General features: G+C 36.2%; 5 protein-coding genes across 6 annotated transcripts; 1 reads left to right on the top strand and 4 right to left on the bottom strand.

Moving 5' to 3' along the window:
• Positions 1-13,968: 13,968 nt before the first annotated feature.
• Positions 13,969-15,186, top strand: LOC114350654 (cysteine protease XCP2-like). The gene is made up of 2 exons (XM_028301525.1): positions 13,969-14,389; positions 15,083-15,186. Exon 1 carries the CDS (start codon positions 14,080-14,082, stop codon positions 14,380-14,382), a length of 303 nt encoding a protein of 100 aa, XP_028157326.1. The 5' UTR covers positions 13,969-14,079; the 3' UTR covers positions 14,383-14,389; positions 15,083-15,186.
• A 5,434-nt stretch (positions 15,187-20,620) lies between these two features.
• LOC114350623 (cysteine proteinase-like) lies at positions 20,621-21,431 on the bottom strand. The gene is made up of 2 exons (XM_028301487.1): positions 21,135-21,431; positions 20,621-20,714 (listed from the first exon to the last, which is right to left on the bottom strand). Exons 1-2 carry the CDS (start codon positions 21,420-21,422, stop codon positions 20,703-20,705), a joined length of 300 nt encoding a protein of 99 aa, XP_028157288.1. The 5' UTR covers positions 21,423-21,431; the 3' UTR covers positions 20,621-20,702.
• A 2,908-nt stretch (positions 21,432-24,339) lies between these two features.
• Positions 24,340-25,520, bottom strand: LOC114350660 (cysteine proteinase 1-like). Its single transcript, XM_028301535.1, has 2 exons — positions 25,204-25,520; positions 24,340-24,407 (listed from the first exon to the last, which is right to left on the bottom strand). Exons 1-2 carry the CDS (start codon positions 25,505-25,507, stop codon positions 24,394-24,396), a joined length of 318 nt encoding a protein of 105 aa, XP_028157336.1. The 5' UTR covers positions 25,508-25,520; the 3' UTR covers positions 24,340-24,393.
• A 13,800-nt stretch (positions 25,521-39,320) lies between these two features.
• LOC114350625 (sodium-independent sulfate anion transporter) lies at positions 39,321-94,289 on the bottom strand. Of its 2 annotated transcripts, none has more exons than XM_028301490.1 (12): positions 94,271-94,289; positions 78,987-79,171; positions 66,929-67,124; positions 66,029-66,249; positions 60,095-60,272; positions 58,556-58,720; positions 56,492-56,653; positions 52,598-52,738; positions 47,528-47,673; positions 46,157-46,441; positions 43,621-43,765; positions 39,321-39,545 (listed from the first exon to the last, which is right to left on the bottom strand). In XM_028301490.1, the coding sequence occupies exons 2-12, from the start codon at positions 79,161-79,163 to the stop codon at positions 39,499-39,501; spliced, it is 1,863 nt and encodes a 620-aa protein (XP_028157291.1). In that variant the 5' UTR covers positions 79,164-79,171; positions 94,271-94,289; the 3' UTR covers positions 39,321-39,498. The 2 variants fall into 2 exon arrangements, with proteins under 2 accessions (XP_028157291.1, XP_028157290.1); XM_028301489.1 differs by lacking the exon at positions 94,271-94,289 and adding an exon at positions 82,092-82,372.
• Positions 94,290-95,495: 1,206 nt separating this feature from the next.
• Positions 95,496-120,666, bottom strand: mei-41 (ATR serine/threonine kinase meiotic 41). The gene is made up of 29 exons (XM_028301488.1): positions 120,061-120,666; positions 119,544-119,669; positions 118,011-119,448; positions 117,354-117,893; positions 114,355-115,837; positions 114,006-114,208; positions 113,289-113,425; positions 112,725-112,814; positions 112,431-112,615; positions 111,796-111,911; positions 111,563-111,666; positions 111,266-111,456; positions 110,822-110,961; positions 110,224-110,382; positions 109,659-109,885; positions 109,140-109,293; positions 107,900-108,010; positions 107,382-107,548; positions 106,328-106,457; positions 105,676-105,839; positions 105,104-105,260; positions 104,368-104,607; positions 103,666-103,903; positions 102,510-102,755; positions 101,767-101,923; positions 98,831-98,895; positions 98,010-98,193; positions 96,785-96,971; positions 95,496-95,950 (listed from the first exon to the last, which is right to left on the bottom strand). The coding sequence occupies exons 1-29, from the start codon at positions 120,195-120,197 to the stop codon at positions 95,822-95,824; spliced, it is 7,605 nt and encodes a 2,534-aa protein (XP_028157289.1). The 5' UTR covers positions 120,198-120,666; the 3' UTR covers positions 95,496-95,821.
• Between the last annotated feature and the right edge of the window lie 23,513 nt (positions 120,667-144,179).

Raw genomic sequence — 144,179 nt, 5'->3', positions numbered from 1 at the left:
ATCTTATGCGCGAACCAGTATGTATGATGCAGGCTATACATATAACACATGGCTGAAACAAAAGCAGTATCTAATATTTTATCGGATGATGTAGTTCTGCCTCCCACAAATAGCATGTAAACAATATTCGATGACTTTGCCTCTAATACAAAAAGATAAAAATAAAAACACACTGTTAGGTACCCCTTCATTAATATTTCTTCCGTCGAATACCGGCAACGAACATTACTAGCCAGGTACACAAATGGACGTCATTTGTTCTCATATTCCTAGCATTTTGGTATCCGTACCAAATTGTCATATAGTAGGACAGAGTTTCTCAATGTTACAGCTGGTTACGGGTGGGGGCTGAAGGCATAATAAATTAAAGTTATTATTATAATTGCCTCGACATTTATGAATACATCAACTTTATTTGGGCGAAAGAACGAATTTATATAATTATTATAAAGATAGTGTTGGCGAAATAAACCTTTGTTTTTAATTATAATTCAGTTAATACATTAAAAAACTACTTACATTCAACGGAGAGGGCTCGAATTTCAGATTGTGAGATGTTCACTCGTCGACTTCTCGTAACAGACTGGCCGTTAATGTGCGAGCTGTCAAAAACAATCAATTTTGTGGTGGGGACGGTACTTCCGGTGGAAATAATAAAATTTTAAAGATATCCATTCGTACAACAGAAGCTGTTATAAAATACTAAACTAAATGAAAAACATTTACTGTTTTTATTTAAAATCAACTATGTAGCTGTGCCCACGAACGCGTGAAAAAAGTTTGTATTATTTCCCGTTTTTGCAACATTTGTCTTTACTGCTTTATATTAGCTGTAGGGTGATGTTATACAGCCTAAAGCTTCCTCGATACAAAAATATTTTTTCAAATCGGACCAGTAGTAAATTAATAAATTAATTTAACCGGAAGTTGTGACATTTTTGATTGATTGAGGCACCGTTCCACCATCGCTACCTAATTGATCAACAAACACTTTTAATTTGACTTTTAGTGGGATATTACATTAAAATATTGAGAACCACCGGCGGTACACTCAGCTAAGTAGATTAGTGACGCGGCAGGTTGCCACATAACCGTTCTGTGCCATCGCCGGGCCTTATTATTCTTTTATTACCCTCAGAACTGCGGGATAACATCATTATGATAACAAATGAATGTAATTATAGACACTATGCGGAACAAACGTAACGTAGTTATATTGTATCTTATTTACAAAGTTATGGTATTGTTCGAGATTTTTCCTGAAGAAAATCTTGGTATGGAATGATACCTACAGTTGCCACAGCGTTTTATTGCTTCTAATGCTAAGAATAACGTCTTTAAATAAATAACAGACTTTATTTGAATAGACAGTTGGATGGATTTTACTTATGCTTCAACCACACCAATGCGTGCAGATCGCCATCGCCGGCGCGATCACGACGCGATCATAGGGATGACAGGTCGCGTGAACTGTCATGATGGGTCGCGCGACCTGTCATTGGCCTTCGATCGTGCCGGCGATGGCGATCAGTGTGCCTACCATGAGTTTACGTTAAGTGTGCTCGCTAGCGACTGCGTAAAAAAATGACATTTAAATGTATGACATATTGTGCAGCGCCCCTAGCGGCTACTTTCAAGAAATAAAATCTTCATAAAATTTTTTGACGTATTCGCTAGCGAGCTCACCTAACGTAAACTCATGGTAGGCACACTGCATGCGTTGATGTGTTTGAAGTTAATATGATGGATTTACTAGGATAAAGAAAGTAGGCACGAAGTCCGAGTTATTCGACCAAATCGGCTTCTATTGACCACAACAAAATAGGGATGTTTCCTGGGTAAAAAAGCAAGAGTTTTAATTAGTCCGTCAGTTAGCTTATCAAAAACTACTCGACATCTATTTTTCACTTTTTAAAACTAATGAAAATGTAAAGAGATAAAGCGTACCAAAGTCCTAAAGAAAAGACCCGTGACGTCAGTGCGTAAAATTGCAGCACTTTGTGACGTCGCGCGGAACTTCAACGCACTATTAACTTTGTAATTATTTGTTTGATTGACAATTAAAAATATACTTGTGCAATAGTTTTTTATACTAAAATTGACGGACTAAAAAAATTTTTTTAGGAAACTAGCCTACTGTCATAACAATCTAGCATAAAAAACTTCAAAATTATTTCAAACTAAACAAATGACTAAGTCTGTCTGTCTATAAATATTTTCGACGTCAAGACAATCTCGTTATAAAGAACAACAAACAACTAAAACAGCATCATAATAACGGAAAAGTATAACGAAAACGGGCCAATAAATAAACAATTTTCCACTTCATAAATCGAGCATGACAACAAGATAACTGCAAATGTATGCAGATCCGAAGAACCCGGCCCATGCGGTGCTCCTCTGTATATTTATGTAAATGCACTTTATTGCTTGTAGTGTCACGCAGATTTTTACTTGTATAACTTTAGAATATGTTTAAGCTTTGCTTGTCGCCGATGAAAGATTTAAATCTGTATTTCTAGACAGTGTAGGTCATTTTCGGTATCGGCTTCAGTTGTTTTACCACATACTTATGTAACATAAGAGAAGTTAGCGAAACGATCACGATATTTAATCTGACAGTCATATTTATTATTATCTAATGGTAGGAAATACCTAAATGTTTTTTGTGATGACATAAGTAACCTAAATTTTTGCCACCATTAACCAAAATCGTGCAGACTCAAGAGATAAGTACGTTTTTTTGTATATTTTATTGAGTATCATCATTAATATTGCTTTAGTAAACTTTTAATTACAACTTGTTATTTGTAAGTGTACCTAATGGTACTTAGATCGTAATGCATCTTTTACCTTGTTTTAAGTCTAAAATAAGTATTAAGTTTTATGTAGCGGACAAGTTGTTGTTACTTGAACTGCATTAACAATCTTGAAAAAATGTCCAGCAGGCGCGCAATCTGTGTAAGTGCAAAGAAAATGTTGACTAACAACCGGAACCGTAATCCTCTCAGCACGAAAGAAAATTTAATTTCATAGACGGATGGGCGAAACTACTATTTTAACCGACTTCAAAAAAGAGGAAGTTCTCAATTGGACTGTATTTTATGTTTTTAAATAAATACGTTTGGCATTAGCAACGAAATGACGATCTTTAGTAACTTATGTTTTTCCAAAATAATTTCCTATTAAAAAAAAACAATGAAACCGTAATTATAAGATAGATTTAAGATGTAGAGTCCCTATATTGGATCAGGTTTAACGGTTCTTCAGATATGAAAAATCTTTTAAGTTTTATTATTACTTCAACTTAGCAACAGATTTTTTTACCTACCTAACTAAGACTGAGTTGCACCACCTAACTTTAAGGCTGGGTTACACCATCTTACTTTAACTTTGACAAACGTCAAAAATCTGTAAAACGCCATACAAAAACACCGGTTATCGTCATAGTTACGATCAAAGATAGGTGGTGCAACTCAGCCTAAGGGTAACTTTAACGATAACCGGTATGAATTTGACAGGTTTTTGACGTTTGTTAAAGTTGAAGTAAAATGGTGCAACACAGCTTAAGTTTTTTGTACAAAATATCTTATAAATATCTTTTCACCTTTCTTGTTTCCAATGAAACACCAAAAAATTTGTCTTTTCCTAGCGAAATCTTTAATATAACCGTGTTCGTTGTTCGTACTTCAAACAGTACAGACAGGTCGCTGGCATCGCTCCAGCACCCCCCTCTTAAGTGTCGGTTAAGATTTGGTAAGCGTTCGAACCTTTGCAAACAGGGGCGCTATTCTGGAAAACGATTCCGATGTATCTTTCTGATAAAACGAATCCTACATTTTCACCCTATTGTCTTACTCGGTAGCTGTTGTCATAGTAAGTCAAAGCACAAAAAAGTCGAAGTCCAAACCAATTATTGCCTGACTCACTTGAAAGCTGCTGTTAACATAAGAGGGGAAAATACTGAAATTGATCAGCAGAATAAACTCAATATATGAGTAAAAAGAACGATATGTAATGTAAATGGTTTTGCAGAATATACCCCCAGAAGAGCTTCTACAGGAAAGCGTTTGTAATATTATGTAAGCAATTAAATGAAGCTTAAATTTTCACCCCGACACACGTTTTACTTTTAACGATTTCATTTGTAGCGGGATCATACTATTAATTTTAGTATAGTAGTAGTTTTTATATCACACAGAATGGCGACTAAACTACCAGCAAAGATTGGGTCGATAAGACAATGCTCCACCCCTCCCCATAAAACTACCTATATGGGGGCAAAATATTATTATTACTATACAATAACATTGATTTCGTAGACAGGATAAGTGGGAAACATTTCCCATACAATCTCATCTGCGAATGCTCTACCAGCAGAGCTTGTAGTATAAATGAATAATTAAGTAACAATCCAATGCATTATGTCTACAGTTCTACTCTATGCGAAGCTACTTGATTTCATTATGCAGTATGTACGATACATGTACGAATCCACGATACAGTGTGAATTTAAGCAGAAACTAGCAATCGGTAATTGGTAGCGTAAATGTGGAAACCTTTGATAGAGCTCCGATCTTGTACCTCGGTGCAGTTAGGGTTGCCAGATGTCCGACTTAAGCCGGACATGTGTGGCTGTTTACGGTCGTGTCCGGTCTGTCCGGCTTTTTATGTGGCTGCAGCGAGTTATGTAACTTTTGGGTAATACTGGGAAACCATAAATATAGATGACCCACGCTGAACTGTCCCACCAAACTCAATGACAGGGGGGCGCTACCATCGTTCAACTATATGGTTTCCAACATGGCAAAAATCGGAACCAGCGATTCGGTATTGACGGTGGCGCCCTACTGTCAATGTCATCGATAGGACAGTTCAGTATTTTGGAACTATATAAGTAGGCTAAAGTCTTGCTTAGGGCATCACGTGTTGGGGGAACCTGAATGTCGGGCTTTTAGGGTAAAATGTCCGGCCAAAGTAAGTACCGAGTCCGGCTTTTGAGTTTCAGGGCCTGGCAACCCTAGGTGCATTCGTTCTCACCGATACCCTTCATAGACCAGTGGTTCTCAAACAGTTCAATTAGCAATAAATGTTTTACTGGAACTCCACTTTGGAAATGAACACGTGTGTGAAATCGCGGGACCTACGCAATTTAATAATGCTGTGATTTTCCTAAGATGAGACAGAATATTAAATTGGTATGGTACAGTCAGCATCAATAATTAGACACCCAAAGTAGCCAATAAGTTCGCAACACGTCTTTGTTACAATTGGAATAAGGTTGTGTGTTGTTTTTGGCCACTTTGAGTGTCACAAAATATTTGACGGTGACTGTACAAGCAAAATCATTATCCATATAAATACTGTGTCTTTTGTAATTGTAATAGGTGTTATTTTGCAACATTTTATAGTCTGTTGTGATGTCGACCGTGCAATAAGTTTATTTTTAAAAATCACTCCTAATTATCAAGTCAACCGTGTTTGCACAATAGCGTCTAGACAACGGAATAAGTATACCTAAATAAACATCTATATTTCTTAGGCCAGAGTTCATTCAAGGTGGTTCGTTTCTTACGTTTAAGTACATAATATTTTTAATTTAAATTTAATGCTCATTGTATTTTATTATTTTGATATGTATTAACTAAATTACCATTAAATTTCGAAATCGCTTCGCGCTGATTAGGTAGAAAACAATTGCACCTATCTTTTTTATTTTTTTTTATTTTATTTATTCTAGAAGGCTGCTTGAAGGCTTACAGAAAATCCAACGCGCCAACAAGTTATAGGTACAATCGTGCAAATAATATCAATTAAAAATGTCAATATTGTGTACAATTGTCAAGTAAAACGATAACAAATCAGTCAAATAAAATCAAAAATTAAATATGTACATAAATAATTGTCTTAGAATGTCATATTACCTACATAATAAGAATAAGTATTAAATATTATTATGTCCAGATATTAGTATTAATGTCCATATTATAGTTATTAATTACACAAAAGTCGATAAATTAATACTAATATTGTACCCAAGCGGTCGGCAAATATATCGATATCGTCGTGCTGAGCAACCAAGTCCCCGATTAAACATAGTGCGCGGGTAGAAGGCGCGTTCGCTGCGCGAGTGGTGCGCGTGACCGGCCGTTGTAGCAGCCTAGGGCGGCGACGCGGTTCAATAATCCCGGTTTCATCCCGTGGTATTCGCGTGGGCACTAATAAGCCTACTTTTGCTACTATTTTTATCGAATCACAATCGATATCAGCTCTTGCATTGCCTTGCCTGTACCACATGTTTTGTTTAACATACGAGTATTGTAAAATAAGTTTGGAAATCTCCGATATCCACTATAAGTCTCGGAGAGCAATTGGGCCTGTGCTTACTATTATTCTGTGCCTGTAGTTCCAGTACCAGTGCCAGCAGTACTTATAGCAATGAACCTGTAAGTACTAAAGTGCTACAAAGAGAGCCTTGATTATTATATAAAGGGCAAATTGGAATGTTTACTGACACACCTGGACTGAAACCTCACATCTGCTTCAGACGGTTTGCGCTTCAGTTAAATATTTACTATACACGGTGTAAGGGAATATCACTGATATCACTGAAATGTATGTGATATCTTGCTGTACAAATAATAAACTCTCCAGTATGCAGCGTAAATTTGATAAGTGTGTTTAGTTCTATGTCGCGACGGATTTCATCTAAGGACTGGGCTGATTTTAAATAAATTTTGTTTGTTTCAACCAAATAACTACTGTCCACTGCTGGACAAAGGCCTCCCCCGAACGGATGGGAAGCCTGCCTAAACCACTGCTGCACTTATTAGTAAAGAATATAATTAGATGTGTACTTATTTCAAACTCTACCCCTTACTTACAACCTGTATATTGGCTTTTTAACTTGATTGCTTACAAAATTACGTTCAGCTGGGGCCTAAGTATAACATTATAACAATTCCGTTGAGTATGTAACTTGATACTTAAAAAATATGGCTTTGCTGATAATCTTTTTCTCATTTTATACATATTAGAATATTTTTCTTTAGTCGGTGTCTTTGACAATGCTTTGTCAAAGATTTGGGTCAAATCTTACGATAGTTGCTATCATAAAATTACAAATAAATATAAGAACATAGGAGTCATAATCGTAATTACTATTAGATTAGATGAAATTGATAAAGAATATTCGAGAATAAACAAGATCTTTCAGTTTCAGATACATATCTTAAAAGTCTTGGCATTCATTCCTTATGTATATCAAAATAATAATGTACTTGCGAAGGAAAATATGATTTCAAAATCTGGCTTCTTGGTAATATTTCATGATTAAAAAACTATCATTTTGTGTGACATAAATATTTCTCTAGCCGACCATTAAACTGTGATATGCCCAGTTTTATTTAAGCCGTAAAATTTTGCCGTGGCTTACTTATCAAAGTTTATCTTTTAACCGAATCTCTTCGACCTCAACACATCCCGCTCAAGACCTATCTCAGCGTGATACTTACATTATATCTTCGGGACATTTTTTAATTTAGTTTGGGGCGGAATAATCTGAATTTTATCCTTTGAGGGATCTGAATTTTATCATTTAAATTGGCGCAGCCCAGAGCGGGCGAGTCTGCCAAAGGCAGTTGGCGTCAGACGCGAAATACTTCCAGAAACTTCGATTAACGAGTTCCGAAGATTTAGTGGTGCCGTAATCGCATAAGAATTACGTCCTTTTGAAACTTTATCGGTTATTTTTTGCAATTTATAGTGAGACGTTACGGCTTTGCGTTGTTTTACGACGCGGAGGCGCATGTAGTCGGACGGGGTTGTTATTATGCTCGTATCTTTCGTCTTTTAGTTGCAAACTCTTTCTAACGGGTAGTTGGAAACTTTATCAAACAGGTCGTGGATCACATTAAATGGAATTAAAACATTAATCAATATTAGCCGGTGTCTATTTTTAACATAAACAAGCCTGTTATTTCCTTTATTTATTTATTGATAAGGGTTATGAAATGATGCACAAACAAGGTTATTTAAACAGCGTCTTTAGCGGCATCTCTTTATATGAATTCTTCTATACATATTTACGTTTAATAAAATCATATAACCTAACAGGATAAATTCCCCAATGAACACCCAAGTTAAAGAAAAAACATCAGCACTTTAATCATAAAGATTAAAAAGGCCATCAAGTTAACCCCTCGGTGACAAACCGACTAACAACAAGTGCAGTCGTTAAAACTCGCCGCGGCTTAAATTCCGTGCGGATCCACGATTTAGTTACCAAGTTATTTGTGGAGACACGGCTGAGTATTGCTCAAGAGCCGTCTAGCTGCCACCACACTATTCAGCCCACTGTCCATTGAGTAATGTGGATATGTGAAGCGAAACTCAAGCTAGAAATAATTAACTCTTTGGACTTGGTATATATAACTTTTTATGCATTTTTGGACCACAAAGGGAATAATGGTTAGATTTTTTTTAACCACAACAGGGAAGCTCTCCTGCATGTCACCTAGTGAAAGTGGAAGCGAATTTCACCTGGAATCCTATACCACAGACAGGTGAAATGAACTGACTGAAAAAAAAATGCAATGAATAAATCCTTGCTGACTTCATAATATTTTCTACTTTTTTTTTCTAATCGTTTCAACCCAAGGCATCTAACTGCAGAAGGGGGGAGGTCTCCCCTAAGTTTAAGGCATCCAGGTGCTTCCAGTGACCTTCATTAGATCGTCCACCCACCGAATGGGAGTGGACCATACAAATACTATTACCTACATCGAATACGCTAGAGCGGAAAAAAAGATTGCGAGTGGAGTTTTTTTCTAATATTTCTAATACTTACTTACAGCTAAATAATAGACACTAGAATATTCTCTCCCATGAAGACAGTGGGCCTAAGCGTCTGACAAACTCTATTCTCCGTGGCTTGATCTTTGAAATTAGCCCGCTCTACTAATTATCATAAAGTTTTAACTGCGACGAACTTTTGGCAACACTATCGCGTTTCAGCTAAAATTCAGGGAATGTTTGAATATTTAGTAATGTTTTTTGGCTCGGCGAGACTGCATTAATGTTGATGTATCAAATGAAACTCGAAAATGAAGGCACTATTTGTAGTTTAATTAAAATTGAATGGGTTTCTATGCAAATTCGCACGGTTTTTTGCGGTCGTACCAAGTGGTGCGTTATGAATAATGAAATCAAGAAAATGGTGCGTCTGGGAATATATTTTTAACTACTTTCATTTCTATATAGATAAAAAATATATTCGCAGGCTGTAATAATTGAAGTTTTCTGTAACTTTGACTATCTAGCTTGATGATAACAAAAATTTATAACGGTCTACTTAAACCATGTCCATAAAATTTAAAACAACTTGGTAAGTTCAGAAAGAAAAAGTACGCAATATATTTTTTACTTAGAAAATATTATGCCGAACTTTGATATTTTAGTAAGCCCAGTTGCAAATACTCGTAAGTCCTATCTTTTAAGACATCTATTAAAAATATTGGCAATTTTTGCGCTGTATAAGCATTGATATAGTGTGTACCTAAAATTAAGTTACCTACCTACTTAATTAATTCAAAGCGGCATTTAATCAAATCAAACCTTGAAACTTCTTACTCAAGAATATTCTTGACCTTAGTCAATGTCTTGAAAGCGTAAATGGATGGGAGGATTCATAGCTTATAATTAATTAATACTTCACTTATTCTGTAGCAAAAGTATTACTACAGACAGTTGACACAGCTCAAACAGAACAGTCCATATTTTTTGCGTCGGGAAATGCTTTGCACGAAGCCGCGATTGTCCTAATATTGGGAATTCGTCCGAGGCAAGCGGAACAGTCGCAGTCCACCAGTAAAAGTATGTCACTACTGTCTCTAAGCTATCATTTATGTATATTTCTTGGCGAATGTTGGTCTTGAAGTGCTGGTAGAGCAAAAGGATTTTGAGAAACTCCTTAATGGCAAAACTGTAAGATTTTTTATGTCTTTATTAAATTATTTTTCTTTAAAGATTTGACGATTTGTAAGTGCTATTTTTTTTAGTCTATTTCAAATATTTTTGATATTGACTTTACTGTTGTGACGACAAAAATATTGATACGAGTATGTACGAGTATGGCTATTCCACTTTGATCAGCCATGGATAAGAAGTCAATTTTAGTCACATAAAGGTGATCAAGTGGGATAGACCTTTTCTAAGTAATTTATCTCTTATAAAACAAAACCTGTTTCTTTTCTTTTGCTTGTGTTCTGCGCACTTTCTTACTAATTAATCAGGCTACTTCTTTACAAACTTCAAAGCAAAATTTAGTTCTATCTTACCTAAAAATGCACTTCGTTCGTAGTTTTTTACAGACACTGCTGAATAAGTTATTTTGTTTACGTAATAGGGGTTTTCTTTGGGGAATAGAGGTGCAAATTCGTAGAATAATTTTAAAGTTAATTATAAAAGATAAGATAAGCATTTATTGTTCATTGTGTTGATACCAGTTGATACAGTGCTGCACTGTATTACAAAAGGCACATAGTGTTAAAGTACGTACTCAATTTATCCATTTTATTAGTCTGATCAACAGCTAAAGATTAGTATTTAAAGTTTGCATCGCATGATTTGATTTGATTAGAATAACAATAATTGAAATAGTATACCTACAAGTACCTGCATTAATTTAACAGAAAGGCAAGTAATTGTAATGAAATGAGTAAAGAGAGGGCCTAATTAGATGTATTTTAAGACAAAAACATTAATAGGTATATTAAATTTAAAACAAGATCTTATAATTAAATTAAAACATTCAAATGAGAACTACAAGAACAGACTAGAACTTGTTTCTACTAGTCTTGATACCTATTAACCCGAACCAACGTCTTTTAGACGCTCGTTTTAAACTGTAATTAGTTTGTGAACTCTACTATTTTTGTTGTCAGATTTAAAAGACCAAGCACAATTAGCTGCAGTAAATTATTTGCCTTGCCAGTGGCACTTGAAGGGAAAAAAGTTTAAAATCACTTGACGCCTAGAGGTCTGTCGGTTCATTATTATTAGTTCGGCGCGAACTCCTGCGAAGTTAGAGAGCCGCAGCCTCATTGCCAGTAGGGTTACCACGAGTCAGGACATGTCAGGGAAACGGGGAATATTTTTGACACCACCAATCAATTGACATAACTTTCATGACGGATTCCTCTCAACAAATTGTAAAATTATAACAATATTTTTTTTGCTTTCAATTTATGAATGCACTGACGAAACCAGACTCTCTCATAGATATAGAGCAAAACAAACAAGCCGATGACAAATGTTAATGCTGATAAAAAAAACAATGTTTATGCTACACAAAGGTAATGAGATCAATTAAAGCTAAGAAATCATTTTATTATTACATACACAATGGAAATAGCTATTTTGAAAGATGTATAATGGTCTTTAATAGGAGTCGTTTGAGTCCAGAGCTAATTAAATTACTCTTTTATAAGACGGTTTGAGCTAGACATTACCACAGAATAAGTAATAGTACCAAGGTCATTACTTAGTCGTCCGTTTGCAGTCCTGCAAAATTGTATCACATGAAATTAGAAATGGTGCCTACAGTTATTGTGGCCTCCCACTGCTGAAGTTCGATCTGCTGAAGGTCGCGGGAAGTACCTGGACGCGTTGTAAAAATCCTTAGGAGAAGCATTTGTTCAGCAGTGGACGTCATTTGGTTGAAACAAAAGAATATCACGCAAACGCATAATTCACGTGCTCAAGCCGTCTTATTCAAAACAGAGCTCGCTTAAGGCTAAGCCAAGAAATGACTTAACACAAAATAGGCCCATTTTCACTTTCAGCAAACCTGTGGCAACCCTAATTTGGAGTTAATTAAACGGCTCTCATCGGCGACGTCTTCATTATTGCCTGCGAGGGAGACGCCTTAGAGACACCAGACACCAAATATATTTTTTCGGCAGACGAAGCTTTAGTTGTTAGATCACACAACATTTTTCAAAGGCAAATAAATCATTATTTTATGATAAACTATCGGCCATCTTTAGTCTGCGGGTGTCTAATAAGGTTCCATGAACATTTTGGGTACGGAACCCTTAAAATAGAGCCGTTTTCTCAATGAGTAAACATTATCTACATCATAAAGTCGTCTTCTTAAGATGTAAAAGCCCACGTACACTGTCCATGATAAAAAAGAAAAGTTTCAAATCACTCAGCAACAGTTCTGCCGGCTCATTATTTGTTCGGCTCGAAGTTAGGAAGCGCTAATTATACACTCTTCATTAGAGACGTCTTTATTATAACCTGCAGGAACCACTTGGAAGTAAAAACAAGTACAAGTATGACGCCGTAAAGGGAAATATTCAACTTTGTTCCGTTTACCTCGTCTGAATGTTAACGTTTGATTTGGAAGCATGATGTCACCTTCGTTGGTTTCAGCGAAATGACGTCAAAAATTAAATTTTTCTATGTTTTGTTATTATAAATTGAAACATTGAATTTTCGGATAATCCAGTTTATTCTGTAACCTATTAAGTAATGGTACCGTTTGATTGTTACCGTGTGACCGTTTTTCGATATCTTGAATAGTTTAGAAATCGTTTATCGTTTCCACCCTGTATGTTTATACAAGGCGACAAAAGTCAACCCTGACTCTACTTACTTACGACTTTCACAATCATATAGAACATTCGTAGATGCAACCACATCAAAACAAAGCACACTCTCGAGATGAAATCCACGATCCCTGTCATGCAAACGGAATGCTCTAAAACCGACTGTAACTTTCATCTTGATGCTTCGCTGTACTAAACAAGAACGCCTTGAGGTCAAACAGCATGTACGTGTAACCTATAGTATAACATCTCTTTGACTCAACAACGTTGTTGCTACCCAAATGTATCCCGTTGTGTAATATGAAGATGGTGTTTAATTAGGACAAGTAATGATATTAGATTTTTTAGGAAAGATAAAATAAATATTAATATATTTTTCTTGATTTTTTTATCCTAATACTTAAGTGTCCTTAATACTTACCCAATATAAAAGAGAAACACTCTTTTATTCTTATCGATGTTGGTAAAAAAAAACAGTCTTTTAATAGTTCCCACAACAACTTGTTGAGTAGGTACCTTCTACTTAGTATGTATGTATTTTGTAGTACTAGCAGGCCTGTTCATCTCCGCGAGTTTACATCGAAAACAAAACACGCACGATTGCCCCCTACAAGAGTACTATTCGACAAGGCCTCACATACGAGCGAACATTGACTCACGCACGCGTATTCTTGTGTATGATGGAAAAAAATAAAGAAAATGGTGTACTAAATACTGTGCAGTATTTAACTGCCTAAATAATAATAAAAACACAGAATGTACTTTTTTAAGTTGCCTGAAGACACTGAGAGGTAAATAAGTAGTTAATATTATTCATGATAATTCATGCTAAATCATGTATTTCCTCCGCCATTTTCTGCAGATTGGCACCTCACGTCACATCATTTTACCGAAGTCAGCCCTATAGCTTCGGCGCAGTACCGATCACTGACGTTTGTCAACAAAACTTCTGACAAACTTGCTTGACTCTTGAGACAAGCTAAATTACACCATATTGTTAATGACATTGAGCATACATTTTTTTAAATACCTTCGCGAAGTAAAACTTCTGTACGTAGTACTTATTATTATTCTGTGGTACTAGTTATAATTAGTACCTACTTAATAACATTTATAAATCTGGTAGACGTGGTAAAGAGATTATTTACACAACATAACAACCGTCTATACTTAATTAATTCAGTTACTTACTTACGTTTAGTAATTACCTACCTAGTACATATGTTCAATCTAATTTCTTAGTAACAAAACAATGCAAGTTTAAAGGAAAATCATAATATAAATAACCGTGAAGTTATGTTTCATTGTGGTCTGTTAGTCCATCTAATTAATCGGCTATAACTATTGCTATATAAGTGTGGAGCGCGCATGTTCCTCGCTAAGTATATCCATAGTCCATACTGCGTAGAGAATCCGCAGCTGCGCGTCAGATTGTCAGTATTAAGTTGCGGCGTAAACAGTCACAATGAAACTCAGTCTCGTGCTGGTACTTAGCGTCTGCGCACTAGCCATGGCAGCTCCAACGAAAGTGTATTACAACCTGGATGAAGCCCCGCAGTTGTTTGAGACATTCATCAAGGACTACCAAAAAGAATACAAGGATGACGCTGACAAACAGGTGCATTACGAAGCGTTCAAAAATAATTTGAGTAAAATCAATCAACAAAACGAACAGAGTAAATCAGCGACGTTCGGAATAAACAAGTTTGCTGATTACACGGACGAGGATAGAAAAGGAATGTTTGGATTCGGAGCGCGGAAACAGTGATTATAATGTAAGTTTATGCACTAACATACCTACTTATCTATTGTGTTTTCTTTGTTGAACAAAGAACATCGATATTTAATTGTGGCATCGAGGTCAAACAGCTGACTGAGATCTAAGTCTGTGGCAAAGATCTTTTTTACCAGTATCACAGCTATGAGCGGCGTAGTTTGGCCAGGTAAGGTCTTGTTTACGGAGTTGAGTTTTGTAAATTATGCCAATATTTTAGTATTATTTTAGTAAATAATACTAAAATATTGGCTAAATATGTACTAGTGTACAATGATTTCCTGTTATAGCATTAGTAATCTAATTATTACTATTCAATTAGTCTTAATTGGTTAAAAATTATGGTTAGTTTTAGGCACCTACCTAAATATGAATTGTTGAGTAATTGAGTAAATTGAGTAATTTATATCGATTATACCTACAATAAATTACATATTTGATAAAAATACAACATGTTCCAAATATGTTTATTTACTTACTGTGTTTTCCGTAACTAAACCGCTATCGGTATGTGTCATTATCGTCAATTTGAGTCATAGTCAGCTGCAACAACAACAGTCTTTGTTACTTAAAATACCTCACACGTATTATTTGTATTTAATGTACACTCAGGCAGGATAATAATAATTTAATTACTTAAGTAGATAAACATAAACATTGTCGTACCTACATAACATACTGTCTTTTGTTTCAGATTAAATAATTCAATCATACAGAAATTGAAGAAGAGTTTCAATGTACCTATTTGAAAAAAAAACGATGTATTCTCATTATTTTTTAATAAAATATTAAATTAAAGTTACCTGATGGGTTTACTTATTTTTCCTATTTTTTGGTAGAGTATTTTTGAGTAAATAAGTGTGCAATATAAGGCTGGATTGCACCATCTTACTTTAACTCTGACAAACGTCAAAAATCTGTCAAACTCCATACAAAAACCACCGGTTATCGTTATAGTTACGGTCAAAGTTAGGTGGTGCAACTCAGCCAAGTAAACATAGAAATTGAGTTCGCTTTTAGGATCAAGAGATCCTCTTTACTAATATCGATTGGCAGTTATGGCGCGAGTTTGCGCGTGAAGAAGTTTAACATTCAAACTTTCATTTAATCATTTACCTATCACAAAAATCAAGGCCCTAATGAAACTATGACAATAATTAGAATACGCGAAGATATTTAGCGGGGATAAGAACAATCGGATTGGATAGATTGGCAGCGATTCATTGAGGACTTACATACTGCGCGGACCGGTACCAACTCATTCAAAAGTTACGACCAAAAATGGCCGCTCTACCATTACCACCGGTCTGCTTTTTTTACACACACGCCCTGTGTTAGAACTTAACTGGTTGGTTTTATGACCTTTATGCTGAATAAATCTTCCTAAAGGAATCATGTCTTAATTAGAATTTTAATATTTACATCCAGTGCTATTCCTGCAAACTTTATATTCAGGACTGGACCACAGGTCATCTCTCATAAAATGCCAATCTAGGAATCAATCAATCGCCACTGCTGAACATAGGCTATTTTCAGTCAATGTAGCTTTATTGATGATCAACAAGATGGTGAATGAAACGATTTAAACTTTTTTTTTTCATTCGTAGTTATAAGTACATACGAGTATGTATAACTAAACTATAATGAAGATATTATCATGTTTATCGAGATACTCTACCCTGCACATACAATTAACCTAGTTACTGCAAACTTAAATTTTAATCAGGTCCCACCACAATAACTGTCACAATATAAATTAGGTTAGCTCTATACTTACCTCGAATTCCGTAAACTTTAATTTTGTTCCTCTTTCATGACGAAGAATGCTCGTGGCTGGAACCAAGCTAGCGGAGTTGGGAACTTAAAGTCATGCGAAGTTTCTTACTAAGCTGAGACAGCCATCTTCTTAATAATCATGTTAATAAGTTCAAGAGATAAGAAAAATATCCTCATATTGGAACTCATTTAAGTTAGTATAAGAAATTTCACCTTGTTCCAAATAATTGTTTGCACTTATTTCGTTTGAAACTTAATGAGTACCAACCTTACTTACCTACCTATTATACCATTGTATTCAGAAATTCAAGGAAAACTGTAATTTTTTTTTAAGATAGGTATCTCGAACATAATTTGGTTTCATATTACCTACTTTGATTTGTTTTCAGTGGGATTTCACCACAAGGCTCTAAAACATATTATTTCTCGGACACAATCTACTTTATAAACAAACTACATACTCGTACAAGAGTCTAAAACTCAATCAGTGCCATCAAATTACGAGCAGCAAAATCTTTAGTAAGTGAATGGTGGGCAAAAGAAATTAAGGATTTACTTCGATGTATAAAATATTGCCTGCAGGAAAATTGAGAATATTTACACTGATCACAAATTAATAAAAACAGTAGCGTATTGGCATCACACAAACATAAACACATAGTTACATACCTAGTTATTCTTGTGGAAATTCTATTTATCTTTATATCAACTGAAACAATCCTATTCCAAAATAATATCCTGAACAAAACGTGACACATTCGCTCACCATCACATCACTTTAGACGACGTGTCCCAAAACATTGCCACGTCATCGTTCCCGTTTCCTAGGAGTATTCTCAAAACAAGATAAACCTTGGGCACTTGGTATTTTCGAAGCTTTTTTACGAGGGTGTGGAGGGTCCGTCAAATCCTCCGTAGTACCTACTACGATCGGTCCCGCCCTGTTTCAATTTACGCTAGTAGGGGAGACTGCGGAGAGTTGTCACAGAGAAGATTTGTGAAATTGACGATTTTTGGAAACCTATTAAATATCAGCGAGCTCGCAAAAGTGCGTATTTGTTAGCTCGAGATACTATTTAAATAGTTCTTACAATACAAACCGTCAAATATAAAAAAAAACCGGCCAAGTGCGAGTCGGACTCGCGCACCGAGGGTTCCGTACAAACCTGCAAGGTTTACAAAGTTCGTTCATTACAACAATCGAGTCATAACTATGTTTTTTTTTCACGGGTTAAAGGCAATTAGATCTAAGTATTTGATATGAATTTCAACTTGATAGCTCTACGCGTAAATGAGGAAAAAAGTAATAAGTTTATATTTATTAAAAAATATATATTTTGTAATGTAACTAAAAATTTAAGGTTTTCGGAATTTTTCCTTAATGTGTGCTATAAAACGTTGCTTCATGCCAAATTTCAAGATTCTAGGTCGACTGGAAGTACCCTTTAGGTATGATTCCCTTGCGAGTACTTGCGAGTTTCAAAATATGCAGCTTAAATTGCTGTTTCTTTTGATTGCGTTGACATAGAAGTTTGATTTTGTTACAGCTTAAAGGTATTATAGACCTGAGTATTTGGTATGAATTTCAATTTAATACCTCTACGCGTTTATGAGGAAATGGGTAGTAAGTTTAAGATTATTAAAAAAATGTATATTATGTGATGTAACTAAAAATTTATGGTTTTCGTAATTTTTCCTTTATCTATGCTATAAGACGTTGCTTCGTACCAAATTTCAAGATTCTGAGTTCACGGGAAGCACCCTGTAGGTTTTGATTCCCTTGCAAGTGTCGAAAATTTGCGGCATAAACGGCTGTATCTTTTGATTACGTTGGCTTAGAAGTTTGATTTTTTCACAGCTTCAAGGGACAGTAGACCTGAGTAATTGATATAAATTTCAGCTTCATACCTCCACGCGTTCCTGAGAAAAAGGGTCTTGACAGACGGACGGACGGACAACAAAGTGATCCTATAAGGGTTCCGTTTTTTCCTTTTGAGGTACGGAACCCTAAAAAAGTTCTTTTATGGAGTCATAACATGTTTCATTACCTTTTTACCCTACCAGCGCATCGAGACCAACATTTGGCAAGTGCTGAGAAGAAGCGCCGCAACCATCTCAGTCACCACTGTCTGCCGGTTGAATTAAATAAATACACACACAATAGACAATGTCACAATCTTCTCTGTTACAACTCCCCTCGGTCTCCCCTACCGATTGCCGGTCGAATAAAAAGCCACGGTTTGTTTCTGTAAGGGTGATAGTTGTTATTTTTATGGCTCAGCACACTATTGGCGTTGGTCCCTTGTTGAACGAAAGTGTAACAACGAATTGTTAGGTACACATGGAATGAACTATACCAGTGTTTCTTAACCTGTGGTCAGCGGACCCCTAAGGGGTCCGCAAGCATTATGTATGGGGGTCCGCAGTCTTATCTTGTATGGATCATTAAACAATCATAAAATAAATGCCACCAAAATTCTTTTAATCGCTTTACTGTATTTTATTAAAATTTCCTTAAAATTGTGCTTCTTTTCCGTGGACAAAAAAGCAATTAGATTTTAATATTATTGGAAATAAAACATTAAACTAATTTAGCTCTATTTATTCAACTATCCGGTCGAACAACCAATTTTTAAAAAAAAAATCATTTACCAAAGTTTTTGTATATCCATGAATCATTTGTAAGCTATTTGCATGCATTTATTCTGGCCATTATTTTACCATGAAGCTATCCTAAAACATTTTTGTGTTTTATTCAGGACTTACTTACATTCGCTAAAAAGAACAAAAGCTATTAATATCATTCTCTCTAAAATATTAGTGTTCATGGAGAATATTGATCTTAACCAGTGATAGAAAGATAAATTTTAAAAGTAGGTAGGTACCTATCTATGTTGGTACTTACGTAAAAATCCATGGACATGTCTCAGTTCTTCATCTGTGAAGTCTGAATAATTATTAATATCATACGTAGCGTATGGATTCTTGGCATTTGCTTTATTTATCAACAGTAAATTGGATACAAACGCAGCTTGATGCTCGAGCACATCTTTAGTATCTTTGTATTGTCGGTTGTGTTCCCTTACGAACTTCAGAAACAAGTATGGTACTTCTCGCACATCGTAATGGATTATACCAGAGGTAGCCAAATCAAAAATTGCTAAAATAAATAATACGGCAAAGAGCACTTTCATTGTTTCAGCTAAATCTTGGTCTACTCGTTTAAGAAAAATGGCGTGCTAAATCAAATAATTGTAAAATGAAATAGCAACGGCAAGCAATTAACTGTTCTCATGTTTACATTTTACACTCTTTACGAAAAGTTACTATGGAAAAAGTTTCAGTAATTTCATTTTGCAAATCATAAATGCGAAAGTTTGGATGTCAGGATGTCTGGATGTTTGTTACTCTTTCACGCAAAAACTACTCAACGGATTTTGATGAAACTATTATTATTGTTTACCAGCGGCCGCCCGCGACTTCATACGCGTGGATCCCGTTTTACCCCCTTCATCTATCTTACGCGGTTTAGATTTTTTCATACAAATGTTTTTTCCCGCTAACTCCCGTTCCCGTGGGAATTTTGCAATATCCTGTTGTAACTAAGCTTTAAGTTTACTAAGGTACGTGCATGCCAAATTTCAAGCGTCTAACTTAAGCGGTTTAGATTTTTCATACAAAAGGATTTTCCCGCTAATTCCCGTTCCCGTGGGAATTTCGGGAATTTCGGGAATTCCTTTCTTAGTGCACCTCTACGGTACCTAAGCTTACGTCCCTTCCAAATTTAACCATTAAGGCTGCACACGCGACGGAAGCTTAAAAAATGGAGTAACTTCTCCCGTTTTCCCTAAATTTCCCATCACTACTCTGCTCCTAGTATACTATAACCTGCCCAGGAGTATGAAGAATAATTGTACCAAGTTTCGTTAAAATCCGTCGAGTAGTTTTTGTTTCTATAAGGAACATACAGACAGACAGACAGACAAAAATTTTACTGATTGCATTTTTGGCATCAGTATCGATCACTAATCACCCCCGGATAGTTATTTTGAAAATATACATATTATTTCATGTAGGTACAGAATTGACCTCTCTACATATTTATTATAAGTATAGATAGATAAGCCAGAATAACATATAGACTACAATTTATGACGATCCTTGACAAACTAAATTTAGGCAAAAGCTATATTAAATAATTGATTTAAGTAAGTAGGTTATTTGATTCACTAACGACTTCAGTATACTATTCATCACTTCTAAATGTCCTGATGGTAAAGCCAAAATGTTAGTGTAGGGTGACCATTAACATCAATTTAGTTTGGGATCACAATTTATTTAATAGAAATTTAATTAAAAAATTACCTTGATACGTAGTTCGTAAAATATCACACCATCTAGGGAAAATGTAACTTCTACTGTTGCTTTTTCTTTATTTTTTTATTATGACTACAGTTAAGGTATTAAAAACATTTATTTGCATAACTGCACTCATCTTCGCTCTTCATTGCCGACACCAGATAGCAAACTTAAGGAATTCAATACGGCACCTATTAAAAAAATAAAAAAAATAAAGTGAACTCTCCTCCAGTCATTTACAAAAAAAAAGATATTTTAAAAATAAAAGCCAGAAATAATTACAAAATCCAAAACTCTCAAACAGGGGCGTAGCTACTAAGGGGCAAGGCGGGGCAGTGCCCCGGGGTCCCCAAGCTCGGGGGGCCCCCGTATCCTTACCAGAAAATCTCAATGGAACTGAAATTTAAAAATTTCTCCCATTTTCGAAATAAATAGAGAGAAATTCGAAAGTTGTAAGTAAGCTTAATGTCAATAAACTTGATAAAACCTAACCAGTTTAGATTGCAGTGGGCCCCATTTTTTTATTTGCCCCAGGGCCCTTGATTACCTAGCTACGCCACTGCTCTCAAAACAAATATTTGCAAAGATAATGTCACAAAAAAGATACTTACTGCACCCAGATGATGTTTCTTTTGTTCCTTTGTATAATCTGAGAACTCATTGATCCCGAAATACGCACTTGTCGAAGCTGCATTAGACTGGTTAATACGAATCAGGGTTTCGACAAATGCTTGATAATGTATTAAGTAGTCATTGTAGTCCTTATATTCACGACCATATTGTTTGATGAATTTATGGAATAATTGAGGGGCGTCATTAACGTTGTAATAAATCGACGGATCGGCGAGAACGCAAATCGTCGCTATAGAAAACAATGCTACAACGCTATACACTTTCATAGTGTTCGAGTTACTAGACTGAGTGGGTACGACTTAGTTAGTAGGCAGGTATTGTTAAAACCTATTTATATAAACACCAGATTTTCATTAATAATAAAGAACTCTTTCATATAAATCGATTTGATAATGTTATTATAAGGAAGAGATGATTAAATCGAAAGCGTTTCAAATGCTTTGAAGAGGACGTCAGTCGTGCGTTTGTAAGACCGCACACTTCCGTTTTATTGTGGTTTTGTTTTCCAATGCATTTTTTATTTCAGTTTTCCGTGTGCGGGTCTTGCCAACGGTTATAATCTTATAATTTGTAATAGCGAAAAATATTCCTTATTTCTCATACAAAGAAAACAATGTTTACATCTTACATTTTAAATAATTTTAATCCATTGTCCACGCACTAAATAATTTTGGTCGACCTAAGAAATTCCTGTCAAGTGCAAGTCGGACTCCCGCATCGAGGATTGCGTACGATCAACTTATAAGCGAGTATCTACGAGGAAATAGTTTCTAGTTCCAGAACTATTATATTTGTAATGGAACAACAAATTAATGATTTTTTGATGTTTTTCTTTAAATTGTGCGATAAGACCTTTTCCTTGCAATTAATGACTATAATGTCAATAGGATGCTACCCTACTAGAGGGCTTAAATATTCTTTTTTAAAATAATCGATTTTATTCAGCCTCAGAGCCAAAGCAAACAATATCGTCATATGACAGTCGCCACTGATACTTCTTTTTAAGTGTCGCCGCAAATGGGCCAAACCGACCACAGCCACCGGTGGCTGTCGCACGCTACCGCCACATTTCTAAGAGTGTCAGAAGCGAGCGATAGCCAGCACCGGTGTCTGGAAGCCGCCACATTTTATAACCCGCTCGTTGCTAATAATTCGGAATAGATATTTTAAAATATTTGGATTAGTTAAATCAGTACCTAATCCACCTAATCTAAATATTTTAATCCAACCTTTATAATAATTTATTAAGATTCTAGGATACGTACCTACATTGCGTGTTCATTTTATCAAAGTAGGATAACGTTGTTGACTATCCAATTACTTAGTATTTATATTAATTATTGAACTATTTTTACAGAAATGTATTGTTCAGTTGTTTGTTTTCCTAAATAAATTTAAAAAAAAACCATCTCTAGCGGGGGGTGGAGCAGTGCGACAGTGGCAGGTGTCGGGGTTTTGTGTGGCATGTAGTGACCACTAGTGGCGAGTCGCGGACACTACTGTAGCGAGTGGCCGCCACCGGATTCCTAAACGTGTGCGGTGCGTCTATACATAACATTATTAAAAAGTGTGTTAAGTCGCCGTCGCTGGCCACCGGTGGCTGTGATCGGTGGCCCATTTGCAGCGACACCGCCGCCGCAACGCAGTTTGCTTTGGCTCTAATTTCTTATTTTCAGCTTCAATGGACTTCCTAAAACCGAATGTCACATAATTTAAATTTGATATAAGTAGGTATGCATAATATGTCCTATATAATGTATTTATATCACATTCCATGTATTTCAGATATAACAACTATGCAATAGTTACTGCAAAAGCGAATGTAACTTCCCGCGAGCACGTGCCTCTGGCTGAACTTTATTAAAATTTTATTGAGGCAGTAACTTACGTAACTTTCTAATTCTGAGTTTATCAAAGCCTATATGTACACATACTGTTTTAAACTTTTATGGTCACTAACATAGTAATTATTATTTACGGAATTGCTACCATTTACCATAATTTTGAGTTTCCAATATTACTATAGGTACCATGGCGCTTGCAACAGTGCCGAAATATCGGAAACTTAAAATTAAGGTACCTACTACATGGTAGCAATCCCGTTAATGATAATTATTATTAGTGCCTAACATTAATAAACTAAACTTTTACTCCACATTCGTTGTGCTCCAACTTGTTTTATCTATTTACTAGGATATGAATGAAATTATTCAACTTTGTGTGTGAGAAGACGTGTTGTGCGATAAAATTTTTTTCTTCACGTAAACGTTAAGTTCAAAACATTTTTTATTGAAACAGCAAGAATATTTCGTAGCCGCCTTCAGATGATTGCCCTCAGTGCAGCCTTAACCAACAACACCTGAAAATAAATACAAAATTAGAACAAAGTTTCGTCTGCGTGGATTTACTGTTAAATCTGTGATGGATTTACTGATCTTTAACAGATCTTTTGGATTTATAAATCTTACGTCCTGTCAAATGCCCGGATTAGGGGGTTTATCTCATAAACGCATATTTGAACGCCCTAAATTTTTGCATAAGTAACATACATTTAAATTGAGTATAGATAATAATTATTGTGTATTTGGGTGGGTTTTTGGGTGGCTTTTTGGGTGACTTCGAGCCTTCTCATGAGGCCAATAATAAGCAAGCACGTCACCGATCCATATGTGATCGCTGGCAACACACACTGGTCAGTTGCCTTGAGACATTGAGTAGGCTAATTTATTTAGGAGTAGGTACTTCGGTACTTGGTGGTACTGTTGCAAGACCATATTATAGCGTCTTATCTTCTTCCTCTGTATAATCTGTAAACGGTCCGATGCCGAAAGTCGTAAGAGTCTCTTTCGCGTTAGCTTTGTTAATACTATTAATATTGTTTATTTTATAATATTGTTTGTTTTATATTTCTTAACCTAAAAAACAATATTTGCCAACATTTAAACGATTGTCCACCCACATTTTAAATAATTTTGCTTGATAGTAATTATTATTTACGGGATTGCTACTATTTACCTAAAAATTAAGGTACACTAAATACATGGTAGCAATCCCGTATATGATAATTATTATTAGTGCCTAACATTAATAAACTAAACTTTTACTCTCCACATCTTCACCTTGTTTTATTTACTAGGATATGAATTAAATTATTCAACTTTTAAGTTTAAAACATTTTTTATTGAAACAGCAGAAATATTTCGTAGCCGCCTTCAGATGATTGCCCTCAGTGCAGCCTTAACCAACAACACCTGAAAATAAATACAAAATTAGAACAAATTTTTGTCTGCGTGGATTTACTGTTAAATCTGTGATGGATTTACTGATCTTTAACAGATCTTTTGGATTTACAAATCTTACGTCCTGTCAAATGCCCGAATGAGGGGGTTTATCCCATAAACGCATATTTGAACTCCCCTAAATTTTGCTTAAGTAACATAAATTTTAATTGAGTACAGTAATACCCCGCTTTACGTGACCCCGTTATGCGCAGTTTCACTATAACGCGAATTTCAAATTTCGCGTAATATTATTTAATAATTTCAAATGTCTCACATTACGCGAAAGAATGTGTATAAACATAATGTCAGGTCATTAATTCTCTTTAGTGGCGGAAATCCCCGCTTCCTCTGAACATTCTGATTGAAGAATTTGGTCTTCCCCGTCTTACGACTCTGTTCTACGGGGATTCCCTCGTTCGTTTCGTTTGTTCCGTCGTGTTTGGCTCGTCTGATAGTCGTGCAATGACTCTTGTTTTAACATTTATTGATTTGTATTACATTTTGACTATGTTTAATCATATACCTCGATATACGCGAATTTCAGTTAACGCGATTTTTTCTGGAACGTATTCTTCACGTAAAGCGGGGTATTACTGTATAGATAATAATTATTCTGTATTTTCGCTTTTTGGGTGACTTCGAGCCTTCTCATGAGGCCAATAATCAGCAAGCACGTCACCGATCCATATGTGATCGCTGGCAACACACACTGGTCAGTTGCCTTGAGACATTGAGTAGGCTAATTCATTTAGGAGTAGGTACTTACTTGGCGGTACTGGTAAATAACCATATTGCGACTTCGTTTCTTCCTCTGTATAATCTGAGAGCTCGGTGATCCCGTAGGTCGCAAGATCATCTTCCGCGTTACTTTTGTTACTACGAATCAGGGATTTTACAAATGCTTGATAACGTATTAAGTACTCATTGTAATCCTTATATTCACGACCAAATTTTTTGATGAATTTATGGAATAGTTGAGGGGCATCATTAAGGTCGTAATAAACCAGCGGATCGGCGAGAACGCAAATCGCCGCCAAAGAAAACAATGCTACAACACTATACACCTTCATACTGTTCAACTGGACCGAGTGGCTAGGACTTAATAAGTATTGTTAAGACCTATTTATATAAACACCAGATTTTCATTAATAAAGACCTCTAGCTTACAAATCGATTTGACAAGGTATTATGACACTTCAATCATTTGAATTAAACTATTCTTTATCTTTTATCTTGATTTATGAAATGCGAATCAATCGGGCATAATTATATTGAGAGCGTGTGAAAGTAGGTAAATCATACCAAAAATATTTTATATTTCTTAACCTAAAAAACAATGGGATATTATTAATCGCACATCAAATAACTTATCGTACATCAATTTATTTTCATCAATTTAAATAACTTTTACATCAAATAAATTATTTCATTGCAAATAAACAAATTGTTTAACAAATCTAGTACTATAAATAATACGAAAATACACATCAAAAGTGTACTATATTTTTTTCTCAAACGCGCAACAAAAAAGTTGTTTGATGTGCAAAAATATTATTTTCTCATCAAATATACTAATTGCACAGCAAATTTAACCGAGCGTACATCAGTAATACTCATACTCATAATCAATACAACTATTCTTGCAACATATTTCTAATATGCATTTTAAAAGTAGCTCAATAATAATGTCTCAAAATTTCAGAGAACTTGTTCGGCAAATTTAATAATAATAAAATCAAAATAATATTCTTTGTATAGCATTAATTCTTAAAGTTGAACTGAAAATCTATTTTGCCTCTTTTCTAACCCTCTTACTAATAAAGCTTACACGCTCGTTGAACAGTGTTTTAAAGTGACGTTTAGTATGGAAATGTCATTTTAAAACAGTGATCAACAAATGTGTTACTTTTTATTAGTAAGGGGGTTACACTTTAAGCCGTTCAATAATGCAGTCCCGACGATCCTTTTCAGCGACAAACAAAAACGGTGACATGATTCGTTTGAAATAAGGCCGCCGACACTAGGTCGCCGGACTTGGTGTATTGTGTAAAGTGAAATGGATTTAAAAAATCCAGGATGAATGTTAAATTTACCTAACTGTCCCCCTTTTTTTAAAAAAATAAAGTATATTATGCAAGCATTTATAGGGCTTGCGATTCGACCCAAGTATGTCACATCGCCTGCCGAGGCCAAAAATATACCTGTTGGCCAAAAACGCAAGCATGGACGTTCGATTATTTTGACAAATAAAATGATTTTAATTTAGATAAACTGCAGTGCACGATAGAAAAATTGAGAGATTTTTTTTAAATAAATGATGTAATACATTTACTGTGCACACGTTATTATTAGCTATGCATTCATAAAATAGCTTCACTTTTTAAATAAATAGCAATGCGTCACGAACTTAAATTGCTGCTAAGATTTTAATATTTTGAGGTAATTATTTTGCTGTGCAATCAGCATTTTTGCTTAGAATTCGGATTTTTTTAGTATGCAAAAGGATGATTTTTTGACTTGCGATTAAATATCAATGATCGTCACTTACCATCAGGTGAGATACAGGCCAAGAGCTTTCTCGTTGGGGATAAAAAAAAAACTACTAACCAAAACAATGTGTGCTTACATTTAAACGGTTGTCCACCCACACCTAACTAAAAATACTGACACACGAACTAAAAATACTGGTCAAATACGAGTCGGACTTGCGCAACATGTAAGTAAAGAAAGTTTTTAATCGCAAAACTTATTGTGATAGAACAACAAATGCTTGCTTCTTCCAAAATTACATTATTGATTGTAATGTCTATTGCCCTAAGGTTTCGATTCTCTTGCGAAGTGTAAGATTATAAGGCCAAATGGCCCTATCTTTAGATTGCGTTGGCTTAAAAGCTTGATTTTTTTACAGCTTCAAGTTTTCTAAATAGACTAAGAGCTAGTGAACGCCAGACCTACGTCATTTTATAAAAGCTGAAAGTTTGTCAGCGTATGCTCCCAATGTAGGATATAATGTTGGTGAATTATGAAGTTTGGGTTGTGGTGGCTTTGGGAGCTACCCTAAAAAAACTGTATTTCAAGGAGTTGGAACTGTCAAAACTGTCTGGCTGTTGGGGATAATACTTCTAATTATTGTCCAAATATTATACATAAAAATCAGATTTAATGGTATAACGTAAGTAGAATTACAGTCTATTGAATATACAGAAAAAGCCACCGTAAAAGTTAGACTTACGTTATACTATAAAATCTGATTTTTATGTATAATATTTGGGCAATAATTAGAAGTATTTTCCCCAACAGCCAGACGGTTTTGACAGTTCCAACTCCTTGCCAGACAGTTTTTTTTGGGTAGCTCCCAAAGCCACCATGACCCAAACTTCATAATTCACCAACATTATATCCTACTAGCTGACCCGGCGAACTTTGTTCCGCCTTAATGGTAATAAATAAGCAGACTTTTTTTTATTTCGAACGGGATAAAAAGTATCATATGTCCTTCTCCTGGCTCTAAACTACCTCCCTGACAATTTTCAGCTAAATCGGTTCAGCCGTTCTTGAGTTATAAGTGGAGTAACTAACACGACTTTCTTTTATAATATAGAAGATATTGGGAGCATACGCTGACAAACTTTCAGCTTTTATAAAATGACGTAGGTCTGGCGTTCACCAGCTCTTAGTCTAAAAGTTTACGTTCTCTTGTAACTGCATTTATACAGGGTGACTGGAACTGGACCCGTCATAGCAAATCCCCATGTAGAGTAGGTCGTTTGCGAACTATTGGATCTTACTTTACCTATTTAAGCAGTTGTAGTGTAGGAAATATGTATTTTTTATACTTGTTTATAGGATCGTAAGTAAGTAGGTAGGTACCTCTTAGTGCCTACTCTCTCATGTTCACGTTCAGTTTTCTAGTACTCGACTTTCGATCCTAAGAAGATAATTAAAAATTAGGATATGAATGAAATTATTCAACTTTTATGTTTAAACATTTTTTTATTGAACAACTGCTGCCTTCAGATGACAATCTTAATGTCCTCAGAGCAACTTTAACTAGCTTCTAAAAAGAGATACAAAAAATTTAATTCGTTATTTTGCAAGGAGTGCGTACCTACACATTAATACCGCAACACAATTTCGTGCACAAAACGGCATCAGTCGTCTTTTTATTGGAAAAAATAAAGTTAAACAAAATTAATTAAAAAAGTGATGTTTCAAATTCAATTGATACCTAATATTTACTTACTTCATTACATAAAATTATCACTTCACGGGATTTATTGCAACAATATCTATTTTAAAGGTAAATAAAATATTTACCCTCACGACGTGATAATTTTATTAATAGTAAAAAAAAATGCAACATAACAGTTTAAAATTTCATTACATAGGTCATATTAAAACTCTGTTTTCATTAATAATAATTAAATAATTTGATTTATTTCTCTCACAACAGATAATACCTAACATAGGTAGGTACTTAGGATTCAAACGTGTGACAAAACAACTTACAATACCCGGCGATAAATATTGCACATCGACCTTTAGAAAGAGACAATCGGCTAATTTCGGTTTTGTAGAGCGTTATCACTGTCGCACTTGAACAACGACTGACAATGACGTTTAGTCAAAGTGTAAACAAACTTTATTTTAAATGTGTGCAATTGATTTTGTGAATTAAATTGCTAAAAACTTTTTATAGTCGTGAAAGAAAAGTGGTTCACAATGTGTTAAAGTATTTGTCGAAGAGAAATAGGTACTAAGGGTTCGGACAATATTTTCATTGAATAATGTTTTGTCAATGACGTTTTGTCAATCGTATAGGTAGTGTGCGACAGAGATAACGCTCTACGAGCCGAAATTAACCGATTCTCTTTCAAAAGGTCGATGTGCAATATTTATTGCCGGGTACTGTCACAAGTACTGTACAAAGAATTATACAGCTGCATTATCCTTAAATTATTTATTATTACGAGTATCTTATGTTCTATCTGAACATTTAGATAACCACTGAACGAAGTTTCATTGTATTTCATATATTGAAAATCTTTTATTGTATACAGGGTGGCCAGGCAGTTGACGTTCAAAACTAAAATTTAGATTTCATCAAAGTGTATCTAAATCACCCCTATGTATGTTCTACGATTTTGCTTTGTTTAGGAGATAGAGTTGATTTTGTGATTTATCCTAAACTATCACCTATGGCTGGTTTTTAATTCTTTTCTCACTCGGGCGAGCACTTGTAGTTTATTCTTACATACTTACGTTAGAGAACCTTCCACACCTTACCTACCTACCATGGGGGTGATTTAGATACACCTGGATGTAAGGAATCTAAATTATAGGTTTGATTTGAACCTCAATACCCTGGCCACCCTGTATAACAACACTTACGATTTGGCGGTACAGTAGCCAAGCCTAAAGTTTTATTGAATTCTTCGTCGGTCCAATCTGCGAAATTATTGATGCCAAAGCTCACGCCTTCTTGTGCAGCATTTCTCTTGTTTACGTCTATCAAATATCGCACAAATAAATCATATCGAAACAGATACTCGTTGTAATCTTTATAATTACGGCCCATTTCGGCAATGAACTTATGGAATAATCTAGGGGCATCGTTGAGGTCATAATAAATACTAGGGTCAGCGATAATGCAATTAAACGCCCAGAAACAAATGACGATTATACCAAACACTTTCATTTTTTTCAGTCAACTGAAAACTGGTATTGGAGGTACTTTTTCACCATTTTTAAAGCAGCACTTTTGCATTAGTGCCGTCGCTTATACTTAATCGATTAGATTAAGGCAATAAAATACTTCAATCATATAGAAAATAACACATTCAAGTTTCTCGATTTGCGAGTCAAATCGGATTGACGGACTCATGTGAATTTACAGTTCTACATTATTAAACTCAGTATTAGAATATTTATTACGTGAGTACCTATACCTACACACTAACATAATTACTTTTACCTCTTTTATATACTACAAAACTACAGATAGAGTGTTAATTAATATGAGATCTAAAAGGTATATAATGTACCTAGTTTGTATTAAATTTCATTTGGCAATAAAAATTATGATATTGGATGAGTGACAACCTTGGACGAAAGTGACAACCTGTTAACTGAGAGCTGCAGACTGGATTATACTGGATATGACCACTAAAACCTGTAGGAGTTAGAAACAAAGAAAGCCTCAATTTGGGCTACTATAAAATATGTGATATTTCTTACCTTGCGACTTTGGGAGATGAATCCAAAGAGTTTTCAAAAATTATTAAAAAAAAATTCAGTTTAAAACATTTTATTTGGTTTTTAATTCTCAGTATTCACGGTAGCGAGATCGGGATTGTGGAACCACGCGGTCCTTAGCAGCATCTAATGAAGTAAATAAAATAACATATTTTATTTTATTTTTATTTTATTTATTTATTTTATAGAAACCATCAGCGATACATTATGTGATATGATGTAGTTATTTGCAAAACAAAAGCGCCTTTTTACAATATTTTAAGTAGGTATTATTTAGTTAAGTACTTTTAGTGTGTCAAATGTGACGTGGAAGCGCTTTAGGGAATTTTTATGTAAGAAATGAGGACATGAAATAGATTCTAGTAACGTAAGAAAAACAAATATCAATAATGAGAGAAAACTTATCAATAAGTATAATTTAAAAACTTATCCAATACTTACGTAGTTTCGGATTAAAGCCATTAATTAATGGATACATTTCTTCTACAGTACAATCTGCGAATTGGTTAATATCATATGTCGCTGTTTCGCTGAGCTCGTTTTGTTTGTTTATTTGCCTGAGATTGTACACAAATCTGGCATAATGTACAAGTAAATCTTCGGTATCCTTGTATTCCCGCTGATACTCCTTCACATATTTATAGAACAAAAATGGAGCGTCCCTCAAATCGTAGTGGACGTCCCCTGCATCCGCGAAAATGGCCAAAACGGAAATTAAAATAATACTGTACACTTTCATCATGGTTCCGCCCGGTTCCCTATCAATGGACAGCGCGGTTCAACATTTTCTTTTATATTCCTGTTGCTCAAATTTCCGATTAAAAAAATGTGTTATGTCCAATCAATTAACTTTGTAACAAATTAGTACACAGAAGTCAATTATGTAAAACAATGATTAGCGATTTAATAATTTACTACGCTTGTTAATAAATTACTTACCAAGATTATTGTTAATGTTTTAGTGATTGCTGTTGTGTTAACAAGTTGGCTTACTACATTACTTTAATCCTTTTTCACCCTGTATACTAATGAATATTGAAGAAAAAACGCTAATTCGAGTTGATATGGCCATAAAATGTCTATACTTGTACTATTATTTATTATGTAATCAAAGGTAAGTAAATGATGAGTTGTTTATTCGTCTGTAAAGTGTGAATTTTGCCCACGGTACGGCACGCCCAGGGGGCGGCAAATCGGGCGCTCAGAGCTTCAGAGAAGAGAAGCTCAGGGCGCTCAGAACAGCTGGGATCACGCAGCTGTTCCCGTCTGACGGAGGTGATGGTGTGTTCAATGCAGGCGGGGGCGCCCCACAATCCCAGCCGCTGACCATCACCGTGGAGGGAAATCAGGAGGCGATCTTATCCTCATCCTCCTCTGACCCCTTCGCCGCCGACGGATCGAGGGCGCGTTTAGATCGTTCCTCGCGCTCTCGCTCGGCGCCCTCCTTTTGCAACATGACGCTTTCGCAGAAGGAGGCTATGACCGCCCAGGCCTCATTGCTGCCTGATTTTGCCGCCCCTTGAACTTGCCACCTGGGGCATTTGCCACGACTTGCCGAACGCACGAAAGGTATAAAAATTGACATATCTCCTAAACTATAAAACTTTAGTTATAGAAAGTAAGGTTCAATAATTAGCAAATGACCTCCTCTATACGCTTATTAGCTATGGCGGGTTCAGTTCCAGTCACCCTGTATTATCAAATAATGATCTCACGTGTCCTCTTTAACAGATGGATATCGATTAATCCCAACTTAACAGTTTTACTTATAGCCATAAAAGTTGGCTCAAGCGTAACTACCTACCTATTTTTTAAAGAAGTGACTCTGGATTCTTCTACAGACACATTTTTGGGGTAAAAACCTTTCCTTTAATTAAATGAAGTAGAACTAGGCTTTTAAATGGTGCCAATATTGGTGGGAAGTGGAAATGCATACGTTTGAAAGTGCTTGTCGCGGGAGGGTCGATTTTTGTAATGACCAGTGTAGTTTTCAAAAATATAAAAGCAAATACTTATTTAGTTTAAAACTATTTATTTTGTTTTTATTTATTAGTATTCACGGTAGCGAGATCGGTATTGTGGAACCCTGCGGTCTTGAGCAGCATCTAATAAAGTAAATAAAATAATATAATAAGTAATTTGCAAACAAAGTGCCTTTTGAACAATATTTTATGTATGATTTAATTACTTTTAATGAAAATTACGAGTGTCAAATAGATATTATGTTTTTTACGAGTCTTTCAGGTCCATGTGACGTGAAGCGCTTTGGGGAATTTTTGTTTAAGAAATATGATAGGACATGAAATAGATTCCAGTAACGTAACATACTGCAATAAAAACAAATTATTAACCTATAAATATTATTTAAAATCCGAAAAAAATGCAAATATCTTTTAATATATAGAGAAGATCTACAACAATACTTACGTAGCTCCGATTCTATCTTTACGCCATCCACATATGGCTTCATTTCTTCATCAGTATAATCTGTGAATTGATTAATATCAAATGTCGCTGTTTCACTGAGCTCGTTTGCTATGTTTATTTCCCTGATCTCAGACACAAATCTGGCATAATGTATAAGTAAATCTTCGGTATCCTTGTATTCCCGCTGATACTCCTTCACATATTTATAGAACAAAAATGGAGCGTCCCTCAAATCGTAGTGGACGTCCCCTGCATCCGCGAAAATGGCCAAAACGGAAATTAAAATAATACTGTACACTTTCATTATCGTTTCGCCCGGTTCCCTATCAACGAGGTCCAACATTTTCTTTTATATTCCTGTTGCTCAAATTTCAGTTTAAAAATTATGTGTTGTGTCGAATCAATTAAGTTTGTAACAAATTAGTACACAGAAGTCAATTATGTAAAACAATGATTGCGATTTAATAATTTACTACGCTCGTTAATAAATTAGTTACTAAGATTATAGCTAATGTTTTAGAGATTGCTGTTGTGTTGGCTTACTACATTAGGTACTTTAATCATTTTCGAATGTCATGTCATTCTCATAAAATAGCTTATTTATTGGTGAATCCTACAAAACCTAGTGCTACTACGCCCCTTAAGACAAAATCATTAGGTACTGTCGTCTGGAAGTACTTTCAGATAAAATATTTAGCACACAAAGAACGTCAAAGGAAAGCTGTGTGAGTACCTATGTACCGTGTTAATCATAATGTACACATACGAAAACGACTGCCTATTGTCCGAATGAAACAAAACAACACCATGATTACGTGTCCAATTTGCCGTTTCTCAGGAAACAACTAAGTAGGTAATCGACGTAAATGCCCCGTCTGAAACCGGATTTGCGAGAGCTTTTCTCGACACACCTATTTGGGCAAAAAAGTGCCCATTATGTGCTTAGCTGAAATAATCTATACTTACTTATTGTGTGCCATTAGTTACCGATACACGTACGGGAATTTGAGTCTATAATTTTGTTTTATTTTCAGCTCTGACTCTGACTAGCATTTCTACCACAGATATTACCTCCAGAGCGGTCATTGTACCTATTTAGTGGATCTATTATGCTATACAGGGTGGAAACGATAAGTGATCTCACTCGATTATTTACTTTCTCGATTCTCTAATCTCTAACTCGATTATTCTAAACTATACAAGATATCGAAAAACTGGTTACTGATCCTGAAAGTGCTTCATAAGCTCTTTCAAACGATATCAATAATAGGTTAAAGAATAAACTGGAACTACCCCAAAATTCAATGTTTCCAGCTTCCATACTAAATGTATGGCGATGACACAATATTAGAAGTGTAATTTATTTTTTGTTAAATAATAAACTTAAAAAGTCGGTTAAATAAACTTGTAACTTGCATCTTATTTAAAATTATTTGTGAAATACATTACTTTTAGGTTTTACTTGCTATAAAATTATCAAGAGATGAGTGCAATGACTGTGATAGTACAAAATGTATGGAAGACGGAAACATTTAATTTTAGGATAGATCCAGTTTATTCTGTAACTTGACATTGATACCGTTGGATAGAACTCGTGAAGCACTTTTAGGATCAGTAACCAGTTTTACGATATCTTGTGTAGTTTTTTAAAATATGTAACTTTACCAAATGTATGGAAGCTGGAAACATTGAATTTTCGGATAGTTCCAGATTATTCTGAAACCTGTTATTGGCACCGTTTGAAAGAGCTTATGAAGCACTTTCAGGATCAGTAACCAGTTTTTCGATATCTTGTATAGTTTAGAAATAATCGGGTGAGATCACTTATCGTTTCCACCCTGTATAACTTTTTATTAAGTTATTTTTAAAATTATTTTTGATTCACACATCTCACTCATCTAAATACCTACAGATATTAAATAGAGCAAAATGTAATGTTGCCTATTACCCGGGTTATACCCACCCACCCACGCGAGTCCAATGTACCTATCCATTGCTGGGATAATTGTTGAAATTTCAGCAATGATTAATTGAAACATTCACAATTTCACATTAAACGAGAACCGAACAATGTACGATTCAGTGAATAGCCCGCGTATTATTTTCAAAGGACCATTTATGTACGTCAATGGGAGTATCAATAACCATCGAAAAGTATGTTTTTCTAGAATAATTATTCAAATTTTCAGTTGCTAATTAAGTTATCCATTTCCATAATGTTTTAACATTTAAATGGTAGCGGAGTGATAATTTATACGACATCAAATTGTTTTCTTTGAATAATATTAAGTGAGACTTAATTTAACGGTTTTCATTCATTTTGCTGTCGACTGAAAATGTTGTAATTAATAAACAAGTCATTGTAAGCGCGAATCACGTCTTTAGCTTTTTAGCAGTAAATTAAGAAGGATAATGAATAAAAACGTATAATAAGACAAATTCTAGGTACGATAGCAATTAGGGGAAAATTTAACAACTAAAAAACTTATTTCATGAGCTATGTTTAGTTATTTGTTCAATATTATATCCGACGACAGACAAGGTACGGATGACAGCATATCAAGCTTAATATTTTGGTATCATATGTTGTTGAAATAGATGCTATTTTACAAATGTCTTATTTATCTACTTGCTATTCTCGAATAAGTAGCTATTCTTAACGCATAACGTTCCAGTTCATAAGATGAATAAACTGCGTATAAGACCTCTCTCTTTTTAAATCCCATGCCCAAAAGCCCTTCGAAAGTCTTCTCGGGTATATCTACTTTTTCCCTCTTGCTGCATGCACCCTCCTCACGATCTCCCCACTTATTTCCTATAGCAATATCTGACTTCCTTGTATGTCAATAAGCAAAAGGGCTTATTTTTATTGCGCCCTTCTACCTCCCAGTGTGAGCCCGGCTTAAGGGACAATAGGCATTTTGTATGAGACAATATAACCCGCAGATACAACAAAAGCCCTGACATTTAATTAACCCATTAACGCCCAAATGAAAACTACGGTCAATTTCACATAGCCAATGTTTATTTTCTTTATAAAAATACTTCAAAAATAATACTAAACAGAAAGAAAACCAAAAACAAAATCAGAAGTTAGATTTTCAGGGGTGTACTAAGTTTTGTACAATGGGCGCTTATGAGTCATATTGAGCAAAGCTTTCTCCATCCTGGCACAGTATTTTCAGGCACTTGCTATAAGCTGTTTTGACTCTATTGAAACGCACAGTAATTTTAAGCTGTCAAATCCGCTTGTTTGCTGGTTTATTTTGATTATAACCATTATTTCATATTTTTTCTCCATCAACTAGAGCAAGACTACCTACTTTTATTTATCTTTTATAGGTCAAATATGTGCGTACTATATATTTGCGGAATGCTAGCTGATCTAAGCGACTATATGGGTTTACTATGCAGTGCAGTCTGCATGCATTTGAAATTGTCATGTCCACCATAATAAGCGAACAAGACCCATCCACCGCTTTTTTTCCTTTTACCTCAATTTGGTAAAGTTCTATAGACTAGCCATCTGATCTAACCCACTGATCTTCTTATTATATTGTAGCTGGACACCCTGTGGTGCCTAACTCTACTGGTTTTTTATCAAAAGACCCCAATAATGACCTTTCCCAATGGTTCTAAAGCATCAAAATTTGATCCAATAGTACTTACATTATTATCTTTTAATCAATACTAGTAAAATTATGTTTGGCTTGTCGAATAAGTCTCTATGCTTTTTGTGAAAATCTTTATAAGTAATCAAAGGTTACCGTTTGGTTCTGTTTTCACGTGTGGTTCCAAAAACTATGTAACTAAGTCTCTTTAGGTCGACAAACAGGTCATAATTGGGAAAACAAAATGTTTTTTTTTGTTGTCTGTAACCCCATAAATAAAGAGCCATGTCATTGGAAAAAGAAAACAATGATTACATATAAAAACTATGAAGAAATAGGTAAACACTCTAATAATAATGTCGTTACTGTGCTATTTTACGTAACATGTCAAGCGCCCATTGTACAAAAGTTAGTACAGCATCACTTTGGGAGTTATAGCATGAAAAACTTTCCATGAAATGAACTTTTCTTTGTATTTTTTATTAGGATATGTTGTTAGCTAATACACAAACAACTTATTTGGTATTTTGTGTAACTTAAACCTTGCATAAAAAATTATCAAGTACCCACTAGAAGACACGAAAAAATCACTGAAACGAAATCGCAAAATACCCCCTTAAGATTGTATCGTTATGGTCTGTTTCATCTCAGGATATAATGCATAGACCTTTGTTTACCGATTGTAATTATTTCCAGAGTAAAAATACCCACTAAACCAGATTTATCGTAACTTAAAGTTGTGTACTATTTATTGTACGGCGGGCGTTAATGGGTTAAGTTAAAATCCTGCATTTGTTTGTCACAATTATGTACCTTATTTACATGTTTTATCTCAATTTTATTAAGGTTTGGGTTAACTTCGCGATTTTTGAGTTATCTTATAAGGGTTTAAGGTTATGAAACTTTCTAATCCTTATGTTTTTGTGTGTGTGTGTGTGTGTGTGTGTGTGTGTGTGGTCACGTGTGTGTTACGTGTTTCAGTTCTGAAAACCTAGGCATGTAATGTGTAGGTAAGAAGTTCAGTATGCCAAGAGTAAGAAATGAAAAAGGCTACAATATAATATTATCCTCAATGACTGTCAATTTAAATATACTTATACGTAACTTTTAGCTGGACGAACGATAGATAAAAAAAAATCATTTCAAAATGAAAATAAATTCCACTTCCATTCTTTACTTCAATTGTTTTTCGTGCCAAGAGTAAGAAATAGGAACAATATTGTAATAAGAGGCAATTTTTATTTGTTTAGGAATAGGTATTTAATTATAATAATAATAAATGTATGTTTATCACATGAATTATTGTATTACAAAGTTTCATTAAAGGTAACTTAGAAGGAACTATTAATAACCCCAAACTTGGGTCTTGTGGGACTTATTAATAAAATTTTATTACCATTTTTCTTTATTATGCTTAATTTTAAAATATTTTACTTAATCATTTACTTACTGTTTTTTTTTGTGAATATCAAATAATACAATACTAACTCTTATAGCTATTTAAAATCACACTATTTACATGAATGCATTTGAATACAAAATATCACAACAGTCACAGGGATCACACATAACGATAAATCTTTGATTAAATAATGCAATGCAAGTCAAATTTAATAGAAAAACTTGACTATGAATCTTTAGGGTCATAAGATATTTCTTAATCAGCAACTTTACTTTTAACGTTAAGCCAGACCAGGCGGGTGTAATGTGTAATGCAAGATTCCGTGTGATGTAACACGAATTCTACGGGTGGACGGCACTACGAACATTACATGTAAAGTGCTGCCTCCCATACTATTTCTATTACATTACACGATACATTCCATTACGCGTTACTCCCATCTGGACCCGGCTTAAACCTATACTATTCAAGTTGTCAGACGAAACGATGTAAGAAAAACAAGAACTTCTAAGTGAGTATATTCCGCCAATACGTGTTATTATAGGTTCGATACCTGTGATACTATAATTAATTACTTTTGTTACTAATAAGAAACCCAAGCTAAATTGGAAGTCCAAAAATATCTTAAACATCGTTTCCACACACCCTGTATTAGAACATCATCGGATCTATCTCATTGAGGTATTTTAAAAGGACGGACTAAGTTTATCTAACCTAAATAAAATCTAAAACTTATCAGTTGATATTGTCTTGGTAGAACTTTCATTTTCATTTGTAAATACAATGTTAGAGTATAATTTATGACGTACCTACACAAGATATTGAATATCTTTTTCTAATATATCGCTACATGAAAAGCTATAGAATTAACTTATACTACGTATTCTTCACCAGATCGTCGGTCCACAAAGTCACAACCAAGTGGTCTGGCCATACTACGCCTTCCGGCCCGTAATCGCCACTTGAGAACTTTTCAGCTCTACGAGCTATGTGCGACGATCTGTGTGCCTACCATGAGTTTACGTTAGGTGTGCTCGCTAGCGACTGCGTAAAAAAATGACATTTAAATGTATGACATATTGTGCAGCGCTCCTAGCGGCTACTTTCAAGAAATAAAATCTTCATATAATTTTTTGACGTATTCGCTAGCGAGCTCACCTAACGTAAACTCATGGTAGGCACACTGGTGAAGGTTGCGGGAAGTACCCTGGATGCGGGCAGCGCAGGACCAGTCTGTATGAAAATCCTTGGGGGATGGCTTTGCCCAGCAGTACTGTAGACGACATATCTTCAGAAACGCACGAACCAACGTAATGTATGCTTATAATTTAAACATTTAGCAAAATCAATATAGATTCATGCTAAACTATAAATGGGTGTCACCGATTGCAGCCTCGTCGGCCAGAGCTACACCTGAAATAATACAAATAAAACTTATTAAAACACAATCAATGTAAATAATTGTAGTACAGTCGCCAGCACATAATTATATCTAAGTATACAATTTTGCTCCAAAAATACACCTGTTTCGCGTACATAATTAATTTAAGACGTCACAGAGTGTATATTAAAATGCCTCGCCTGAACGTAACTTAAAAATATTATTTAAGTATTTTCTTTGATGACAGCAATCACCATGCCAAATTTTTGAAGAAAATTCTGAATGCAAAATATTTCTCCTGCTTTTTATGACTTACGGCGATATTAAAGTATAAATACAATAATTGTATCGTCACGTCATAAAGGGACAATGTGCGGTCACGCATTTTCCCGCAACGGCGACACAACTTCCTGTAAGTGAGCAATTCGGAGGAGGTGGCGGGCGAGGAATATCTGGAATGATAACGTCAAATCTCACGTCATGTCTCTGTCTAGCTGAGCCGAAACTGGAATCAAGGTATATTCACATTGAATTATCACGTGTATGTGATTATTTTTATGGCCCATTATCTTACATAACTGAAGTCAAGTTTTTATAACAATTACCTATTACTGACAAGCAACGTTTGTAAGACTTGTGTTAGGAATAGGTTCAAATAGTGAAGTTTTCTACACTAACCATTCTCGAATTGGGCTATTGTCGGCTAGTTTAATATATTTAATCTAAATAATAAAAATAAATTGACCTACTCTAATATAATAACCAATATCTTCTCAACAGTTGAAAAGAAAATCTCAGATGAACGCGGACGCAACATAAAAAGAATAAATATTGCGCCATCCAAAATTTTAACACGAAAATTGTTTCGTGCGTCATTTTCCCTGAGCCTTTTTGTATCGGTATAAGAAATCCCATGAGCGTAAACGTTTATCGTTTTCAATTACGAGATTTCGGCTTCATCCAATACACAGTGAATATTATTAGATAGCTAATTTGCGAAAATGCTTTTGTATGTCGAAAATAAATACGTAAACCTACTTACTTCCGTCAAATTAGCATTTTATGCTACCTAATTACCTTTTTCTTCTTCTGCGTTTCAACCAACAAACGGGCCTTTTTTCGTCAGGCCTTCCCCAAGTATTTCACAAGCCCCCTGCAACCTTCACCAGAAAGTTGGTCCACTAGTGCCTGCCTATACTTAACACTTTTCTCGTCATTATCCAATTTCTATAATTGGATCTTTAGAAGCCTTTGAAGAGTTTTCAAAATTTCGAAATTTATTTGGTACAATAGCACACAGCCCAATAACCACCAAGGTGAAGTAATTAACTAATTATCCGGCCTATTTGACAGATTATACAATTTTCTTAGTACCTACATAATTATTGTCTTCCAAGCATTATATTTTTGCAGATTCTTTGGCCAATCAGGCGCTCTGGAAATATTCGCCCAGTATACTTACATAGTTGGCGCTTCGTCCACCAACCACAGATACTAGAACAATGGCATAATTGAAACGAAATATCCGCAATCGGTATAATTTGTTCGCAAACAAATTACACTCATTGGCTATTACGCGGCGGGGTTGGAACGAAATAATTTATCAGCACAGAATACTTTACTACCGTTCCTGTTATTGTTCACAATATTGTTAGAGCCGTTTTGTTCTAAAAGAGGTTTAATTTAGACTTCACTGTTTAATTTATACCCGTGAGCAGGTTTACTCATTGTGTACCTATCTGTATAAGCTTTATTATTATATTTCACAGATTTCCCATTTAAATGTAATTGAGTAATTATTTGGGAAGGTGTAAAGGACAAAGGGTAAGGTAAAATATTCCTAAAATTAAAACAAGAAAACAGCTCTTTTACGCTATATTTAGATGAACCTATTGTATAAAGGTTATAAAGGCTTTTTGAGTGTTATAACCGGCATCATTGAGCACTCAATAACGCTAAACACTTTAACGCAAAACTAATGAATCGAAACGGCCAATTCAATATCGGCCGTATCATTCACCGCGCCACAGATTTGCTATGAACAAACATTTAATTTCAGATTAAATTCATGCATTGGCGATTAAAACGGAGCACTAATTGAAATACCTGAGTGAGCTGAACACATTTGGCTTTGAAACGTAGTTTGAAACTGTGCCAGTCGCACCTAGCACGCGGCAATGAGGTGAAAATATCACCGGGCGGGCTTATCACACAAGCGTTAGTTAGTCGAGCGTGTGGGGTGGCCTACTCTGAAGTTTGAACACTATAAATGTTCATTAATTACTTTTTAAAAAACACTTTTCAAAAAAATAACCAATAGCAACAAAATAGAAATACTTTTGACAGGGATCTGATCGATTCTCATATTTCTAATCTCGTTGGAATACCTAATAACTAAGTGATATTTTTCGCATGTTAGGTACTTGAAATGAAATTGAGAGCAAAGAAAGAAATCTTTTTCAGACGTTTAAGATCATTCCATCACATTTGGTAATTGCGTTATAATGAATAGCTGCTTCTGAAGCTAAAAAATACTTAGTATTAAATACCATAAGCGTTTTATTTACGAGTATAAACGTAAACTTTTAAGCAAGCCTACTCGATAAATTGTAACTTATTGTAAGTGTACCTACGTAGGGGTGGACCTCCTAGCGTTCACACCGCGGTTCGACCGCGGGTTTTACGGGCGAGTTTAGCAGGCAGCCGCAAACAGGTTAACATTTATCCCGTTAAAAAAACATTAGCTTTTAACGACGCACAATGTCAAACTTTATAAGCTGCCATAGGCAAATGCCTCTATTTCAGTCTGAAGAGGCCTTGTCTAATTGACTGGGCATTTTCAGACTGAAAATGTTATGCTGATTTGTACTTATTGTTTTATCTTTAGTACCTACCAAATAAAAATGTTTCTTTCTTTCTTTCTTTAAAAAATGAAGATGGCATTTTCAGACTGAAAATGCGCAGTAATAAAGACTTCATGCCTAGTTTTGAGATTTTTCATTGAAAAAATATAAATTGTCCATAAAACAACGCCGTAAATAATTAGTGCGTGTAAGAGAAGCCTATTCCTCCGATCGCTTCGACGACAGCACAGACTGATTAGTAACTTAGTTTCGTGCCTTGTATCGTCACTTCAGTCCCTTTGGGGCTGGCAGCTATCCCGTTAGTCAGGGGATTTGATATGGGTAGGGAGATCTGTCTATTTAGTCCAGTCAATAAAGTATTATGGAGGGAAATGCGTGGAACACAATATCTGACTTCGTGACTTTATTTAGACTAGTTAGGAGGTGAACATATCAAAAGTCGCCGCCCTTAGCCCTTGAGCCGGCGGGGAGAGATAATTTTGAAGTTCCTATTTTTCATATTTTTACTTCATTCTCGCAAACTATGCGACCTAGAGACATGATTACTATTAATAAAAAAGAACTAATTTCGGCGATATAGAAACATTTTTACAGTGTATTAACGAATAGGCTTGAATTTTAAAAAGTACCTACCTAGTACTTTTAAATTAGCTTCATTTTCTCTTGTGATTATAGATTTTCCTTAAATTGTAAAACAAGGATAGGTGCCTAATTATAAGAAGCTTATGTCACAACTCGATCAGATTTGATGGCTTAGGAGCCTAAAGCTCAGTGTTTTCTTATCGAAAGCTCAGGTTGATTTAAGCCTGTCCTAACCAAACAAATGTGGTGACCTACTTCCTAACAGACAACTAGTTTTGAAGTCTTCAAATGTAGACGGTGCCCACTAGAGATTAGTGTAAAAGGTATCTCAAGTTTTCTCTTTGTAACATATCTGTAATTATTTATGACATGACATGCAATTTACTATTTTATTGCCGTTAAGACCTTGAAGCAAGCTTATATTGCTTGTGCCAGGACTGGAAACATTGAATTTTCGAAAAAATCCAGTTTATTCTGTAACCTAATATTGATACCGTTTGAAAGAGCTCGTGAAGCACTTTCAGGATCAGTAATCAGTTTTTCGATATCTTGTATGGTTTAGAAATAATCAAGTGAGATCACTTATCGTTTCCACCCTGTAGATACCAATGAGCTATAGTCGCCTCTGCAGACGCTGAAATAAAGTTCAAAGTTTACTCACCACTAAGGAACCTCTTCAGGTCTTCGCTGTTACAGTAGACCACCTCTTGAAGCACGCTGTCAAGTTGCGTCTTGACGAGAGGCTTGGCGTTGCACCACACCACGCGACCGTTCCGTGACCATTCCGATACTAGCATTTTTATACTCTGCGAAATAGAAAGAATATTTTAATAATCATGATAATATTTACAGCCCAACAGCCGTTGTCAAGTGACGTAGAGGCTTTTGTGAACTAAACTTCAAGGGCCTGGGTGAAAGACTTCTACATCATAGTATTTTGCAGAAGGTACTATAGTAGGTATACTTTAAAACACACCTTACAGAAATAAAACCTAAGTCGTTTTCCTATTCCGATCATTATTATCGATTCGTTGGCTATCTTTAGTTTATCATCAGACACAAAAACCTAAGCTTGACTGAAATTAATTAAGTACAAAACCTTTCTAAGCCAAAATTAACACCACTAGAAATAGAATAGAGTGCACAATGTACATTCAAAAATAAACATGTTTTGGAGAAAGAAGTAATTCCTCTTTGTGGGCAATAAAAATGTAGATGAAGACAATTAAAAGTCTTTTGTAGCAGGAAAAACGCTTAATTACATGTATGACCAATCATCGAAGTTCCCAAATAAATAATGTACATTCCCACCGCTCAAAAGCTTAAACTGAAAAGGATCTCGACATACGGCAAATAACGATTACATCGGGTACGCAGAAGGCGGGTCGAAAAGAATCCTTTTTCAAGTCAATTAATTATGCTTTAAAGGATTCGGGACGAGCCCGACTTCGGAAGCCAAATGGAACGAAAACACATTCGGCTGGGACGTAAAATAACAGAGCCATGTTTGCCGGTCGCGGTTTTACGCCAAAAATTTTCATAATTGTGACGCTCGCTGCGCTGTAAGGGCGACTGAACGTGCCAGTTTAGTGTAAGGTACCTACAGTTTTATTTATTTTAAACGACAGATAGTGGTGGCAAAGTTTGTTGTTACATTTCATCCCAACAATTTCATACTTGACATACAATACTGCTACTAGGGCAAAAAGCTTAGGCAAAAAGCGATTTAAAATACTTACTGAAATGTTAATATAATTGAAATGAGCATTTGTGACCGTCTTAAGTGTTACAAATAAAGGATTTACTTCTTAACACTTTGGTGGACAGTACAAGTTAAGAATTACTTCCCGATACGATACTACTTATTCTTAAGTGTGTTAAGCTAAAAATTCATCACGTTAGAGCTTTGATGAATGTAGTAATTAGTTGATAAGCATTACTAAGTAAATAACGGTGTGTATCGAGCACTTCAACGAGATAAACCAAACGTCAGAAGAAACCTGCCGTTAAAGGTGAAAGGGAACTCTTAATGGTGTTAAAATTGTTAGAAATGTAATTGCGAAACGCGGGAAAACCTTTTAAAAAACTCCCTCTTACTATCTTTGAAGTTTCTTTTTGTATTTTGGGACGCCAGTGAAGCAAGTAATTAGGGTAAAACGTGTTCATTTTTAGTTAGTTTCGAAGCTCTTTTACTATCTTCACAGTTCCTTTTAAGTTGAAAAGCAGTAATAATGTTTTTGTGACAGAATCTTAGGAGTTGAATTGGGTGAGGGGAAATTAATAAAAATCTTACATATTTTAGCAACATTAAAAGTGAACTTTTTAATTAAAATACTAAGTTTTATTATGAGTAATGAAACATGTAAAAAGATATTATCGCAAATCAGTTTCTTTTCAAAGCTTTTGTAGATACATATTCAGTTATAGCCCTATAATTTTACGAGAAGAAAAAAAACAATATGAATTTATTTAATAGGTTTTCATATTAAATCCCTTCATATTTTGTTCTGCCAAGCCAAACTTCGTGAGCACACAAACATTTAATAATCGTGCGTGTTTTGTAACCCTTATTTGCTCGCTGGTATACTTGTAGATATTTAAACTACGCTGCGGTCGGCGCGTCAACATTGCATGTGATTTGACGTTGCGGCTTGCGGCCGGAATATTAAATGAAGCTAATACGCCTCATATTTTCAATATTGTTAAAATGAATGTCTATAGTTTGTTAGAGTCGCGGTCGGTATGACCTGAGTCAAAGGTGCTCTACAGGTCACTGATTCGGAAAGTTATTTGAACTAATATTAATACCTACTAGTAGATTTTAAAAGGCTGATAGTTCTCAGCGGCGTAACGAGTTGGAGATTCGCGAATTGTGTGTACAGTACACGTACACAAAGTAACTATGTTTTCGATTTGATGGTTTAATAATTTATTTAATAGAAAAGGTCGTTCACATTTAAGAGTAATTACTTTTTTCTCCAGTTTAATTACTATCCAGTAAATAACTTTGCAAAATTAATAAATATTAATAGAAGTTTGATTTAAAGGTTGCGCTGCTTTTTGCTAAAATTCTTTAAAATGGACATAAATGACATAATTTTACGAGAAAGTACTATTGATATGCAAGATTTTTGACACAAATTATGCATAAAATAGCCACAAAGATTTACTGTATTATAAAATAAAACAAAACTTACCTGTAAGAACGTATAATCCATTCTGTACAAAGCATCGCAGTATACCACCAACACATTAGAAGCCTTCGTACTACATCTGACCACGACACCGTTGTTGCCATTCTCTGGGAACCTAGGGTTAATCCCTAGGTCATTAGTAGGCACAACTGTTAGGGTTTCTAACGGCTTGTTGATTTTGTTGTTGGGGTTCCTTAGTGCGGCGAGCTTCGATCTAACGTTTTCGGCACCCGCGAAGTGGAGACCCCCTACTGGGTGAATCGCGTAGTGGGGTGGTAGGTCACCGTCCTAGTGAAAGAAACATGTATTTAAGTACCATTTATACATTACAGATACCAAAAGCATGCTAGTCTGTAAAACTTTCTACGAAAAAATTTGTAGCACTCGTAGCATATTCGTAGTCGGTGTCATTTAGCCCCGTTACGAAACGACGCGCCACTCAGGCTAGGTTGCGCTATCTTACTTTAACATTGACAAACGTCAAAAATCTGTCAAACTCCATACAAAAAACGCTGGTTAAAGTTATAGTTACCGTTAAAGTTAGGTGGTGCAACTCAGCCTCAATCAAGCGTGATTCTGTTCCGTGATTTGTCAAAATAATTTGAATTCAACTAATGAGAAGAAACGAGCTTTTGAGTGTCGTTTCGAAGTAGGAGCTACAATGTAGACATAAGTACCTAACTACATGTTCTATTTCTAATGAACATTATCATTATGCAATTTTTTTCATTTATAAACAAAACTCTACACCTGTTAACATCTCCCACTGTGAAGTTGAACATGTAATGCGATAAATTCACATAACAACGTGTTTGCTGTATCGAGTTTCACAGCATACAAGTCTCATATTTTATTAACAAAATAAAATGTCCACCGAGACCGAGCCAAACTAAATGCAAATATTGTTTTACCAAAATAGGGAAATGCAAAATGAAGCCGATTACTGGTCCATGGTATAAAATACCCCTAGATATGGGTCGTGTAATTCCGAACTAGAACCGCTTTACACGGTTGCCCTCACGCTGCCAAGTACCGCCGTCTGTCGCCCATTCAATAATACAAATAAATTTACATTTGATAGTGCTTTGGCAGCGGGCGCTTGATTGTAACCCGCTTCTTACTCATTACATGGTCTAGCAAGCCAAATGAAGGCAATTTATTTCGGAGAGCCATGTTAAACCGGTAATGATTTCGATTCGTGAAATTTTCGCTTTAATTAAATTTTACCAGGTTTACGGTATGTTAATATTATTTCACGGTGTCCTAATTATGTTCCGATTCCCGTGCAGAAAGCTGAAGACTTATTTATTGTCCAATTAAATTGATGATATGTTCGTGTCTTTTTAATTTATATTTTATACAAAAAATACTCACATCGACAAATTTCACGTCCAGAGGTGGTCGCGAGTGGTAATACAATAGTAGGAGAACGTCTACGAGTACACCACAGATGAGACCCACTTCGATTCCCAGCGCTAAGCAGCAAACGAATGTGCCGAATAACGGGATCAGGTCCAATCCTGCAAAGAACAAGTTTTATTAACTATTTTTGGGAAGATAAAAATCAAAATTATTAATAAAGTTTGCCAATATACTTTATGGTTATTGAATGAAAGTGTCTATTCTCATATCGCTTTTATATGAGTCACACTTAAAATTAATTATTAAACTCTTCACACAGTGCAGCGAGCAGCAGATATTATGATAGCAAATTGAAGTGTAGGTAAATTATTGTTTGAGGCACCCGTTTATTTCCATCACTTTTGCATCCATTGAAAAAATCAATAAAGTTTTTCAGTCCGACTACCCAAAGAAGTGCAAAATATAGTCAATTACCATGCCACCATAAACAAGTCCACGGATTGAGTATGAAACCTATATGAAGGGTCGCACCTAGGGAATTCGGAGTCAAACGGATCGCCACGATTTAGAAGTTAGATACAGACCGCATCCCTGGTTCCTTGAAGAAGGTATAAGCCCCGCAGGACCAAAAAATAGGTCGACAAAAACAAATACATCAGATGCCGTCTGATGTATTATGCAAAAGAGTTTCCACTATGAGTGCGCAATGCAGACACAAATACTACCTCTATTTATCCTTTATGCAACGTGGCATTTATACAATACTCCTCTCTCTTGCATAATAAATGCTTGCTTTACGATGGGACCGAACGTACACCTCTGTTCCTTGGGTGATTAAAAGTTGCGGTGCATTTCCATATTTTTAAACTATCCTGAGTGGGTTTTCTAGCCAGGAACACATAATGTCTACTGAGTATCTTTTTGATACACAAGTATAAAAAAAAAAACAACTCCTCTTTTCTCAACATCATAGTCATAGACTCGTAAGACTTAGACTGAGTTGCACCATCTTACTTTAACAAACGTCAAAAATTTTAACTTCATACAAAAAACACCGGTTATCTTTAAAGTTACGGTCAACGTTAGGTGGTGCAACTTAGCCTAAGTAGGTACGTCTGTTATATCTTTCCAACTACGCAATGCCTTTAAATTCAGTTTTCTTCAATTACTGTCCTAATCCTGTCTTGGTTTGTCGACTGTAACAATCATAACCAGTAAACTTTCTATTTCAGCTCAGCAATTCGCTTATAAAATTACTTATAAGTTATATGCAAATGTACAATGTTAATTTCCTAGCTACCCCAATATTCGCAATGCTAATTGTGTACTCGTATTATGATATGAAAATAACCAAAACATTAGGATAATTTGATTTGAAAATTCGGCCTTTCAAAATTTGTTCCTGGAGCGAGTTAATTAATTACTAATTATGAACCACGTACCTATTATTGTGCGGGATATTCGTGAGCATTATGTAGGTATGTCGAACTATTTTATCGAATGCATATTGTACCGTTTCATACTTTTGATCAATATACTCGTAGAAACTATATTAGAATATTATTATTATTCACTGACGGATTTTCCGACCTATATCGGAAAATTCGGAAAATATTTTATTTTTCTTTCCTTTAAGTTTCCATTTTATTTTTTGTAGATGAACATTGTCGTAAAATACTTAACATACTTTCGTTGGCTTTTATTAGACTCGGACTTCAATCGAAAAGTTTCAAGTATTCACCTTCTAATAAGTACGGTTTTCGGGTGATACCACATACGTATTTATGCTCTTATCACCCCGTCCTTATTCTCAAATAAAGACCCAACCACAAACCTAACAATGAAGTAACCTGCGTGCAAACGACACCATCCGTTTTAACAATCGCCTGGAAATATTTTCATACGTTCAGAACATCACCGGGGCGATTCTAAATTAATCCACTAGGATTCAGCCCGGGACGTGCGCTATCGCTTACTACCCAAATGGGATTGATATCAGTGATATATGATGTTGCGCAATTATACGCGGCGGGAGTGATTATCCAGAGCACTTCGTTTTGTTTTATACCGCACCGTCAATGCCATTGATGATTATATCATCCGACCATACATTTTTGGTGCAAAAAAACACCCGCTACTCTGTAGCTTGGCAGTCTGTACCCAGATTTTTAAACTGTTATAGGGAAGAAAAAGAAAATGGTTATATGTTTATTTCAGTAATCATATCTAGAACAGATACAGGCTATAATAACACTGTAGATTACCTACTACACAAGTTAAGCACGTACCAAGTTAAATGATGCGTCAATATCTAGTCAAAACACATGCGAAAAGTGAGTTCAACCTCAAATGGAGCCACAACCGAATAATATAGGTAAGTGGCAATGATATCCATCCATTTGGAATATTTGGGCGAAGCTATAACACGTACAACGTTCGGAGCTTAGCGCGGATTCCTAGGATTATTCAGATTTGCCTCGAGCGCGAATATTATGTGACCATCATACTTTAGAAATAATGTATGAAAGCAATAAAAGCGATCATAGATGAAATATGATAAATACTTGCGGTTGGAGACATTAAATTATACGGTGATACCAAATTTCATTAAGGTACATGAAATTGGATACTATGACGTGTAGGTACTACATGTATGACGGTGCAAAAGACGGGATAATATCTACTACAATACAAAATTGTTTCACATAGCATATTATTTGAAATTGGCTATTAATAGTCTTTGTTTTGATGCAATTTATTTCCCTTATATTTATTTTTAGCGAACTCTATATTAAAAATATCACTCCTTCCGTTAAAAGAAAAGCTCTAGTCATATTTCAAGTGACCTACTTATTAAGCACGATTTTCGTCACGCATAAACAGATTGAGTTATTTCAGGTCGCAAATGTATTTGCGTTGTTACAATCGTAAATCAAGCTATTGAAGTCAAAACCTCGCTAATATCAGTTTCCACGCATAATGGGGGAATGCCACAACAATATATCATTGATATCAATCTCATTTGGATAGCAGATAGGTATGTTGCTGACTGGAGATTAGGAGCTCCTGGGATAATGGGGGAGATTTCCGCCGCTCCAGTCTGGTGGCGGTAGAGATTAGTGGTCTAGTAATTATAATGTGAGCACAGACAATCGCACTGAGTAGTTATTACTTACCTTATTCTCGAATTTGAAATGGTAAAATTGATATAGAGGATGCTCTGTATTAGTGATAACGGTTGCTTGAATGTAGAAAATAATCAAAATGGAATATTACTTAGAACTTGTGACCTAACTAAATATAAAATAGTTTATGTAGCTAACAACTTTAGTATTCCGGGGATATAGAACCTAGCAATTTTCTAGCAAACATATCGATTATGTATCTATTAATTTGAGTAAGCTTCTGACTGAAACATTTATCGTGATGTGAATAAGTGTCTTATACCTATTTTTGAGCTACATTATGAGAAGAATGCTTATTTTTCATAGGCGCCTACACAATATTTACAGGTGACAAATCACCAGCTGGCGTCTCTATGCCGTCAAATTACGAAATGTGGCCAGCGCAAACATTAATTCGACTTCAAAATCTGGCTAATCACGCATAATAGGAATATACTAACACGGATTTCCGTGGATATCATCATTTTACAAAGAACATTGTACAGTCACCCATACAACACTTATGTATTTACAGCTGACGAATCACTATCGACACCGAGTGCCTCTCTCTACGAATCTGTCTTCAAATTACAAAGCGTGGCCAGCGCAAACATTAATTCGACTTCAAATCTGGCTAATCACGCATAATAGGAATATACTAACACGGCTTTCCTTGGATTATCTCGGGAATAATTCACGGTCGTTGTCGCGATGAAATTCCACCTATCTGGATGCGTCCGTTGTAATCTTTAGCGGATTATGAGGGGCGGGTAAGTGAATGTGAAGCCGATTTAGAACCAACATCGAGTACGGTATTCCGTTTGTGACTGTTGATTCAAATGGAGTACGCTGTCCCTTTTGTGCTTAATAGAATGTGTCCCTTTTTAACCTCTTTTGATTATCCTGCGTCTAGGTAGGCATTAACGGGTTTATATTTAATGGTTTAAGGTATTCTCAAATTCCTTCCTACCTTTAAAACTACATTCGACATTATTTATGGTCATTTTAAAAAGGAGCATTAGAATGTCTTCAGTTCTTTTCAGGCTAGTGGAAATAACAATGTTGAGTGAAACATACTTGAAGATGAAGAAACAGTGAATATTTTTCAGTCAGTCAAAATCATTCATCATCATTTCAGCATATAAAAGCCTCCCAAAGAGTTTTACAAAGTACGCTTCGCCAAAATAAACCTAGTTAAAGTATTTAAAAATCAAAACTCTGCTCAGAACGTGGAACTGTTAGGAGCATAAAAGTTAATTATAACATCGAAACTAACTTTTAATATAACTGGAACGTACATGCAACCTCAATGTTGTCAAATTTTAAGCAGTTTATAAACGTGTAATGTTTTAATTTAACGTACAAAAGCACCCCAGTGTTTACGAATAAATAATTGGTCGTCTCATTCATCATCATCATCATTTCAGCCATAGGACGTCCTCTGTTGAACATAGGCCTCCCCCAATGCTTCCCATGTTGATCGATTGGTAGCGGCCTGCGTCCAGCGCTTCCCTGCTACCTTTACGATTTCGTCGGTCGTCACACGCTGCGTTTTCCGGTACGCGGCCTCCATTCCAGAACCTTTCTGCCCCATCGGCCGTCAGTTCTGCGTGCTATGTACCCTGCCCATTGCCACTTCAGCTTGCTAATCCGTCGGGCTATGTCAGCGACTTTAGTTCGTTTACGGATCTCCTAATTTCTGATTCATCTCGCAAAGAAACGTTATATTCTAAATTTAAATCAAAAAATATTCTTGAGTACGAGTACTACCTATCCCAGCTGAACCTGATCTGCTAGTCTGAGGCGCAAACATTGGTCGTCTCATTGCTCTACACATACTCGAATCGTGGCTTAGTATTATTGGCGGTCAAGATCTAGATAGGTAGGTACTTAGATTGGACTATGTTATTGTACTCACTGCTCGTAGCCCAAAGTTTCTTGATGATGGCCAAGTCAACCATGTGTAACACGGCGCATACGATGACAGCCGCAAGCGCAGCCCGCGGGATAAAGAAGAAATATGGCGTCAGCAGCGCCAATGTCAGCAACACTATGATACCTGTAATGAAAAGTTTGTTAATGTATTTGTTTACCTATGGAAAACTTGACCTTCACTGGTTGGGTTTTTATTGGCGGTTAAGCTGTAGATCCTGGCTACACAGGAGTTGCAGTGGTGGGAACGAGAGGTGGGAATAGTCCAGTAAGTATAGTAAAAGTCATAGGACTTTATTCCCGTAAGCTCACGGATAAATCAAGCAGAGGCTAGTAAAAACCAACTAATCATAATTTCAGACTCCAGTGGGAATGACCTTACTTTATCATCTAAGTTAATTTATGGATTTAATTACAATTAACTGTACTATTTAGTACTTATTAGGTACCTACGTATCGCACCTACACCTATTTTGTTGAGCTATGTACGCACAAATTGTAGGGATTTGTAAATAGGTGCTAAATTGCACAAAAATAGTTTACTGCTGGCAGCTGTTAATTAGGGCAGCATTTAACGCAGTGTAAAACAAACCGAGTTAGGTACGTTTCGATGGCTGTCTCGTTATAAATTTAAATGTCACAAAACGTTCCGGAAAACCTTTTACTTTTACATACAACACAGGTAGGGCGCAAGCTTCGTTCTCGTTACCTATTTTAACAGTAAGTTTGGTTTAACTAGGTTCCCATATTAGGTATAGTGTGTGTTGCTCTTAAAAATATTAAAGAATTTGCCCATCAACACATCTTAGCTTGATAAGCACTGCCACCCGTAACTGAAGACCCGCAACAACTGCAATTTAAATTCACCCGAACTAAAAACTAATCCTAAAACTTGAATGCGGTCGAGAGCGAACTTGAGATTTATGGAGCGAGCGCGAGTCGACGAACATGATGTATGGCGCGACCTGCATTTGTCTTCGGGACTGCATCCCGATTTGTTCTAGATTTATCCTGATTTCGTACGATATTAGCGGTTCCTGTAGCCTCCGACTTCAGAAGCAGAGCAAAACACTCCCAAATGATCGCATTTCTTTATAGATTTTGCTTAAATTCTCCCTGTTAAGTAAAGAGTTAATTGACAGCGATAACACTAAAGAATAAGACCTGATAAGGGCAGTTAGTCACTAACAGCTAGTGCATTTTAAATTTCCAAGCGCACTAAAAACTTGAGGTTTACTTAGCGAGCGCGGCCTGATTTCATCTAGATTGATCCTGATTTTGTACGTTATTACCAGTTCCTGTAGCCACCGGCTGCAGAGCGTAGCAGAATACTCCTGAATGATGGCATTTCTTTATAGGTTGTGCTTAATTTCTCCCTGATAAAGAGCAAATTGGCTGCGCGAGTGACACTCAAGAAGAAGACCTGATAAGGACGATTAGTCTCAACAGCAATCTAAATTTCCAAGCGCACTAAAAACTAATCCTCAAACTTGAATGCGGTGGAGAGCGAACTTTAGATTTATGAAGCGAGCTCAAGCCCGCGAACATGATGTATGGTGCAACCCGCATTTGTCATGGAGAACAAATCCGGATTTTGTTCCGGTATACGGGTTTATGATGTCACTTTTTTGTAAAGTTATGGTAGTCCGTGTGATCCAAACTATCTGGGTACTGTCTTCTCTATCTGGCTAATTATATAATAGACTAATGTATACAGATTTTCATGCACACAGAAGTTGTGCGGCGATCGAACCCTCGACCTCTGGCATACTAGTCCAGTACAAAACGAATCACTACACTAAGCGACCGTCAATATTATGTAGATAAAAATGTCAGAATTAATAGGTAGAGCGTGCATGTGACTGAAAATGGAAAAACTTTAATAAACTTCAAGTTGCTATCTGGTTAAAATATTACTGATCGTTTGCCAGGCGACAGGTGATTAGTCCAGTCTGGCTAACGGCGTGAACGTAGACACAAAATGTTACCATCGCATAAATCACCATTAGGTACTCTTTATACTTTTACAGAGCTCTTAGGTTTTATTTACAGGCTCAGGCTTTTAGGTCACGAGGATAGGTTAGTTAGTCAAGATTAAAATTATTAGAACAAGGAATATGAATATTCCTGATAGTCCATGATAATTTTTATTTCCACATAAACATCTGTTTTTCTTTTTTAAGTTTTATACTTTATAAAGTTAAAACAAAGCTAAAGTATCCGTCCATCCCCATACCTACCTATCCATTCTAAACTGTCATACACGAGAAAAACATCTCACATTACATAGATAATAACAATACTGCATGGCGCCGTGCCACAATGCATTGTGTGAAGATACGGCATAATTTATTTTTCATTAAAAGTTACTGTTATGTTCTTTGAAAGTTTCAAAACAAGAATGCTTCTAACATTAGAGCTTATAAAAATGTAACGTGATCCTAGTAACCAACTCTAATGCCGAGCCAACGAAAACCTTTTAAAAGTCCTGGGTTACAGTCGCAGACTCCATTCGACTCAAAGATTTTTCTTCTCGAACTTTTACCAAGTCATTCTCGAAGCGATAAAACTCACCTCCTTCATTTGTTACCCACTAAACATCAACTTAAATTCAATTAAATTATATTACATCTTAAAACAAAGGATAAGACGTTCAAGACGCAGATTAAAAGCTAAACCGTTTACAGCGTAATAGGATTATCCTTCAGACCTTTAACTACGTTTCGCCACTTCAAATACTTATTTATACAATAAATTATACTTTCAATATTAAGCTTGAGCAACCCTTAACAATGTACCGAGCGTAAAGCCCACAATCTTTGGAAACGTAAGTAACTTAATCAGAAGATAAATTGACGAACTCAGAGTGTCAAAGTTTGTTGGATTTAACCATCGCCTTTGATTCGGCTGTTAAAATTGCTTTGGTAATTGCTCGAGACATCATCAAACGAGAAACAGGCCCTTAACGTTGACAAAGTTGGCCAAGCCTTCATCCCGACAATTGTCGGAACATAATGGCGAATGGTAACAAATTGTTACAGAGTTATTCAGAACAAAAGCGTCGTAAAAATATTTTAAGGAGGTGGTAGCGATCTTGACGTAAAGATAATAACGTCTCCCTTTTAACGTCTACGATGTTAATTAATTATTATCAAAGTGTAAGTTTGTTACTACTAAAATTTTCACGATCTTCTTGTTATTCTATTTTCATGACTATTTTTGCGACTAGGCGAGCATATGAAAAGGATGGAAGAGAGCTTTAAAGACTTCAACCACAAAATTATTGTACTGCATTTTGTATCCTTCCCGCGCGCCGGATGGGCGTAAAGTACATAAGATGTTTGTGGGGAAAGCCCAGAAAATTTCAGGCTATACTCGGATACTAAGGAACGAATTGTAATTCTAATCGTAATGTAACTTCTGCTACGAAAACGTACAATAAAAAGTGTATGAGGCGTTGATCGGGAACGAGCGGAAGAAAGACCATCGTGTTCATTGCAGACGCCAAGTGCTACGATTTTGGGGGACAAATCTTAGTGTAAAAGCGCTGCAGGCGTCAGCAGTTGAGTCAGCAAGCCTTTTTGCCTTGTCTTATGTTGTGCGCTACTGCTAATCTTTACTTACCGGTGTGGAATCCCGCATCAGGCGTTCTTACGCCGGACGCATTGCTCACTGCGCTGCGTGTAAAGGAGCCGTTGCTCGGTAACGAACGGAAGATCGTTGCAAATGCCAAGCGCTATCTCTTGAGGGTGCAATCTTAGCGTCAAACTGCAGGCTACTGGATACTTACTGTCCCTTCGTGCAATAACGAGTCTTTTAGGGTAAAAATCTATCTACACCTTGGATATGGATGCATTCATGTAGCTGTATTATTACGTACCGGTGTAGAATCCCGCAGCAGGCGTTCTTACGCCGGACGCGTCGCTCACGGCGCTTCGTGTAAAAGAGCCGTTGGTCGGGAACGAGCGGAAGAAAGACCCGAACACGTTGCACACGCCAAGTGCTATGATCTCTTGAGTCGCATCCAAAGTTTTTCCGCGAGCTGAAAAATAGGTTTGTTTAATGATTCTGTAAAAATGAATATTTATTGTGGACGGGCATTCGGAAAACACAGCGTGGGACGTCCACCCACGAGGTGGACCGATGACATTATAAAGGCGCTGGACGCAAGTCGCTACCAACCGGTCAACATGGAAATCATTGGGGAAGGCCTTGTTCAGCAGTGGACGTCCTATGGCCTATGACGATGATGATGATTACGGGCATACAAAAATTCGGCTCAAATTTCTGAATAATTTATTATTTATTAAATTAATCACAATATTATTTGAATGTGCTAAAATACTTCAGCAGAAAGAATTGTTAATAGGAACTCATATTTTGATCGTACAGTGACTTTTTAACACAAACAAAACCTTAAAACAAAAGGTGTTAGTGACTTGTGCCAATAGCGCCTTAAAACTTTTGAACATAGCCGTCTCTGCGTTGCGTATTTTGTAAATAATCACCTAATCGATAATTACGTTTCGCAAATAAGTACCTAGTAAAACCCAGACACGCGCTGGCCGGTTTTTAACGCATGTCACATATTTTTCTTTTTTATTAGCGTTGCTTAGCCTTATGTATTTCCTTGTTTTCATAGGTCTGGCGACCTTATATTACTACAAAGCGAGCCACGGTCGTGAATTCGAGTCCTATTGGGGACCAATTATTAGTGGGAAGAGGAATTTTTGAAGCTCATGGACGTTTGTGTATGCTTATAATATTCACAATATTCGTACATAAATACAAGCATTGCTTAGTTTGAGGACACTTTATATTGAGCATCAAATAAATTTTCCATTAGACTTAAAACAATACACCTAAATGTATGTACGTACATACAATATACTTTTAGCAGAGGGCATATTCAGTTGAGGGTTATGTACTCCTTGATTATAATATACGTGACTTGTGAGAATCGTAAGAACGAGGTAATAAATAAGCACTGAATGTACTTACTTTAATACATTAAGTAATAAGTATTTCAAAGAAACTTGTCTGATGTAGGTACATAATTCGATAAGACTAGAATACGTTACAGACTAAAATGAAAAAAAGCCTAATGGAATATTTTTACTGAAAATTTTTGGCCCAAGTTATTTACATAGATATTTTCATAGCCATCATCATCATCATTTGAGCCACAGGACGTTCACTGCTGACAATAGACCTCCCCCAATGTTGTTGTTGTTGTTGTTTCAGCCAAATGACGTCCACTGCTGGACAAAGGCCTCCCCCAAGGTTTTCCACAATGATTACCATATAATTGACCAGTTGATAGCCGGCCTACATCAGGCGCCTTTTCATAGTACAACGTAAAACCAAAATAAGCTAAATACCTACCTATATTCTACCCCGTGACTGAATTTATCAAATAAGAATTTTTTAACAATGGACCATATTTAGACCACAATATTTTTTCATAAATCAGCCAAGCCCCATTTAAGGATCTTTCAGCAGTATCCATTCATTTGATATACCTCATTTAACTCGCGTCTAGGTCTTAAAAGCATTCGGACACTAATGACGATGTCTGCAAACCTTTCGGCTTGCGGACGTTTATAACAATAATCTTCCCATTATATTTTGTAGGTACACTACGCCTGTTTTTTTTATATCTTAATGTGGTCATTATTTGTGATTGGATCGTGACTGTGTTTCAGAAAATCAAGACTTAAATAGACGACAACAAATCAGTGTTAGAATATTTTTCTTTTTTATATTGATTCCTTTAAAGCCTGAGCTACTTCAGGGATGATGGCGACGAGCGGAAAGTGCGGGGCCGAGGTGGGAAATTATTTACCCCGCCGCCATATAGATAGGTTTGACAATATGTTTTCATTGACTAAAAAATGGTAGGTATTGCAGCGTCATTACAAGAATATTAACAAAACAAACTCACCAAAAGCTTTAGCAATGGCCACGTTAGATATGATGCCGACGATGGGGACGACCAACAGCCCGGAGCCGAGGTGGGAAATCATTTCCCCCGCCGTATACGTCATGTTTCCCACGCTCGTGTAAAACGGCGGCGGCTGCGGCTTGGGTAATCCCGGCGTTATATTGCCTGGCAACAAATGTTAATTAACAGTCGAGTGAAGTCATTTTTATGCTGAGAATGAAGATAAAGATTTCTTTCGGAATACAAAATTGAGCTGCCTCAATTTGTATTAGTTTGCTTCTACACATAATTATGTAAATAGGTCAAAGAATCAATGAAACAGTGAGTCTAAAAATACTCGTATTTGACTAATATTTATGATCAAAATGCGAATACAATGCATTGAGCATGTTTTCTGCGGGTATGAATGTGAATACGGGCAACAATGTTTAACTTCGAAGTGCCACAATCAGTACGACTAGCACGAAAAACTTTCGACTTCGAATCGTTTGCGTTTTCGAATCGCCATCAAAAGATTTAGTACGTAAACTACAACAGCGCCCTTGTGAACTCATCGTAAAGTGAACTTAGTATGAGAAATGGTTGTACGAAACTTATTTTGAGAATCAAAATTGTCACGTTTATCGTTTAATTCGAAGGTTGATTATCGAATTTTGTCGAATACGCAAACGATTCGAAGACGAAAGTTGTTCATGCTAGAGGTACAGTTCACATTTCGTAACACTAAATATAGGAGGACCTAAATATGTATTATAAAAATTCCTGTTCATTATGCGAACGTTTTCTTCCAACTTTTTTGCTTATATTTAGCTTAACCAAAGTACAGAAAATACAGTCTAGTATAATATTTTGTCTAAATTTAATAGAACAGTAGAAGCAAGCTACGAGCACGCGTCGGGCGACGCGTGAAGCGTGCGGCTGCGGTCGCGGTAACCCGAGAGTTATGTTACCTGAATCAGGATTTCTTGAAAACAAATGTAATTTAACTTGTGAATCGCGCCTGTGGAGGCTTTGTTCTCGGCTTACTTAATTGTTTATAAATTAGAAACTGCCTTTAGAAAGCTCGAAAAATTTCACGAATTTTCGTGTCAAATACGTTGTCTTATCAAGTGGTATGATGCGGGTGCGTTTAGTATAGCCGCATTCCTCTGTTGCCCATTACAATCTATTACTACGGGCAGCCGTTATTTCTATTTTTACCATATACCTATCCAAACTACTAGAAAGTGTGGATTAAATTAATGGGCTGAAAAAATAATCTAACAAAGCTCATGAAAAATACTGGCGTAAGAGAAAATATTTTTGGTCTAATATCTATCTAGAGCGAAAACCGAATGCCTATGTTAATTGACTTCAACACCCGCATAGCAAAAATGAGTTTTTGAAATTAATTTCAGTTTGTAGAATATTATCAAAGATTGGCATGCATACAAAAATGATTTAGAAAATTTACAATATTGTCCACTATACGAGTATTACGTAATAAAGCAACCAAATAACAACAGTATAGAGGCTTTTTTCCTTAGCATAAACACTTACCAGTGAGAATCAAAGGTTCTTGCGAATCCTGGTACACGCAGTACGCAACCACCGCCGCGAAGACGACCACCACCGCATTCCTCGCCACCCCAGCGAACCAGAAGCACTTCTGAAGGATCGCAGAACTGCGCCGACCTTTCTCCTCTTCAACGCCCTTCAGCCGAATATCTTTCATCGCCTGTTCCAAGAACAATTACCATCGAGTAAATAATTTCATTTTAAGAAATTCAAAGATGTTAGCATACGCTAATTGCAGCGTATTTATTTACGTAATTATCGGAGCTAAGAAATGTATAGACTCGGCAGAAGCGTGCTTTGAATCTATAATTGCTCGTGTTTATTTTAGGCAAGCATTTGCATTGGCTTCGATCCCTTTAGAGTTCAACAAGTCATGGTATTTCCAAGTTATATTAATTATATTTTTAAGTGCCTTTCTGTTATTATTTTCCCTTCTTTATGGTTTCATACAAACAGAATTGTACAAATTAAACATATCATTATACTGATAATGCTAACATAACTATATAACATTATGGCTACAAATTATTAATCTGCTAATAAAGTTAGGCTGGGTTACACAATCTTACTTTACAAAAACAAACGTCAAAAAAATGTCAAACTCCATACAAAAAGCACCGGTTATCGTTATAGTTACAGTCAAAGTTAGGTGGTGCAACTCAGCCTAGTTTTTTATATTCAATATCCATACAAATTGACAAAAAACTAACTACGAACTCTAAAAATTTATATCAATGTTCACGCGAGGTGAAGTTGAAGCCACGAATGTTTGGTTATATTTTTGTGAACCTGTTTTACGTCACTCTCCTTTCAATTAAAATGCCGATTGGTATTTTTGTTGCGTGCCCAACGAAACAAAAAGGAAACAAGACGCGCTGAGATAATAGCAATGTAATTGAATAAGCATTTTGTTTTCGGGGTTGTTTTCCTTATGAACCATCCTAATTATGTTACATTGTAACGCGAAGTAAACAGAAGAATGAATCTATGTTCGAAGAAAAATACAGTGGCATGTCGGCAGGCAAACGAACCTATCAACACTTTCACGACTTTAATGCAAAGGGAAAAGGAAGCACTTCATTATGTAGAGCAATTAGCAAAATGCTCTCCGATTACTACTCTTTAATTTAAAGTAAACTTGGCACTAACTTGCCAAAAATGCTTGGACAAAAAGCACTTTTCTTAACCAAGATATCGAAAAGATTCTAAAATCTCCTATGGAGGCTGGAACATAACTAAATCCTTTTAAGCGGCAAATTCTAAGACTTGCCTCTGATGTGACAAGTAAGAAACATGCAGCGTGCAATTGTTAATGATTGTCGAAGATAAAACACTCTTTTTAAAGTATTTATTTATGGTTTTTCGAAGTTGTCAATTAGAGAAAGATTCGTTAATATCAGAATTTTATTTATTTCCGTTAAATAAAACAATTTTCAGTATTTTCCTTTCCTCCCCACCTCAAATTATTGTTTACAACCAAAAATCCAATGAGGAAAATCATTAATTCCCCTCTCACTAGACTCTTAAACACCTGAATATCGGGCGGAAGTGTGCAGTAACATAATTAGGGCGCCGCCCGCCCTCACAACATTGCATGAGATACGCTCGCTCACTGCACATCAACAGGTAACGTTGAGTGTGGGCGCGCACTTAGCACTTCACTGTTCACGGCTCATTACGATTAGGAGAATGTTCATCTCTTTTAGCAGATTGTGGTACTAATTTATTTGTAATCAGCTTAAAATGAACATGGGTAGCTGCATTATTTTTGTAATTTTGAGAATGACTTACGAGTAGCTGTAGCCAAGAGGAAGCTAACAAACTTATCCTTCACTGGTTGGTTTTTATTGGCGGTCACACAGGAGTTGCAGCTGTGAGAACGAGAGAAAATAAAAGAAATAACTTTGTCAATGTGAAAACTATATAAAATGAACTGAATACTAAGTATTATTATTTATTACCTACTTACTTTTCTTTCATAACACTCAGCTCCATCATAAGCATCAAAATGTACCTAAAGTTTATGGTTTATTTAAAGAGGTTAATAGAATTTCATCAGGAGAACGGTCATATTGTTATCGTACGTATACAATTTCCGTATACTAGAGAAATGTAAACAGGAACACGTAAACAAACGTTCTACAGATTACAGGCGTTATCTTGAGTCCATTCCCAATAGTAAAACAATGGTGGGCAATACAAATATAGGTAAAAGCGTCGTGAACGGTAGGCCTGAGTGAGACAATTAGTCTCTATTTACTCCGGAATAGGGTTACCAATAGTTTTAATTTCTCTGGATATATCTAGATATCAACCTCACATAAAGAGGCCCCATACAACTTACCCTACGTGTTAGTTAGCGTTCGCTTTACAGAAGTATTGAATAGATAGAAAGATCAGGGTGTTTAATATTGTACGATGCTCGGAGCTTTTCGTGTATAAGCCCAAGTCACACTTGGCTATTTTTTTACTCATAAGGAAAAAATGTGTATGCTTATTTCTGCTGCTGCACGATATCAATAGACTCTTACTCTATTTCTATAGTAACTAACTAAAATTGTATTGTATGTTCCTTAAATAAAGATCTAGACCCAAATTCCCGACGCATTTTCCAAGTACCCCATTTTTATCAGCTCAGACCCAAATTCCCGACGCATTTTCCAAGTACCCCATTTTTATCAGCTCTAAACATGAGGCTTTTGTCAGGACTTTCTTGATTTCCAAATGGACTCCCTACTCCGAAACAAAGTTTGCAAACTCGGAGCCGTACGGTTCGGTACGCACACTCCGCCTTTGATACCGGCCAATGCTATGTTTGGTCCTATTATAATTACGACTGCTACGTAAATAGAACAAAAGCACGAATCAATATCTATTTAAGAACAAGTTTATACGGAACACAAGATGTTTATTTGGGTTTATTGTCCTATAATAGTTCTGTCACTGAAATATCCGGCAGTTTGAGGTAAGACAGCCAGTTTCTCGGTCGTTGAGGATTCTCAGTGAAGCTCGCTACACCATCAATCTGATCATCACTTTCCATCAGGTGAGATGCAGGCCAAGAGCTTCCCCGTTATGGATAAAAAAAACTGAAATCTGAAATTGTATCAGAAAAAAAGTATCTTTGCGTTTTGTTGGAAAATCTTATTTGTTATTTTTGAGCGATGTTATAATGACGTCTTATTTTTCAACATCTTTCGTTTTAGTATTACGAAAACAATACAGCCACTTCCGATCAATTAATCCCAAACGACTTACCAAATTAAAAATACCCCAAATTTGAAATAATTCGCCGCATAGAGTTTCATTCGGGGAAGTGCCTTCATTACCATAAAACAACGTACAATTCGGCTCGAATTCACAAAAGCTTACCCTACCTCCGCACGATAGACAGCATCTAATCGCGTCCTCTATTCTTGTATAATACGTGGTACAGCATTAAATTACGCAATTCCTTTATGTCAAAGCCGAAATGTAATCAGATAGCACAAAATTGTATTTATACTTAAGTCATAAAAAGCTTTTTTACGGCCACAGGTATGATCAATTATGAAAACCGTATTTTCGTGAATTATGTACTTCATAAATGATATGTTTAATATGTTAGTGGAAATGAATCGCTGTGTGTGTTGCTAAGATCACGAACGAAGGGACTAATTCGTTTTTTTTTAATAGTTGGTCTCCGAGGATGGGAAATATTTCTTGACATTGCAATGTCCGGAATACGAAATTGACCCGTCATATTCGAATTTTCGACAAAACGACGTCGTACTAGCTAGACAGTAATGAAAAGGTCACGACGCCATTGACGCTATGCCACGCTACTCTAGCTGTGTGCTATCAACAAAACAGAAGTCAAATCACTCATCACAAGTAGGGCATTATCATTTGTCAAGAAAGCCGGAAAACTCTTGACCTTTCATTCCATTCACTCTGACAGATTATAAAAACAATAATACGCTATTTTTAAACTTTGCGATTTATCTCGCGCATATGGGAATGACCGGCTTATCAGATAGGAGAACCTTGTGTTTATCTAAACATAATCCTCTTTAAAAATGACATGTCATCTCAGCACCATCACTGAATCCAAATCTAAGCAGATCAATCTGATAAAAATATTTATATCAAAATGATGAACATCTTTATCTGACAAATTCTTTTGAAATATTCAAAATTCTTTCGGTGTTTGTTCTATTCAGGCTGTGCCTAGGTAAGGCCCACCGACAAGTAGGTTACCTAGATCCCTGTTTAGCCCCGAAATCCTCGTACCTAGCCGTCAATTACTCGCGTCACGTATAGGCGTGTAAGAGAATCCCTTACGATGTACTACGTTCCACCGTTTCTCTTGCATAACCATTACGTGTGATGAGGAATTGTACGGAGCTGAAATGTAAAATATTCAAATTGTATTTGGAAATGTAGAGCGCACAGATAATTGTCGAATTACCAGACCATTCCGTATTTTTCATTTGAATACGTTACACTCGTATATGTAAATTAGTGCAAAAGTTTGAGAATTTCAAATGATGCGTATAAATAAAAAGATTTCCCACGATATGTCCTTGCCATGAACAATATTATCTTCACTTTTATAACAACAAAGCAATTATGTAGGTAAAAAATAATATTAATAAGTGTGTTTCAACCAATTAACTCGCGCAAAGCATAAACATGAATGATATTATTATGAGGAGCACTATGGAGTCTAATTCATTCACTCCAATTTCAGTAACCTACACAAAATGTCGTATTTTGATTGTAAAGCTAAACTCAAAGCAACCTGACATCAATATAATTTATTGATCGAATTACAACCACCACACATCCAAGAGATTATTAGTCAACCCCCAAATTATGTATTCGTACAAACAGGTACCTAGGAGCTATTAGAATTGACGGAGACTTTTGACTTACTTAATGGCACATTGAGGTATTATTGTAACGTAGGTATTTGAAATCCCATACTGTTTAACAAGCTCATTTGTGTAATGACTATTATAATATCTCCGGTGAACCTCTAAGCATCGCGTAATTCAACGTGCTACAAAGTTACGAATGCTACCTCAGTCACAGAATAGAGCAAGTTTCTTGCTGTTTACGGGTTAACTGGCCGAAAGACATGATCAATAATGATATCATAATGTTAGTTCAAGACTCTACTAAACTTAACTAGGCATTTACAGAAATAAACAAATGTTTTTTTTATTAAGCCATAAAACGTGTTATAGCAAAAAAGAAAATAGAGTCTAGAAAATAATATTTGAATATTTAGAGTTGGTTGTACTTAAATGGACGCTTTGTTTCATGCAGATATTTAAAAAATAATCATATCATAAATGCCTTAGTCTGAAGAAACGATATTTTGAAATCCAATCAACAAAGTTACCGGTTTATCCAGTCCCCTCTACCTCTTTGAGTTACAAAACGCCAAAAAAGTAAAAATGCGAAATTACATATGAATTCCAGGACAAGAAAAAGGTGAATGACACCACTGTACACTGACATACTAATAATGAACTGCTAAAACTCCATTGTTCAAGTAAATGTGGTTTATGAACAACAAGCAATCATGACGTCCGTCTCCTTACAAATATTTGTTAAAAGTATTTCACAATCAAAAATAATACATCAATTCAGATGTTACTTAAAAACTCATTCATTGTCCAGACATTTTTTCTCTTGAAGTCATAAACCATAAAGGGCTATTAATGGCTTATTCAGCTACACCAATACGATTTTTAAAAGATTCGCTAATAGTCCCCGTTAACCCCTGTTGGTAACCTAAATATGCTTGTGTTACGAGTGGGTTCGAACCCGCATTCCTCGGATCTGACCCGACATCGACACCATTGTTGCTTTCACTTAATCAAGCCTTCTCAACTTGAAATAAAAAAGTACAAATAACATCCTTACCTTCATCCCAAACAGCACGATACAACAGGCCAAGCTGAGCAGCGTATCTGGCAGTCTACACTGGCCGATGTTTTTGAACACGGCAGCCCAGGTATCGATGAAAGACTCCGATGGGAACTTCAGGCCTAGTAGACCCTTCAGCTGGGATGACGCGATGGTGACAGCGGCGGCTGAGGTGAACCCAGACACTACTGGTAGTGACACGAATTCTACTAGGAAACCTGGAGGGAGAAAAAATATCGTTATTAAATTAGTTTTTAGTAGCTTTCAAATCAATAGAAGTTGGTTGGAGTTGAAACGGTAGTTGAAGAACTATCAGTGTCAACTAAACTGCCCTGTAATACGTGAAAACTAATGAGAAATGATCTCGCTCAGAGTCCAGAGGGTTATTTTATTTTTTCTAGTTTTACGGAGTAGGCGACAAAAACAAATGGTCCATAAAAACATTGTCGACGGCTTACTTACTCGTATCTATCAATCATGTACGTGAGATTATAATTTTTGTTGTCTAGCTCAGCAATCGAGTTTGGTATGCTATTTTCTTTAGCGGAAAATAGGAAAAAAATCAGGTAACAAGTAAACTATGAGCCAATAAGACTTTAGCAATTTTGAAAACATAATAATAACATTGTCTGTGTGAGTGTGTTTGCTTAATGTGCATATAGACCTGCCTGTTTTTGATTGCAAGGTGAAATATTTTGGGATATCTACTGAAACCGAATGAATGAAATTGAATGTCTGTAAAAAATTTTCGATATGTATTTTACTGCTGCTTCGGGCGTATTATTGACTTATATACTTAGTCATGTCATATTTATAAACGAATTTGAATTTAAGGTACACTACAATTTAAAAATTAACATATTAAATGGCTAAATTAACATATTAAATCAGTCTTACCGCATTGTGCGATGCCAGCAGCCAGCTGAACAATGCCGCTGATAAAGCACAGCAAGATGGCGAAGTCCGGATTCGTCCCGCTGGTATACGTGAAGGTCAGCAGGGACAGCAGCGCAGTTGGCCCAATATTGATTTGAGGGCATGTGCCCATTACAGCGTATATGAAGCCTCCGAGGAGCGACGCGTATAAGCCATACTGGAAGAGATTTTTTTTTAATTCTTAGTTGTTCTGAAAATTAATTAATGTTGCTGTATGATACGAGACTTTTTATTCGCACTTGGCCTCTATTAGTAAAAAGTCTATCAAAATTGTATAAATATAAATGCAAATAAATAATTTTAATGTAAGAGTAATTTTGATAATTTAAGAACATTGTTGGAATACACCTAAAAATATCTAATTGCAAATCGCTAATCGGTTATTAAATAAATTAACGAAGATAAAAGTCTTGCTAATGATAAAGTACCTATATTTACTTTATTTTACTGCAAAACAAAAGAGGTTTTCGAAGTTATTTACACGTCAAGGTAGAGTCTTCGTAAGGATTGATTAAAGATCACTGATTTCAAATTCTAAATAAATGTAATAGCATTAAGTATAGTCCACCAAATAGTGAGCTATATAAACGCTAATTGATTGTATTTATATTTGTTTAATTACTTATCTCATAACATGAATGTATTGAAAACAATGGCATTCATCTGTCAATTGTCAAGCGTAAAATTACATTGTGAAAGACTGTAACGATATAAGCGTTGTCAATAAATAACAGGGTACTATTCCAATGACATAATACATTATTGTGTACTGTTTTCTCCAAACAGAGGGTAATTTATATTCCGCAAAACATCTGTCATACCGTGATCACGATTTCTGAAATGTAATCAAAATGTCGAGGCAAATTGCGTTTCAATACCGCCTCTCAGGCTTAAATAACTACACATGCTCCGCAAACATGCCAAATACTAACTCCGAGATAATTGAATCATTCTACTTACTTGAAATGAAACGGCGGCGAATGTCTGACCTCATTTTAGAAGAGCTTTCTGCGATATTGGAGTAAATATTTCAACTGAACATAAATCAGTAACTTAAGATTCCAACGTTTTCTTGTCATATGAAGACAAAATATTACGTTTCCGATTGTTAATGACGCATTCGATATGCGGGATTTTGTTTCTCGTTTCATTCGTTAAATGCATTTATGTTTCGTTTGTTCGCTTAATTTAGATATTCATCGGATATTTCGTAATATTTACGCATATTATTCTTAATATGTAATTATTTGTGTAGGTTGGGTTAATCATCGAGAAAATTATTTCATCCTGGTTAAATGGTCCCTACATAAGAGCCAAGTAATTAGTTTGGTGAAGCTTTGATTGAAATAGTTTTCATCAAATCCCATCTAATTTGAACATCATAATTACCACGCATCTACTAAACTGAGCTCAACGTTAATCACCCACGATGCACGCATAAAACCATTTTACAATTAAATGCACATGATTTGAAATTGTTTGCAACGTTAAATTTAACGGTGAAATATCTAATTTTGCCTCCAATAGTGAGATAAACGCTGAATTTCGTGCTTTGGTGAATTAAATCTGCTCTATTTTAGGATAACGAAGTGAAATTAATATTTAATATTAACTAATAGACTTTAAAATAAACTTTGCAATTATTAATTTATAATAATTATTACTACAGAAGGACTATTTTACGTGATTTTGTACTAACATTTTCGCTTCTAGGTCTCAACCGATATCTATTCTTTAATTTCTTCTTTTAAACTGTCTATTCCAATTCCGAATACTATTACTATGGAACAGCGGGCTCGTAGGTACATAAATACTGCTTTTTGTCCCATGAAATGCGTTTCAAAATATTTTTAACAATGCCAGTAGCAATTCAATAGAAATATTAAAAGCAAAGCTGCCCGAACAGTGCCACTGGCCAATCGCTCGCAATCGACGCGACGTCTGAAATTGTTATGCAGCCGTTGTTCATGTTTTGATAGCACCGGGAATACAAGTTTTCCAACTCAATTGCAATCGACGTCGTTTTGGAGTTTTTATCTTATTTTTTGCATAACTGCACCAGCACGAGCAAACTTTGGTAGTCTACTCAGAAACAAAAATGACTTTCCGATCATTTAATTTGTATGTCCAAAGTTAGTATAGCTTGACTCTATTCTAACGATCCTATTGATTTGCTGATGGTTTGCCTACTTCAAACAGAATACAACGACAGCTGTGGAATGCAATCACAGGTTCGAACCCCGCCGGAAGCAAATATCATTGGCATGAACTCTAGTATTTAAAGTATGGCTACAAGGAAACTTATTATTTGGCTTACGTGGATAGGTATTATCTATATTTATAAAAGATCACTGATTGACTGACTCACTCAGCACGAAATCTCAGAAACTACAAGTGCTAGGAGTCTCAAATTTTTCATGGGGGTTCCTTTTAGAACGTAGGTGCTCACTAAGAACGGATTTTACGAAACTCCACCCCTAAGGGGGTAAAACGGGATCCACGCGTACGAAGTTGCGGGCTATACAGGGTGGAAACGATAAGTGATCTCACTCGATTATTTCTAAACTATACAAGATATCCAAATACTGATTACTGATGTGAGTGCTTCACGAGCTCTATCCAACGGTACCAATAATAGGTTACAAAATAAACGGGATCTATCGGAAAATTCAATTTTTCCAGCCTCCATACATTTAGTAAAACCACATAATATTAAAAACTATACAAGATATCTAAAAACTGGTTCTGAAAGTGCTTCACGAGCTCTATTCAACGGTATCAATAATAAGTTATAAAATAAACTGGAATTATTCGAAAATTCAATGTTTCCAGCTTCCATACATTTAGTACTGCCACAGTCATGGCACTCAGGTTTTGATAATATTATAGCAAGTTAAGCCTAAAACCAATGTTTTCCATTAATAATTTTATATTAGAATGCAATTTACGAGTTAATTTTAAGTGTTTATTAATTAAAATAAAATAAAAAATACTTATAATATTATGTGGCTGGCATAGTGGCATACATTTAGTATGGAGGCTGAAAACATTGAATTTTCAGATAGATCCAGTTAATTCTGTAACCTATTACTGATATCGTTTGAAAGAGCTCGTGAAGCACTTTCAGGATCAGTAATCAGTTTTTCGATATCTTGTATAGTTTAGAAATAATCGAGTGAGATCACTTATCGTTTCCACCCTGTATACAGTTAAATAATGTGTGACATAATTTTTGGATATTTCAAGGTCCATCTCCCACATAAGGTTGTGCATCCTTTAAAGGAAAGTTCAATAATATAAAACGACCTTAATAAAGTTACTTTATTTTATTTATATAGCAGTATGAAGCGTTTTATCCTTATTGTCCTTTAGCCTTCAGTAACTGATAAAAACAATAGTATTAAATGTACACAAGAACTAAAGATCAACTGCATCCAGTCTAGTGCCCTTTCATGAGAGTCTTTTACATTTATTTTCAATGCATTAGTCTCACTGCCCATAAAAGTGTATGGTAAACTTCTCTGCCAAATATGCAGATTTTACGATTTTGATCTACAGCGTGTGCGTCGGATAATGGGTTCATTATCCTACTTATGAGATATTTTTTGCATAATTTTAACTCCAACTTCATATAGTTTATGACTGGCTATTGATGAAATACTCGTACCTACACTGCAATGACACTGTCTCGACCTCATTATGACAATAATAAAGAAAAGGATGTTATCAATTTATCGAGAGCACACTCACTTGCATGTTATTTGGTTAACAAATATGAATATGATCTTATTAACAAACCGCTGAACAAATATTATCTTATGTTTTACAACTAGAATGCAAATAATTATGGAATTAAAAAAGATAAAGTGCAGTATTTATAGATGAAACTAACACCCGTATTCACAATCGTTAGTATGAGGTCTCACAGTGCGCGTGGACGCACAGGGTGACACACGAACACGAACCAATCACAGAGCTCTATTCAACGCTGTGCGTTCGATTTGCTGCTTCACTTAAGCAAGCATCGTATGTTAATACGGGCATAAGTATTGTAATACATGGTAGTAACCGCGATCCTGAAAAGAATTATTGATTAATCCGAATGTTTTTATAAAGTACCTATAGATTTTTATTTTATTTTATTTTTATTTTTCTTTATTAAGGAAACAAACAGCATGAGTTTATACATGTGAACTTAAAAAATAAAACTCTACTTTTAATAGACTCTATGATGCAACTCAATTGATAACTTGGTTAGTTGCGTACATCATATTTTATGATGTACCTACCAATACGTCTGCTTCTACCAATAAATACCTAGCATGATGAGATACAACATTTAATTGATATAAATTATTAAACACGTGTCAATATTAGAGTCAACAAGACACCTATATTGAACAAGCGTCTTTGAACAGGACAGGAACAAGGATAACGTTAAGACTTCTTATCTCTAGGTCAATTGCCTTGCATTTATGGACCTAGGTACTCAAGGTTTTAATTATAGTAAGCATTGTTTAATATAAAAATATATTTCACAATCTGAAATATCAGTCGAAACAAATTATGAGTACAAGACAATAATATACTCACTCACACGTAGGAAATCAATTACTCCTAGGGTAGTTAACGTTTCAATAAGTATGTTTCTAAACATATTTTTTGTAAGTATGCTTAATAAATAGGTAACTTAGTACGGTCTAGTAACCAAGCAAAGAACTGAAATAATAATCATACTTTGAATTTAATGACCACGTAAAATTTATCAAAAGTGAATTATTTATAAAACGAAAATGAAACTTTAAAATTAACGATGAGTCAAATCTCCACAAAGGATTTCATTTTTCACTGCGGTTGCAATCTGGAGTCGAGAAATCTATGGAACTAATTCCTAGGAATTATATGAGTTCCTTTCAATCGTAGCTTTTTGAAAGTAGGTAGTATTTTAAATTGGTGTAAGTTACATATTATTATTTTAAAATATGCAATATTTTTAAGCATAACGGTTAAGCAGAAGAGTCTTCTGAATCTTACTGATATTAATGATATCTGAAATTAGTAATTCTTTATTTCTCTCGAAATCGAAATCTCAGAGACAATCGCTTTTATTAGAGGTGTCAACTACTCAATTATTAATTTTTCTTCTTTCTCTGTGTAGGAAGTAAGGAACTAAACTAAGATCAACAACGATAACCACTAATCAAACTTGCCAATAAAGTTCCGAGACCCCAGAGACATAGGTACGAAGTGTCGTGATATCAACAGGATGATAGAAGTAGTTGGAATTTCATTTACCAGAATATTGGTAGAAAATTACCTTGTTTTGATTGAAAAAATAAATGAAATTTCGGCATGTAGGTATTGACTTATTTCAGTAATTCTTATAACAATACTAGCGGCCCCCCGCGACTTCGTGCGCGTGGACCTTTTTTACCGCGTTAGAGGTTGAATTTTGCAAAATCCCGTCTTGATGAGCACCTATGTATGTTCTAAAAGAAACCACCATGCAAAATTTGAGACTCCTAGCACTTGTAGTTTCTGAGATTTCGTGATGAGTGAGTGAGTGAGTGAACTTTCGCTTTTAATTTACCCAATTTGTATCCACAAAGAAAAAAATATTGTATTAACTTCTAAAGAAACTTGTCTGACTGAATTGAATAAATCAACAGTACCTACATAGAATCACCACAACAGCGGAATGGAAACGAACACATTTACGTTAACGAGACGAAAGCGCCTCGTATGAATGGTTTCCGGGAAGACGGGCCCGCCTACGGCAATAATAGGTGCGTGTTTGTTTAACAATCGGTATTTTGTGTTCTGATATCTACGAGCTAGTTTATCGTCGAGTTTTGGGGCGTATTTTTTTGTATCTACAACAGAGAAAGCTCTTGGCCTGCATCTCACACACACAACAATGTTCTTAAATAATCTTAATATTGTTGACTAGCGGCCGCCCGCGACTTCGTGCGCGTGGATCTCGTTTTACCCCCCCTTCATCTATCTTACGCGGTTCAGATTTTTTTATACAAATGTTTTTTCCCGCTAACTCCCATTCCCGTGAGATTTTTGCAATATCCTGTTGTAACTAAGCTTTAAGTTTACTAAGGTACCTGCATGCCAAATTTCAAGAGTCTATCTTACGCGGTTTAGATTTTTTCATACAAATGTTTTTTCCTGCTAACTCCCGTTCCCGTGGGAATTTTGCAATATCCTGTTGCAACTAAGCTTTAAGTTTACTAAGGTACCTGCATGCCAAATTTCAAGAGTATATCTTACGCGGTTTAGATTTTTTCATACAAATGTTTTTTCCCACTAACTCCCGTTCCCATGGGAATTTTGCAATATCCTGTTGTAACTAAGCTTTAAGTTTACTAAGGTACCTGCATGCCAAATTTCAAACGTCTAACTTAAGCGGTTTAGATTTTTCGTACAAAAGGATTTTCCCGCTAATTCCCGTTCCCGTGGGAATTCCTAAGTATCCTATAACCTGCCCAGGAGTATGAAGAATAATTGTACCAAGTTTCGTTAAAATCCGTCAAGTGGTTTTTGTTTCTATAAGGAACATACAGACAGACAGACAGACAGACAGACAAAAATTTTACTGATTGCATTTTTGGCATCAGTATCGATCACTAATCACCCCCTGATAGTTATTTTGAAAATATATTTCATGTACAGAATTGACCTCTCTACAGATTTATTATAAGTACCTATAGAATAGATAGAAATTATTAGAAGCAAGCTCTATCTCTAACATAACCGAGCAGAAATTTTTGCTCCCACTGAGAATCGAACCCGGGACCTCTCAGGATCCAGGCGCGGATCCAGCCCTCAAAAAAGGTTGTGGGCACAGCCACCAAAAATTAGCAAAGAGAGAGTTGGATCACTACATGCCCGGACATACATACATGCCTATCGATCTTATCAATAGATCATAATTAAAACAAGCAAATTAGGGTTGTGGGCATGCCCACAGTGCCCACAACGGTGGATCCGCGCCTGTCAGGATCACTAGACCACAGAGGTGGCTTACAGAGGCGATAGAGGGTTTCAGATTAATTAGTGACTGACATAAGCACAAGTTTTTGTATAAACTTTTTAACACTTCGATATAACTTCGGCCAACTTCGAGAAAGAGGTCAATCGTCGAATCCAACTCGGCTGGGCAGCGTTCGGGAAGCTACGCAATATACTCACGTCCGAAATACCGCAGTGTCTCAAGACAAAAGTCTTCGAGCAGTGTGTGCTGCCAGTGTTGATTTATGGATCCGAAACGTGGACGCTTACTATGGGCCTCATAAGAAGGCTCAAGGTCACCCAAAGGGCGATGGAGCGGGCCATGCTTGGAGTTTCCCTGCGTGATCGAATCAGAAATGAGGAGATCCGCAGGAGAACCAACATATTTAAGTGACCGACATAGCTCGCAGAATTGCTAAAACCAAGTGGCAGTGGGCGGGGCACATAGCTCGTAGAGACGATGGCCGTTGGGGCAGAAAAGTTCTCGAGTGGCGACCACGGGCTGGAAGACGTAGCGTGGGCAGGCCTCCTACTAGGTGGACCGACGATCTCGTAAAGGTCGCGGGAAGAGCTTGGATGCGGGCAGCGCAGGACCGTGCATTGTGGAAAGCCTTGGAGGAGGCCTTTGTCCAGCAGTGGACGTCATTTGGCTGAAACGAACGAACGAACGATAAGCACAAGACAATTTTCTAAAAGCTATAAAACATTTACTGGCTAAAGATTTAAGTGCCTTTAGTAAAAGTCATAAAACCTTTATTGCTTTATACACAAATCTCGCCCCATAATTTAATAGGTATCACAAAAGGACTGCCACTATTCAACAATTTAATTGGAATGCACATTAACCATACTGTGTCGGATTGAAAGGTTCGAATAATACGAGTAATAGGTATGCCGCAACCAACCGGGCATAACACAAACATTTGTATTTCGATAACAAACACAATATCCGCCGAACTGTATGTTTATGAAACTCCTTAAATTCCCATCCACCAATACCAATACTAATACTAATATTAAATGTGTTAGTGTAATCAAACGGAACTTAATTCAATAATAATGTGGATCAGGGATATTGGTTAGTGATGTTCCCATCGAATATTACTTAACAATATTATTATGCCGGAGGTATCTACGTAACTATTATTAGATTTGTATTAGCTCACGAGTGGTTTGGAGATGATTTCATTTACATACATGTATCACAATATCTAAACTAATGTCATGATTTATTTATGTTTATTAGTAGGTAACATAGGTGTTTTAGAAAAGGGTGATAGACATATTAATAAACCTAGATAGATAGTAAGCGCATGAAAACCGAGGCAAATTTTAGTAGACCATTCTAGTCCACTTGAAAATTTAAACTTTTTTGTTTTAATTAAATGTCTTATGAAATAATTATTAAATAACAAAAAATACATTTTATTTTAAATAAATATGGATAAAAACCTCTGAATTTCGAAAAAATCGCCATAATTTAAACATTTCAACTACGATTTGACAGTAAAGACATACGAATTTTTGCCTCACTTTTGACGAAGCGTTTGTATGAAGATTATCTATGTAGGCTAATTAATCTATGGTGAATAAGGTGATAGGTCAAAAAAGGATAAAGAATTTATAAATACCTATTAGGCAGTCTTAGGATCACTTCGTGCACACAAGCTTCAAGACAATAATTCATAGTACTAATAAACATTTGGGTTAAGCCTACTATTTATTAAGTACTAGCTGACCCGGCGAACTTTGTTCCGCCTTAATGGCAATAAATAAGCAGACTTTTTTTAAATTTCGAACGGGATAAAAAGTATCCTATGTCCTTCTCCTGGCTCTAAGCTACCTCCCTGACAATTTTCAGCTAAATCGGTTCAGCCGTTCTTGAGTTATAAGTGGTGTAACTAACACGACTTTCTTTTATATACAACGTGTCCCAAAATTCAAGGATAAGCCGACGCCACAGGATGGACATAGTCATGACTACTTTAGGAAAAATAAGGAAAAAAATCTATCTCAATTATTTTTTAACTTACACAATAAATTATGTAATTCGAAGAAAATTGACACCCCTTATGATATTTAACATTACCACGACCACAATTTTTCGAATATTCCTGTTTTTCTGTTTATATCGGCAACTTAAGTAGTGCTGCTGTTCACCCCAACTCTTAAAACTCCCAGAATCCTTGCAGTTTTTACACAATAGTTAATCAAAATATGTTATTTCCTTAAAATTTTGAACGATTTTTACTTTCACTCCACTTTGACTCATCGTTTTGTAAAAAAAAAGTATGAATACTACTGCGGCAAGTTGTTTATAAAGTTGACGCAACTATCCAAGATTTCAAAATGGTATAATACTCTAAGAAAGCTAGTCGCAAAAAAGATATGCGTACCATTTTTACAAGCACTTCGCTTGTTAGTTAGTATGGGATAAATCTTGCAACTGAATTTAAAACCAGTTCTCCTTAACCAATTGAGCTGAAATTTGGTATACTTGTGTAAGTACGATGACAATGCAATATTATGGTACCATTGAGCTGGATGGAGTCTGGAAGTGGCCATAGGAACTCTTAACGAAACGGCGGAATTGCATCTAGTTTGGGTTCGTTGGACTTGTCTTTTCGAGCACTTTAGTACTAGATGATGTCCAGGGTCCTGATGATGAAGTCAAGAGGTGGCATGAGCTGGCCATAGGAACTCCTAAACGGAACGGCGGAAGCTTATCGAGTTTGGGTTCGTTGGATTTGTCTTCCCGAGCACTTGGGCCATGAGATCGAGAAACAACTAAAAAGTTTAAAATAAAGTTTTAATAAAAAAAAACTTTAAAAAAAAATAAGCTTGACTTCGTTTGAAAATTATAATTGACTTCATCATCAGGACCCTGGACATCATCTAGCACTAAATGCTCGAAAAGACAAATCCAACGAACCCAAACTAGATGCAATTCCGCCGTTTCGTTTAGAAGTTCCTATGGCCACCTCCAGTCTCCATTCAGCTCAATGGTACCATAATATTGCATTTTCATCGTACTTACATAAGTATACCAAATTTCAGCCCAATCGGTTGAGGAGAACTGGTTTTAAATTCAGTTGCATGATTTATCCCATACAAACTAACAAGCGAAGTGCTTGTAAAAATGGTACGCATATCTTTTTTGCGACTAGGTTTCTTAGAGTATTATACCATTTTGGAATCTTGGATAGTTGCGTCAACTTTATAAAAAACTTGCAGCAGTAGTGTTCATACTTTTTTTTTACAAAACGATGAGTCAAAGTGGAGTGAAAGTAAAAATCGTTCAAAATTTTAAGGAAATAACATATTTTGATTAATTTTTGTGTAAAAACTGCAAGGATTCTGGGGGGTTTAAGAGTTGGGGTGGACAGCAGCACTACTTTAGTTGCCGATACAAACAAAAAAACAGAAATATTTGAAAAATAGTGGTCGTGGTAATGTAAAATATCATAAGGGGTGTCAATTTTAAAGAATTTCGTAATTTATTGTGTAACTTTAAAAATAATTGAGATAGATTTTTTTCCTTATTTTTCCTAAAGTAGTCATGACTATGTCCATCCTGCGGCGCCGGCTTATCCTTGAATTTTGGGACACGTTGTATATAGATTTATTAGTGTTTTACAATTTAAGTAGCACAATAAGAAACCTACTGTTATTAAAGTGCCTAGTATCTAGTATGTCGTATAATATGTAGGTAATATTCACGAATACGAGTACACACATGTAACTTTCCATGTCATTTCAGATGTTTGGTGACCTAGTTAACTTCTCAGAACCATTAATTGCTATGCCCAAAGTAGAGCCCTAGCATCGATGAATTAGAATCAGGTCATTAGCGACAGACCTCCTCAATCAAGCCAGAAGCCAGTTTGCACGTCAAAGCTTAAGCATACATTGGAAGGTCACTCATCGATCTTCTATTAGCTTCACTGCCACAAGTCAATCGGTTTGAAGATAGTTACCTAATATAACTAAGTGCTGTGTCCGCGACTTGGTACGCGTGAAAATCATTTGTTTTTTTCTGTTCTTGCAACATTTTTCATTGATGTTCTGCTCGTATTGATTGTTGCGTGATAATATATATATTCATTAATGTTCTGCTCCTATTGATCGTTGCGTGATAATATACATATGTATAGCCTAAAGCTTTCCTCCATCCAACACAAAAATATTTTTTCAAATCGGACCAGTAGTTCCTGATATTAGCGCGTTTAAACAAAATAAGTACCTACTTAATTAATTCAAGCGTAACTACGAGTAGTTTCTACTAACTTGCTACCAATTATAAAATGTAGTCGTTATGATTTTAGAATAAATCGACATCTGTTTGTACATCGCAACTCATCATGACCCGATTCTGGACACGTATTAGCGATTACCCGTGGATTTAACGACATAAGCAGTGGTTCCCGAATAAACCCCAGGTTTGTGAGCTTTGCTATAAAACTGCCGGTTGGTTAAACCATTGTTTACTACTGTAATTGGATCATAAGAAAAACCGAAAATGCCGACCAAAATTTACTGAAACGACACGTATTGGTAAAAGGCTTTGGTGATTTTGCCGAACTGATTGAAGGAAGGATATTATGTCTTGTCTCTTCGCTCACAAATCACAATATCTAAATAGCGCCAAACAACAACACAATTTAACAGTTCATGTACTCCACTTTACGTCATATTGTGTCATTTGTACAGTAAATGGGTTCACATGGTCTCAAAATAAGGAAGTACCTTGTGTACCCTGTTACCTAGACAACGCATATGCCGGGGGCTTTTCTCTACCTAGATGCGATCGTGCGAATAAGGGATCGAATTAGGAACTATTTCTTGCTCGCATTGATTCCTATCACTATTAAGCCTCCCGCTACTGACCGTCTCTATCTAATATTAGTACCTACCATATAAATTAATGTATAGTATCATGTTCCATCATATTCGCATATTACCTCACGGTATTGATTGGACACTTAACCCTACCACATACCTGCGGTTCAAAACCAGCCAGCGAAGCGTAGGCGATGGACTGTGGAATGAGCGTCAGCGCCACAGTAATGCCGGCTATTAGGTCTCCGACGCCGTTTCGCACGTCGTAACTCCTCGACCACTGCAGTATGGGGAACACGCTGGCCAGAAACCGTTTTGGGTCGATGAGCTTCATCATTTTTTTGTCTGTGGGAAAAATACTTTTGTCAAAGGCATATAAAAGACTGCGTTTAATAATATTAATGTCATAGTACAGAATGTGTAGAAAAATATCAAAATTATAAAATGTAAGCTTTAAAACGCCAGGTAACGTTGTTATTATGTGCCTAAATAAAGTTCCAAAAACACATTCATGCAGGATCTACGATTACTACCAGTCCCTACAAATACTTAGTAATTAAATGTTGCAAAAACATGGCAGTTGGTAAAAACGATGTGACCCCAAAAAAATTTTAAATCTCGCACTTTTTGTCGTTTTAAAATTTGAATATAAAAAAGATTACTTAAGTATGCGCGTTTTTTTCTTTTGAAGTCGTCCTTTTAATAAAGAATATCCGTGGCACTTGGAAAAGCGCATTTTTTCCTTGTTGTTGTTATAGTCCGGTACGCGAAATGGTCAGGCAGACGACGCAACCGTGAAATAAGNTGTCCTCAAAATGGAACCTCTGTATATTTTCGTGTAAAAAAAAATCAAAGTTCTATGTCATAAAAAACATATGATTTTCAGCTACGCCGCTCAAAAAATGTGTTTGGGAAATTGACCCAAGTAGTAGACCCGTTTAATTGTTCTCTGAGTGAATTCGTAAGAGCCGCACTTTTTATTGTTAGTTATAAGTAATTAGTGTAAGTAGATACAGTGTACCTGCCTACAAAATAATTTATGCTATCGCATTAGGCTATTGACCTGTAAAGATAGTTTAAGTTGGTGAAAATAAATAAATAAATAAATAAAAAATATTATAAATGCGAAAGTAACTCTGTCTGTCTGTCTGTCTGTCTGTCTGTCTGTTACGCTTTCCCGCTTAAACCTCGCAACCGATTTTGATGAAATTTGGCATAGCCCTTTCGGACCGCTCCAATACAATTGTGCGGGTTACAAAATTGAGATTATCTCATTAGTTTTACATTGGAAGTGGATGGGCTGAGTATCGTACGATTGTGCGGGATGCGTTCTTTCACCTCCCGTGCAAATTTTGTCCGAAGCGCAGTTGGTGAGCAGGTTACGACCTGTACAGTTCATGACTGATTGCGCTCCCCGACTTGGCGAAAGAAAGTACCTACTATGGTTTTATTTTGTAATTATAGTGATATACAAGTTATTGATTAGACAAATAGATAAAAATAGCATCTTTTTGTGATAACAGTGACTACTTGTACGCAAAGACTTTGGCGTAACGGCTTAACGAACATTACTGACACAATTGTATCGACGTGGGCCCTACAATCAGAACCGACATCTTGGATATACAAACTCAAGAAGACAGAACTTGAGAACGAGTGCAAAAGAAGAAACATAAAAACGGAGAACAGAACCGTACAAGAACTGAGACAGAACCTCACAGAAGTACTTAGAACCAAGCAATCCCGCCAACCAATCCAGTCCGCCAGTAAACCCGCCGAAGACAGTGAGTCAGAAACCGATTTCGAAGACACAGAGATGCACCAAGAACCAAACATGTCGTACAACATAGATCAGACTGAAAGCATAACGGCAAGATGGAACATTAGTTTTGACACATGCAACGACCCAGTGGAGTTCCTGGAGCAACTGGACGAACTCNCATCCTGGATAGGTACACATCCCTCATCGCAGAAGGCGAACTGGGACTTAGTACTAAACAGCGGGGTGTCAGACTGAGCTAGCTTAGACGCCCCGTTGCAAAGTAATGATGATTTTTTCCTTCCAACAAAAATTCACATCACCTGAAGATGATGATTCATTCATTGTGAAAAAAAGAGTTGAGTATTTAACAGTGTACGTTGACAACTCATAGAAGTAATTCCAAATAAAAACTTGTCAAACTCTTTTCATTCTTATGACTATAGCAATAAGATCTCTCCATTGTATTCATCTGTAAGGTCAGCTAAGCAATTTGTGATGATGACCCAATGCAATTAAGTTGACGCCTGTTTGCACTTCCTGTACATAAATCAACATACCTATCAAACATTTGATTGAGTAACGAATTGTATAACCGATGTAATGTTTATAGTCGCGAAGTTGAAGTGGCAACCAATTTTTTGATAACGTTTGTGCGTATCGATTTTTTTCGATAAATCCTAAACCTGTCCATTATGTCTACAAATTGCTGATGGATTGTTAACCTTGCCTTGTGCAAAATAAATTCGAATATGTATATTACTATGTTATCAGGTTTAGATGATTTGCGGATTTTAGAGAGCAGTATGCGTAACTTCATCGGTAACCAACTAACTTTACAGACGATGTTGAACACGGAAAATGTGTGCTAAAACCTTCTATTTTTTTATTGTTTAATTAAATTATTTTGTATGCTCAGTTTGCTCAGGAACCAAAAAGTTTAGCTATAAAAAAATAAGCTGAAAAGGTTTTCTTTCCCAAAGACACGCATTGTTTGCAAGTTTTCGATCGTACTTAGATCAAAATTAATTTTAATCGCAGCTTCGTTACAACATGAAAATGCCTGCATGATTACTTGAATCTTAAATATTTTTATTTACAATACAGAAGAGTATATTACCAATCGTCTAATCTGTAACAAATTCAATTCCACGCGAAATTAACCGTAACCAACAACCAACTGCTTGTTTTTCATTAAGCATTAGTTTTTTATCAAAATAAACAGTTGGCCAACAATGTCTACTGGTACGTAGCTGGACCTTGACACTCGAAAACAGTTAGTACTTATTGTAGGTGCAGCCACAAAAAAAACACTAAGAATTTTAAGGCAAATATAAATCACAATTAAGTCTATAGGATAAAACTCGACAAATGCATACTGTCCTGCATCACGCAATCGTGATAATCCTTACAAATCACAGGAAGTTTACAATCAACTTTAATCAGGTCCATCAATAGTACCTATACAATTTTTTAATAAATGCAAATATTTACAATTGAACTCACCTTTTCTAATAATATATCTCGAAATAATCCAATAAAATTCAGCCGGTTAAATTAACCAGAAAATGATTTGTCAGCAAAACATGGTTTAGAAAACATTTCTACAACTAGATCGCACATTAATTATTGAATCTATGAATGAACATTTGTTTACGTATTCACAAAACACCACACAAGTTTTCTCACGAACTGTCAAACTTTCCCGCGGTTTTGGGACAGCCACAGCGCATGCGCCGCAAACTTTTTAACCTGCGCGTGGGACAGCGGCCTGATGCAAACTGCCAGTACTACTCAGAGTACCTGTACTAAACGAACAAGTGTAACAATACGCTAATCGTAATTTTTTGTCACGCCTCGATTTTAAGGAAATAAATCTATTAAAAAGTGTGCATCAATATTTTACCCGGATTTCCCAAAATGCCTTGGAAACTGTTATTTAATCAAATCTGATCACAACTTCAATAATTTGCATATTTAGCCGAAAACTTTTCCTTGAAAATTTTATTGATCAAGATCTACAAATAAATTAAAATTATTAATTTTACAAAAAATAATAAAATTTTGATTATTTTTTGTATGATTCACTAACCAACGTTAAAGGAATTCTACATACCTTAGAAAAATGTGGATAAACCATTATGAATAAATATTTTATTATGCAGGCAACATACTTATTTATATTAAGCGACACGACGACATTTCTGTGGGTCATCGGACTGTGTTGACAAAAGTAGGAATTGAAAATAAAAACTTTCTGTAACACCTACCAAAGCCACGGGCAGAAAGTAGACCAGTATATAATAGTAGTCTTTGAAGTAGACTAAATTAAATACCTACCAATAAAACCAAACATAGTTAGCTATAGTTAAGCACTATTAGCCACAAATGATAGCTGTTTTACCACTATGCTAATAATAAAAATAAAAAAACATATTGTATTTATTAATTCTTGCAGGTTTTTTACTTCTTTTCCTGGTGAACCTGATTTTACAATTCCTTTTTATCTTTGGACTTCCTTAACAGACCAAGATTGTACAAAGAACGAACATTATTAGCATAACTTTTGTTTTATTTAATGACGTTGTAGAATACCCTTTACTTTAAGGTTTTGTATTATTTCTGATACAACAGTTGACTTTTTACGTTTCTTTTTTAAAAACTAACGTCCTTTTCTTCCAACATTTTGGTGAAGATTTTATAGATCCAGGAATTTAATTCAAATTAGAGTCCTTCTGTCAGTCACTTGCACTTTTCATATGACTCTTTTTTCAGACGGTAGATGTCCATCCACTGCTGGGCTTATGTAGATAATGTAAATGAGATACAACTTTAGTAGGCAGTGTCCTTCTATTCCGTCTAACTCTACTTATCAATTCAAAGTGGTGTATAATAATTAGGTGGTGGAGAGACCAGTAAGAGGTTGAAGAAAAAAAAAGTAACTGTGTGCTACAAACCTCCACCCTCTTCAGAACAAACAGAAAGTGTGTGGTAAAATATGATAATACATAGGTAAGTGGCACAAAACAAAAAATTTAAGAGACCTCTATCTAGTTTACTTTTTCATAAAGAAGGTTAAGTTAATATTATCAGAACATGTTAAATATTTTCTTTTTCCAATCACCAGGAAACACCTTATCACCTTCGTAGACATTGTTTCGCGCAGTTGATTAGGTTTTGCAATCTCTCATTTCGCGGTCAATAGTATTCGCCGCGATGTTGTAACAACGCGATGCTATTTTGTCGGGCTTTTTATTTCAATCCTATTGTGATATCGCCCTTCGAGGACATAATGTTTTAGTACTTGTACTAGCTGTGCGACTTCTTATCGTGAAAATAGTTTTTTAATAATTTTTCCCGTTTATGGAACGTTTTTCTTTACTGCTCCGCCCCTATTGGATGTCGAGTGATGTTAATAATCTAAAGCCTTCTTCGATAAATGGGCTATCCAACACAAGAATATTTTTTTCAAATGGGACCAATAGTTCCTGAGATTAGCGCGTTCAACCAAACAAACAAACTCTTCAGCTTTAAAATATTAGGTATACAGATTTCCTATTGTGATACCGCCCTTCGAGGACATGGTTTAGTATTTATCCATGAAGATAAAGTGTAAGGTTCAACGCATTCTTATCACATTTCAAAGTACGATTCTTCGGAATTAGAATTCGGTAGGTAGGCATGACTAATTTTATTGTTGTTTATCAAAGGTGAATGCACATTTTTATCTTATTTTGAATCTTTCAAGTACCCCTAACCATTTTTTTTTTGGGATGGACTGTCCCGCTGAAGCGCGCAGGGCGCCACGCAGACCCCTAACCATGTCACTTACTTTAAGTTGCTACATTTTGCTTATGAGGTAAAATATCTAAGTACATAGATTTAAGTGTACTTAAATTAAGTTAAAGTTAATTTTTTGGGTAACAAATATAAAAACAGGCCGTATTTACTGATGTCTATTTTTATTTCTTACAAACTTAGGCCTTGATACGTTTCTATTATTAGGTTTTTTGTCCTTTTTAACTCATCGTCACGAATGAAGCGTAAAAGATCTTATGCCCGTATTCACAAACGATGCTTGCTTAAGTGAAGCAGCAAATCGAACGCACAGTGTTTTGAATAGAGCTCTGTGATTGGTTCGTGTGTCACCCTGTGCGTCCACGTCCACGCGCACTGTGAGACCTCATAGTAATGTTTGTGAATACGGGCGTTAGTAACGTTAACGGACAACATAATGATTATTATTCATTGAATCATTTCAATTACTCCTACGAGTAAATCTACATGTATATCTACATAATTGGGTAACTAATAGAGCTATTAATATGTAGAGATGATCTTACTGTTATACTCGTACCTAAAGTGTAAGTAATAAATATGTCTCAAATCTGACGCAGTTAGTTATAAACTGCATATAAGGATGTAGGATCTCTTCAAAATGAACTGATTTTGAATATCCTTGGGATCTATAAATCCTTGGAAAAGAATTTTACGTGAAAACTAGTGACACGGAATAACTTTACGACTTTTCTGAGATAAAATCAGAAAAAGTAGGTACTTTTAACTATACCTATTTATGTATTTGTTAATAACATTAATTAAGCAAATAGTTTAAGTTAAAGTAGCACTCATAATAACTTGTCGTGGTTATGCGTTTAGTCGCATGCCTTGAACTCAGGAATCGGCGCACGCGTTTATTCAAACATTTATTCCCTTGTAGGGCAAACGATAAGTAGCGTGGCATATAATTTGCAATTCCTAAGCAGATTTCAAGGAGTTCGATTGATTTTCTTAATAAAACTTGGCTAAGGAAATGACAGGTTGAAAAATACTCGTCTCTTCATATAAGAAGCTCAATAATTCAAAAGATCAATCCTCACCTAACCATACATAACTGAAAAATTTTTCAACTATTTTTAAGAATTTTCATCAATTTTTGAAACGCATGAAACTAAGTTGTTATGCAAGAAAACCTTGCCAATGCTAAGAAATAAAATTTTCATTTGACTATTTTAGTATCGATAAACCTGTACCTTACATAATAATTTTCTAGTGAGGTGTGTCCGCACATAGGTAGTAGGTAAGGTAGGTATTATTTATTGGTCTTCACTTTATTATGACACTTTTGAAATTGTAATCTTTCAATTGTAAACTTTATGAACAGTTCATATAAATAAATAAAAACTTACTTGATATTTTCTCTTGCATCCTTTTTACCATTTTCAAGACCATAGAGCCGGCTCGTTTAATCAATACCTACCCAGTTTTATTATAAATAAATAAAAAAAATCCAGTTCCTACTAACACGACCTATTCTTATTTGTGTTGACTGCATAAGTACACGCATTTTTAAAGTCCATCTAAGATTAGAGATCCAAATATATATTTCAATGTCATCTAACCTTTATCTATCTTTTTTGAAGTGGTTAGATAGATACCTACAGATTGATCGCTTCCCCCAGAGTTGCAGAGATAGCCTTTATCCTGGATAGAAAAAAAAATTGTGCGTGCAAGAACGTATCAACCAATTGCACCTAGCTCATAATCTAGCACTGGACTGTGGCATACTTAGTACAAAAATCAGAATAATTAATTTTAAAAAACTGCGTGTTAAGACACGTGGGTATTTTGCTTGCTTCGTAAATGATCATAAATTATTTTTATGCAAAATAGAATATCTTACACTAGTGACTAGAAGGTATACTTAATGATTCTTATTAATTATTATAACTAAAGTCATTTCTTTAATTCAATGAATCACGTTGGTATTCCTACTAAGTTTATCTTTTACCTGACGAATTACTATCGATCATAGAGCACTTACAAATGTTATCACTTATCAACTAGACAAATATCCACTTACGAAATCAAATGTCTATACGCAATCTGTGTAACTAGACAATATTTTAGACAAAGTGATAAAAATAGATAAAACAACATAACAATATTTTTCCAAACGATAGTCTATTTTGAGAGGGCAACGTTCAATACATACGTACTTCATAAAGATTTCGTCACAAATAACCAAATCATACCTTATTAGTGTAGATAATAGGTATAAAATTACCTGACTGCTCACAAGGTATAGCATTAGCATTAGTTCATTTTATTTGATCAATAAGGTGCTAATTGCGCATGAGCGCCTTCCTAGAACTCAAATTAACGAACCGAATTTATATACCACACCAACTGTTTATTTCGAGCAGTTTTATCTACGACTAAATCTACCTTTGTGTAGCTTTATGTACTTACTATAGACAGTAATAAAAAGGATATAAGCACCTTACAAATAAATGAAATTAAAAGGTCCTGTCCTTTGTCCTTCCTTAAGTACTTTTTACTACTTACTTACATTTGTGATCCATGAAATTGCAGTTTTCATTTGTTATTTTTTGTTCTCTATCATGTATTATAGAAAGAAAACATTATTTTTGTAGTCAAATTACGGCAACAACTATGTAGAGTGGTTCAACTTGTGGGATCGGTTCATAAATTTTGCACTATTTAGCAAGAGCCTAGGCTATAATTAAACTCAATACAATATCTTGTTAGTGTGGTGAAAATATTGTACCTAGATACTTTTTATAACTATTCCTGGAATTTAAAACAAATGTTTTTTCTGTACTTTTAGTAGGTACTTGTAATTCACGTAAAAATCAACTTTTTACGTAGGTATTTATCTTCTGCGTCAAAAGTCACTAACTCAATAGGAAAACTCTATGTATAAGCTACCTAATTGAGCTTTAAATCAGTTCACATAAAATAATATAGGAACATACCTATTACCTGAAATATCTACCTTCTAGATGGGCAGCAGGACAGATGTCCGTGAATTTTGATAGGCAGTATGGCAAAATGGTCGTATTTCGATAGAAAAGGAAACTTATTTTATTATTTAAATTCCCCTGAGAAATGGGATAGAATCTATTGATTTAAAAAATTCTCGGCACCATTATAGTTACAATTTTTTTTATTCAATATAGGTAATATGCAATAGGTAGTAAGGTTTACTTGCTTGTGGTTCGAACGCGATCACTCAAATAATCATAAGTTAACTCAAAAACCTATGTGGTTAACCAACATCACAAATCGGACATTGGTATTTGAAGCGCCACTTAATAGCTGCCAACGTTACAATACTCACACGTGTGCAGGTAATACCAAGAAACTCTCGTGTGTTCTAAAGATATTTTTCCTTATACCACAGAATAAATAACCAACTTACGCAACAATTATATACTTACACTAGCTGTGCCCGCGACTTCGTACGCGTGAAAACCCGTTTTCGCAACATTTTTCATTATTGCTCTGCTCTTATTAATCGTAGCGTGATGTTGTATAGCCTATAGCCTTCTTCGATAAATGGGCTATCTAACAGTGAAAGAATTTTTCAAATCAGACCAGTAGTTCCGGAGATTAGTGCGTTCAAGTAAACAAACAAACAAACTCTTCAGCTTTATAATATTAGTATAGATGAAGTGTTTTTAATGAACTTGCGTAGCATAAACATTTAGAACGTTGTAAATAAATGTAAAGATAGTTATTAGATAGCCTACTCCACAAAACGTAATGTGACGATTTCTATCAAACTTTATTTATTCACAAAATTGCTTAAGTCTAGACGTTGAGCAATCGGCAAAAATCTATTCCAAAATTCGAAACAGCGACTCTACATTTTATTGTTCGGGGCATATTGAAATCTAACAAATATTCTGATTGATATCACCAAGGTACCTAGAGTCGAGATCTTATCGTACAAATTCGATATCTTATCATCATACAAAATTGTTAAAAACAACACCTATTACGTTTTATATAACAGCTACATAAGATGCTAAAAGCTTGATGTGCTCATCGCTACTTCTCATCTCGGTCACAGTTCGCCTCATATAAGTCAAATTCATAACAACGCTTGAGAATCGACGCTTAAAATACTGACAGCTAGTTCAATGACTGACAAAAACAACACGTCGTCTCTCGAGTGAATGATTCGATACTTTAAAATGATGCAACAAAAAATATACCGACTACAGCACATCAAGGTAAAATGCAACCTTATGTAAGTTGTAATAGATCTGATAAGCAACAAGAAGTGTATTCTGTCGACTGTACCTACATCGGACTTTTCGCATAAGAAAATTTTATTTTTTTCTACACCACGACAGCACACTTAAATTACAATGGCAGGTTTCAGGTTACAAAAAGGCTTTGATGGTACGAAGGATAAAAAATGGGGAATTACGTTTGTTGTTTATGTGAGGTACCTACTTATTATCTACGTAGGCATATGGTAATGAGATACAGCTGGCCATCTTGTTTATACTCAATTCACCCATCGAAACCAGCTGGAGGGGTTTCCCAATTACCTAAACACTTATCTAGGTAACTACCTATCTCGAATTCCAGATATTTAAAATGATAACATGTTGCTCGTAACTAACCACTAACATCCTGCATCTTCATTGACATAAAACCACCAAAAATGATGACAGCAAAACTACTGAGTCCAAGAAATCCTATTGAATTAGTTACAAAGTCTGTTACAGTCAATATTTTCCTTTACGATCCGAATAGGTGGGCAATCCATCAAAAATTCAGCATGTGAATCGTAGTTTCACCGTAAATGTTTTATATCCGGGACCTGACGCCGGGCACGTATGACGCGACGATTAAACTGTGATTATTTTCGTCCACTTTTCCTTTATCGCGCGGAAACTACGGGGCAAAATCTCCGAGCAAACTGCTATTAGTGGCCTTGTTATTCGCAGTTTATCCCGACCTTATAGGAAGGCAAAAGTTTAATGAAAGAGAGGCTAGAGCTGCGCATCCTCGCTCGGAATCCACAATGAGGTGAACAATGGATCACGCGGATATTGCCTGTCAAATAGCTACCTACCTATGTAGGTTAAGAGTCCCCGCAAACTGCAGACTTGTAGTTTGATAGTTTCGTCGGGATTTTAATCAGTGTGATGTGCAAATGCAATAATGACGATTTGGCGTCGGCTGATAAGTTTGATAGCTACTAGATTGCCTAAAAACTCAGTTTAGTTATCGGTCAACTGCATCAGTAGGTAATCTAGACGCCCTACGCATAGAACTGATTGTAAATTTGTCGGTTATCTTTCAATCACTATCTTGTCTATCCATCTTGATAATCATCTAATCAAAGTTACAATAAACTTAAAAAAGTCTGCAGTCTGCGGCGAGTCTAACCTTAGGTCATCGCCGGACCGAAACGACGGGATATTACATAAAAGATGAGCTAAACACGATCATTATGTCGGTCCATACGTAACATTGCTACATCCGAAAATAATATGCATTCCTCTCAAAGTCACGGTCAGCTACGTGTCACTGTTTTTGCTTGTTTTTAAGATTTTCCCAAGGGAATCGCACACAACTAGATTGTTGCTGTTTTAAAAAGATCGTCTTTAGGTACCCTCCATTGCTCAGCAACTTCTAATTTATTTTAAGCAAGAACAAAAATGTCCAACATAAGAAAAATATTTTCATGATAGGTAAATAATTGAAAAAGAATAACATTCATCAAAAGTAGTTTCATTTCCAAAAGCATTAGTTTAAAGCATCATTGAGTATAAATTATATCTTTCCCAGATTTCAAAAGCTTTCGATTCAAATTCAGATAGGTTCTTATTTCAAATTCCACTTTCGTCCGCTCAGCCAAATCGGCGAACAAACGCGTATTTACTGTGAATCTGTTTACGAAAAACACCCGATGACAGGGTCCGTACACAAATATGAATTTCCGATGAAAAACTACGTAAACGACACAACAAACGGTGCGAAGTATCTGCTTTATTTATGAATCGGTAACCCGATACAGAGGTCGGGAAAAATAAGCGATCCGCAAAACTTCGAGGACAATCCTGGGGCATCCTGGGGGAAGGGGTCATCCGGATCGCGCGGGGAATACGCAATGAGCAGGCTGGAAATAGGGTCTCCACGACACCCACACTTTTCCGGATTTGTCCGGATAACGTACAACGGTGCGAGGGTTAACCACTCGATTTATAACTGCTGCTTGTTATAACTAACAGGATCGTTATAAGTGGGACAGGTTTATTAACGTTGTGTGATATGCTGTACCTACTCAGCGAGAATTGGTATATTTTTTCTGTTTAGCCCAAAGGTTAACTGACAGAGAATGCCCAATGGCATTAAGTTCACCTTAATGCCGTTGGATTGGCAAAAGGGACGCTACCTATGACCTGATGAGATACCTATAGCGGTGCAAAGTCCATAATAAATAAAAACCGAGCTCATAAAACCCCTTGAAGTGCCAGCACTCTGCATAATACCACATTTATATTGTTTAACAATCTCAAGCAAGTAAGCCTACGTGACTAACTAGATTAATTAATAGGTAGGTATATACCTAGATCAATCTCAGTAAAATATCAGTAAAGTTTTCTTGAAACATCTATCTATCCTCTCAACTGGCAGGCGTTAGCGCGCGATTTCCCCTAAACTAATTTTATCCTCAGCCATACGTTTTCAGGCACACCCTATCAAGAATATATCATCGTTCAGTTGATATTGTCCACTGCGAATGAGGCCGGGTAATAGCCTAGTATAGATGAGGGCTCCGCGAGATATTACACCGACGGGTGGTCAATTTATGAAGATTGAACTCCTAAGACAGGCTCCACAATAATGCAATCACCATAAATTCAGGATAACACTGGATAAAAACTAAGGTATTGACACGTAGGTTAGGAATACTTAAGTCAAGGAAATCTAAAGGTAATTTTAAAACATTTACATACTGACATGCAAGCATGCAACGCGCAAATGGAAACCAAGTGATTTGGCATTTTCAAAAAATGATACTGAAAATAGTCCTGAAATAAAAGTTCAATCTTTGAATATGTGAATAGTTCCGAAATACCATTTTTTAATTCCTAGTTTTCGACCAAAAAATCTGTTCATCATCATTTCAGCCATAGAATGTCCACTCTGAGGCCTCCCCCAATGATTTCCATGTTGACCGGTTGGTATAGCGGCCTGTTCCCAACGCCTCTTCCTGCTAACTTTATGATGTTCATAAAAATCTGTTATAAAAAATAAAATCAACCAACAAGCTCATTAAATTTTATTTTGTTTTATAAATATTAAATCACTTTTTGTACACCGACTACATTCTAGGCCCACCGTTCTCTTTGGCGAGCAAAAAAAGCAATCGTGCATCGACTCCTTTCAATTTATTGCATTTAATTATACGAATTACAAATTAGGTAGGTACATTGCGTTCCTATTACAAAGTACCTACTCAACAAGGTTACAGGCATATTGTTTGAATGGACTGCATCAGAAACGGCTAGGTCATTTGTTTTGATTGGTTAATCATATAGCTTAAAAATGCGTAGTTGAACAAATGTAACAATGGACAATGGCATGACGATTAGCCTCATTCAGAATTAGTGCATTTATAATCTACCTTGTTTCCAATAGAAACATTAGATCAACCATGTTGTGCGAATAACGAATATGAAAATAAGTAATAATTACATTTAATTTCATCTTTATTACCATCAGCTTTTTAATATGCGGTTTTTGTGGCGTACCTAAGTAACATACAATTTGCCAAAACTGGTAACTAGGAATATGTCCAGCACATTATTTTGTCGTAGGTCATCATACAACAGTTCAGTGAACTAGAAAATGAAGAATACCTGAAGTGTGCGGCCCATGGAAAATGGCGTGAAATGCAGTCCGCCAGTATTTGCAATGGCCTTTGCGTAAAAATGCTAATACGGACATAGTCTAAAAATGAGGTTTTAGCTTGGCAACGGTGAAAAATATGCAGAGCATCCTCTGGGTCGTAACGAATCTGCCTGAAAAGTCTGCTCATTTTTAACATGTTTTCATTGACTCTACCTGAAAGTCTCGTAACCAATCTTGATACTTAAGTGCTTACCTACTTATTGGAGTTAAACCACCTCCTATTAATTACCTATTGATAGATTTGTCTTTTTTAGTTTACTAGGTACTTTATGTAAGTAAGTAGTTCCTTAACAAAATTCGTGAACCCCCAATTATCTATTGGAAAATTAATTATATTATCTGAGCTAAATTGGGCCGATTGAGAACCTTATCCGGCGTTTTCAGTTAACTAATCATTGATCGAAGAAGCGGACAGACCGCAGACCTTTTTAATACGACTCCATATTCGAAGGCCGCCGACCCAGTACTTTCAACCTTATTTTAGTGTAATTAGTGAGCCAAGTAAACTGTTTTAGTACTTACCTCTCGTAGTAACAAATTTTAACTTTATTTGCGCCATAATAAGATGCAATGAGAGCGCAGAAAAAGCAAATAATGAACTAGAGAGCCACTTGGCGAAGTTTTATTGTTTAAAAGTCAAACGTACTATGCTATGGTGACACGAATCCATACTATTTGAAGCGTCTCTTTTATGTGTTACCTAGGTCATGTAACAATAGCTTTGACTCGAGACAGGGAAGTTATTAAATCTATAGTTAGCAGCATTTTATTAATAAAAGCAAAATATATTTATTTATAGTAATTACTTAAATATAACCAGAACAAATCAGTAACCTCCAATTGAACTTGTGACCGGTTATTTTTTCAACACAGTTAAATATTTATTTAGTTGCCGAAAGGCTTTAAAAAAAAACATCGCGGTTATTATTTCAGTTGCTGAAAAAAGTTTTAAATCATGGTTTCGTAATCGATAAGGTAATTTAAACTGCTAAAATACAAACAAAGGAAAAGGAATGATTAAATTGATTTAAGCAATCTTAATTCTGAAACCAGTTTGATACAATCTCCACAATTTCAAGTTCAAGGATTTCTGCGCGATTTCAATATCAAGAGCAATGTTATTTAAGTATATTTCATTTGTTAATGGTAATGAACTTATCTTACATTTTAACAAACATTGCATGTTGTAGTGCATTAACCCTTGAATGCCTGTTTTAATAGGTCTCACAGCACTAAAACACAGGTGTTCATATCAACTCATTACTTCAAACGTTCGTGCTCGGCTAGACTACAACATAGTGCTTAATTGAAACTTAGAGCTAGTCTATGTTAATTTCTAAAAGCTTGTGTGCTAGACATGACTTATTATGGCTGCAGAGACTGAATAATAATAATACCATTATTTTGGTGATACTTTTGTACCTATAAATTAATCCACCCACAAAAGTAAACGAGGGTCTCTAAGATCATTAAAGAAAACTATAAATCTTTCCCGGAAATTCAGTAAAATTAAGTTAGGTATTTTCTATGATCGGTTCTTTCTGACGATTACTTTTATTTTACTGAGAAAATGCCCTTTCTATAAGTGCTTTTTCAAGCTCACCCTACTTTTTGCCATGGCTTCATTAATCTATAACGACGTCTTAACACGCTGCCAACATTCTGCGGACAGAATAAAGCGTATGGCACTCATGCTAAAGTGTAATTTACATGCAGATGGGGTCTCAGCACTCTCATTCGACACATGTTTCGCGCACTGGCTCTCTTCAGAAGCTGTTGGCTGTATAACAAGTCGATTTCCATAAGTAACTCCAAGTAACCCCGTTTGTAAGGGAACTGTGCGAGATTGTATATAGACTGTAGCATTCGAGTTTGTTGTTCGATATGGAAATTACATACCTACTAGGATTTTGGGATTAGATATTTTAAAAGGTACTTACGTTTGGCAATTGTGGGCTGAATCGATGCACCAGAACCGGGTGATATTCAGAGCAACATCAAGGATGACATCTGCAAATTATTCATTCACAAATTTTCTTTCACTGGTGCCCTTAAAATTACACAATAAGGATGTTTTGGTACTCTCCAACTTCCGTGAGTATTACATAATGAAGTATTTTGTTTACACTTTAGGTAGGTATAACTCGTTATTCCTTTACGTAATAACACAGGCCCAGGGAAAAAAGAATATAATTTTGAATCGATACTCAAACCCGATTCAAACTCGAGCTTTGATTTGTTAAAAAATTAATCATTTAAAAGGATAACAACCTTAAATATTCTTGAAGGTATATTAATACTGTGGTGTCTTAAATAACTCGGCGCTACGTTTTTTCTCGTATGATTAAACTATTGCTTTATCTTTTCACAGCTAGGTGAGAATTAAATTACCCGACGATTTTAAATTATTTCCACAAACAAAAACATAATTCATAGAAATATACGATGTTTCTAGTGCTTCCAAATTAATATTATGAAGACATCCCAATTCCCATCTAGTTTTAGATTTAAAAACGTCTCTTCGAAAGTTCAGAGTGGCCTTAATATCTGTCTCTCAGTCAAAATATAATTAAGAAATATCGTTAAAATACACCGAAATGAACTTTCCTTGTAACACGGCTTAAGGCCCAGATTAAAACTTAGCCTGCTTTGATCCCATCCAATATTCCCTTGGTAATTAGAGGAATACAAATTCGCTTTAATATTTTTAACTAGCTGACCCGGCGAACTTCGTACCGCCTTATATCAATCTTTCTGAAAGATTTTCTTAATATTTTTTTCCGTAAGAACCATCCTTGGACTTCCACAAACATTTAAAAAAAAGAATTATCGAATTCGGTTCAGCCGTTCACATGTGATGCCGTGACAACGCGAAACGGGTTTCATTTTTATATATATAGACTAGGAAGCCGACGCGTTACGAAAACTCTTCGAATTGAATTAAAACAGGTCAACGATTAAACTGTTAAACCCTGTTGAAATATGATAAGCTCAAACTACGATTATTATATTCAGATAATGAAATTGTAGTTTAGTAACATAAATTCAAACTGTAGTTTAATAAAACCAATCGTTATGATATATGACTAATCAATAGTCTGTATTTATTCGAAAACTATCAGGTACAATACCTATAAATATCTATAACATTTGTGTTTCTTAATACTATTTATCACTGAAAATCTAAAAAAATGAAATGAAAAAACGGATGGATAAACTACTGTTAATCAGATCAATATTTTTAGGGTTCCGTAGAGAACCTTAAACCGTAAGGTATAAACCTTACCTTTATAAATGTATTTTTAAAATAATATTAAGTTTTAAATTCATCATCATTCTTCTTCTTTTGATTTTCGAGAACTCAAGTTGTTTCTAGGGAGTTCTTACGATGTCCTCACCTGAATATGGTTCATTTTAAATAAACCACCCTGTATTAATCTTTAAAGGCACGTTAGTTCTTATATCTTTATGCATAAGGTGCAGTATAAAATTTACAAAAATGAACCCCAGCCTATATACATTTGGCACAGGTTGTGAATGCTCGTCGCTTCAACAATTAAATGCTCCACTTGTCCTTCTGGTGACAGCGATAACGACAGCTGTTTATTTTTCGTTCTTACCTGTAACAATTGACACGGTTTTTAAAAGGATTTAAGTACCTCCTTCAGAAATGTAATTGAAGTTTTATCTACTCGCATTGTTGCGATTGCGACCGTTATTAAACTACAATTGTTTTTAAGTTGAAATTAGTTCAATTGCTAATCTTTGCCCAAAACGTAGAAGCTCTTGGCCTGCATCTCAATGGCACATGATGATTAGGTGGAAGGTGGAAGCGAGTTTCACCTGGAATTTATTTTATTTGTGGCTTCATTAAACCACACGATCCTCTAAAGTCCAGTCAGTGTTTTGTTTCGGCAGTTGGAGGTATTATAGCTAACTCCTTTGTAAATCTTATTATAATAATATTGCCTTGTCTTACTTGCTGACGTTCAAAAACATCACTTATTTAATTTCTAGGGATTTTTTAACCTCAGGTATGTAATCAACCGCCCTGTATATTGCACAACCCTATTCACCATCCCATAAATAAAGGTAGCGGGAAGGCGCTGGATGCAGGCCGCTACCAACCGTGCGATGTGGAAGTCATTGGGGGAGGCCTATGTTCAGCAGTGGACGTCCTGTAGCTGAAATGATGATGACTCACCATCCCATAAAAGTAGCAGGAAGGCGCTGGATGCAGGCTGCTACCAACCGTGCGATGTGGAAGTCATTGGGGGAGGCCTATGTTCAGCAGTGAACGTCCTGTGGCTGAAATGATGATGATGACTCACCATCCCATAAAAGTAGCAGGAAGGCGCTGGATGCAGGCCGCTACCAACCGTGCGATGACGTGCGGGAGACCTATGTTCAGCAGTGGACGTCTTGTGGCTGAAATGATGATGATGATGACTCACCATCCCATTCAGCCGCTGCCTTATATGCTGTAGATGCTGCAGCGCTTGCTCGTTGGTCCTTTCCCCGCTCTCGACGGGGCGTCCGCGGCCCCACGACACGAGCGGGTCGTACACGAACGGACCGATGACGGACATCAGCGCGGCGGTCTGCGCGCGAAGGGCCCGCATGACTGCTTCACAGCTTTTTCTAGAAGAAATTGTAGTGTGTAAAGCTTCAAACACCGCGATCATAGGCCAATAACAGGTCGCGCGACCCATGACAGTCCGCGCGGCGGATTATTTATAATATTATGTAAAATGCATGATTTGATAAAACTAGTAATTGACTATGAAATTTTTGCATGTCTTGTAGACGAAACATGTTGAACCTGATTGTTTTTATCTGACATCTGTATTGTACCATGTTCCTGTGCAAATAAATGAATTTGAATTTGAATTTGTCTGTGATTGGCCTATGATCGCGCCGTGATCGCACCGGCGATGGCGATCTGCACGCGTTGGTGTGGTTGAAGCATTACAGACGACAGGACGTCCAGTTTAAACACTGTGGCGTCTTATCTTACTGCAATAGGAGCGATTTTGCAACAAAAATGTACAGCCTGATGATCTGTCGCTGACAATCAATCACAAAAGTGTCAAAAATCATAAACGAGTAATTGGAATAAACTAAAAATCTCGAGTTAGTTTGTACAAAACCGAGAGCATTATTCTTACACCATTTTTGGAAATAGGTATTCAATCTTTTTATTAAACCAAGTCCAAAACTGTTCGAGCTTTTACGTTATTCCAATTTAATTTTGTGTATAAAAGCTCATTGAAATCTAATTTTAAGACTCTAATTACTCGAATTCTAAGATTTAAAGTTAAGACCAATCAAAACGTTCAAACTACTTCATGTTTAAATTGAGTTTTGATTGTATTTCTGGAATACTTGCCTAAGTATGTTAATCAGTTTTTAGAACTCTCAAGTAAAAGGTTGGAGCCGATCCAAAGACAAGTAAAAGCAAATTATTCGGTCTTAACAAAGGAATCGAATTTTAAACTGAGCGAATAAGGCGCTATTCTTACTACTACACGCATAAAATTTGGTGAAAAATAAATATAAAAGCTTGGCGAAAATAAATAAACAGTAATAATACATTGAGAATCGATAGAGAATCTGTAATGGATGGACATCAATGGATGATCTATGCCTATAGTAATAAAGGGTCTCTTTAACACTAACCTATACATTCCTTCATGTTTGAGGGGTCCCATGGCAGCCTCCATATTGTGGGTAAGCCTGAAAGGCACCCGCTCCGGCCAGTCAAAGGACTCGCCTTTATTGAAGAGGCAGTTAAAGTCCACGTGAACTGTGTCTCCATTGGTAGAGTCGAACGATATGTTCTCGCCGTGCCTGTCGCCGAGACCTACAGAAATCGTAGTCGGGATAAAATAAAAAGCTCGTAATTTGCTCCTTTTTCAAAGGCTGAGTTGCACCACCTTAATTCAACCGTCATCATCATCATCATCATCATCATGTCAGCCATAGGTCGTCCACTGCTGAACATAGGCCTCCCCTAATGCTTTCCAAGTTGATCGATTGGTAGCGGCCTGCATCCAGCGCTTCCCTGCTACCTTTACGATGTCGTCGGTCCACCTTGTAGGTGGACGTCTCACGCTGCGTTTTCCGGTACGCGGCCTCCATTCCAGAACCTTGCTGCCCCATCGGCATCGATTTCAACCGTAAATATAACCATTACCGGTGTTTTATTCTGTATGGAGTTTGACATATGTAAAAGTTAAAAGTAAGATGGTGCAACCAGCCTAAGATTAAACTGAGACCAGATGAAACTTGAAAGTATAAAATGTGATTTTATGACTATAACAAATATTTGGTCGCATTCTCATTCTACCAAGATAGTACACAGGATTTAACTCATGATTATTCGACGTTATTTGCAATTGAAATAAAAAGACAAAACTATAGTACTTCTAAGATATCTACAACGCAGTAAGTGCAATCGTTATAGGATATTTGATAAATCTAATATTGCTAGCACTTACCCAAAATGTAGCCAACCATTGACATCACAGCTGTTGTCCTGATGTAAGCAGATCTTGCTTGGTACCTTTAACAAACAATAAACCATTACTATCATCAGCATCATCGTTTTATCCAGTTGCTGCTACGGGACGCAAAAGAGACTTGCCACTTTTTGATCTTGATGAGACGTACCAGCTAGTTCTTCAGATCTAGTGGATCCAAGGAACTGAATTATTTTGTCAACATCAACGTGACCTCCACTCAAGAACTCATTTAACTTGCGACAATTTTAACCATGTCCATTACTTTGGTCCTCTATCAAATGACCTCGTACGATAATTGTACATACAGCACATGAAGCTAAACACTGAGGTCTCTCATGATATATAATAGGAACGAAATTACAACAAAAATATCTAACGCTGTCGTTTGTACCTACATACCTACTATAAAAATATTTTCAGTAATGTCATCACACTAACAATTCCCATCGCGTAAGGAAAACTAATTTGCAACCGTGTGAATCAAAATTTTACGGAAAGCACCATCACATCGCAAATGAAAAACATCAATTTATACGCAAACGTAAAATCCAAGTTATTATCAAACGAACGAGTGCGAAAATAAGTTTGTAACATATTATTATGACCCATAATAGGCATTTAGCCTTCACAGGTTGACTGTTTGTTCGGCAAATTCACAATAACACATACATTTTGAGAAGAATCAATCCTTGCTAACTAGATATAACGCGCTATTACGAAATGTAATGATGGATGCGACATTGATTATTATCATTTCAATGATAGTGCTTAGAATTGATGTGGTTTGGTCACTATCACATTAAAAACCTACAGAAAATTCGCTGAATCATGTTTACTTGTAAAAATGTAACAAACAAAAGCTACTTTCGCATTTATAAGATTAATTTTAAACATACTCGATGATCAGCCTTATGCAAGGCTATGACATCAGATTTGAGTACTTGATGCTTGAGTTAAGATGATAAACATGTCGTTAAGTTATTTGGTCGACATAACTATAATTTTTTTTCTTCTTCACGCTACGTGGCTCGCTGATTGCCATATTTATTTTGTTACATACATTTAGTAGCAGCTCCGATTAGTTTCTGTATGGATAAATATTAGAATCAGTTCCCATGGTCAAGGTTCATTTATTATTTTTATTTATTTTAAATATTGCATCTTCCTCAATGTAGAAAATTGCTTCATAAAATTTCACTTCAGGAATGGTAAAGAGCGTAAGTAAGTGACGATATTTTTTACAGGGTACAGATCAAGTTACTCGGTATCAAAAGGTAACTACACAATTACCGCTTCAGCACTACGATAACTACCAAGAAACCGCGCGATTGCTGTCTGAAACAAGACCTAAGTTGGGTACTAGTCCAGTCATTATAGTAAGTTCACCTCGGAATTCGAGATACCCAGCTGTAAGTCTGTAAATACGTGTATATTGACACCCTAAAAGTTGTCTCAAAACCTACATATGGTAGGGTGTAAGCAACTATTAAATTTCAAGGTCAACGGTCACAAAAATCGTTTTTTTGCGCTTTTTTTAGAAATATCTCATTTCCTGTGGGTTTTTTGCTATTTGTATTTATTATCAATATTGTAGAATACTAAATTCTCTACAAATTTTGTTTAAAAACTTTTTTTATACGGTGAACCGTTTTCGAGATAGAGGGCGGAGAGCGCGCGGTCACTGCATCACTTCAGGTCTACTTAAGCGGTTTAGATTTTTCATACAAAAGGATTTTCCCGCTAATTCCTGTGGGAATTTCGGGAATTCCTTGTTGTAACTAAGCTTTGAGTTTACTAAGGTACCTACATGCCAAATTTCAAGCGTCTAACTTCCGTTAAGCGTTTAGATTTTTCATACAAAAGGATTTTCCCGCTAATTCCTGTTCCCGTGGGAATTCCTAAGTATATTATAACCTGCCCAGGTGTATGAAGAATAATTGTACCAAGTTTCGTTAAAATCCGTCGAGTAGTTTTTGTTTCTATAAGGAACATACAGACGGACAGACAGACAGACAAAAATTTTACTGATTGCATTTTTGGCATCAGTATCGATCACTAATCACCCCCTGATAGTTATTTTGAAAATATATTTCATGTATAGAATTCTGTCCGTCTGTATGTTCCTTATAGAAACAAAAACTACTCGACGGATTTTAACGAAACTTGGTACAATTATTCTTCATACACCTGGGCAGGTTATAGTATACTTAGGAATTCCCACGGGAACAGGAATTAGCGGGAAAATCCTTTTGTATGAAAAATCTAAACGCTTAACGGAAGTTAGACGCTTGAAATTTGGCATGTAGGTACCTTAGTAAACTCAAAGCTTAGTTACAACAAGGAATTCCCGAAATTCCCACAGGAATTAGCGGGAAAATCCTTTTGTATGAAAAATCTAAACCGCTTAAGTAGACCTGAAGTGATGCAGTGACCGCGCGCTCTCCGCCCTCTATCTCGAAAACGGTTCACCGTATAAAAAAAGTTTTTAAACAAAATTTGTAGAGAATTTAGTATTCTACAATATTGATAATAAATAAAAATAGCAAAAAACCCATAGGAAATGAGATATTTCCAAAAAAAGCGCAAAAAACCGATTTTTGTGACCTTTGACCTTAAAATTTAATAGTTGCTTACATCCTACCATATGTAGGTTTTGAGACAACTTTTAGGGTGTCAATATACAAGTATTTACAGACTTACAGCTGGGTATCTCTAATTCCGAGATTCTTACCTAATTTAAGCTTAAATGACTGGACTATACCTATTCTGAATTTATTACTGTTATTTAACCCTTTCAGAGACAGAGCCGTACAGAGCAAAAAAATGCATCGGTTTTGGTCTTTATGCCATCGCAATAAAGTTCAAAATATAGTGGCAACATTCAGCCACCACCAGGTGAAAGGTCTACTCACCATCCATAAGGGTCCGAGAACACCCGTCGGAACCACTCCTGGAAGACAGGCGGATGCCGCGGTAGCAGTTGTTCCTCAAACATCTTCCTCTTCTTTTCGAACGGGTCTTTGTTGGAACACATCATCTGTTTCAACTCCCGGTTGCTGGTGTGAAGACCTGGACAATGGTTGGTAATCAGATTTGTTATGGCGGATTTACACTGCGCGGAAATTAGCCTAGTCAAGTCAAAAAATCAATGGAGTGGGGATGAAATTCATTCATTTTTCATCCCCACTCCACTGATTTTTTGACTTGACTCGGCTAATTTCCGCGCAGTGTAAAAGCGCCTTTATATTGTGATCGGACTATGCGACGCTTCATGGCGCCTATATCATATGGGTCAATGGGACTAAAAGCCTAAAGTGTATGAAGACGTGAATTTTCCGATAGTCAATCAAGTTAATTTAAGCCCACACTATTTGACAACAAATCAGCAGTTCCCAGATTGATGTTATTTACTCTTTTTCAACACTATAAAAAGCTTAATGTTCTTGTGGGGTCTTAATTTTTCTTCGTAGCATGGTTTAAAACCTCGATAATTTAGCTAAAAGCTAACTGCATATAGTTGACGGTTTTTAAGGTTTTCACGAGCATAATAACACGCTTTGCCACAATAAAATAGCAGTCACACTCATACATTTAATAAACATTATCGTACCGTAAAAGGTATAGTCGATAGGTGGTCAACATAATCGTACCGTACCTTTTTGCTTATAAATGTGCATCAGAATCGGCCTCAAGCCGACCAAATTCGGCACCCATTCAATAAGTCCGCATTCCTCATTCAAAGGCAGCACGCTATACGTCCTGATATACAGTCTGCGACGACGGGTCTCAGGCGCATCTTGTAAAAACCGATTCACCACCGCATTGAATTCCATAAGGCGAAAATCTTTGCGCAAATCGTCACGGGGCTTCAGCATTATTATGTAGGATTTCCCGTCGGAACCTTGAAGAGAAGTGTGAACATATTATGCCTAATAAAGGATATTTCAATTGACACTATTTTAGACTCTAATGAATTCTGATTAACGTCTAGACTCCAGCCAGGTAAATTATGAAAACACGAATTTAGTTGTACATTTCAATATAGATTTATTGAATCATTTAAAATGCTAATCGTTCAATTAGACTCTTTGGATACCCTCGTATTCTAAGATCAGCAACAAATAATAATAACTTGTTGAAATCCTGTAAATTTCCGTAATTGACAGGGTTTTAACAAGCAATTGATGATGTTTTAAATTTTATCTGATTTTTCTTCACCATGAATCGAGAGACGAAATGTTGTCTAACTGCCATGTAAATTTAAACAAGCTGTTAAGAAAATAGGTACTTTGAAAAACGATTGAAAACAATCTTGAGTCAGTTTAAAGCAAGCCTTTGGTTAGTTGATTTTTTGTCGGCCGTTTGGTGTAGTGGTTCGAAACGGACTACTATTCCGGAGGTAGCGGGTTCGATTCCCGCACAGTACAAACATTTGTGTGCATGAACATATTTGTTTGTATTGGACTGGGTGTTCTCTATGTATACTAAGTATGTATTTACAAAAAAAAGTATTTAAGTATGTTCATATCCGTTGTCTAGTACCCATAGTACAAGCTTTGCTTAATTTGGGACTAGAAGCGCAGTGTAAAATGTCTAAGGATATTTATTATTATTATATGTTTGTACGCTTTGGAGCTCACGGGTCAAAAGTGGCCCGGTCCTTTATAAGGCTTGCGTGGGGATACAGATCCAACACGTAGAGGTCGTTTTAAGTTATTATTATTTTCAATTTTCTTACTTAATCGAGTTTTCATAATACAAGCCATTATGTCATAACTTTTCTACATCAAGTTTATTGTTTTTATATGTACCTCTCAAAGTAACTTTCCGGGGTTTCTGCAGCGATGGTAGTATCGTGATTTGCTCTTCAACTCCGGCGATATACACAGGCGGTTCCACTGGTATATTGAAGTCCACGCGTTCTTGCCTCGCCGCTTTTGAGGGTAGAACGATCTTGCAGAACTCTTGGAATGGCATCATTATGTGGCTGAACGAGTCGCTTGCAAGGAGACGGGGTAATGTGCGGACTAGGGACGATACTGTTGTGGTCTGTACATAAATTTGGTTACTATTGTGGTTTCAGATTTGACAGATTATAGTATAACGTAAATCGTATATCACAATAACAAAATGTATTTTGATGTTTGTAGGTACGGACGAATTAATAACTAACAAAAAAGTCACACAAAAAATAAGTGCTTCTTTTTATAAAAATAAGATTGATCGATTTAGCACTAATTGTTTGTTGTGTGAAAAGTTGTATTGAGACCTTCAGACAAAGTAATAAGATTTAAAATATGGTGGCAACTACAAAGCCACGTAAAGGGTAACTGTAACACCATATATTGCTCTTGTCACACGCTTGACATTAAAAAATCAATAGTCAAAAAAGTCTTATAGGCACTGTTTTTAAGAGTTATGTCTGCAGACATCAAGCTAAATAGCTAAAGTTCATAGATCTACCTATCGACTATACCTTTTAAACAAACCATAAAGCAAAAGAGATCACTCACCGACTCAGAAGAAACGATAGGCTTATTGCAAAGCTCAATCAGCTTCTCAGCCAGCTGCGTAAAGTCGTTCACCAGTTTCAACATATGTGGCTCTTTAAGACGAGGGTCTGAGAACACGTCGGCACACCGCTTCATGCGTTGAGGGTAGCTCGACTTTATTACACACATCATCATCCATAACGTGTGTTGAGGGTAGGCTAGGATAAGCTTCACGATTATTGCCTTTAGTTGCAGGTATACCTAAAAATATATCGATTTAATAACAATGGCTTTAAAAAAATATTTAATAGACGTGTTTTTGTCATCGGCGAGTGTGAAAGAGACCCACGCACGTTTGTCTCACTTTGACGTCACAGCACAGGTACGACGATATGGAAGTAGTATTTAATCATATTGTAAAATCATTTTTTGACTTCGATAAATTAAAACCGCTCGATATTCAACAGTTGAACATTCAATCGTCTAATCTTTAGAGTAGACGCACACCGTTGATTTTTCGTCGGCCGATAGTTTAGTCAGGCAGTTGATCAGTATGGGCATGTATGGGAGTGCGCACACTACGCCGATTCGATTTGGCCGATTCTTCATACAAATTAAAATCGGCCACAACTATCGGCCAACTAAAAATCAACGGTGTGCGCCTACTCTTAATGCATGTAGTTTTTAAGGTTCCGTAGTCCTGACAAGGAACCCAACCCCACTTGGACAATTTTTTTTCTAATATTACAAAATATACCTCTTTTACAGGGTGACAGATTCTCGACACAATCTGCGAGAAAGCAGACAGGTAGAGGTATAGAGGCAGCCTCTCCGAGTAAATGTTTATGATCTCCGTCATCTGGGCTAAAACCGAGTGAGCGCTGGTATCTGATGACGTCACTTCCATGTCCAGCCTGGGGAAATAGAATTTAAATTAATATTTAAAACCAGAATTTTAAGGAAAAAAGGATCATTGTTGGACGGTCGCAAAACATTATCTATAGAGTCAGTCTTATCGACAAGACAATGGTTTACAAATAATAAATGAGGTTTACGACGTCCAGTCTACATTAATCTATACAGAAATTTCAAATCGCAAGCAATATTTATCTGGCCAGGTTATTTCAAAAAGTAATGGTAGAGTTACGTTATTTTTTTGGAAATAAGACAAGAGCATATTAAACTCACTGTAGCTTCTATTTTGGTTGTAACAAGTGTTATTTTGCAATGGAAATGTTATAATCTGATGTGCTGTCGACTGTCCATAACAAGTAGGATAGCTACAGTGATTGCAAAAATAAAATCGAAAGACAACCAAAAAATACTTACCAAATAGAAAGCATTCTGGGCATACTTTGGTACAGATACTTGTGTCCGTACTGCAAGGCTTTGCCGTAGCTATTCAAGGCGTGTAACCGCCGTGTCCACATTAGGGTGTGGTTGTTGCTCGTATCAGAACTGCTCACCTTTTCGTAATACGAACCTAGGCATACCTAAAACAAAAAAGAACTTATTGTAATATTATTAAGGCTCATGTTTGAATAAGGCCAGGTTTCTACTAAAGCGGAGAGGAGAAGTGAGCAACCAATCAGATTTCGATATTTTCACAACACTTCTCCGCTTAGCTTACGCTAATCTGATTGGTTATTCAAACACATATTATCTCCGCTTCGGGCCTAAATTGATCCTTAACTTTAGAGGTTAAACTCTTTATAACATCATTCGATTTAACGACAAACTTCTTATATTGTCGACATTTCTGGACTTTTCTATTCGCTCTACCGGCCACTCTCTATCTATAACATCGAGAAATGTTCAGTCCTTTAAGTGTCGTTATAAAGAGTGTACACTGTCCCCCTTATTAATAAAACTACACCCTAGTTGAACTCTTAGTATGGAAATGTCATTTTAATCTAGTGTTCATCCCAGGTGTAACTTTTTATTAATAAGGTGGTGTATGTATTTTTATAGTTATTCTTACCAAACTCTTCTCCCATTGCTTGAACACCTCAACAGATTCCTTGTAGTAACCAATGTTGACATCAACATCAACGTTCGTAGTTTCGTCATTGTATTTCGCTATGAGTAATTTGGCTTTCGCGCATATTTTCCTGAAAACACTTCTTGTTAATACTCTGTCTTGCAATTCGTTACGCAAGTAAATAGTGTTTAATGGCACATTTGCATGTTGACTCACGTTTTGAGTTCATCAATAGTATAATAGTGTTATTAATTAACGAAGTAAATGCTAAGTTTTACGTGGAAACTAATTTCTGAGTCAGTTTCAAAACAAGCTCTATGGTTATCCTGATACAGTTTTTTACCGACCGAAACATCAAAATCAAGCAAATATAGGTAATATTTAAATGTTACCTATCAGCGTATCGCGTTAAAACCTGTTTAAATTAATTCAATTATGCAACGCAAAAGTTTAAAATCTTTATTCTATTTCGACGCGATGGTATCGGGAAGTCTATGGTGCAGAATACCTATAGGCTATAAAATATAATAAGATGACACTTGACATAATAAGACATGACCAAGCATACAAATCTGAAGAACATTTATTTGAAGTCTCGCTGACGTTTGACTTCCCTAAGACACCCTCCTGTACAGCTCTCATATCTCAAGTACTGACTGAGAGTTAGATCTAAATTAGGGATGTTATGGATATCTAGTTTCGGTTATGGATACGGTTAGGGATGTAGGAATAATACTATACCGGTTTCGGTTACGGATATCTGTTCTTTAGAATGCAATTTGCAATAGTTGTCCACCACGGTTCATTCATAGCCGCACATTTTACATTGAGTAAAAAGTAATAAAAAATAAAAATTTATACTAGATGGCATTATAAAAGTAAATCAGACTGTTATGTCTTTACATATAATGCTAAACAAAAAAACTATTTGAACTGCCTACATCCGAAACTATCCGAAACTTTTGAATCGGTTACGGTTTCGGATATTTTTTATTTCGGATATCCGAAAGTTGCGGTTACCCTGATCTAAATAATATAGTTAATATGTACTTACTTTTGTTCCTTCGTCAGTTGTTCCAGGTTGGGATACGCGTCTTCGAGGCCTCGCCGCAGTGTCGTGAACGCGTGGTCTTGCTGCCCTCGCGCCCAGTACATTTTGGCTTTCTCTATGAACAACTCCTCAGGTCGATACTCTTCCGCGTTCAGAACGTACATGTAGGACTGTGCAAAGAATATTGAGAGTGTAAATAATGTAGACTGATAAGCACACACATTTTGTACTTTATTGCCCGATTAGGGAACCGGCCCATGCTTATTAGGGAAATAAGGTACCCGTGTAAGCCTTTTCATGTAATAATTTTCAAAAGATGGTGGCAATCGTAACGTCAAAAATTTGGATGTAAAAATCGGTAATTTATGGCCAATTTACTGCTGTTCATTGTCATTTGTCTTACGTTATTCGCATGACAGATGACAGTTCGGGAGTAAACGTCAGATTAGCGTGACGCGTAGTAGGTTACGCGCGCTTTTAGGCTTAAAAGAGTGATTTGTTTGTAATTTTCAAGGAGTTACCTGTTGCAGAATGCCTGCTTTCCTAGCGTGCTTCGCGCTTTGCAACCAAAGGTCGCCAATGCATGCCTTCAGAGTATTCGCAGCGTTGGGGTGAGTAGGCGTCAGTAGTTCCTAAAAGTAAACAATGATAGTTTATTATTATTCCTATAATCATAGTAGTATAGTCCGGTCCCTGAGAACGTAGAATTTTGTCCAATGACCCCAAGTTACCTTTCCTTATCGCTCGCGCGTAATTATATTGCTGGTGCGCTCGCACAGTCACTGCTACTGCCCGTCGCGACAGCAATATAATTACGCGCGAGCGATAACTTGGGGTCATTGGACAAAATCCTACGTGCTCCGCGACCAGACTTTAGTAAGGTTGTTGTAATTGTAAGCCATGTGCCGTAAGTAATAACATCCCAACCCATTATTCCCGTGGATGTCGTTAAAGGGACAAATATTCGAAAATCAATACAGAATCGTCAGCTTGGAGATTGTCCGCCAAATTCTAATGATGAAGATCTAACTGATGATGATGAAGGGAACGCCACTCCTCCAGTATTTGTCGAGTGTCACTGGAGCTTGTTTATCACCATGATGATGATTATGAAGGGACTCACCTTAGTTTGCTGCAGCAGTATCCTCCGCAGCCTCAGAAGTGGCTCGACAGTTCGCACGTCAGACTGCACTACAGTCAGGCGCCGGCGCCACTCGTCCAGCATTTGTTCCAGTATCACTGGGGCTTCCTTATCACCATGATGATGATGATGATGATGATGAAGGGACTCACCTGTTTGCTGCAGCAGTATCCTCCGCAGCCTCAGAAGCGGCTCGACAGTTCGCACGTCAGACTGCACTACAGTCAGGCGCCGGCGCCACTCGTCCAGCATTTGTTCGAGTATCACTGGAGCTTGCTTATCACCATGATGATGATGATGAAGGGAGCTCACCTTAGTTTGCTGCAGCAGTATCCTCCGCAGCCTCAGAATCTGCTCAGACTGCACTACAGTGCCACTCGTCCAGCATTTGTTCGAGTATCACTGGAGCTTGCTTATCACCATGATGATGATTATGATGATGAAGGGACTCACCTTAGTTTGCTGCAGCAGTATCCTTCGCAGCCTCAGAAGCGGCTCGACAGTTCGCACGTCAGACTGCACTACAGTCAGGCGCCGGCGCCACTCGTCCAGCATTTGTTCCAGTATCACTGGTCCTTGCTTATCACCATGATGATGATGATGATGATGAAGGGACTCACCTTAGTTTGCTGCAGCAGTATCCTTCGCAGCCTCAGAAGCGGCTCGACAGTTCGCACGTCAGACTGCACTACAGTCAGGCGCCGGCGCCACTCGTCCAGCATTTGTTCCAGTATCACCGAAGCTTGCTTATCGCCGTCGTTCAATTGTTTTAGCCTGTAAAGAGGCATTATCTATTAGCACAGAATAAGTACTAATATTTACTTCGCTATTACATAAAAACTAACATCTAACATTTTAGACTAAGAGCTAGTGAACGCCAGACCTACGTCATTTTATAAAAGCTGAAAGTTTGTCAGCGTATGCTTCCAATATAGGTTATAATGTTGGTGCATTATGAAGTTTGGGTTATCGTGGCTTTGGCAGCTACCCTCAAAAGATTGTCTGGCAAGGAGTTGGAACTGTCAAACAACTTCTAATCATTGGTAACAGGGTGGCATTCGCAAAATAATACAAATCAGTAAAAACAATCATATTTAATGCTTCAAAAACGTACCAGAAACTCACACTATAACACATACCTTCCAAAAACTTCCTCAGTATGCCTCGCTTCAGTGATAATATGCAGGCCCAGTATACTCTGGTAGCCGCTTCGCAACGCGCTTTCCCCTTTGCTCTCTCCATCCATCTGGGTGAGAAGACGAGTGGTGGCGATCTGACATGCCTTCTCGAAGGAATCGTGGTCTTGAGCGCGGTAAGCCAGGAGTATGCGACCCATTTGGAGGCCCCAGTTTTCGCGGTTTGCTGGCTAAAATAATAAAAATCATGGTTAGGTGTAATAGATGGGACTACGATCAATTTAATCTGAAACCTCTATTGATTATTTTAATATCTGAAAAATTATCATTGACTTGGAAAAGAAATCTTGCTCCTATAGAATCACATGTTGCCATGGTTACCAAAGTCATGTGAACCTAGCTTGCTTTTCAACACAATATGATATAGAACATTGAATTCCATATAACCATAGAGAGCCACGATTCCACAAAGAATTGTAACCTCATGTTCAAAATTAAAAGCAAAACAAAGAAGCAACCTGCTTTTTCACTTGTTAGAGTAATTTATTTATTAATTTTCATAACTTACAATAGGTTTCTTGACTAACTCATCCAACTGGTCGAATCTTCCAAGGCGCCACAAAGGTTCTGCTGCCATTTCCAAATTGCTGTTTTTAGTCTCGTGCTCGCTTAGTAACCGGTACGCCGTGAACGGCTGGTCTAAGCCTAAGTAGCAGTCTATCATGCCCTGGAAATCGCATTAGCATAGTTCCGATAAAAAGTCAAAACACTATACAGAGTTCTCTCTCTCTTTCTCTCAACTGTTGTAGGCAAGTAAAATGTCATTAGATAAAAGTCAGTCGTGTGTATAGACTATAGACCCAATATACCCTACCCGTGACATTGACAGCGGAGCGCCACCGTCAATACCGGATCGCTAGTTCCGATTTTTGCCATGTTGGAAACTATATATTTGAACGATGGGGGCGCCCCCCTTTCAATGAATTTGGTGGGACAGTTCAGTTTAGGTCATCTATTAACTTGTATGGATGACAGATTGGGTACTGGCTTGTGACGTCATTACAGTTTTAGTCCATCCATTCAATCCATATCTAATATAATGACTTGAATAAAAATCATTATCTTGTACGACACATTTTGTCGACAAAGTCATTCGTAATACATACCTGTAAACTATGCTTGTCCAATGGGCCTTCTTGCGCTAGCCTCTCGTAACACAACGCCGCGTCTTGCAGCCTGCCTGTTACCACTTGCGTGAGTATCAACTCTTTCAACGAAGGCTCGGATCTTTTTATCGATAAAATACCTGTGAAAACGAATAATATTAGTCATCTTTCGTCTCTGCCGACTGTAACAAGATTTTATTCTGAAGATTCAGATCACTAACTTTAAACTTTTAATCCTAAGGGATTAAAAAAGGTTACACTCGAGTTGAACACTATTTTGAACATAGTTTGTTGAACCATGTGTCTAAATTATAGACTGCTGTGAAGTCTCACTCATTTTTAAATGTCAAAATTTTTTAACCTTATTGTAATAAGAAAAAATAATAAGGTAACCATCAAATAATGCATTTTCCGACTGACAGAAAATTAACAAACTTTTCTCACCTGCAACGGAATCGGGTTCGTCCAACAAGGCGTATATTTCAGCCAGCAGTGGCAACTGCTCTTGCATTTTGTCTTTGTTTTCGTCCATATACAATTCCAGATACTGCAAAGCTCGTTCCAACTCACCACACGCAAAATTACCGCGAGCGATTGTGAGTTTATCGAATTTCTCCACAAATGATGATATAGCCCTGAAAAAAGACAAAATATTGTTAGTTTTTACTATTTATTTATTTATTTTGTATCCATAATAAGGTTGAAACTTATTACATACTTTATTAAGACTTTAATACTTACTTGTAATTCTCGTTTTCCATTGGCCGTGGTTTTGTATGACACCATTCCAAAATCCATCTATTCAGAAAGTCTAATAAGGTGTATATTGTCTTGCAGCATTTGCTCTGAAAAAATACAACAGCATTAATATTCGTCAACAAGCATTGCTCTTTTTCTTATGAATATAGTGCGAAGAGGATAGCATAATTGGGCGAAAACTATGATATTTCTTTTTCGTTAAAATTGATTATTACCTGGTTTCCTTCCTCCGCTTGGCCCGAAATAGCGTTAGGCGTCATTCCTACGTATCGCAGTATCTTATTCTTGGCTGGATTATTTGCTATCAAATTATTTTCAATGCTTTCTAGCCCTGTATGTAATAATACATTAAAATTTATTACATCCCAATATTCAACACCGATATTGGGCGTTACGTAAGCTGTAAAAGACGATTCTATCATACATAGAAGTAGAAGTTTAATTGTTTTTGCTATTTCTTTGGCTCTCGTGGTTTGCTTTTAACCACAACGGAATTTTTGCTTATTGTGTTTTAGTTTATTTGTATTTTTTGACACTGTTTCTCGTAGTTTAGTTGCCACTTGGCTTGTGTATTAAACGGTTTATTTTCGACGCTCCTAGTTTTATCAGTTTCCATTCCTCATAATTATAGTCTCCATACAGTCCACTATTACTCTTGATAGCAGTATCAAACGAATGTTACATACTAACACATAGACGTTAGAATACATTTGTACGCTGACACGCAGGCCTTCTCATTAATAGAGTTGGGTAACTCAGCAGCAGGTAAGAAATTCCTCGATTTTATGCGATATGGAATTTTTGTATTATTCCTTTGCTACATAAACATAAAAAACTAAAAGATACATGCCCACAACAGCCAGCATCTCTTCAAGTATGTACTGCGCGTTGTTTTTCGACATGATTGCATGTAACAGCACGTAAGGGAGAAAGAGGAATAGCGTTCTGACGTCACGACGCATGCTCGGATGAACTGTGCGCAGGAGTTCACGAATGCTCTCCGATTCCACGAGAGGTATTAGTTGGCCAGCCCAGCTGTAAACAATTATACAAGATATTAATTATCTCGAATTAATTTCAAGAGCATGATAATTGTTATCGAAAGCACTATAATAAAAATTCTAATTAAAATGTATGTACTTACTTGTGAGCCCATTCTAAAAATGTGTTTGCATGCTGCGATCCGAATAACGGATGAGTCTTTTTGGGTTGAGATGGATATGCCAAAGTATATCTGAAACATAAAAACAATAAATTCATAACTATTCGGCCCTTTGGTGTAGTGGTTCAGAACGGACTACTATGCCGAGAGGTCCCGGGTTCGATTCCCGGCCGGGCAGAAATTGAAATGATGAATTTTAATTAAAACTGTGACGGGTCTGGGTATTTTCTATGTATAATTATGTATGTATTTACAAAAAAAAAGTATTTAAGTATGTTTATATCCGTTGTCTAGTACCCATAGTACAAGCTATGCTTAGTTTGGGACTAGAAGGCGCAGTGTAAAATGTCCAAGGATATTTATTTATTATTTATTTATTCTGAAACGTCAAGTGGCAAAAATCAAAAACTAACAACCCAGTATTGATAGTGGCGCCCTCCTGACAATGTCATAGCAGGGACGGTTCAGTCACGGGTTCAGTGTAGGACATCTATACGTAGAAATACAAAATTAACTTAATAAAATCTCTTGATAAAGTGTTTATACCTTGAACTGAGTAAAGGATGCATAATCTGATGCATGTGTTCAGGAAAGCTATCCCAGACATCCTTCTTGCTACCGGTTGGAGATATTTCGTATATCTTCAGTATTTCTTGTATTGTTAGCGCGTAACAATCCATGTTCTAGAAAAAATATAAGCATAATATAGGCATTTGAACGGTACTATCAGTTTATTTCTCATTACGTGATTATTAGTACTAAGAGGCGTGAAAATAGTAACAATAATATAGTAACAATAAAATCGTATTATGAACAACAAGATCATCAGTAGCGGCGTAAGGGGGCGGCGGTGGGGGCGGTCCGCCCCCTTAGGACTTATGACGGGGGGGACAGGGGGGTGATCGCCCCGGGTGCCACATGCTACGCCGCCACTGAAGATCATGACATTTGGTACTTAGTAAATTGGAATTGCTTTTACATAGGTACGGAATTGCAGGCATAAATAACGGTCTGTCTTAGGTCCCGTTTCCACCAAAGATGAGCGGAGCAGAGACGCAACGTGTTGAATAACGTAATAAAACTCATGAAATTCATCATTTTTCTCCGCCGTCGCTGTCAAATTCTATAGAAAAATTTGACGGTCCGCTCCGCTTGGGTGGAAACCGGGCCACAAAAAGACTTCATCGCGCGCTATTAAGGTCATATTGACTACTTTGAATACAACTTAGCTATATTTTTGGATTGCTGCAAAACGAAACTTACCATCGTATCCTTTTCATACTGGAAAGCTCTAGCCAATTCAACCAGTGCGGTGGCAGCGAAACAATTGTCCACTATAGAGAACGCGAAAGGCGATCGGTCCGGTTGTACGTACTGACGAGGAAGGTGGCCCGCTTCTATGGCGCCCAACTGGCCGAGACACCTGCCACTGGCTAGGCTTACTTCGGCGTCGGAGTCTTTGCAACCTGGTTGAGAAATGACATTTAAAGTGATGGTTTTAACAAGCAAGTTAACAGCGAAGACTGCCTTTATTGGTTGTAGAGTTGCACCTTTACTGGGGTTGGATAAAGGTTATGTAATAAAAGGGAAAAATAACATCAAATAAACTCACCTACAAGTAGAGAATCAATAAGCTCCACTATAATAGGATCAATATTCTTCCCGCCAAAAATAGCTTTGTGAATCTCAGTTCTGTTAGTTTTGAGCAGCTTGTCCAAGTGATTAAAGGCATAGACTTTGACTGTCGCTATATCTTGATTCAAATGGTGCAAATACCACTTAATTTTCTCAAGAAATGTATCTGGCTGCGTTCTTCTCACGTGTTTTTTGATCACCATTTTTACTCTTTCAGATATTTTAGTGTCTTCCAAAAAGAACAGATCTGATATGTGCGAGCTCAGCAAATTTTCGTTGCTCAAAACTAGGTATTGAAATATTTTGTTGATTTCTTGAGGAGCATATTCAAACTGCTGTAAAAGGGATACAGCAAGATTGGCCAGTAGCGGTCCTAAAGACACGCTGTCGATGTTATGTATAAACGCTGCCCACGCTTCCGCTAATATATTTGGGAACTCTTTAGCCAATGGCATCGCCGACCTCAAAGTAGCTAACACTTTGAACCTAAGAGGAGTCAAGTACTTCACCCCCATCAGTTGCATTATGTCAGGAAAACTCTTCAGCGCTTTTCGCTTTACTGACAAGGCTACTTTGGCGTTCACCAATTTATGGTCGAAATATGCAAGCACACCGAGAAACTTCGGGTTCAAGAAGTCTGCAATTTGTGATGTACTCATACTCATGCTCGGCGACACAACGCTGCCCGACAAAGAGACATCGGGGTCGTGGCAAGCTAAATATCTGCAAGCGTTCAATACTTTCTCAGGGCTGCAGCAATACTGCAGTAAGAATTCAGTCAAAATCACTCTATAATGCTTTTTGATTAAGGTCAAAATCGAGGTTTTCGTTAATCTCTCTAACAAATCGTAGCACTTTTGTGACACATCAATTTTCTCATTCAAATATACATGGACATAAATGTGAGGAAATCTTTCAGCCAGAAAATCTGAAACTGAGAATTGCACCAAAGATGCTATTTCCTCAATCATTGATGGGATTTCCTTTATAGTGACAGAATAAGGTATGAGGTACGGGAGAAAATGATGAACATCCTTGGATATAAAATCTCTGTAGCCCGAGAAGCCAAACGCTCTTACAACTTTTAGAAGGGCCATCGCAAAATCTTTTCCATTGTTCAAACTGCACTCCACAAAGAGGCGACAGTAGTCTTTCTTGTATCTGTGGTAAATCTGGTTTGGGGTGTAGCCGTGCGCTTCGCACACATCGCTCAGATAACACACAGCTGTAGGACTAACAATACTTTCAGGTTGCATAATAAAATATACCAATAACTTGGTTACTAGTAAAATCACTTTTTCATTCTTTCTTAATCCTAAATCTCTTATCAGAAGCAAAACATCAGATTGCTTGATAAAATCATTACTATCTAGACTTGACCAGGTCGCATTGAACAACAATGTGATGGACGTAGTAAATGCAGTTTCCATATGAGATTCCCGATCTTCGTCTTTGTTCACCTGGAAAATCATAAAGTTTAAGTATAGTTTANTAATCGCCTTAAGAATAAAGTAGATAAGATAATAATAGCCAAAATATGAAGGTAAGTACGTGTACGTAGGAAATGAATAAGTGCCGCCTACCTATATTCTTTTGCTTGATACACAAGGCTGTACATACACTGATTATGTACTATTTGTACATGAGTGTTATTAATTAGGCTATTTATCTTGGCGTTGGTAATTTGTACTTGCAAAAATTGCGATAAGTGATAAACATCTACCTATTAGCGATATTAAAAGCAATGTGGCGAAATACAGGGTGTTTGGCGGAAGGTTAGACAAGCTTCGTGGGTGTATAGGTAAGGTCATTTTAAAAATACAAATTCGCCCATTTGGTCCTAAGTGAGCTACTTCTTTTTTAATCGATATTTTTGTTTTTATTAATTTTTTTCCGAAATTTGACCTAAAAACTGCTTTAATTTTTTTTCTCGCGTGTTTTCAACCGATTTTTATATTTGGTATTAATATCAAATATGTCTTTAGTCAAGTAAAATAATTTCACATCCAGATAATGATTGGATAACTAGTTACGAGCCGCCAAAGTTGAACAAAAGTACAAACCACGATTAACAATTCAACTTAGATTTCGATTAAAAAAAAAATGGCGATAATAATGGATTACCAATGATTATAAAAACATCTCTAACTTTTCTTCTTTCCAATGATATATCACATGTAATAATTAGATATTGAAATTCGTCCAAAATTCAAATTTTATGGAAGAAAATGAAGTAATTATACAAAAATTATCCATACTAAGTTTCTTCAAACATCAATAAATTTTCTGCTATACTTCTTTCATAACATTTTTTGAGTGTTTTATTTCAAAATCAAATTAAAAATTATAATAACCACGTTATGAAAAAAATAATTTAAAAAAAAATTGTGCGCCGACGTAGTCGTCATCGAGAGCTATCTACGTATGGTATGTAGATGATCACTTCAATACTGCAGCTTTATAAGTAGTTGTACAAAATCTCGCTAACGACGTTCAGAAGTCGTCCCATTGAAAAACAGTTCTAAATCCGTATTCACAAGGGTCATTTTGATAGAACGATTACTCGATAGGATCGTAACTCAGCGATATGTTGTCATTGAAGTTTTGTTACGACGTCCCGTTGAAAAACAGTTCTAAATCCGTATTCACAAGGGTAATTTTGATAGAACGATTACTCGATAGGATCGCAACACAGCGATATGTTGTCATTGAAGTTTTGTTACGTCGTCCCATTGAAAAACAGTTCTAAATCCGTATTCACAAGGGTCATTTTGATAGAACGATTACTCGATAGGATCGCAACTCAGTGTTTTGATGTCGTTGAAGTTTTGTTACGTGAATAAGGCTACAGGTGCGATACTGCACCAAAAATGCGTAGTTTAATGTGCTGTTGATAAGTACAATCGCCCGCAAAAACGAATGTGCGATTTTGCTTAATAAAATAAAAATGGGTCAATATAAGAATTACATACATACCAATTCACTTTTATCAATATATGGCTGCAACACTTTTAATATATGTTCCGCATTGTCCACATTTACAATTTCTTGTGGGATTCCATAAGCGAACACATAATAGTGCTTAAAAAGTCTCTCAGCCAGTTCCCAATATTGTGTCTTCTTTATATCGACATATGCCTTCCAATTTAGGAATTTCGCAAATAAGTTCTTAAGGCCTGAAGTGGTAGCATTGTTCCCTGAAGGTTGTGGATTGCTGTCAGTTGATAAAACCTTACTGCATGACTTTTCTTCAGATTCCTTATGGCAATTGGAACATATAATAGAAATATCAAGAGCATCATTGCTAAATATTGGATGTCCCACTAAATCATCTTTCCTGGAAATATGAACACTATAGGTTCCCAATGACATGCAAGCAATAGCTGGCAAGACTTTTGTTATTTCCATTTGCACTTCAGGATCTTTATTGAGAAACATAGGCATCAGAATTTCTCCAATTATTCGACTTGCAGAAAATATTTTTCTCAATAAAATTAAAGGAGTCAATTGTGTCATCTAGAACAAAAAATAACTTTTAAATACCAAACTATGTAATTACTTAAAACATTGCTGTATGCTGTCGCCTGTACTTAAAAAGTTGTGGTGTATAGCATACTAATTTATTAAAAGTACCTGAATATAAATATCACTCGTTTTATTTCTTATTAATGAAGTGACAAGAAACGACATCACTTTTTCCCATTTATCACCAGTTGTCACTTTCAATATAATATCAGTAGTCAACAGATATTTGAGAATCAGTAGCTTTTTGCTGTCATCACAATTGAAGTCACTGGCTGAAAACTTGGGGGAGTTCTGAAGACATAATATTTGCAATATCAAAGCAGTATCATCAAAAGTGATATTGGGACAAAGTATTACTGTACCCAAAGTTATATCCATCATCAACTGTGGTATATCACTACTATTATCTAGTTTGTTATGATGAATCTGCATTAACTTTATCAATGTTTTCCATATTAATATCAAATCACGTTTCTCTAATAAATCCTTCTTTGGAGGCATATTTTCTTTTTCATCATTCTTTTCACTCTGAATGTAAACATTCTGCAATATACTTAATGCTCTCAAACATCGTTGTAAATGGTGTGTAATAACAAATGCATCAATATTGTGATCTTCTATAGATTTAATTTCCAGAATAACTCCAAAAACTTCATTATAAAACCAGTTTTCCTTTAAATCTGCAACATTTCTTTCGTAAAATGATGCAATGCTTTTGGCATACCAATCAGCAACCATTTCAATTTCCCTAGCATCCATGGTTTGCATACGAAGCATGTCTTGAGGAAATTCGATGTTTTTACTAAACGATAAGCACAGCAACACATTTGCTTTACTGAAGATTTTTGAATTCTTCAAACTGTGAATTAGAGTACAAATATGACTGGTGATTTCACAGTATTGGTTTTCACAGACCAAGGGTAATCTTAAGAGATCCCCAATTAACAGGTTGAACAAGTTTAAATTCATAGCATCTAGTTCACCTTTGTCATACAGTATGTTGACTGTAATTACCATAGCACCCACTGAATGCATTAAATCTTCAATGATGTCTGGGAAAATATTATGGAAATCTTCCATTGCAACTTTATTGTAGTTATTTAATAGAGATGTAAAGAACTTTAATGATGCCAATTTTAAATCAATGCTGTAATGATCAAACATGTACAGTATTTTTTCAAATAATGCTTGATATTCCTTTTTAATGTTGGGTCTGTTTATTCGAATAGCCTGGTGAGGAATACTTTCAGCAAGAAATTGCAACGTTAAATCAATCAATCTTTTATCAGTTTCAATGTTATCGACACTGACAAATATTGGTTCTAGATTGAGTTGACCATTGGGAATGTTAATGTGTTCCGGTATAAAGTTTTCCAAAATCATACTTTTCGTTTCACTGTTGTGGTTACTTTCATCTTTATAGTATTCTATTAGTTTCACCAATATATTGGAGTATTGTGAATGAAGTGTATTGTAGAAAGATGCATCATTCACACTTAAAATACTCAAGATTTTCAACTGAGCATCTTTACTTGTCAAATGTATTCTGTAAATGCAAGATGAATGGTGTTTATTTACTTTCATTTAAATGTAACAGTTTAATAAACCAATACCTTGTTTTTGAGGGGCTTAAATACTTACTGCTCTAGTTCTTTTACTGACCAAACATAAAATAGTCTACCTAATAGCCAAGTGTTAAAGGAACTGTAGTATGCATCAGGATACTTTGTGGAACCAGGCCTGGGTACCAAAACCTCTGAGGAGTCCCTGAAACCAGATAAACATTTAAAAATTGTTAAGGTTATGATTTTAATTTAAGTAATCAAATCATCATTAAGTTTCGAATTTCGTTAATAAATGTTTGAAATCAAGAAATAATAAAAGATGTATTTCTATAGTCCGGTCGCCGAGCACGTAGAATTTCGTCCAATGAACCCAAGCTACCCATCCTTATTGCTCGCGTGTAATTATATTGCTATAGTAAGGAGATAGATAGTGAGAAAATTTCGACGGGTTTATCCAGTGTCTAAGTAGCTCAAAAGGAAGAGCAGTCGCCTGGCAAGCGAACGGTCGTGGGTTCGATTCCCGCCTTAGGCAGATCGATTTTTTCAAGTTGTTTATAATTTTCAAAGTAGTGAGAGGTACTGAAATTACTTACCCAGAGAGTTTCAAAATAGATGTTAATAATCTTTCAAGCCCATCTCCGGCTTGTTTTAAATTATTGAATAAAACCACAGTCGGCGCGTAAAACATGTGCCATACAGTGAAAGGTCCATCGCTGTTATCTTCGTCCATAACGAATTCGTATTCATGCCACAACTATAAAACTGAAACGAACTCGTCTTCAACTCGGGCTACAAGATCGTGAACAGTGATAATAATTCAACAATATAAAACAGAGAAAAGATTAAAATTTAAAAACCTGAAAACCTAAATAAAAAACAAAGGTACGTAATGTGACAGATGACAGTATTGACAGTGTCAGTGACAGACGTGACATATGACAGTTCACTATTTTTTTAAAGCGTTTTACGGCACGGGTCTAAGTCCTTCTCACAGAGCAAAGTAATACATTGGTCCTTCTAGCCGACGGGCCATGGATGAGCCTGGGCCTATCGATAGTCTGACAATGGGGTTAATGCATGCAGAAAGGGTTTTGCAATGGCCAATCATTCTACGAGAATAACCGCCCAAATAACCGTTCCCGTGAGTTTTGAAATAAAACCGCAATCAGGGCTTTCGTTTTAGCGCTCACCAGTTAGCGCCACTGTAGAGTAAGGTCCTGTCATTTGCTAGTAGCGAAGACAGTGGCACCAACTGGTGAGCGCTAAAGTGGTAGGAGGACTATCGCATTTGCACTCATCAAGATGGCGCCACTGTAGAGTAAGGTCCTGTCAATCGCCAGGGGTGCCAACTGTTAAGTATAAAGGCACTGGGTCTCTATCAGAAGGAACTCTAGGGGTGGAATCTCCATAGGCGTGGATTAACGGGCAAGGAGATAATATCTTGGATGGTCGACAATCACTTTTCCTACAATTTAACGTTCCACCAAACTCAACACGCTCTCCTAGATAACCTCGCAGCCGCCTGCTCACACTTGACATGACACAACTCAATGACAGTTATCTTTTTCTGCGCATCAGTCGGGTGTTACGTTTAGGAATCACAAACCTTCCGCTCTACAGATTTATACAGATAACATAATATTAAGATTGGTACTATTAATCATCAATAATCATTTGCAGCATCTAAGTATCAATCATGGTATACCTACATAAATATTAATAATTCGTCCTAATAAATAAGTAGGTAATTAGTAATTATTATTCTGCTTTTTAGTGTAGGTTTTTTGGAGTCGGTTTTATTTTTTTTTATAAAATTTAACTTATTTCAAGGAGACATCAAGTATCAAATGATATTCAGTTGATAAATAATACAGATAAAAACTTCGTAATATAAGTCAAAGAAAAATCAACAAAAAACAAAACATGTAATTCTCTGCGCTGAAAATATTCCTAATCTGTAGCGTACACGGACCTTTAAATCTATTATGTGGCCTCAGCACTAGTCCATCAAAGGAAATAATCCCGAAAAAGGTTCTGTAGCTGACAATGGAGTCCCACCCCAAGACTTCCAGTGAGTGCATCGCCTCTGGTAATACGAGGCAGTAGTAATTGCCTCCGACACTCTGCCGACTGCGGGATTCAAGTAGCGCATAAAGAGTGACTGCAACTTGAACTTGCATTTCATATTCTTGTCTATGAGAGCCTAAGTTTAGTTGATAGCTCTTACCGTCTAGAGTGGCAATTGCTTATTGTTGCAAGTAAGTCACAAAAGTCTCAATTTATGGGTATTACAAGTTGCAAATGAAATATAACGATGGTTCAAGTTGTATTATTTTTTGAGGCCTTAGGCCCGGTTTCCACCAAAGGGGAGCGGAGCAGAAATATAAAATATATTTATAAAAATATCGGGCCGTCAAATTTTTGCGGTGGCGGCGCGGAGCGGAGAAGAGAAGTGGAAATAATGAAATATGATTGGTTATTCAAAACACTTCTCCGCTCTACTACGCCTTGGTGGAAATTACAAAACGTTCAATTTATCTAAATCCAAAAATAATATTACTATGATGACAGAAGTTATGTAATTCCCTGGAACAAAATTTATTTTCACATAAGCATTGTAGGAGTTTGCAGTCTAGTGAAATAAGAATAAATTGACCATACAATAGGAAATTGCACAAAGTGAATTAACAGAAAGTGCATAAAAGCAGTTGCAAAAAACATTACTTGCACAAACACGGTTGACACTAACGACTCATCAGAGGAACGCGCAAGCAATTATTAACCTAAATGACATGCAAATAGACTGTAACAAGATGTCGTAAAGTTTATATCGGTTTTCTAAGTTTCCTTATTATGATTTCTCAAATCCCTGCTAATATTATAAATACCAAAGTAACATTGTCTGTCTGTGTGTTACGCTTTCACTCTTATACCACTGAACTGATTTTGATGAAAGGTTAATGGAGACGATTTCGTTTTTTTGTGACAGACACAATTTCAATTCAGGCCGCAGGCATAAGCTAGTTTATTGATAACTGTAAGACTAGGTGCAGACCACCGATTTTTAGTTGGCCGATAGTTGGGCCCGATTTAAATTTGTATGAAGAATCGGCCAAATCAAATCGGTGTAATGCACTTCCATACATGCCCATACTGATCAACTGCCCGACTAAACTATCGGCCGAAAAATCGATGGTCTGCGCCTAGGCTAAAAGTGTGAGTGCCTTGACATTTCTTTTCAAATAAGTAGGTACTCTTGTGCAACTAGAAATAGAGAAAAATTTCCGATTCGAACTTGTCTAGTGAAAATCAAATCAACCTATTTTTACGATGTCTGATTCGACATTTTTCGAAGGCTAATTGTCAAATAAATTAAATTAGTCGGCAGCACTGAATCTTTGGCACTCATAATAATAATATAACGTAGTTTTAAAGGATATATTTTCAGTCTTACTAAAATAAACTGTTGAATAAATTATGACGATAATTAATAAATCCTTATCCAAAATTACTTTTAATTTAAATTCTTTTCTAGTCTCGCCTTTTTTAATTTTTTCACCAAGTAGAAAAGAACAGCCATTTTCAAGTCACTTCAAAAACTATAACATAACCAACATGTAAAACTATTTACACAACACAACGTAGAAAACTTCGCCGTAGCGCGAGGCAAACGTGTGTACGCGTGTTGAGATTGTATCAACGCTAAACGGTATTCTACATACAAATGTTAAGCTCCAACTTTGTGTTATCACGAGAATTTACTTTAAAAATGTACATGTAATTGTAGTTTTCTTTTAGAAGTTTCTGCGTTCAGTGAACGTAGAGTTCACACACACATTATGTAAATTACAGTTTACAAAAGTGTTTTTTCCCATTGGAAAATTGTATGGTAAAATAGCTCTACGTAATTTGATGATATTATTTGCCGATGATAGTATACAGTGTGAGTCACGTTAAAGTGTACATATGAAAATAGATGAAACTAGACCTATTTTTATCGACAAAAAAGAGGTCAAAAAATTTTTGAGATTTTTTTTTAATTTTTTATAGATTTTTTTTTCTTCCAATTACGTATTGTATAGAAAACGTAATAACTTTTAAACTAAGCGGTATATCCTGATAAAATAAAAACAGTGATAATGCTAAATAACAGGCGATACTAAAAAAATACATAAAATACACAAAAAATGCCAACAACTAATATAAAATGATACTTTTTGAAAAAAATCTGCTTAAAAATTCGTGTTTTTTTGGTTATTTCATAAATTTCTTCAAAAAATGCCCTTATAACAGGTGATTTTTATTGTTTTTTATTATTTTCTATCGTATTACCTTTTTAAAACCAAAAATTTCATGTCTCTATCCCTATCACAACATTTGCTATGATAGTTTGAACAAAGGCCTACCACAACATTATTCTCCTCTACAGGTAGGGACAATTTTAATTTTAACTAAAATGCTTATTTTACTTCGAAATCTTTTGTTTTTACTTGAAATCTAACTTGACTTTACCAAAATTGCAAATCTAGAGCCATTTTCAGTTTCGTTGTTAGCGAAGCGTTGAATGGCGCGCCCGGAGAGGCTTAGTTCAAACGATCATAGCAAATGTTGTGATAGGGATAGAGACATGCGATTTTTGGTTTTAGAAAGGTAATACGATAGAGAATAATTCAAAGTAATAAAAACCACCTTTTATAGGGGCATTTTTTGGAGAAATTTATCAAAAAACCAAAAAAACACGAATTTTTAAGCAGATTTTTTTCAAAAAGTATCATTTTTTATTATTTGCTGTCTTTTTCTGAGTATTTTATGTATTTTTTTAGTATTGTCTGTTATTTAGCATTATTACTGTTTTTATTTTATCAGGATATACCTCTTAGTTTAAAAGTTATTACGTTTTCTTTACAATAAGTACTTGAAAGAAAAAAAATTCTATAAAAAATTAAAAAAAAAACTCAAAAAAATTTTGACCACTTTTTTGTCGATAAAAATAGGTCTAGTTTCATCTTTTTTTATATGTACACTTTAACGTGACTCACACTGTATACTTATTGCTGGACTTGTCGTGGATGGTACTCGTAGTTTCTTCCCCTAAGGAGCACCATAGAGCATGATATTTTTTATCTTCTTGAAGTCGAGTCGATCTATCGAAACCTTGAATTTTCTATTTAATATCTTTATAAATGGGCTTTTAAGCTTAAACCCTGTTTTACAAAGCAAGACCATAACGGCCAATTGTTAGAAATTCCAAGTCATTTTCAGCCTATCTAGTCTATCAAAATCAAGCAGACTGAGCTTTTTAATCAGTTAGGTTAACCCTACACTGTCCAAACAGTACACTCGTCTAATGGTTTTATACCAAATACCTTAATATTCTCTAGAAAAAGTTTCATTTCACATTTCAATTAACCCCCGACCTATCAGAGTAAAGCGAGTACTTGTCGGACAAATCGTTTCGATCTTAATAGACTGTCATTAGCGGCTTTATTTGCAATATTATAATGGATTTTGAGTTAAATACGAACCACTCCATCACTCTGAATCCAACTTTAACCGAAGCTCTTAAAGTCCATTTTGGTTAGACGAGTTTAATAAACTTCACAATGAAAGGCAAATTATGAAAGCGTGGATTGGCAAATTAAAATTTTTGACGTGTTTACTTTGAGTTCACAATTTTGAACTCAAATTGCCGTGGCTAATTTAGCGTATTCACAAGTACTAACTAAGATGTTTAATCGTACCTAATTGCTTCTCGGGTTTTTAATAACACGAGTATTTAACCTAAAATAATGTTTTAGAGCAAGTAAATTGTGAATTTGCTGGGACAATAGCAGTCACATTACCTAAGTGATTTGAGAACTCAATCCAACAGTTATAATGATATGAAGACGTGACTATTTTTGGATTTATACTTAGTAGATTAATGCCCGTTTTCACCATTAATCCCTAATTTTTAAGTGACCTCTATGAAAACAAAATTCCTGTTAAGTGGTAACATAGGGGTCACTTAAAAATTAGGAATTGATGGTGAAAACGGGCTTTAGAATCTCCCACAAAACAATTGGTATTATTTAATAATTTAAAAGTCCAAGAGTGCTTGACTAATAATTTTGGGAGCATGTTATTTGAAATCATTATGTAGATTCTGACCAACTTTTGTAAAATTTTGCACGAAAATTTAATTAAGACAGTCTTGTTTGACTGGAATTTTCTATAGTATTGGTATTTATCTGAAGTTCTACACTTTAGAAATGGTATATTGCATACAAAGTCGCAGACAAAATAAGTTCAAAATAAACTAAAAGCTTGCACTAGTCTTGTTGCTCTTAGCCACTTACCACCACGTGAAAACGAGTATTTCTGTAAAGTAACAAATATTTTATTCATCTTGCACTCCTAAGTGTATTGGTCGACCTGCGTAGTCTATATCGCTAACTTAAAGTGCAGCCTCTTAGCTCCAGTCTTTAGTTCGCTAAAAGCATAAGAGCAATAACATCCAGCTGCGGAAAATACGGTAAAACCATTATCACCTTCATCTAGCGAAGACGCTAAAAATACATTTCCAGTTAAACTGTCTAAGGAGAATAAACATAGGTACGCTTCTGGCAATACCGCCTATAGAGAACAAAAAGATTCCCACCATTTTACTAGGATCCCCGATATCTTATACTCTAAGTTCTTGATAGCTTAAAATTACGATTCAGAGAAAGGGTGGTAGGGTTCAAGTTACGTTGATGGGGTGGTACGTTACGGTGGGGCACCTTAAGATGTGGAATTCGAAAAATTCAATTTAGTAACTGTGAATTTAGTACAGAATGCAAGAACCGCCTTTTGGTGCCCCCGGAGACATGGGCCGCATGTGAAATGTGGCTGGCAATACCAACGAATGTGCTCTCATAGACTTTTATTATTTAAACTATGACATATAGGTTGCTTTTAAAGTTTAATATAAGTCGTAATGTTGACAAAGTTTGGAAGTAGCATACCAAAGGAAAAAAATTGCCTATAAAAATGTATGTCGTGGCGTGACGTGGTGACAAACCTATTCCGAAAAGATGTCCACAACGGCCGGTCTTGCACTGCCCTTATCCAGGTACTTCCCGCGACCTTCACTAGATCGGCGGTCCACCTAGTCGGAGGTCACATTAGGTCTTCCAGCCCGTGGTCGCCACTCATGGTCGCACCTCAACGGCCACCAGCTCTACGAGCTTATGTCCCCTGTCTACTGTCACTTGAGTTTAACAATTCTGTGGTCTATGTCAGCCACTTTGGTTTTCCTGCGGACTAAGCCCGCGTCCAAAAGACCTTTTTTACCCTAAGCTAAGAAACAAGTTGAAAGAAGAAAAAGAAAACATTCGTGAACATAGAATCCGAAACTTAAGAGGGGATCCGATCGAAATCTTATCGTGTCTTCTAAACGTCTCAGCAACACTTGAAAATAGGGTATCGATATCCAATAGGAAAACGATCCTCTCGAGATAAAAGCGATTCGTAATGCCGTAACCGGCGCGGAATTTTTCATAATTGCATTTTTTAAATATTTCATCGCAAACTCCGAGGAAGGCGTGAGATATTTTTCGATTAATAATCGATTGTATCGCCCCCGGCAATTCGCCGAATGTATTCGGAACGTCCGAATGGAAGGGGTGAGACAATGGAAGATCCCCGGCCATTAAGATTTTAGGCTCATTTTTGCATATCAAGCAGGTAAGCATCCAATAATCCAATATTAATCCAATTAACATCCAACAACAAGTAATTAAAATTTTCCAAGTTATACTATTCAAATAAGAATAATGATAACTTCTTGCAAATTAATAAGGTCACATCTCTATTCCAAGTAACCTTTATTATGCATGTAAATAAATAAATATTTAAACTAATCACATCGATTCATAACAACATGTAGTTACTATAACAACAGACTAAGGCGAGTAAGGTGAGTGTTGCACCACCAAACTTTAATCGTAACTATAACTCGTATTTAATGACCATATTATTGATAATGCACCTATTTTATTTTTGTATTTGATTTGACATGGTAATCCTAATTTATGACATGCACTAAATGTAAATTTGATATATTATAGATATACATATATGTGTTTTAGACCTGTCTGTAAACATACATTTTCTGATAATAAATAAATAACGTTAACCGGTGTATTTTATGTTAAAGTCAAAGTAAATGGTGCAACCCAGCCTAAGTAGATCGGTATTAGAAACACCATACTTAGTCACCGTATAAAAAGTATAAAGTGGTCATCACCATAAATACTTGTATCTCTTGCTCCCATCGGGATTCGAATCTTAACTACATGTCGTTGTAGACTGATCATTCAAGTAACCGATTGAAGTTATTTTTGCTAAACTTTTCAACTGTTACTACTTGAAGACAAACTGCTTAAAAGCCACTGATATAATTGCAGAAACATCCACAGTATTAGCTAACTCGAAGACGTTGCAGTGTTTGAATTAAGCATAAAATATAATAGGCCATTAAGACGGCACTATCGCACGTTACTGTTATGCCCACATTAGGTGCGCCCTGCTGTGTAGGCCGGGAGCCGGCGCCTAAAAATGCTTATTATAGAAAATACCTACTGATTGCCTTTTTATTTGTTTTGTTCAAAAAATAGGTATTTAGTGGGCAGGTGTAACCAATAGACTGCTAGATTGCACCTAGACTGTATCTTACTAAACATCAGGTGCGATTGTCAAATACATGCATTGTTCAGCATAAAAAAGACTTAAGCTGGGTTGTACCATCTTACTTTGACTTTAACAAACGTCAAAAATCTGTTAAACTCCATACAAAAAACGCAAAAACACCGGTTATTCTTATATTTCCGGTCAATTAGATTGTGCAACTCAGCCTTACTACCATTATTTAACCTAGCACTAAATGATTTATTAACTTATTCGCTTTTCTACCATATTAAAGGATAACTCAACCTAAGGTGTTAATGCTTCGGCAAAATGTTAACTCCACAAATCCTTTCTGTCAGAGAGTTGCAGATAAACTTTGACAGGTTTTTTTTAAAAACATAATACTCGTACAATGATAGTAACTAGATCCAGCTCCCGATCTATTTCGAATGCTCGTGCTAGTTGCAGGAGGCAGTAACAGTAATGTGGACTGTTGCGCGGACGCGATAATGCACTCCATAATAATTTACACTGTTGCCTCGCCCGGACAAAATAACCTCGTTTAGAACTGCCGATAAAGTGCACCACTTCGGTGCCAGATTCCCCTATCTCTTGTTGTGTGGCTCGTAGGGGAGACCGAGGAGAGTTGTAACAGTTATTAACTACTAGCGAGCTCGTAACACACGACATCATAAAGGTAGCAGGAAGTCGCTGGACGCAGGCCGCTACCAACCGGGTAACATGGAAAGCATTGGGGGAGGCCTATGTTCAGCAGTGGACGTCCTATGGCTGAGATGATGATTATGAGCTCGTAACAGTGCGCGTTTTTAATTCAAGTCTCGAGCTAACAAATACGCGCTGTTGCCAGCTCGCTCATAGTTTCAAAAAATCGACAATGTCACAATTAATCTCTGTTACAACTCTCCTCGGTCTGCCCTAAGTATTTTCAGTCCCCCGTTATGGTCTGGACCTTTTTGTGAAGTTTTTTGGCAGGCGGCAACATGTTGGCATCTCTTTTGATTTTCGCTTTGTTTGCCTCTATTCCATATAGAATGCATATGTAACGGTTCGGTTTACGGAGTGAATATGAAGTGAACCAAAGCACCATCTATACTAATATTATAAAGCTGAAGAGTTTGTTTGTTTGAACGCGCTAATCTCAAGAAGTACTGGTCCGATTTGAAATTTCATTTTGTGTTGGATAGAATCACCCTACAGCCAATAGGGGCGGAGCAGTAAAGAAAAATGTTGCAAAAACGGGAAATATAATTCAAACTATTTTCACGCATACGAAGTCGCGGGCACAGCTAGTTGGTATAAAGGCCAAGGTTAGTTTGCAAAAATAGTGTAACCCGCCATTTATAAAGTAGGTAAATATTTTGTGTCGAAATGGAAATTCTTTTGCAATTTCCCAGTTCATCCTCAGGAAATATTCTGTTACTAGAAGTAAATTACAAACGTTGTAGGAAATAGGATGGGTATGTTCAACCGTATAATGTTTGCCGGACCTATCATTATTCGCTTCAATGAATATCCAGTGTACTTTTTGGATGTAGGTACATATAATTTTTATGTGGATTGATGATGAGTAAATTTCTTATTTCTTATTATAACTGTTTTGAGAAATCATAAAATAATTAGGTATTACGTACAGGGACTATTCCTTTATAAATGGGGTTCACCAATTATTACTAAAATAAATGGTTCGTTTCGCTTTCATTATTTACTATTTAAGGACGAAGTACACTTTTATCAACCTGGAAATGGACCGTAACCGTATCAACTCGAGGCGGTGCATGAAACTCCATACTGCAACACACACTTAATCCGCACTGTAACGATAACGTTCGCCTCGCGCCGCAAGACGATACGATGTTGATCCCTTTCCAGGTTGATAAGTGTGATAGACTGATAGACCTTTAATAGTATATTTTTCCATCTGTGTAAATGCTAAAGTAAAAAAAAAAAACATTTCAACAAACCGCGTTCAACCTCACAAGCATTTATATGAGGCCTTATAATATCTGGGGCCAACTCTAAATAGTAAACACGTACTACTTAAATCTCATGTAAACCTCTGTAAGACTAATAACCTCTATTATACTAAGTAAACAAATTCATGCTCTCAGAGCGAAGCACAAATTTGCAGACTCTTATCTCTACGTCACTGCGTTTAAATCATGGAGAAGCCTACACACAAAAAGACTGTTAAATTTGAACTCTATCCCCTGGACATACGACTAATGATCATCTATGTATGCTGTACCCAGTAATTACAGTATCAAAACATGCAAATGCCACTGCGTTGCTTCCTTTGTGATTATTCTTGTAAAATATTTATATGGCGGTGAATCTCTTCGCGTTGTGATTTGTGCACTTTGTAATGTGCACAATTGAATTATCAAAATTGCTACGATTGTGCTTTAAAAGGTTGCTTTAATTCAGAAAATAGTTTTTGAATCAGTAGTACAATTACAAGAACACGGTTTTCGACCAGCGCGAAGTACGACCAGCAACCTACTTAATTATATGGCGGATATAATTCCAGCTGTGGACAGTGGGGTGCAAGTGGACGCCGCTTACTTTGATTACAAAAAAGCCTTCGACCTGGTCGATAATGAAGTGCTTCTTAAAAAGTTAGCGAGCGTAGGGTTTACTNATGGTAAATTTTCTCAATCATATCATAATTTTAATAGTCCAATACTCAATCCCATCTCAAGAGAAAAAATGTACAAAAATAAAACTTTCACCATCAAGACCGAATGTTCCTTGCAAAGAACTATTATTTTCAAACGAATGAAAAGCTTACAAAACTACTTCAAATTAGGAAAAATAATTTTTTTGCTTGTTTAGCAGTATTTTAACTTACATTATACTGGTCAGTTTTGCAATTTAACTACGTTTACGTGAAGAAAAAAAAATAATCGCACATCACGTCTTCTCGGACGAACCACCTTGTCAAAGAAAAATGACAATTTGACAGTGACATTTTGTTTTTTTTATATTAATAAGTACGGATACCTGATTTTGAATACTTTAAGCCATAGACTATCATTCTTTTTTTTCGATAGGCGCGAATTTTTGAACTTAAATTTATCGCTAAAGTTTTAGTTCCTCTGAAGGCACATCCGGTGATACTTCGAAATCACCTCCGAAAATGTCTCGGCGTTACTGACTACAAAGTTTCAGTTCCTTCTGAGGCACATCCGGGCTTACGAGGATAACTACTATGTTTACTTAAGTGTTATTGTAAAGATAAAAATATTTAACATTTCTTATGACTCGATGATGATGATAATTCAATAATGATGATGATGATCAATTTTTGATTATCGATAAAATGATCGATACTACCATGACTCGGAACATCACTATTTATTTTAAATCGCGTTATATTACAATCAGAGAATACAACGGGGCTGTACATTTCCTACAGCCACCACGCTGAAACTTTCAGGCTAACAAAGAATTTTCAGGCGGACACTTACACAGCGAAATTGAACCTTAACATTATAGACCTAAAGTATCTTTTCCAATGAAACTTCTCAGTAGTTTTCTATGTTGTTTTCGGATGCAACTTATTTGTGAAAACAGGAGCGAGCGAGAGAGTCGCAGAGGTCTGGAACGAGTGGGAGAGAGATAGAAACACACTAAATTTACTAAGCCACAGGTGGTGTACCTCGTGTACAGACGCAAGACAAGTTAGATTTAGAATTATTTTGTGGATATAAACGACGTTTTCTAGTGAAATTTTAGGCAATTCCGGGAAATAACTTTACATCTAGGTAGGCAGTAAGTACCTAAGCTAGCTGTACAAGCTACACCACCATTAATCATCAATCATTGATCATCATTACCCAGGGTAATGCCTAGTTGCCTAGAAAATTAAGGATGTAGAGCACCCGCACTAATAGCACCTATCGATATTTTGTTTTCTCTCTCGTGGATAAAAATTTAAACATTATGAATCCACAAATAGCGATATCGATAGGTGCTCTATGTGGACTAGGATAGGTGCTATTCGTGCGGGTGCTATTTGGGCGGGTGCTCTGAGTGGACTACGCCACTAAACATATAAGTAAGTATATCAAACTAAACGCGATGACATTTTATGTAGTTTTCAGGAGGTATGCAGATGACAGCTTGTCAAACATAGAGTAAGACGCTTACCTACTCGATGGACTGACGACCTCAAGATACCTAGTAGTGGCTGTATAATAAAAATATTTAACCCTCCTTTTGGCGCAGTCGAGTAAAAAGCAGGAGATCATTATTTGGTAGCGCTCCTATGAAAAGGCGGTCCAGTGTCTTTGGCTGAATTTTATTTCAAATTCTAAAAATTCGATCCGAACTCAAGATACACAGACACTACAGATTTTATCATTTGCTAGAATTTGAATATTTTACCCATTCACAGAACTGAATCTATAATTAATATCGTTCAAAACATATTCTAACCAATATTGTTTTTCTTTAACATTCCCATATTTCCCATTCTCCATTAATTAGTTTTTTTTTAATTTCTCCAATAAAAAATGCCCACTTTTATTATAGCCAAAGGAACAGCTGCCCTTTCCCACAATTTCAAAAGCATCTAATATTCGGATACTGTAGACATAATTGTTGACTAGCAACTTGGCGTTTGTTGAAAAGTCCCTTTGAAACTGGGTCACTTTGTTTTGCAAGAATTTTCTAGGAAAAGTCTGTGGCCATTCCCAAAAAGTAACAAAAGACATTGAAACTAACACAACTAATCCCTAAACCATCTAAATTCTAGGTAATGTCTGTGAAAACTTACAAAAAACATTAACTACCACTAGGCATCCCTAAACCATTTAGATTCTGGATAATATTTATCTGTGAAAATTCCCAATAAGTCACAAAAAGAAAAAGATCTGGCATTCCCAACCAGTCTGGCCAGAATGGGGAATGTAGACCATAATAATACACTCGGCATCAAATAAATCGCACCTCCCGCGACAAGCACTTATCAAACGTATGCATCCCCGCTTCCCACCAACATTGGTACCATTTAAAAGCCTAGTTCTAAACTTCATTTCATTAAAGGAAAGGTTTTTACCCCAAAAATGTGTCTTTACAAGGATCCAGAGTCACTTCTTCAAAAAATAGGTAGTTACGCTATAGCCATTTTTTATGACTATAAAACTGTTTAGTTGGGATTAATCGCTATCCATCTGTTAAAGAGGACACGTGAAATCTTTATTTGGTTTTATAACCATAAAAATTGGTCTAATTGATCCCAGAGGTGAGCCCAAAGTGAGGTCTATTTTCAAGTCACATTTATGGTAAATGTTAATCATTTATTTAGAAATGAAATGTATTTTTCTTTAAGGATATTTATTGGGCTTTCATATAACACCAATATTGTTGGGGTACCATGATTGTGTCAGAAGAAAATCTTTAAAGTTCGCGTCGCGGAAGGTGCGGTTTATTTGATGTTGAGTATATTATCTTTTTTGCTTTTGGTAAATTAGAGAGACACGTTACGCAGCAAGGTGGACCGACGACCTCATGAAGGTAGCAAAAGGAGCTGGATTCCGCTACCAACCTTTTGGGGAGGCTTTGTTCAGTAGAGGACATCTTATGACTGAAATGATGATGATATTGATTAAATTAGAGAGATACGTGCTCCTGCAATGCTCCTGATGATGAACAAAACAAAAATATATCGAACTCCGTAAAAATAACAATAGAACATCGTAAATTGATTAATAATAAAATAACAAGTAAAATTACCGTCAATTTGTTAGTCGCGACACAAACGAGTGGAAAAAACCTAAGTAAAGAAAAATGAAATACAAACAGCAAGTGAAATTAATAATGTCACAATAAGGCTCAGTCAATTACATGGATAAGTAATGCAACAACTGTAAAGGTTCACGATGCTCTCTTAATTATTAATGCTGAACAATCTATCGGAATGGAGTCGTGAGGGAGTTGACGATTAGTTGTATTGACATCGTTTTGTTATTATCGTTTAGTTATATTTTGCCAAAAACATTAAGAAAATACGTAGGTTTGACAAAGCTGGCACTTATTTTGCCTGTAGCTTTTTTCCGTCTTTAGAACGTATCTTTGAGAAAGTGACATCTCAGAGTATGTCCCCAATTTCTTCCTTTCTCTTTCAAAAAATGTCTATAGCTCGACAAAGGCCTTCTTCAAGAATTTCTGCAAAGACCAGCCCTGTTCTACCCGCATCCAGGGGTTTCCCGCAACCTTCAGCGGGTCATTGGTCCCCAGTAATATCTACAGAAGATGGGATACCAAAAACAAAAATCAAAATTATAACATGATACTTTTCAAACATTAGTCTTCGGTAAAAGAAAATTTCGTTTTTCGTGCTTCAATCAAGATTAATGATAGGGCACTAGGGACTGAAACTCGTTCTCTTTCCCGAAAACTATAATTCAGACCTCTTCAAGTTGAGATTGAATAAGCGCAGGAATTTGACTGCGGTCAAATACCTGCCTCTTTCTGCATAAAAAATTACAATAACATAAAAGACCGTTGGGTGGACGACATGTGTTAGACATCGTATCGTAACATATGAACGAAAAGTGCCTTTCGATAATCGATGAAGCTTTGTTTTCCCGTAAATCTATGACAACTGGGAAGAGACAACTGTTTGATGACAGACTGAAAGGCTTTACCTACTAGACATCAAATATTTAAAATGGTTTACAATTCCCATCGATGGAACGAATGTCCTCTAATTATGCAATAACTACACAACTGCGTGTTCCCAGCTCTTCAATTAGTTTATTGGATTTAATGTAAAATGACTCCACATTTAATCGACGAGCTTTGAAATCTATTAGAATTTACAATAGGTACCTACATTGATTGTAGGAATTTAAGATGCCGACTTTTTTGTTTACAATCAGCTCTAGTTATTTGTTGTATCTTTTTTGTTGTATTGCTCCTTGTGTTGAATATTACTCATTTTACTTTTTTGGTGTTAGTATTTTTTCTGATCTGATCAATTAATTAAGTCTGTTTGTTTTTATAGGTCGAATCTTCATTTAAAATCTGTGATCAGGAATGATGATATCCAAATTGCTGGCTACCATAAAGTCTCACCCAATTTAAAACTTTGGAAGAAACTTGAAGAAACTAGCTTACGGATGAAGACCGCATCGCGATGGTTATCATAAGGTCTCTCAAAATTTAATATTTTGGAAGGAAAAACCTCCATTGGTTGTCCATACAAAGCATAGTAAATATACTAATATGTGTGTGTGGAATTCAAAGGCAGAAAATCTCAGAACCAATCCAAATAAACGAAGTCGTCTTACATTATTGTTACGTCTAACATAAATACATACTGATCGAGTCCGTGTATAAAACGACCTTGGAACCGAGGGGTGCCATTGGAGAAATGTTAATATCTTGAAACTGGGTCTAATTTGATTTCAAAGCAAGTGGCCTTGAGTGGACAGCCCTGGTAGGACAGCCAGATCATTTGATATTTAGTCATTAGAAACAAAACAAAAGAAAGAATAAAAATATCTGTCAAATTCAAAACATTTAATTCGAACGACAAAAAAAATGGCAACTTAACCAGAAAAAAATTGAATTAAAACAGATTTTAATTTATTAATAAAGAAACATTTAGAAAGTATCAAGATATTACCTAGGTACTTAGGTATACCATAAGATTATTGGTCTGTGTTCAAAATATGTACCTATTTCTAAATATAAACCTATTTCTTTTCAGTTCTTGAATATGCAATCATGTTATGAATTCTAGTATTATTTTAATTACAAACTTTTTACTGGACTGGACAGTTGATTTTAAATTTGATTGCTTTTTAATTAAAAAATAAGGCTTTTTCTTGATAACAATCTCAATTGAACGATGTAGATGTTATCTATGATCAGCTTGCCTGGAGTATCGTTTATTTGATCTGAAATTAAATATTTAAGTAGCTCTATAATAGCCATATTTTTGTTTAAGAATTAAATGATGTTTAACTACATCCTGCAAATGTTAGTTTTATTCCTATAAGTTTCAGCCTTAACCAAATACCACATAATTATGTCCTTTTTCACCATTAATTCTCAATTTTTAAGTGACCCTTATGGTAACACATAACTGGAATTTTGTTTTTATAGGGGTCACTTAAAAATTAGGGATTGATGCTGTCTTTCCCGAAGACTATAATCCGGGCATTTTCAAGGCGAGAGTGAATAGGCACTTACAGGGCAGATATGTACCATCCTAGACTGCATCTCACTTATAACTTCAGGTGCGATTGTGTTCAAATAACTGCCTTGTTATGCATAAAAAAATAGTGATTTAAGAATTATTTGATTGTTGTAATAAATCTTGAACTGATTCATCGCATCGAAAATCTACGATGGTGCCAACTGTCTTTTAGGTAACGCTGTTCAACTTATACTTGTTACAATACACACATGTCTGCCAACCAAAATAAAAGTAAAAAGAAGATAGGTACTTAATGGTACTAGGAAATTGAAGACTTGTCTATTAGATAATGACGTATGATTTGGCTTATCCTGAAACAAGAATGAGAAAACTAAAAACTTTACAAACAAAAAAAATCGTTGTGGCTACGCAAACCGCGAAAGCCAAGAAAAAAAAACTACAAAAAAGAATAAGGAGAACCAACCAAGTATCGACTTTTGGCATCTGTCAAAGAAGTCAACCTTTTTTATTCATTTCGAAAATTAATAATTGAGAGTATTGATTCAATGAGGGCTATCGTTTTAGCGCTCACCAGTTAGCGCCACTGTAGAGTAAGGTCCTGTCACTTGCTAGTAGCGAAGACAGTGGCACCAACTGGTGAGCGCTAAAGTGGTAGGAGGACTATCGCATTTGCACTCATCAAGATGGCGTCACTGTAGAGTAAGATCATGTCAATCGCCAGGGGTGCCAACTGTTAAGTATAAAAACGATAGCCCTCATTGAGAAATGTGCTGGCTGTTTATTCGAAGCTGTGCCTGAATGTATGCGTCGCTAAGGAATCTGCGGATTGCGTCTACATTATGGATGCGCGCGCGCAGTCCGCTTGACGTCGCTAGCTACTGAAACTGTTGGTTTTAAAATGGCGTCCATTTTGAATGACCTTGGTATTACGTAAGGATATCTTGATATGTCATGTTAATTTCAATATAATATTTTCTTTTAATTCTAAGTTGACAGCGAAATATGTATAATCCCAACTAATACANGGTTTACTCCGCGGTTGTTACAGCTGTTTGCCAGTTATATGGGGGATAGGCAGCAGTATGTGGAATATGCCGGTTTCACCTCAGAACCCTATTTTACAAGATCGGGGGTAAGTCAGGGCAGTAATCTTGGGCCTTTTGAATTCATTTTAATGGTGAACGATCTGCCGACGGTGGTAAAGGATTCCAAGTGCTTGCTGTTTGCAGATGACTTGAAACTCTATCGTGAGATTAGGAGCCCAGATGACACAGAGAAAATGCAAAGGGACATTGACAGGGTAGTGGCGTGGAGCGAGAACAATGGGTTGAAGTTTAACACCTCCAAGTGTTTAACCATATCTTTTACACGCACACGCAGCCCCCTCCTCAACACTTACAAGGTAGCAGGAACCACGGTTGTCAGGGTGAATGAAGTGAGAGATCTAGGCGTACAATTCACATCCAATCTTACCTTCAAAACCCATATAACGTCAATCTGTAAGAAAGCGTATCGGAACTTAGGTTTTATCCTGCGTAAAGCTCACGGTTTTAAGAATGTCACCGCAATAGTGACCCTGTACAATGCCTTAGTTAGAAGCCATCTAGAATGCAACTCTGTGATCTGGGCCCCGCACGAAGCTAAGTATAGCATCATGCTGGAAAAGATACAAAACAAGTTCGTAAGATATTTGTATCTGAGACGATATGGGGTGTACCCATTTTACCCATTGAAGTATCCCACCTTATTCATCCTGGGTATGGTGGGATATAACGAATTAAGGGTGAGGAGGGATGTTGCGTTGCTGGTTGACTTTTTCAAGTTGCTGAAAGGTAAGATACATAACCCGGAATTGCTGGGAACGATATACCTAAATGTGCCGGATCGCTATGTGGAGCGCCGTCGCCGCCCGCGCCTGCTGGCTGTGCCGCGCGCGCGCACGGCTCTGCTGGCGGAGGCGCCGCTCACTCGCGCCACAAGACGTCTCAATGAAATAGCGGAAGTGGGTGAATTTCAACAAGTGCATATTTTTGCCTAATTTTGGTGGAAAATGTTATTTGTGTATTTTTATTCTTTAATTATAGATCAAATTTATTGGAAACTTATACTGTTTCTAAAATGATTAAGACATTAAATTTTGTCCAGTAGTTTTTTAGATTTTCCTTACACCAAAATTAAGAGAACACCAAAATTTATATTAAAGCACCAAAATTAGAAAATATGCTGTCAGTCGGTCATATCTTAGTGCCAAGCTCAAAAAATGGTTTTAAATTTACCAGCACCGACTCCAAAAATATTAATCATGGTATATTGTCCTAATAAATAAATAACGACGTACTTATTTTCTACTTTTAAGTGATTTTTGGCGTCGGTTTTAATTTTTTTGTTAAATTTTTTTTTTCATGCTTTTTAGTTGATTAGTCCTTGTTATTGTCACTGAAGAGGGACAGTACCTATGCTTAANGGATATAACGAATTAAGGGTGAGGAGGGATGTTGCGTTGCTGGTTGACTTTTTCAAGTTGCTGAAAGGTAAGATACATAACCCGGAATTGCTGGGAACGGTATACCTAAATGTGCCGGATCGCTATGTGGAGCGCCGTCGCCGCCCGCGCCTGCTGGCTGTGCCGCGCGCGCGCACGGCTCTGCTGGCGGAGGCGCCGCTCACTCGCGCCACAAGACGTCTCAATGAAATAGCGGAAGTAGTAGACCCGTTTAATTGTTCTCTGAGTGAATTCGTAAGAGCCGCACTTTTTATTGTTAGTTNTAGCGGAAGTAGTAGACCCGTTTAATTGTTCTCTGAGTGAATTCGTAAGAGCCGCACTTTTATTGTTAGTTATAAGTAGTTAGTGTAAGTAGATACAGTGTACCTGCCTACAAAATAATTTATGCTATCGCATTAGGTTATTGACCTGTAAAGATAGTTTAAGTTGGTGAAAATAAATAAATAAATAAATAAATTAGACAAAAATACAATATATGACTATGTTTTCGGACCTAAGTCCCTGACTCTATTTTTTTCCAGGAACTTTATTCAATATTTTAATAGAGGATATCAGGATACCTACCTGTGAACGACAGTTTTGGGTAACTTAAGGCCCTTTATGAACAAAACTTTATTATTCTTTTAGTTATTAATTTTGTTCAAAATCAAGAATTTTCCATTTGACTAGTACGAAATCTAGTCAAATAGAGTAATTTTTGATGAATATTATTTTGGTTAACTATTTAATTATGATAAGTAACTAAGTAACAACATGTATCATGGTACTAAAAGTATTGAGCTTATTATAACTAGGGACTCGTTATAAAGTACTTTCGATGGTTTGTTTAATATTCAAAGGGAACACCATGGCACATAAAGCGTAGGCACTGCATAATGCTGAAACTTTAAGAGCACAATCGTGTAGTAGTTGTACATTCAGTGCGCATGTACTTGATATTTGGTGCTTATTTTCGCCCACCGAGTTTTGCTATTTACTGGTACAGTTAGCAAGCAAAACGAGACCAAAATATTAAGATATTTTTTAAGGTTCATTTAAATTACAGCAAAAATCATTTATTTAAAAAGGCTTTGAAATATATTTTGATGAAGTAATTTTCTTCGTAATGATTTTTTTTTGCCAAAGGTATGATATGAGAAAATAGCAGAGTCCACTCGGAAAACAGTGTTTTAAGAAAACCATCGTAGAAGAAAAGTAAATCTAAATTAGGCAATATTTAGATAACATTAGCATCAGACATTTAGCACAGATTAAAAGATACTTCCTCAATAAAAAGAGCCACGAAATAAAAACCCCCCAAAACCAATTCCAATAGACTTTTTTGCTCTCCCTCCCTTAGGGTAGCGACACATCAGTGCGCGCGTGACGAACAGAGGCCGCACTCATTACGTATTCCCCTACGCAAACATCACTTGTTCGATATTAGGCTCCTAACATATGGTTGCGTACGTCACAGCTCGAATAGAACAGGCAGGTCAGTTAGGTTTTATTAAGTTTATGCATTAAGTAGATACTAACTAGTGAGGAAACTGTAGATTTTACACTTTTTATCAATGACAACGCTGATGAAGATGAAGTTATAAACGCACACTTTAAGAATGTAGAGCGGCATATGAGATCATAATAATATGAGCTATGAATCGAAGACGCAGCTCTCTTTTGTGATATTGTGGTTCTGTGAACCTTTAATATCAATTGACAACTCTAGACTCTCTAGTTTTATTGTGTAAAGCCAGAACAACCCATATTGGATGACTCAAAGATGGCTGAAATCTGACTAGAACCGCGGGAGAGGGGATAGAATGAGTAGAGCCAAAAGCCAAAGCGTTTACCGTAAATCTTAGTTTGCATAAAAAAAGTAATCAAGCTGCGTCATCTCGGAAATTCCACGAACGAAGAACTTGACTTGACTTATGGTCCTATGTCCCCTAGATGGGGCAGAGGGCGTCCACAACAGTCCTCCATCGCGTTCGGTCTTGAGCTATGTGTTTGATCTCGCTCCAAGTCTTGCCGATCTTCTTCGCCTCGTCTGCCACAGTGCGCCGCCAAGTTTGCTTGGGGCGACCACGCTTGCGTTTTCCTTGGGGGTTCCAATCCAGAGCCTGCTTGGGGATGTGATCGGGATCCCTTCGGAGAGTGTGGCCAATCCAGTTCCACTTGCGGTGCTTGATCTGCTGGTCGATCGGAATTTCGTGGCAGCGTTCCAATAGCTCGACGTTGGAGATTTTCTCAGGCCAGTATATGCCGAGAATTCGGCGAAGGCAGCGGTTGACGAAGACCTGCAGCTGGTGCGAGATGACCTTGGTGACCTTCCACGTTTCACACCCAGAAAAGATAGAAAGAACGAAGAAAAACGTGCAAAAATTTGTATACAAATTGCCTGGCTCATCTCTCCCGGCTGTATATACAGCGTGTTCTATTAAACGAGGGATCACGTGAGCTCACGCTCACGGTTGAGATGCCAGTGATTTTATAAATGCTAATAATTTAAATTGTTCGTGTAATTCAGAGGTCGGATTACACTTGCCGTGTAAGCGAATCTCACAGAATTAACGTTTTATTTTTCAGCTGAATTAGATAATAATGTTATGTGAGGCTTTTTACGAGTACTTTTAGAGACGAGAACGTTTAGAGTGTTATGTTTCACTTGTTGGCTGAATTATGAAAATTATTTCTAAAGCTTCAGGCGGAGATTGTGATATCATAGAAAAACTTGGGAATTAGAATATGTTGTTTGATTTTTAAAGGAATTTTCCTTACAGTTGTCGTCTGTACTGTTATAGTCAGCGTCAAATAGTTCGTGACCCCCAAAGTAGCCAAAAAGTTCGCAACACTCCATTGTTACAATGTATTGTCAACTTTTTGGTCACTTGGGGGCACGAACTATTTGACTCTGACCGTCTGGCCCAGAACAGACGGTGAAACGCAACTGCAACGAAACTGCAACTTTGTGATGATTCTGATGAATGAAACTGAAACTGAAAGTTTCAAACTGGTCGCGTCATATGTGGTCTCTCAACGGACGCTATGGCAGAAACTTAGATGCAACTCAAAAGTAACTAGCAGTTGCAGTTTCGTTGCAGTTGCGTTTCACCGTCTGTTCTAGGCCTAACTATACTATAAGCTAAACTCTACATACAATAGATACTATATTCGATCAAAAATACATAAAAGAATGTGCCGTCAATAGTCCAACGTCGTCATATAAACTGACAAAAACTAATTCACGAAATTAATTAGAAGAAAGTATTTTCAGACAATGCGGCAGGAACTAATATGTATTCAATAGGAAAGAATACTAATTATGTCACTGTGGTCGATAGTTACCGTATCCGTTAAGTATAATTACCTACTAATAATGATGCAACGTGTACACGCGATACGCACATACTAATTGAGTTATGTGATGTTTTGTGCGTCGGTTAAATGTTTAAGAAAATTGCCGATTTGTAAGCAATAAATTGGTCATTAAATAAACTGTTAAAGACCTTTTATTTTATGTAAGCAATTGATTATATCAGTAAGTACTTAGGTTATGTTTATTATACAATTATACATACAAGTGTTATGTAAAGTACGTAATATTATGTTTACTTTCAACGAATAATCAAGTACATCAATTAACTAAATTGATTCAATGAAATATCCTAACCAAATTGAGTACAATTTTTTTTTATTTATGTGATTATTTGAGAAAACGAGCTCTAGATTGAGAGTCTGAATTTATGACCACTAAAAAGTATAACGTACCTACCTAATCCTAGTGTTTCAAGGATACCAGAGCAAAAACAAGCGAGTTCCACACCAAACACTTATGCTCATTAGAGAGAAGTAACCCGATAGCTACAAGTTGGGTTGGCTCACATCCGCCGCTTCCGCACTCGTCTGATATCGTTACCAACTATTATGTGCCCTTCGAAATAATTTGCACTAGCTACGTGTGCCTTGTATGATTCTTATACAGCTAGAAGTGGCCAAAAATTAAGAAAGTAAAAAAAAAGAGTAACTTAACGTCGCAACTAAATTGCACTAGCTACACACTTCTATAAGTGGCTTGTATATGGCTTTTATACGGCTAAAAATGGCTTATTATGAATGGATTGTAAATTATAACAAGATACTAGAGCAAAAACAAGCGAGTCCCACACCAAACACTTATGCTCATTAGAGCAAAGTAACCCGATAGCTACAAGTTGGGTGGGCTCACATCCGCCGCTTCCGCACTCGTCTGATATCGTTACCAACTATTATGTGCCCTTCGAACTAACTTGCACTAGCTGCGTGTGCCTTGTACGTCTCTTATACAGCTAGAAGTGGCCAAATATTAAGAAAGTAAAAAAAAGAGTAACTTAACGTCGCAACTAAATTGCACTAGCTACACACTTCTATAAGTGGCTTGTATATGANTTTTGACATATTACTACCCGAAAGCGAAATAATACGATTCTGTGTGTAAGAACAATGATTCCTGATGGACACTTGCCATAAAATTAATGATTAAGAATATTAAATCACAGCGATTTTATAATATGTCGTTTATGACAACATGGCGTCTAATGTATTGTGTGAATGTATGAACACCGATTCGCGAAAAATGTTTTGTATTGTCGTCACGCCGAGTCGCAGCCAAATAGTATAAAATAATAGAACAAGTTTTAGAAATACAACTCGGCATTCCACTTTTATAATAATATGCCCACTATTGCCCACATATTGCACGTAAATAAACAACATGAATCTTAGGTGTCATCTNATAGAGATAGTTTGAGTCCCGGGAAAGAACATAGGATAGTTTTTATCCCGGTTTTTGAAACAGGGACGCGCGCGATAAAGTTTTTCTGTGACAGACAAAATTCCACGCGGGCGAAGCCGCGGGCGGAAAGCTAGTGGGTTATATTTTTTTAAATGATGAGATATTTTTTTTATCCACAACGAGGAAGCTCTTGACCTGTATCTGACCTGATGGAAAGTGTTGATCAGGCCGAAGGTGGAAGCGAGCTAAATAATTTAAAAATTTCAGACGTAGAATCACGAAAAAAAGTTTCTGTTCGTAAAAAATATTTCTAAAACTGTTGCTTTGATACAGAAATTTTTGACTCTTTAGAGCATTTGATATTATGAGTTGCCAGTTTGGCGTAGACTAATTTTGTTTGTTATTTTGACATTTCTGATACTTGACAATTTACGCTGCTCCTCTTTGCCCTATAGGACTACACAGACCCTGATAAAGGTTCAGATCAAAATTTTAAAATTTCCACCGTACTTATTTCGTAGGCTGTATGTATACTGAAGTTACTGGCCACTAGTGGCACTTACCATGCCTATCCAAAACACAAACCACTTTTTTTCTAAGTCATCACCGAAACATC

This window comes from Ostrinia furnacalis, unplaced genomic scaffold (genome assembly GCF_004193835.3).
Source record: "Ostrinia furnacalis isolate ACB-3 unplaced genomic scaffold, ASM419383v2 OfSCF0932, whole genome shotgun sequence".
NCBI classification, from domain to species: Eukaryota; Metazoa; Arthropoda; class Insecta; order Lepidoptera; family Crambidae; genus Ostrinia; species Ostrinia furnacalis.
This window is presented reverse-complemented; position numbering and strand designations above follow the sequence as displayed.

Bases quoted from the DNA above. Each gene is read 5' to 3' on its own strand.
- LOC114350654 (XM_028301525.1), top strand. From the start codon at position 14,080: ATGAAACTCAGTCTCGTGCTGGTACTTAGCGTCTGCGCACTAGCCATG.
- LOC114350623 (XM_028301487.1), bottom strand. From the start codon at position 21,422: ATGAAAGTGTATAGCGTTGTAGCATTGTTTTCTATAGCGACGATTTGC.
- LOC114350660 (XM_028301535.1), bottom strand. From the start codon at position 25,507: ATGAAGGTGTATAGTGTTGTAGCATTGTTTTCTTTGGCGGCGATTTGC.
- LOC114350625 (XM_028301490.1), bottom strand. From the start codon at position 79,163: ATGATGAAGCTCATCGACCCAAAACGGTTTCTGGCCAGCGTGTTCCCC. The intron at 47,674-52,597 runs GTGAGTACAATA...TGTTCTTTGCAG, and splicing joins GAAACTTTGGGCTACGAGCA to GATTGGACCTGATCCCGTTA. The intron at 43,766-46,156 runs GTAAGTTTTGTT...TCTATTTCGCAG, and splicing joins TGGATTATACGTTCTTACAG to AGTATAAAAATGCTAGTATC.
- mei-41 (XM_028301488.1), bottom strand. From the start codon at position 120,197: ATGGACGAAGATAACAGCGATGGACCTTTCACTGTATGGCACATGTTT. The intron at 104,608-105,103 runs GTATATTTTGTA...ATATATTTTTAG, and splicing joins TCTGTCACCCTGTAAAAGAG to GTATACCTGCAACTAAAGGC. The intron at 98,896-101,766 runs GTGAGTAGACCT...TGTTTGTTAAAG, and splicing joins TTCTCGGACCCTTATGGATG to GTACCAAGCAAGATCTGCTT.